At 32.7% G+C, this 109509-nt stretch overlaps 5 protein-coding genes and 1 pseudogene across 23 annotated transcripts; 4 read left to right on the top strand and 2 right to left on the bottom strand.

Annotated features, from left to right (window-relative positions):
- The first annotated feature begins 26651 nt into the window (after positions 1–26651).
- LOC107413367 (protein NUCLEAR FUSION DEFECTIVE 4) lies at positions 26652–28924 on the top strand. The gene has a single exon (XM_016021300.4). It carries the CDS (start codon positions 26838–26840, stop codon positions 28665–28667), a length of 1830 nt encoding a protein of 609 aa, XP_015876786.3. The 5' UTR covers positions 26652–26837; the 3' UTR covers positions 28668–28924.
- Positions 28925–38038: 9114 nt separating this feature from the next.
- LOC107413357 (protein RECOGNITION OF PERONOSPORA PARASITICA 7-like) lies at positions 38039–41364 on the top strand. Its single transcript, XM_016021291.4, has one exon. The coding sequence runs from the start codon at positions 38414–38416 to the stop codon at positions 41318–41320; it is 2907 nt and encodes a 968-aa protein (XP_015876777.4). The 5' UTR covers positions 38039–38413; the 3' UTR covers positions 41321–41364.
- A 1479-nt stretch (positions 41365–42843) lies between these two features.
- LOC112490965 (pullulanase 1, chloroplastic) lies at positions 42844–85352 on the bottom strand. Of its 18 annotated transcripts, none has more exons than XM_060819371.1 (14): positions 84850–85352; positions 84610–84745; positions 84191–84299; positions 83878–83992; positions 83644–83746; positions 83234–83388; positions 82703–82763; positions 78666–78752; positions 78129–78200; positions 47224–47279; positions 44728–44816; positions 44460–44537; positions 44239–44318; positions 42844–43228 (listed from the first exon to the last, which is right to left on the bottom strand). In XM_060819371.1, the coding sequence occupies exons 1-14, from the start codon at positions 84903–84905 to the stop codon at positions 43154–43156; spliced, it is 1272 nt and encodes a 423-aa protein (XP_060675354.1). In that variant the 5' UTR covers positions 84906–85352; the 3' UTR covers positions 42844–43153. The 18 variants fall into 18 exon arrangements, 5 of the variants coding, with proteins under 5 accessions (XP_060675354.1, XP_060675355.1, XP_060675356.1 ...); XR_009640213.1 differs by lacking the exons at positions 42844–43228; positions 44239–44318; positions 44460–44537; positions 44728–44816; positions 47224–47279 and adding exons at positions 73040–73398; positions 73882–74774; positions 74900–74988; positions 77249–77317; positions 77410–77465 and having other exon boundaries at positions 84850–85253; XR_009640210.1 differs by lacking the exons at positions 42844–43228; positions 44239–44318; positions 44460–44537; positions 44728–44816; positions 47224–47279 and adding exons at positions 73040–73398; positions 73882–76887; positions 77067–77137; positions 77249–77317; positions 77410–77465 and having other exon boundaries at positions 84850–85252.
- Positions 68174–71760, top strand: LOC132804917 (putative disease resistance protein At1g50180). Of its 2 annotated transcripts, XM_060819301.1 has the most exons (2): positions 68174–70262; positions 70829–71018. In XM_060819301.1, exons 1-2 carry the CDS (start codon positions 68499–68501, stop codon positions 70874–70876), a joined length of 1812 nt encoding a protein of 603 aa, XP_060675284.1. In that variant the 5' UTR covers positions 68174–68498; the 3' UTR covers positions 70877–71018. The 2 variants fall into 2 exon arrangements, with proteins under 2 accessions (XP_060675284.1, XP_060675283.1); XM_060819300.1 differs by having other exon boundaries at positions 68175–71760.
- Positions 85353–97224: 11872 nt separating the features above from the next.
- On the top strand, positions 97225–100303 carry LOC132804937 (disease resistance protein RPP8-like). Its single transcript, XM_060819369.1, has one exon. The coding sequence runs from the start codon at positions 97273–97275 to the stop codon at positions 100153–100155; it is 2883 nt and encodes a 960-aa protein (XP_060675352.1). The 5' UTR covers positions 97225–97272; the 3' UTR covers positions 100156–100303.
- Positions 100304–101552: 1249 nt separating this feature from the next.
- On the bottom strand, positions 101553–107625 carry LOC107413389 (pullulanase 1, chloroplastic-like; annotated as a pseudogene).
- Positions 107626–109509: the final 1884 nt, after the last annotated feature.

Genomic DNA, 109509 nt, shown 5'->3' with positions numbered 1-109509 from the left:
CTAAAATGGTTTGCTTTGCCCATGGATTTCCAAACTTAGACACTCTTCAACTCTCTCAGTTAGACAATTTACGAGAGTGGATAGTAGAGAAAGGTGCGATGCTGAGTCTCAAGAAATTAAGAATTGGTTACCTTCGTGAATTAGAGAGGATTCCAGAAGGTTTGAAATTTGTGACTTCCCTAAAAGAATTGGAAATTGACATGACAAATTCCTTCTACGAGAAGCTTCAAGTGAAAAACGGAATTGAAAGGCAGGATTACTATAAAGTTCGACACATACCCTTTATCTCTTTTATGAATATTAGATATTAATTTTATGTTTTTGTTTTTTAACAGATCATTTCGAATTTTTTTTTTTAAGTTTTATTTATGTGATGCTCCAAACTCTTTTACCTATTTATTAAATACGACATCTGCTGGTTTGTTTGGAAAAGGTAACCCCTGTTCTTTGTATATTTATTTATATTATATTATATTGTACATATATATTAAATTAGAAGAGGATATTTCAATCAGACAATCACATATCAAACTGGAGTTTTTTTTTTTTTTTTTGGACAAAGTATGGGGTGCTGGAGTTAAGACGCTATTTTTAACTTTTCTATCTGGTTATTTACTGACTATTTTGGATTATTAATCACAAAATATTCCATCTCTTTCAACTGATTTTTATTAATTTTATGGACCATTTTATTTTTTGTGTAATAGTTCATTTGGAACCTTTTTTTGTTATTTACTTTTTTTAAGTTTTATTTATTTGGTGCACAAAATGGGAAAAGGTTAGTACCCCCCTCTATTATTATACTGTACAGATATTAAAGCTGGAGTTAAAAACACCAAGCTCGTTCTCATAAAATCGATCACTATCAGAAATAGAACCATTTTTTCGTCACTTTTTTTTTTTTTTTTTTTGGTCTTTTCTATTTGGTTTTGTCTTATTTTCTTAACTTCTTGTCTATTTCCTTTTCCATTAGATTGTTTTTTTTTTTTCCTGGTTGGTTATTGTCTTAAAAATAAATAAATAAATAAATCTAGAAACTAATAACATTAAAGGGTCTAAGTTACCGCTCAAAATATACATTCTTTAACTAGAAGAACTCGTCCCATGGTATATGGGAGACTTTGAATTATATATATTATTCGAAGTTGGCCAACTAAAGAATATATATATATATATATATATATGAAAAATGATGTTTGTCATCAGTGGTGATTGTCATTATCCTATATGGTAATGGATCCACATATATATATATATATATATATCAGTAAAAACAATCTATATAGTAATGGATCCCATGTATATGTAAAAGCTATATAAATGTTGGATCCACTGCCATATAGGATGGTGATAATCACTACTGGTGATATATAATGGTACTCTTTAAAAACTTGATCAATTTTTCAAAAGTTGATTAATTTTTAAAACCTCCAATTCTAAAAGTTAAAAAATTTTATTGAAATTAAACTTTACATTGCTTACGTAAATCAACCAAATATTTTTCGCCTTTTACAGAGTATACATATAATTGACACATAAGTTTTATATAAACAATTAATTTTAATAGTAAGTCAATTTCCTCAAGCTTAAGCCAAAAAAAAAAATAATAATAATAACAATAACTTACAAGTTGGATAGTTTGACTTTATATATGCTCTCATTCAAAGGGATAAAATGCTTCAAAAATAAGTCTAGGTAATATTGAAACACTGTTGAAAATTCAAAAGGTCCAGGTCATATTTTCCATTTTTCTTTGATATTCTTGGATCAAATTTCATTGTTAGTTAGAAAGACAATCAAAAACAACCAATTCAACTCTGTTAAGTGGCCCATAACTTGCTACTCTTCTTTCCCATAACAACAACATATTTTTACCTTTTATCAGCAGCTGAAAATTAATGCAGATAAGATTCTTGGATGGGCTATAAGTAACAATTATACAGTTGTATAAATTTAACATTGACTTTATCCTCCACCAAGTCAACAAATGCAGTCACATTTATGATCATTTCTCATTTGCACCAACAAAATCAATGATTATATCTTTACATTATCATAGGAACTTACTATGCAATAGGTGACCATGAAAGTCATTCATCAATATCATATTCACAGCCAATCATGATAAAGAGCAACCCAATCAAATTCTCCAAGGCTCGACAACCACAAATGTTGTCATTGCAGGTACACTGAAGCATCCTGTCGAAGTTTGAAACGTAGGACTCTTGACTACATGATCGGTTAATATCAACTACACCAATTTTTCCACGGAAAAGCCATCAATACTCTACAACATGCGCAAAAGAATAATTCATGAAAACAAATATTTTAGCAGTATTAAGATCAGATGACCTAAAATGTACAAGAAATTTTTTTTCTTTTTTCTTACTGGCTTGTTACCTAGGACAATTTGATCATTTAGAAAGATTTTTACATAAAAAAATTCATAATTCATGTTATAATTACATGATGCTTTTATTTATGTTTTAAATAAATATGGTATAATGATGCATAATATGTTTATAATATACACTTTACATTTGATAACTAGATTTGATAGCTACAACTGAGTAAACTAAAAGTTCATACTACAACTAAACATCCACTCTATGTTTGACAACTAGATTTTATAGCTACAATTGTGTAAACTAAAAGTTCATACTACAACTAAATCGCAAGTCGCTCCATCCTTAAAGAAAACACTCAACACAGACAATTTGAAGTAAAAAAAACTAAAAAAGTGATTTACCTGTATAGGATGCAGTTGAAGAGTTCTAGCCCTCAATGCAGGACTGAAAAATGAAATCTCACTTGGACATGAATTGATGATAACAACAATGTATGAGTAGTTGCAAGGAACAAGCTTAACAATACTATTGTTTGTACTGTATCGGCTTCAAATAATTAAAAGCATAGAATTTATTTTTACTGGCATTGGCTTCAGTTGGGATAACCTTGGGACAATTTCATGACCATCTTTAATGCTCATTACTATAACTTCTGGACCAGTGAAGAACCAGTATTGTGAAAATGTACCTGTTCTAACAACAAAAGATATACTTCTGTTCTCTAAAACCATTTCTCAGTTACCATTCGGATGTTAAATTCAACTACTAATAAACTAGTTCATATTTTTAGCTATTGGGCTATTAAATTTTGATAAGTTCAAAGCAGGGAGAAAAAGAAAATGAGAAGGTAATAATAATAAAATATAAACAAAACAAAACAAAAATGGTATAGTTGTCCTATAAGGTTTTTTGAGGGAGAGGAAAATGAAGAAATTTTGAGACAAAATAGGAAAGAAATATAAAAGAGAATGCACAAGGTGGAAGAACCAAGAATTTCAGCTGTAACATAAGTTTATTCTTGGGGTAATTTAGCCCTAAATTTCTTGATAGTTCAATTTTTTTGGCAATCCCCAATGAATTAGCAATATAATGGGAAAATTGCAATTATTAAGTTATTTTCTTTGAGTAGTCCAAATTATTATAGACACTTTGTACTACATTTGGAACCAATATAGACAGGCTTGTAAACCATAACAATAAACAACTTCAATGAATGAAGCTTTTCCTTATTGCTTAGGAAGATAACCCATTTTCCTTGTTGAACTCAATTTGCCAATTGTAAATTAATTATGGAAATACTGTTCAGTACTAGAATCGCATTGATAAATGATGCAATTAATACATCGCACAAAATAAAGACCGACGTATTATGCGTTGTCTAACATCCTGTCGCTAAATCCATAAGACAACATGTGACACATTAATAAAGTCGCCTATTTTAGAGTTTTAGTGACGCATCTTGACTTTTAGCGATGCATTTATAAAATGCGTCAGATTTTCCATCAGATTTTTAGCAATGCATTTGTAGCGACGCTTTCAACTATGTGTCAGATTTGATGTTCTACTTATAGCGATGCATTATTTAGCGATGCTGTATGAAACAATCACTAAAAAATCTATTAGCGACTGTTTTTTAAAACATCATTAAAAATAGCCAATGAAAGGAGACTCTTCGTGAAACGTCGCTAAATGTTGAAAAACAACGTTGCCAAATATATTAGGCGACGTTATTTGTTTTAATGTGTCGGCCTTTATTTTATTTTTTAAATTTGCTTTTTTTTTAATTTCGTGAAAATTGATTAAAATAGTAAAAATATAAAAATAATTAAAATATAAAAAAACTAAAACTAGCTTCATCCAAAATAATTAGAATACAAAAATTTTAAATAAATATTTTTCATAACAAAATAATTATCAAATAAATTAAATATTATCTCATTGACATATTTTTACATAATTTGGTGAAGTATTGTATGTGGAAAAGCAAATTCAATATTAATCAAACTTCCATGAATGCATATTCATTGAGATGGAAGTTGACGTCCACTTGTTGATGATATTACGCCCTCATATTGCATATGGAAAAATTAAAAAACTTATTAACATGGGTTCAATTCTTGGCATGGCCCTATCTGATTTTATTTTATTTTTATGGGTTTGTACATGTGTAAATAAAAAAAATTAAAAAAAAAAAGAAAGGCAATGCAGTTGTTGAAAAATGCATTGCCTTTTCATCTATTTGGCGACTCTTTGTTAAAATAATACATCGCCTAAAACTATATTAGCTAATTTTGGTTGTATTATTACATCCAAGTCATTTGGTCTGGTGGTAAAAGTTCCTGGGTTCAATTTTTGGCATGGCCCTATCTGTTAAAACAATGCATTGCCTAAAACTATATTAGCTAGTTCTTATTATATTATTACATTCAAGTCATTTGATCTAGTGGTGTGGTGATTCTTTGAGAGTGTAAGAGATAAAAAATGCATCGCCTTGGCGACTCTTTATTAAAACAATGAGTCGCTTGTTCCCTTTATCTTTAAAAAAGAAAAACAAAAATACAATTTAATAGATTTTTAAGTTTAATTAACAGAAAATAAACTGTACATAAAAAACAACATAATTTTACAACAATCTCAGTTATATTGCTTAAATATTTTCACGGGTTATTTGAAGGTGAAAGAAAATTAGATTGATTAAAAAAAAAATTAAAAAAAAGAAGAAAAGGCGATGCATTCGTTGAAGGATGCATTGCCTTTTCCTCTATTTGGCAACTCTTTTTTAAAAAAATGTGTCACTTGTTCCCTTTATCTTTAAAAAAAAAAACAAAAAAAAAACAAAAATACAATTTAAGAGATTTGTAAGTTTAATTAACAGAAAATAAACTGTACATAAACAACAACATAATTGTACAACCACCTCAGTTATATTGTTTAAATATTTTTACTGGTTATTTGAAGTTGAAAGAAAATTAGATTGATTAAAAAAAAAAAAAAGAATAGGCGACGCAGAATGAATCAGTTGTGTCACTTGTTCCCTTTATCTTAAAAAAAATAAAATAAAATAACAAAAAACCACCTCAGTTATATTGCTTAAATATTTTCACTAATTATTTGAAGTTGAACGAAAATCAAATTGATTAAAAAAAGATAAAAAAAGAGAACAGGAGACCCAGAATGAAGCAGTTGCATCTCCTATTCCCTATATCTTTAAAAAAAAAAAAAAGCAAAAAACCACCTCAGTTATATTGTTTAAATATTTTCACTGGTTATTTGAAGTTGAAAGAAAATCAGATTGATTAAAAAAAAAAAAAGGAACAGGCAACGCGGAATGAAGCAGTTGCGTCGCCTGTTCCCCTTATCTTAACCCAAAAAAAAAAAACCAAAAAACACCTCATTTATATTGCTTAAATATTTTAACTACTTATTTGAAGTTGAAAGAAAATCACATTGATTAAAAGGAAAAAAAAAAAAAAAAGGAACAGACGATGTGGAATGAATTTGTTCCATCGCCTATTCACTTTATCTTTAAAAAAAAAAAAAAATACAAGAGATGTGCAAGTTTAATTAACAGAAAATAACCTGTACATGAAAAATTAAATAATTGAACAACTTCAGTTATATTGCTTGAAGGTTGCCTATTTTCCTCTATTTTTTTAGTATTCATATAATTAAATTTTGTTATTATATAAACATAGATAAGTGGTTGGTTAATCATTTTGCATAAGTCTAGCATTTAAATAATACAATTAAAAAAAGAATATACGTACAGTAGTAAAGGTGACTCTGTTCAGCCACATATTCAGCGACACTTAAAGGGAGCGTCACGTATTGTTGTTTTTAGTGACCGTGTAATTTCAACATTTCTTGAATGCGTTGTATATTTATCAAATTTTAACGACGCATTAGACTCAGCATTGCGGTTTTGTTTTTTTAGACACATTTGTTTTGTACCGTCGCTAAGTTAGTGTAGCTAGATTTTAATTTTCGTGTAGTGGTTATTTGATCAGGAAGCATGGGTATTGAAAATCTTAAGAACTAAATCATGTTTCTCACCTGGATGGCATTTTCTGTCTTCAGGTGAAAAAGAGGTGAAGAGTAGCTAATACATAAGAAATTTGAGAAATCAATCAATAAACATGATATACCAATAGACGAGAAATTTCCTATAAGAGAAAAAATAAAATAAAAATTCCATAGAGCTTCAAATAATGACTATAAAAAAAACAGGAGAACAGTTATTGTGGCCAGTTCTTCCCATTCTTCTCTTCTGAAGGAAGTCCAACTCCCTAATAGTTGGAAATGTAAGTAAAATCAAGCCTGGAAATTCAGACTAAGAATCAAATTTGAGGTAGATGGATTATGCGTAGGTTGTAGTCAAGTGAATGCCAATAAGCTTATTTAAACATACAAGTGGAATGAAAATAAAAATATTTAATGTACCTATTGAACCAATCACCACTGTTGTATGAATCGTAATAAAGTGATCTTGAGTGTAGCATCCCATCACGGGAATGGAAAAACAATATTCCCTGAAGCCAGAAATTATTTAGATACTGGTTGATTCTGTGTCTGCATATATACATGCATGCACAGACACAAGCACTCATGCGCGTACTGTTGCACACAAACCCAAACATAATACATGCATAAACAAACAGTCAAAAATTGAATTTATTAGCATTTAATAATTTAAGATAAGTATAAATAAAGATAATGAGTTAATTGTTACTGGAATCGGAAAATTACACTATTCAGAGGTAAGCGAATACTATTGAACAAAAAATTATTAATTTATACTACATGGAATAATAGTTTGACATTCTACACATAAAAAATGTAACAGTCCAGACCACCCGCATGCAGATATTGTCCTCTTTGGGCTTGGCCCGTATGGTTTTACTTTCCCTCATGGGAACGCGTCGCATGGGAAAGGTATTCACACCACCTTATTGTCAGGACCCGTCCAGAATTCCTTCCCCGGAACCCTAGACAAGCCCTGACCCTAACTACTGAACACTTTTAATGATAATAAAATAATAATAATAACAATTAAGGGAATTGAATAAATACCAACAATTAATAAATAAATAGTGACAACTGTTGGAAATAATAATTTCCCTCAAAACTCTCACCAATCGCTCCGTTTGAAATGTTCCCTTTTTAAAACCTTTTCGCAAAACCCAGTGTACATACCTCCCGAAAACCAAGGGATTAAACCATTTGATAAACAATAATTAAATAAATACATACCCCAATATATAATTAAAATGTAATAAATTATAGTAAATAATTTTTGAACACCTTTGGGGTTTAAAACATTAATTGCAATTTACAACGACGCACCACACCATATATCGGTGATGCCCTCCGATACCCAGCGTCCCAAGCACCGACTGGTGGGAGGTTAAAGAGAGAAACCTGCAAACGGCACTTCGGCATCCCGACAGTACCGCTGCTGAAACCATCAACCCGGCCAAGGAGGGGGGCGACTGTGCACAACAACAAACTTGCCTGCCCACGGTCCAATGGCAACTCACGGGTGAAGTAATAACCACGCGCTAAACCACATAATACCTGCGCGCTACCACGTGTCCATACACCATACACCAGAACACCAATACTGTATGAGTGCGTCTAAAAATAAACATTATTAACCAACCGTACCGTTTTCCAAAATTACCGTGGAAAATACATTAAATTGTCACACTTACCATCCCACATATTTTTATTTAATAATCGGTACGAAACACTGATAACCAACAAACCACAATTTTCTCGAAGTACGAGATGCAACCATAAAAATACCGCGGGCATAATTTATAAAATTCAAACAAATATTTTCGTAAAATATTTAACCCAATTATGCTCGAAAAATTAATACTGAAAACCACGTACAAATACTACCGAAATACACTTTGCTCATGCATAACAAATTAAACCACAATAAAACCATAATTAAATCACACCACATGAGCATAATTTAAATACCAATTAAACATAATTAATTGCCCAAAATAATTTTTGAAGGTGGGTCACTCACCTTGAGCGCGTAAATCAACTAAGATCCTCCTCGGGATCAACTCCACCACTCGTACGCGCACCTAAACAACCACAGTGCAGCAACCAAAAAATATTAATATTTTATTCGGGTAATTCCCAAATGGGTACCCGGGGAGCGAACACCAAACGATATCTAAAGGTTACGAGTTATATACCGAATCGAAGCTCGCGTGATGAGGATCACGGATTCGGTCTTACTTTCCGGTGATCGGACCCGACGGAGTCGGAATCTCGTCGGAAAGCTTTTCGGGTTTCGGCTCCGCAATTCTCCCAAACCATCGCGAATTGACGAACACGGATGCCGGATTCGAGTTCAGGAGGTCGAACACAGTGGACTGGGGCCGGCCGGGAATCTGGGTACTCCCCGGAACAGTAACTTCCGGCGAGCCACCGCGGTCACCGGCAACCGTCGCCGGCGGCGGCGCGTGCGGTGGCCGTTGGCCGTGATTTTTTGCAGATTTGTAGATCGTGGGGAGAGCAATCCAACGGGACCGGCGGCGAGGCAAACGGAGGCCGGACGACCTAGAAATCACGGTTTGAAGATTTTCGGTCCCTCGCCGGAAAACGCTCCGATCCCGGCGCGTCGGTGGTCCGATGGCCGTGAAACTTGGTGGGTCGGCCGGACTTGAGGAGAGGATGAAAGGTGTCAGGCGCTGTGGCCAGAAAATGGTCGGAAGTGGGTCGATCGGCGGTGGTCGGCGGTGGAGGGAAAAACTCACCGTCGATCTTCGAACGTCCGATCCCGGCGAGTCCGGCGGCCGATCGCCGTGAAAATTTGAGGTTTTGCCGGAAATGGGGAGGGGAACCTTACTGACCGGTGCGTGTACAGTAATTCGACCGGAAAATTTGAAAAATTTCGGCGCCGGTCGGACTCTCTCTCTCCTTCTCTCTCTTTCTCTCTCTTCCCCGAGAATTTTATCAAATAAATGCCACTGTGTGACACTGTTCATGCCACGTGGACCAATCAGAAGCTAACACGTGGCGTTTCAATGTTCATCAACTCAAAAACATTAAAATATTACGGTATCCGGTAAACTTCAAACGTCCATAACTTTTTAACCGGATGTCCGTTTTGAGCGTGCCGCTAGTCTGTGAACTCGTATCGACGAGCACTTCACAACCATGCACGAGTCAAAGCTCATTTCCCCATAAATAAAAAGTCAACTCTGGCACCCCTTGGACAATTTGGACTGCAACTTGTTTTGCCCATAACTTTCAAACCGTAACTCCGTTTTCGACGTGCTACTAGTCTACGAACTCGGGGCATCATGCACTTCGCCACGGTACCCTGGTCAACTAGAAATTCCAACTGGAGCAAAAAGTCAACTTTTGACCCGCTCGATCAACGGTCAACGTGCACGGTTTCCGGTGCGATTTGTGACGGGGTGTTACATTATAAGGCATGCTTCATTTTCCTTTTCAACTAATGTGGAACTTGACAATCCTTCCCCCTTAGAGCCCAGCGTCCTCGCTGGCACACCGATTTGGATACTGGCTCTGATACCATTTGTAACAGCTCAGTCCACCCGGATGCAGATATTATCCTCTTTAGGCCTGGCCCGCACGGTTTTACTTTCCCTCATGGGAATGCGTCGCATGGGAAAGGTATCCACACCACCTTATAAGGCATGCTTCGTTCTCCTTTCCAATTGTAAGAGAATTCCCCCTAACCATTACAATGCGTTCCCATGAGGGCTAACCACCTAGCTTCTAAAATGGACAATATCGCATGCGGGTGGTCTGGGCTGTTACAAATGGTATCAAAGCTAGTACCCGGATCGGTGTGCCAGCGAGGACGCTGGGCCTCAAGGGGGGAGGATTGTTAAGTCCCACATCGGTTGGAAATGGAAACGAAGAACGCCTTATAAGGTGGTGTTGATACCTTTACCGTGCGACGTGTTTTGACAAAACTATGCAGGCTGAGCCTAAAGCGGACAATATCGCATGTAGGTGGATTAGGCTGTTTCAAAAAATGCATATTGAAGTAACCTGAAATGTATTTACTCATATGGTGTTGGATGACACAAACTATTCTGCTGTATCCATCAAATAATTCAAGTGTATTTGTTACTTCTTCTTTTTTCTTCCTTTCTCTCTCTCCTTATGGTCTAGTATTAACTAAGATAATTGAACTGGCTAGTTGGTTTAAGGATGAACCTGTAATGCTCTAGGCATTTATTGAACTTCAATGCCGCAAAACACTTCACTATATGCAAAATTGCATAAAGGTTTTTTTTTTTTTCTATTTTAACAAGTATTGTATAGCATCAAAGCATTAAAAACAAAGATCTAATCAATGAAGAACAATTCATCTTGTCCATGCGAAGCATATTTTATCAAAGGTTGCCCAATCTTGTGCTTAAGATAAGAATTCTCTTGTTACTAATCAATGAGATTGCAAACACATCTTCTATGTTATACGCTTACTATAGCTATGAATTACATTTGACTTTGAATGCTAATGTAACAGAAATTGCTTTAATCAAAACACCAAAAGAATATAAAACATAATGAAAAACAAAGCAAAAAGAAATAGAAAAAGAAAAGTGTGATTCCATCATATACTTGACATAGAAGTAGTTAAACCTGTGACAACGCTATTATACTTTTTGCCAAATGATTTATCCTGCATCTTTCATCCAAAGAAATTCCAATTGGAGTCTACAAGTAAAGGACTGAGCTAGACAATAAGTTAGAAATAAGATGAAACATTTTTAAACTTACATATACAATATATTGATCTTACCTTCAGGCTCATAATATCAAACAGGGTTTCATTGTCATGAACAGAAATGTAATGAACCTGAAAAGTTTTTACTATATTGATCACATGGTTTTGGAATGTTATATCATCATTAGAGTCAAGTGTAAGATGTCAAGACTGACAAGTACCAATGGTTCTGATAATCTATGAAGAGAGATAACAGAAATTAGCATAAAAACACAGAAACTTTTGAGGAAATCAGGAGCATAAGCAGCAGTAATAAATGTTTAATGTAGAATTTAATTTTTCAATTGACAAGTATCCAGAGAAGCAGGGTGCCTCTGCTTTTTCAGGAATGTAGCAGGCTACAAAAGTGCAAGCAAACAAGCATATAAAGAGTATAAATCAAATAGTACGTTTGTAAACCTTAGTTAAAATTATCATTTAAAATGAAGAAACATATATGTATTATCTGAATGATGTTGTTGATTACTAGCTAATTTGGTTGTTTAAAGTAATCACCAACTTAAGGATAAAGAAAGTGAAAATTTTATATAAAAGGAATACACCGTGATTATTTTTCATTTTTTATTGGTTAATATGAAAGAAAGTTAAACAAGAAAAGGAAGGTATATCTATGATTAAAAAAAAAAAAAAAAAAAAAACATCCATGAATGCAGAGTAGACACGAAAGCTTAATTAACTTTCTTAAGTTGCTTAAATAAATTATGGTGTTGTTCTCTTTATGAGGGTACCTTCGGTAAGACCTCCAACTGCCTTGAAAAATACCAATACCCTTCATCCCAAAGCCATTGGGATTCCCTCTCTCTTATATTCATCCCCATTGATTGGTGTTGTTAGATAACTCATGTCTTTTAACATCTTTTCTTTTTTCAAGTTTATTGGGGTTCACCATAAAAAGAAGATTGTCAGCATTTTGTAAACGAGTGTGTCCTTTGATAAACAATCAAAGATTTTGCTTTTCCCATCTATTATAAAAAAGGGGATCCTAAAGCATAATGCAAGATGAATCCTTAATTTTTTAAAGAACTCAGGTTGAAAGATTCACTTGAACTCATAAAGATTTATGGGCTTGCACACAAGATATCCAGAGATTTACTAAAGAACATAAAGGATAACGCTACATAAGCAAGTTCCTCATGCATCATATTCATTTACAGAATTGAAATTCAGAATCGAAATCATAATGCAAATGTTAAAGGCAATCTATTTTCAGTCTTAATATCAACTGCATCTGACTTTATTCTCAGGTATAATTGTATACCTTGTTCCCTTCATGATCGGTTAGCACGAAGTCCCTCAAATTTGCAGCCATCCCTACCTGAATAAAGAGTACCTTGCTTGATAAGTAGCAAATATATATCAATCAAAGAATAGTTAGATTAGGAGACAGACAGATATAGCTTCACAAAGAGAAGCATGAACATGAAATTTATTTATGTTGATATGAAACATTTATGGAAGTGGTCAGTAGTACAAGCATGCTAGCATGCACAAATAGGGAATTAAAAACAAAAAAAAAATAAAAAAAATCAATCCATACATAATAATATGCAAAATCTTGGATAAGAAATTAAGAATAGATGTAGTGCATATTGGAATAGATGCACCTAGAAAGCAAAAGACTTAACTAAAATTTTAGGTAATGCAAATTTCTACTTATCGACGAAGAGAAATAGAACAAGAACCAATTAACTTGGTCTGAGTGATCCTTCTTCATATCAGTTCTCTGAGTTGGGAACTCATCACTCACAAGTAGCACTAAAGTCGGCTTCTATTAACTTATTGCAAAGTGAAAACTTGCTTCTGGAACCAAGATCTCGTTCAACTCGAAATTACATCATGTAACTGGTCACCAAAATATATTCATTGATTCAGTATGCTGTGCAGCTTTATGGTATGAATATTAAGAGATCTTCTAATATGACCATTAGCATGCATGTATGGACCATAAATACATCAATTGAACAAGACATTTAGCCTGGATGTGACCTTTCACACAGCAACCATAAGTTTTTCAGCAGCTATGTCCTGGTTGTGACCATTAGGCTGCAGAAAGATAATCAATAAACATGCTAAGTAGAAGTAAAATAACCATGTATTAAAGAAAATGTGCACCGAAAGGCAAAATTTTCCACTAGTCACGCTCAAATCAGGTAAAGAACCTCATTGATGTTAACCTCATTGCAACATCAATTCTAATTTATGGATGCACTGTTGATTAGCCCACAATTGCGTTGGCAATTACCTAACATCAAATTTGATCAAAGATACTGTGCAAGAAGAAAAAGAATTTCTTTCCTCCAATAGTAATAAACTTAATATTTGTTAAACACTTGTTTGCAGGGATCTTGAAGCTGCGGACCGTTATGTTAGGTCTATGGTTTTGTTTGTTTGTAGGATGCTGAAATGGCAATGTAGTTGCAGGATTGACTGAGGCATTTGGAATGTAGAATTTGTGTCAGGACCCGTCCAGAATTCCTTCCCCCGGAACCCTAGACAGCCCTGATCCCAGAGAAACCCTACCGAACCCTCCAACGGAAAATCCGGCAGAGCCTCCCCTAAGGGATTTACTTACCACAAATTACCTGCACTGAAAACACACTTCTAACAACATCCCCTTATTCCTCCCACAGACTACAAACTGGTTCCACAAATTTCAGCACTTCAAAAGAAACAACAGCAGCAACCCAGTGCATAAATAACAACCACACGTCCAATACAGTATACAGAGCATTATACAGAAACATGTGAAATTTATAAAATGACAGATAAGAAACAATACAAGACAGAGAGGAAAAAAGGGAAGAAAAACTTCTTGAACCTTCGGCAACGAACTGAGACGTTGGGTTCGCCCCGGACAATCAACGTCTCCAACCTGGACCTAGGGGAACGGAATTTAAGAGTGTGAGATGCTAATCATCTCAGTGAGTAACCCGAACTACTGAACACCTTTTGATAATAAAAAATAATAGTAATAGCAATGAAGGAATAGAACAAATACCAGCAATTAATAAATAAATAATAATTACTGTTGGAAAATAATAATTTCCCTCAAAACTCTCACCAATCGCTCCGTTTGAAATGTTCCATTTTTAAAACCTTTTCGCAAAACCCAATATTCGTACTTCCCGAAAACCAATGAACCAAATAATTTAATAAACAACAAATAAATAAATAAATAAATACCCCAAATATAAATAAACTGTAATAAATTATAATAAATAATTTTTTTGAACACCTTTGGGGTTTTAAACTTTAATTGCAATTTACACCGACAATTACACCTGACGCACCACACCATATACCGGTGATGCCCTCCGATACCCAGCGTCCTGAGCACCGACTGGCGGGGGGTTAAAGAGAGAAACCTGCAATGGTCACTTCGGCGTCCCGACAGTACCGCTGCTACAACCATCACCCGGCCAAGGAGGGGGGCGGCTGTGCACAACAATAACCTTGCCTGCCCACGGTCCAATGGCAACTCACGGGTGAAGTAATAACCGCACGCTAAACCATATAATAACCGCGTGCTACCACGTGTCCATACACCATACACCAGAACACCAATACTGTATGAGTGCGTCTAAAAAAATAACCATTAACAACCAACCGTACCGTTTTTTCCAAAAACCACCGTGGGAAGTATACCATATTTTCACAAAACACCATCCCACATATTTTTATTTAAACAACCCGGTACGAAACAGCGATAACAACAAACCACAATTTTCTCGAAGTACAAGATGCAACCATAAAAATACAGCGGGCATAATTTATAAAATTTAACCAAATATTTTCATAAAATATTTAACCCAATTATGCCCGAAAAATCAAATTTAAAACCACATACAAATACTACCAAAATACACCATGCTCATGCATAATAAATAAATTAAACCACAATAAAACCATAATTAAACCACACCACATGAGCATAATTTAAATACCAATTTAAATACCAATTAAATATAATTAATTGCCCAAAATAATTTTTGAAGGTGGGTCACTCACCTGGAGCACGCAATTAACCCATGATCCACCACGGGATCAATTCTATGACTCACCGGTGCTCCTAGAACAAAATTCACAGACAGTCAAATAAATTAATATTTTAATCGGGTAAATAATACCCGATACCCGGAGGCTTAAACGCAAACTTTAACCAAAATAGGCGAATGATATACCGAATCGAAGCTCGTGGAACGAGGATCACAAATCCGATCTCCATCGACCCCAATTCCGCCGGAGGTGGCCGGAATTTGGTCGGAAAGTCTCGGCCGGTGTTGACTTCTCCATATCTCGCAAACCGCTTCGAATTTTTGGGATTGGAGGCCATTTTTGGATTCAGAGGACCCAAAATAGGGGGATAGGAGGCTCAATTGGGAGTGGGCTGGCCGGAAACCACAAGAAAAGAGGAGAGAGAAAATCCGGCGGCCGGCGGCTTCTCCGGCCCGATCGGCGCGCGTCCGGCGGCGGCTGGCCGTGAAACTTGGCGGCCGAGCTCGCCTCCTCCTTCCGCACGTCACTGGCCGGCGCGTGTACTGTGTAGGTGGCCGGAATTCAAAAACACAGGAGAGAGAGAGAGACGGGCGGGAGAGAAAACAAAAACACTATGTGTGTTTGGTGTTCGGGGAAGAAGAAGGAAGAAAAGGAAAAAAGAAAAGAAAAAGAAAAAAAAAGAAAGAATGGTGTTTTCCCACGTGGGGAAAAGAAAAGAAAAAGAAAAAGAAAAAGAAAAAGAAAAGGAAAAAGAAATAAAATAAAATATATAAAAATAATTAAATACTAATATTATTATTTAAAATAATAATAAAAATAATTTGATTTTTAAACATGGTTGACATGTGACATTTCACCATGGTGACACATGGTCACCTTCATTGAATCACACGTGGCACATCGTTATGCGTGTACAAATAATATTAAAATAATACAGTATTTGAAAAACTTTACAGGTCCATAACTTTCAAACCACATGTCCAAATCGGACGTGCCGCTAGTCTACAGACTCGTATCGACAAGTACTTCACAACCATGCATGAGTCAAAGCTCAACCTTGCATGAATAAAAAGTCAACTCCGGCACCCCTTGGACAGTTTGGACCTCAACTTGTTTTGCTCATAACTTTCAAACCGTAGCTCCGTTTTCAACGTGCTACCAGTCTACGAACTCGTGCCAACGTGTACTCCGTAACGGTACCTCAGTCAACCTAGAATTCCAACCGGGTCAAAAAGGCAACTTTTGACCCCTTCGGTCAACGGTCAACAGTCAACCTCGGTCAACGTGCAAAAATTTCCGACATGGTTCGGGACAGGGTGTTACAATTTGCCTGTTCTATTCTCTGGTCCCTGTTTATTATGCTTGAGAGGTTAATCATATTAATGCTTCATAACGCCCTCACCGCCTTTTCCTTTGTCTGCCTGGTTGACGAGCACATGCGGCAACAGGAGGGAATTACGATTGACATTTTTGACCCCGTTGAATTCTCGGGCTACTGGAATGTTATAGCAAGTAGCGCTTATAAGTGGTACGGGTGCTGTTGACATTTTTGCTCAACTAAGTTTACAGAGAAGTAGGAAAACTTCAGTTTCAGAGGGTTCGTGGTTGTGGTGGATCTTGGATGATGATGACCTTCAGAGGGATTGTAGTTGATCATGGATAACTTTGATGAATGGCTTCTGTTGAGTGCTCCTTTAGAGCTTTCAGTGTCTAGAATACCATATTAACATTATTTTAATTGTTATAAATGGTTTATATTCAGGATTCACACAGGAGGATGGTTGCCCAAATTTGAGTGTCTAGTGCAAATTAAAAAGCAAAAAATAATCATGAAGCCTTCATCTCTCTTTTATTTGTTTTCTTCCCTTGTAGTATAAATTTAATTGAAATTACAACCTATTCCACATATATATATATATATATATTTTTTAATAGTAAATAAGGGAAAATTGTATCATGATCCTATTTTAGGAAATGGTTCGTTTTGTGGTTAAATCCTCTTATCACGGGTGATCATTAAATAATAAAAAAATGAATTATTGATCTGAACGAAAATTTCTTCGAGAACTGCAAAAACAAATAAAAGTCAATTGACTGATTCCAAAGCTAAGAATTTAAATACCCGACGAATCTGAGCTGTTTAAATGTCACAGTTCCCCAACTTCAACTCTGTATTTTTATAAATATTCCTGGTTTTGAAATTTTTGACAGTTTGATTCATTAAATTAATTAAAAGAGGCACGTTTGGGTTTAAAATATTATTTGTTTTCTAAAATTGGCCTCCTTTCAAGGTGTAAACGCATTGACTGAGATCTCAATTCTCAACCTCATGCTCATGTGGTCAGGATTCAAGACTAATAGAATATATAATTGAGTGCTTTGATTGCTTTCTGTTTACTTATGCAAAGGTGAAAAGGAAAGAAAAGAAAAATAACTTTAAAAAGAAAATTCTTCAATAACTTTTTCTTTATGTTCAATTTTCCAAAAGCTAAATTTAGAAAAAACAGTGCCTGAGACTTACGGGAGTTGACCCCTATTTGTCTTTTGAGAGTGTGAAAAAGTGTGTATAGATCAACTTGTTTCTCCAACATGATGCAAGAGGTGCAATTTGTCTCTCTCAAGCCTTTTCAGCCTCTCAATTAGTATCAAATATATATTCACTATATTCCTGTTCTATATATCATTTATTATTATTATTATTATTATTATTATTAGCGGATCAACCTAAGTTGGAGTGCGCCTTTTTGCTTTCTTAGGTAATCTATTTGGATATTATTATTGTTATTTTTAGTAGGTGGGTAAAGCAGTTCGACTAATTGTCAATAATTTTTGTAATTAATTAATATTTTGAGGACTTTGGAATAAGCAAATCAAATCTGCGTTACTATTCATGATAATCGGAGCATGAATATCTTATAGCATATACTTTAGCTAGCTATCACAAATTCACAACTACTATTGACATTTCCTCATAATAATCTGCCAAAAATTATTTTCCCGTATATTCTTCAAGGATTTGGCTTAGAAATTATACTATTCAACAAAGTTCAAATTGAGAGAGAGAAAGATACAAAGTAATTTTTTTTAAAACGTTTATATATTTTATTTTATATTTTATGGAAACAGATATCGAGAATGGTTGCGTAGTGCATTGACCCATTTATTATACTATATATGGGCAGCTTGTGTAGATCATTGACCCACAAGTCGCATGGCTTGAATCTTATGCTGCGTAGTGATGTTTGAATAGTCTATAAATCCAATAATTTATCCACGTACACAAGATTCCATCGTCTTTGAATTTTTTAACAACTTAATGTAGATTTTGGTTCAGCTTCTTTCCAATTTATATCTTTGTTTAAGCCACCTGATTACTAATAAAATTAATTCATTGCTGTTTCACATGTCGTTTATATAGATATATATATATATATATTTGCACGTAAATATATGAAATTGGTTTTTAGAAATTTATATCCAAAAAAATAATAATAAGTGATATGATAATGACAATTTGTATGAGTAATATTTCAATTAATTAACCATTTAAAATTAAAAACCTAATTGACAATATGACCACTTTAAAGAGATGGTTACACAGTATGTTACAGAACTTGTAACTAGAACATTAATGTCAATCATTATTTCACGTGTATTCAAAAGTCGCTGCCCTTCATTTTTTTCAACATATGTACTTTAATTTCCAATTAAGCAAATGAAGAAGGCAACTTCTTGAAGGAAAAGCATTCCGATAAGCCACTTTGAATATCCATACCTAAGACAATTCCATGATCAAATTCGTTTGCTTAAAACTTTTCCATGTTTGATTAGCTACCAAGCTAGTATTAAAGTACCAATTTCTACTGTGCATGTTAATATTGTTGATGGTAATTATTTTTTTTTTCTTCTCTCTATGATCTAAAGGTCAAGTTTATAAGTGATGGCTTAATAATAAGTTAATTATCTTCTATGTTCTTATCGCACATTCCATTTTACGGATCCCACATGTGAAAGTGAAAATTTATTAAGATTTAAAAATTGCAAGGATTGAAACTAGGACCTGCTATTTTGATACATGCCAAAATTAATATTGTAAAGTCACACATCGGTTGGAAAGGGAAATGAAACATGGCTTATAAGCGTGTGGATACCTTTTCTTTGTGGACGCGTTTTGACAAAACCGTGCGGGCTGAACCCAAAGCGGACAGAAGTCCCACATCCCTTGTCCCACATCTCTTGGAAAGGGAAACGAAGCATGGCTTATAAGCGTGCGGATACCTTTCCTTTGTGGATGCGTTTTGACAAAACCCTGTGTGGATGCGTTTTGACAAAACCGTGCGAATTGGGCCCAAAGCGGACAATAGGGAAAGGGGAACGAAGCATGGCTTATAAGCGTGTGGATACCTTTCCTTTGTGGATGCGTTTTGATAAAACCGTGCGAACTGGGCCCAAAGCAGACAATAGTGAAAGGGGAACGAAGCATAACTTATAAGCGTGTGGATACCTTTCCTTTGTGGATGTGTTTTGATAAAACAGTACGAACTGGACTCAAAGCGTACAATATCTAGGTGCGAATTGGATCCAAAGCGGACAATATCCACATGCGGCTCATCTGGACTGTTACAAATATGATTTTAATTTCATCAAAGTTCAAACTGATAGGAAAACGTAGATCAATAATCAGTAAACCGTAGATCAATAATGAGTAATATAATATATACTTTAACAATATATACTCAGGCTTATCTTGAAAAATCAAATTAATTGATTAGTGAGTACCTATTTGCTTGGAAGGTTTGATGTAATAAATTTGAATATTAACTAATATTTGCTTGGACGGTTTGATGTAATAAACTTGAAGATTAGTTTGTATTTGCTTGGACGATCTGATGTTTGACTTACAGGTGGCCAGGTTGGATTGATCAATGATATATACAGAGTCGTTATCTAAGTGATTTAAGAATAATGCAAAGTTGATTCAATCCTAATGTTAAGGCTTATTTGGACTATTAATTAATTTGTACCTATCACATGATTGGAACATTAGCAAATATAAATCAACAGCTACGTGTATTTGATGGCGTTAACGGGGAATATGCAATGAAAATGTACTCAAAACTGTAAAATATATGGTCCATTTTGTGATGAACATTATTAATCGTACCGACACATATGAATGAAAGAGACATGTAGTATGCTTATTTATTTTTCGGTTCTCTGTTATTTATTTTGATAAAATTATCTAATATTTGTTGAATGTCAAAGCTTTCAACAATATATACGACGAATAAAAATATATAATATCTTGTTTTCTTATCCATGTTAATACCATGTTATAAGGCGTATAATCTATACTCAATATGAAATTTTTAATTTTGGATAACCCATAATCAATTTAGACAAAAATGTAATAAATTGTAAGTCTATGATCTAAATTAATTAATAACATTTTTTAAATAAAAGCTGAGGATATTAAAATGCTATTATTATAATATTTAACTATTTTTATTTTATTTTATTTTGTCTAGAAGAAAGTGCAGTTGGGTTTTTATATACAAGTAACATGCTGAATTTGCGAATCATGCATGATTTTTGTCTACCTCACTTTTTTTATGCAGTGGAAGTTGTGTAGCACCATGTCAATTAATTTAATTATAAAGGTAAAAGTAATTTTAATTCAGCATAATTCTTTTACTTATTGGGGGGAAAAAAAAGAAAAAGAAAACATGATTCTTTTACTCCATGACATCGTATCTCATGTGACATCTTTTTGGGGACGGGAACTAATCGTGTCTCATGTGTAAGAATAAAAAAATTGCGTTACAAAATCACGAGCGAGCTAGTAGAATAACTAGTAAAAGAATATTATAATTTGCAGGGCATTTTTTTTATAATAATAATTTGAACTCTTTACTGTAAAAATAAACTTTGGATATATATATATATATATATATATTTATATATATAGAATTGGATTTATAGTAATAATATTTTTTTAAAAATGAAATAATAAAATAAAAGATAATTTAGAGACTAGTAAGGAAGTTGTAAATATTATAATATAAAGAGGGTAAAGTTGTAATGTTGGTAGAACTGAACATTAAACAGCATGGTAGAGCATTTTTCTCATGCATACATCATCCTCACCTATGTTCTTTTTATTTATTTAAACAAACATTTTGAATGTCAGTTTTTGATGATGTACACCCATTGTTTGGGTACATAGATAGAGCGAGGGAGCGCGAGAGAAAGCGAGAGAGAGAGAGAGAGAGATGACACAGGATACCATGATGTATGCATGCCTTAAAGTTTGTCTAGAAGGATTGAAAACAAAAAAAACAAAAAACAAAAAAAATCTGTCTTCGTGGAACATATTTTCTTGTAATTATATGTGCATTGGCAAGAATTTTGGCTCTATTAACCCAAAAAAAAAAAAGAAAAAAAAAAGACAATTTGGCTCTACTTTTAGGAATAAATTAAGTTATAGCAATTAATTAACTCAGAAAATGAAGAAGAAAGCTTAACAAGCCGTCACCCCTGACTAATTATATAAATTTTATAAAATATTATTGTGCATAATTAATTGAGTAATGCTACAGGAATTAACTTTATTTATCAACATATATATCAAATATTCACGCATATAGTATTATTTTATTGGTTGAAAAATTAATATGTAAAGTAAATATAGACAAGTGATATAAATGAATATAAGTGGAAATCAACACAAACTAATTATAAAAAAAAAAAAACACTACGTCATAATGGAGTTAGTAAACATTTTCCAGCTTGCAACATTAATGTAGTTATTTTGAAATAAAAAAGATATTAATGTAATAAAGTTTCTAATTATAGAGTTCTTATCTTTTGCAGAAGTGTTTTGTAGTAACAGTATGGTCATGTTTGATCATTTTATAGTAGGGTACTGACTACTGATTATAACGAATTAATGTACATTTAATATATTTTATCCATCAATTAATTAATTAAACCTGCTTTTTAAATTATCTTGTATGTTTTAAATAAATAAAAGAAAATCGAACAATGTGTGTGACTCAGATTTTTAGGGTTGTTTTATACATAAAAATTAAATCATATTTCCCCAGTGTCACATTGGATCATGCATAAAAATATGCTAAAAGAATTAGCCATCAGCTGTCATGAGTTTACTGTACTCATGAAATAATAAAACAGCTATATTAGTGCTTGAAAAAAATGGTGATCTTAGATTTAAAATGTAGGGTCTATAAGCCAATTTGTGATGGATTTGTTTGATATATAGTGGCACTAGCCCTACCATGAATATCAACTTGCATTTATTCATATATATATATATATATATATATATAATTAAAAGAATATCAACTTGCAGTATGGAAATGAAAATAAAGAAAATGAGTTAATTTGTCTTTGGGTTGTCCACTTGATCATTATATGGTTTTCTCCAAGAATGGTACTGTCCACATTATTTGCTTCATATATTTCAAAGATCAAATTAATTAAACCCCGCAGACCAAGCAACTGAAAGCTGTGTAAAATCAGTATATCTAAATTCAGTTGGCTGCAGGAACTATATTGTTTTTTGTACAAGTCAATAATATAATATTAAAGCTGTTTTTTTTTTTTTTTTTCATTACAACCATCGAATTTGTTTAATTGGGTTGAATTTAAAAAAAAAAATTAAATCTAAAAAGGTCACATAATAGATTTTTAATATTATCTTGTCAGATCGATATGATAAAATATTGACTATGGTAAGAGACTTTGGTTTAACATAAATATTAAGTTCACAGCTAGTTAAATATATATATATATATATATATGGTCGGGCTTAAATTATACTTTTAATATATAACTAATATTATTGTTTTTTTTTTTTCTGAATCTTTGAATCATATGAAAATTAAAAATTAAAAATTATATTTATTAATTAATAAATTTTGATGTGATTTATTTTTTTAAAATAAAATTTTAGTATGTTATAAAATTTAAATTTTATTATTTTTGAATCCTTTTGATATGAGTGTGTGTGTGTGTGTGTGTGTGTGTGTGTGTGTGTGTGTGTGTGTGTGTGTGTGGGTTTAGAAAAAAAAAAAATTCTTTGGTTTTGTCCTATTATTAATTTTAGTTTATCTTTTTATATCTATAAGTCCTTTTTCAAGCAGAAGGATCCCTTTTCAGAATAATTAATACAATCTTTTTTTATTTTTTATTTTTTTAAGTCTTGGAACTCGCGGCGTTGAAATATTTTCCATTGAAATATTCTCTCATCTAACGGGCAATAATAGTAAACATATAATTTGGTTTTGGTAGGTTTAGGAACTCTTATTAGTTTACAGGGGAAACCAATTGTCGAATGGTATGGAAAATGTTTGCATCATATTGTTTCTATACGAGTAATAAGCAAATTAAACAAAATAGTTAATTAGTTTGGAATATTTATTGTTGGCTCTACATTATTCAATCTATAAGGTCATTTAATTAGTGGCGAACCCGCAAAATATTCTTTTGTTTTCAAAGGCACACCACTAATAGATAATACATGCAATTTATTTTTTTATTTTTTTGTTTTTAAAATTTAACGTACGAGAGAAGTAGGTGGTCAAATTTATTTCTAAAAAATGGTTCTTTTGTAGCTAAAAAAAATTTAAAAAAAAAAGAAAAAGAAAAAGAAAAGAAGACGATTTGGACTGAATATTCTCTATGCGAAGTCTTTCTGACTTGTTATTCATGAGGATTTGTTTTATTCAATTCATGAGGATCCTTTTTCACGTTTTTTATTTTCTTTTTTAATTTTAATGATTGATGTCATCATCCTACATCTACAATTTGTTTTATTTTCTTGTTACTCAATACGAGGGAAAGTTGACACACATACACACACACACACTCTTATATATATTATAACAAGGTTTAGGTACCTTTTTTTGGGACAACTAATTGTTTGTTACTTATATATTTTCTAACCAACCCACCCCACCCTCTTCCCCCCACCCCGTCTTCTTCTTCTTCTTCTTCTTTTTTTATTTTTTATTTTTTATTTTATTTTATTTTTTTATAAACTTATCTTAATTGAAGTGCCTTTAAAATCTTTGAAAGCAATTATATGGCCATAAAAATTTGAATGGGTCTAGTTTATGTTGCAATGTGGTCAGAACTATTCTAACAAATATACTAGTTAAAGGTAGGACACGTTTCTTTGTTTTAAATACCCTGCATATGACCTGCACATGATTTTCAGTCCGTTAGGTTTTGTATTTCAGTTATCAATCGAACCAAAATGAAAGAAAATAATAATTTAGGATGAAAAACGTGAAGGTTTTTAAAATATTGGGGTACAGAATGAAATCATAATATAGTTTAGGGATATAAAATTTAATTAACCCTTATGTAATAGAGTCAAACTATTAGTCATTCGTGCTGACATGTCAGAAATTAATTAAGTTTCATATAAATTTTTTGAAATTTAAAAACTTAAAATCTATGGGTCTAAATATTATTTTTCTATTAAATTATTAAATATGACTAGATAGGAGGAGTACGTAGATAAAAAATGGGGACAAGTAGAAGTGGGTTGTTCTGGCATAGTTCATCAATCCATAAATAGAGTATGAGATTTGTGCCCACCAAAAAAAAAAAAAAAAGATGCTGTTTGGGACAAATGATTAAATGGGAAGGATTTTATAACAAAGTTATGCATTGAGAGTAATTCATGAAAATTTTTATCCACTTGCATATGTTTTCCGAGAATACAGACTTAAAAAGTTCCTGATGATGACCCATTAATTATTTTTTTTTTGCCTGCTTTCGAGGAACTCTTGTCTCACCACATGTCAAAAAGGAACTTCTTGTAGATTTATTGATGTGGACGATATGGTCAAGAATCATTATCTGCACCCAAAAAAAAAAAAAAAAAAAGGAAGAAAGAAGCTAATTGATCCATATTTTTATTATTATTTTTGAACTAATCACTCCTACTTTACAATTAATTTGCTTAGTTTAATTAACTATGCTGTATATGAACAAATACTCAACTTATCAGAGGTTAATTAAGGTATATATTAGTTTGATGTCAGAAGCGTCAGCTAGAAAAAAATAAACTAAGAATTGGTTTGCGAAATGCAAATGACTGTTTAGGTCACTATATTATACAGTAAATTGGATTTTATGGCTAGGTCACTTCTTATAGTAATTGTCTAGAATTGTTGTTTTATGCCTGCCTCTTCTCGAACCTGTAATATGGTGGACACGACTCACCCACTTCACGACAGGACTAGAAGATTGGGCAATTGTCTAGAATTAATGCTACGTTTTTTCGGATAATTTTTTTTAATATGCAAATTAACATAAATATTACGTTTTTTGTTTGCTCATAAAACATTGATCATTTTTCTATTTTGAATATGGTCTTATATTATCCTCAATTTATATTTTAAATCCTATCCAAGCACGATATACCAAATCAATATATATATATAATTTGCAATTAATATAGTATACATGCCAAGAAGCAAAACTTTAAAGTCTTGTTATATATATGCTCTATATATATATATATATATATTAAAAACAAAATTCTCAAAATCCTTTTTTTTTAGCTAAACATTCCCAAAAGCAAACTTAAATATTGATAATTAATTAACTTGACCACTCATATTAATTTGCCGTAAATTAGTACCAAATTAGCAATATTATCGCCAATTAGCTTCAAGTTGCGTACAGACATGCATGGAGACAAAAATGAGAAAGGATATTTTTGGCTTCACTCCCTAGCTAGCTCATACTTTTCTTATAGGGAATAGATTAAAAACAGCTGTCCAAATTGGTGGCTTCGTTGGCCTTATAATATGAAGATATATACTTTACTTGGACAATCACAACTCTATAGGAAGAATTAAAATATACCTCGTATATTCTAATATTACATCTCTTTTTAAAATTTTCTTCTAATATGCTGAAATTTCAAAGTATTTATCAACTTGAAAATCATTAAGTGAAGAACTAGTGCAGATTTGTTATATACCACGTTGATCGCTACCCAAAATCATACTTTTTTGTATATCCATAGTAAAATTCTATTTGGACATTTTATATTATTCGACTGACACACTACTATATATAATTCATGTGAAAATTGTTAGTCAGAAATTGGTTATGTTTAGAATAAAATAGGCAACGAATATAATATATATATATATATATATATAAATTCAAAAAATTCCACTAAATTTTATCTGAAGGCGCTAAAAAATTTTTATGCATAATCCAGTTTCACTCATGCACGTTCTTCTTCTCTGAGTCAAAGAGAGACTAATAATTATATATCCCTAATAATTTTTTTTTTTTTCCTGTGGATAAGAATCATAAGATCTTCACAAAATTTCCATATCAATACACCTTCATATTAAATAATTATCATTTTTCTTTTATTTTCTTCCCTTCTTTGCTGGAAAATTCTACAAGTCAACTACAAAGTCTTTGTAATAATATTATCTATATATACACTACTATACACCAAGCATATTTTCACTCTTTTCCCCAAGCATATTTTCTTCGTCTATATATACACTACTATACAACTGCATAGTTTTCCACCTTAAAAAAAAAAAATAATAATAATAGTAATAAAAAACCCATATTCTTCTGCTACTTAACAAAATCAATATCAGTAGAGAAGAAGCTCAAACACAAAAAGCAAAAAAATGGTGGTCGCCGGACCAGATATTGCCGGCGGCAACTGGAATTTTTCCAACATGAAGAAATTCACAATCCAAGTCATCATCAGCCGGTGGTTCGTGGTCTTCGCTTCCCTTCTTATCATGGCGGCTGCCGGTGCAACTTACATGTTCGGTCTATACTCCAGCGACATCAAAAAAGTCCTGGGTTACGACCAAACAACTTTGAATCTGCTGAGCTTTTTCAAAGACGTGGGCGCGAACGTGGGGGTTCTCTCCGGCCTGATCAACGAGGTGACGCCGCCGTGGGTGGTGCTGTCAATGGGAGCGGTGCTCAACTTCTTCGGCTACTTCATGATCTGGCTGGCTGTCACTAGAAAAATAGCCACTCCCAAAGTGTGGCACATGTGCATGTATATATGCATAGGTGCAAACTCTCAGTCTTTCGCCAACACCGGTTCTCTCGTCACTTGCGTGAAGAATTTCCCCGAAAGCCGCGGCGTCGTTTTGGGGATTCTCAAAGGCTATGTGGGCCTTAGCGGAGCTATTATCACTCAGCTTTTCCATGCCTTCTACGGCGACGATACCAAATCATTGATTTTGCTCATCGGTTGGCTTCCTGCTGCTATCTCTTTCGCTTTTCTCCGAACCATTCGGATCATGAAGGTCGTCAGGCAGCCTAATGAGCTCAAAGTGTTTTATAACTTGCTTTATATCTCACTTGGGCTTGCTGGGTTTTTGATGATCATGATTATAGTTCAGAACAAGGTTGATGATTTTACCCAGACCGGGTACGGTGCTAGTGCCGGGATGGTTCTTTTCTTTCTTTTTCTTCCCGTGCTGGTTGTTATTGTTGAAGAGTATAAGATCTTGCGGAGCAGGCAATTTGTGGATGATTCATCTTCTTCACCTTTGGGAATTATCACGGAGAATCCTAATCCGAATCCTGAAGTCCAAGCCAATAATTCATCAACAGCAGTTCCTCCAAATCATTTGCTTGTAGAGCAAACTACAACTACTACGAGCACAGAAAAGCAGCCTTCTTGTTGGAAAACGATTTTCCGACCGCCACCGAGAGGCGAAGACTATACTATTCTACAAGCCCTTTTCAGCATGGACATGTTCCTTCTTTTCTTCGCGTGTATTTGCGGAGTTGGAGGAACTTTGACGGCCATTGATAATCTCGGTCAGATCGGTACTTCACTCGGATACCCCAAGAAATCAACCAGCACTTTTGTTTCTCTAGTAAGTATATGGAACTATCTCGGACGTGTGTTTTCTGGTTTCCTCTCCGAGATCTTGTTGGTGAAATACAAATTCCCTCGTCCTCTCATGCTCACTTTGATCATGCTAATATCATGTGCTGGTCACCTTCTAATCGCTTTCGATGTCAAAAATGGTTTATATTTTGCTTCTGTGATTATTGGTTTCTGTTTTGGTGCTCAATGGCCGTTGCTTTTCGCCATAATTTCCGAGCTTTTCGGGCTTAAATACTACTCAACCCTATACAATTTTGGGTCGGTGGCTAGTCCAATTGGGTTATATGCGTTGAATGTCAAGCTCACTGGACATTTGTATGATAAAGAGGCTACTAAGCAAATGATAGCTTCGGGATTAAAAAGGGAAGCTGGTGAAGAGCTGGATTGTAGAGGTGTTGAGTGCTTCAAATTGGCTTTCATTATTATTGCTGCTGCAACATTTTTTGGTACTATTGTCTCTTTGATTTTGGTTATAAGGACTACAAAGTTTTACAAAAGTGATATTTATAAGAAGTTCAGAGAGCAAGCCAAAGCCGCCGAGACCGAAATAGCCATGGCTGAAAACGGCATTAAACCGTCGGAATCTAATGGAAAGTAAGATATGTTATAGGATATATAGCTCAACCGTTTATAACCATGGTGTAGAAGTTTAGAGAATGAATAATGATGATGATGAAAGAGAAGGGGAAAAAAAAAAGTATAGAAGATGTGTAAAACAAAAAATAGCGTGCAATATTTTTCTTTGTACTTGTTCTACTATAGCTTTTTTTTTTTTTTTTTGCTTTAATTATTGGATGCAAAACTTGTATTATTTGGCTTTTCAAATACGACAGTTAATTACTCGTGTTTCTTTAATTTATTCTCGCTCTCATAGTTGTTACCAAAATAACAAGAATCATAAACTCTTATTTATTCTCGCTCTCATAGTTGTTACCAAAATAACAAGAATCATAAACTCTTTCTGTTTAGGAATATTATGGTAACGTCTAGGTAAGGATATGTGTTTTGAAAGTCAAATATTGATGTTGGGTTTGACAAGAGAGTTAGATGTCTGATCATTTTCTTAATGGTCCCAGCCCCTGCAAAACGGCAAAGGTACAACTACAGCTGCGTTTGTGAGGAAAGAGACTTTGCTACGTTATTGGGTTATGAAATACACGATATCCACTCGTAATAAATAGAATTTTTTTTTTTTTTTTTTTTTGGGGTTTAGATGAGGGAGAGAATTTTCAAATTTTCAGTATATGGACCTAGCTACAGTGACTTTTACACAAGTGAGAGTTTACTTTGGACTTACGTATAGCTAACTTAGTCCATTTTTGAACTTGAAAACTTTATGCATGGTTGAGAGAATGGTCAAATTTGTCTGCCTCACAACTTCACAAACTATTAAAAAGATGTCTCATAAAAAGTAAGCCAGAAAGTATGCATCAGAATTTAGTTATACGGCAGTACCTTCTTTTTCATAGCAGAATATATAGTCGGAGAAAGAGAAAAACTTGCACATAAGGTAACATCATATTCCCCCTAATCATGTGCAATGTAGAAAAGTCAAATTAGCATGAAATAAAGTGTTCTTCTAGAGAAGTTGTGGATTTTTTTTTTTTTTTCTTTTGATTTGTAAATTATAGAGAATGAATATTGGATCTTCTTAAAATACTGTATCAGGAAATTGAAAATTTATACTTGACTAAGGTTAGCTAGGAGATGGGTTTAACAGAATAGAAAGAGCTCAGGGAGAGAGAAGTACCTCTATTATTATCTATATTTTTGTTTCTATATGATCTAAATTTATTGATAATTTTACTAATGGAATTGATATAAAGGCAATCATGTACCAGATGGTGAGTTTGAGAATTTAGACAAAGAATTGATATTTGAGTTAGAGTTGTTTTTATAGGAACTTCCTCAATTACAATTCTATTAATATATAAATATTATATTTAACTCATCTTCCTAGCCAACCTAAGCTAAATAAAGGCCGCAATCCCCTGAGGACACCGGGTAAACTTATGTAGCATATGGCACTAACCCTCAAGGAGGAATATGGGTTATATTGATTGTGGATCAAGCTTTGACGTCCTTGGTACACTTCTTCCAATAATATTGGAAACAGAAGGCGCTACATTTATTAATTATATATTTCAAAGTTGCCTCTTTTCTGTTATTTGGCATCTTTCTGCATTCTTTCTTTTTGGAAATTACAATTTATATTTTTTCGCATTTCAATTTTGTTTAAATTTTACCACTATATGTAAGACAAAGTTCAAGTTTGAATTTCCTATTTCCATAAAAAGAAAAACAAGATAATTTTGTAGGGGGGAAAAAAATTACTGTTCCTTGTTATTACGTTTGTTATGGTTAAATTGAATCAAAATTAAAATGTGAAGGGAATAAATTATAGCTTTTATAATCATAAAGATATATATATATATATATATATGCAAATGAGTGCAAAATAAAGGTTTTATTTTTTGCAAAATTAATCCTGAATTTTTTACTAAACAATAGTCCTACGAGAAAGGGACAAAACAATCTATTTGCCCAAATCCTCACCGATAGCTGTGGATAATTTTTCCGCCAGACCGTAGTAAAGTTTCATCTAAAAAGCTTTACTTTTGAGTCCGTTTGTTTGAGCTTGCCTGATTGGTTGGAAGTTCTATCGGTGAAAATCTTTATAAGTTTTCGATTTTTTTTTTTTTTTTTTTTTTGCCTTTTAAGGAAAACTGTACCTTGTACATTGAGTCTTTGGTTGCTTTCATAAAAGTCCTGAAAGAAGATAAGAAAAACCTCCCATGTTTAGTTCCAAGATGCATGGATCACATTTTCCTTGTGAAGGGAATTATTTTTATGTTTGTAGTTTTATTTATTTTTTATTTTTCGTTTGAGGGCTTAGACTTTCGACAAAAAAGAGAGGATTATTTTCCTATTTCGGGCTAGCCCAAACTGAAGAAGAAGAGAAGTTGGGCATATTTTAGAATCCAGACCCAAGTGTTGTCTTCTTGTTGATATATGGGCCTCTCGTCCAAGAAAATAGTGTTTTTTTTTTTTTTTTAATTGACAGGAATTTTTTCATAAGTTTTAATCTATGTTTTTTTATAAATAATTAAAAAAATATAAAAATAAGTGATTATTTTAAATGAGAGTTTTAATTTGATAAAGTTGAGAATAAATTGAATAGCAGTTTGTACGTTTTTTGGGCAAAGAATTTGTATGTACGTATTTAAAATAATGTGACATAATATAGTATAATATATATATATATATATATGTTTTAATACACGAGTTAAATGTGTTAAGATATCTTATACTTTCAGATTTTTTTACTTAAGCATCTCTAATATAGAATAGATGTATTTTAATATGGCTAGCACGTGAAATGGCGTCAAAAATTAAATGAGACGAAATTGCATCAAATAAAAAATTGAAATCTAGTGAATGCTGGGCCATGAAACGGTCGTGTGTAACCAAGTTTGGGCGTTGAAATGGTTGGTGCATTGGAGAACCTTCGTCAAGGTGGGCTTCACTTTGTATTAAATATTAACTTCTATAAGTTTGAGTTTGCTTCTTTTTATTTTTATTATATTTTATTTTAAATAGTGAGTTTTAAAACCAAAGACAAAAATGTGTAAAATCCCAAATTAGTACATGTACCTAAATGTAATTAAGTAAAAAATATTATGTACTTAATAAATTTTATATCTGTAGTTCATTATTTATTTATTTATTTATTTATTTGAATTGTAAATTAAAAACCGAATAATATATCATTCTAATGAAACACTTAAACATCTGTAAATAAATGTCTTTACAAAAACCGGTAATGGCAAATCTATTATTTTATTAAACAATAATTTTGAATTTGAATTTGTGACTAATCCAATATAAAAGAAAAAAAAAATTGACTGTTTCTTTGATTCTGGTTATTCAAACAATAAAGTTCTATGCATGTCAATGATTTGAACTTCCATGCTATGAATAATTGGGAAAGTTGATTCTCCCCCAAAAAATAAAAAAATAAAAAAATAAAAAAATAAAAAAATTAGCATATATATACTCCCATAAATTGTATAAAAAAAAAGAATCATATCATTCTCAATAGATATGGAGAAACAAAGAAAAGCATCATAAATTATTGGATTATCAAAAAACATTTAACGTGATGGCTGGGGATATAGAGTTTTGCTGGCATAACCCTGGATGATAAATTCAGTATACTGCACATAATCCCATACTAAAGATAATACATTTATATTTTATATTTTCAAACTATTTTTTTAATTTTATATACATTTATCCCGTACCAAAGGTATTACATTTACATTTAAATACAATTTTTTATTTTGCATTTTATATACATTTATATTTATATAACGAAGTAACATACCTCCGTGGATCATCTTATTAATTCATCGGTGCAATTCTCAACTTCTTTGGCACTTATGATTTGGCTCTAGCTCTGTCACAAAGAATCTAAAGTTTGGAAAATGTGTTTGTACATTTTCATGGGAGCTAATTCCACATCTTTTGCCAACACCGGAGCTCTAGTCATCCTCGTTAAGATCTTCACAGAAAGTCGTGGATTCGTTTTGGAATCAAAAAATTGTTATATTGGTTTTAATGGTACGATAATCACAAAGTAATATCATGCTTTTTTATGGTGATATGTAAGATATTGATCCTTTGATTCTATTAATAGCTTGTCTTTTAGCAGCCATTTCAGTTGTTTTCATGGGAGCCTTTTGGATTATAAAGCAGGTTCGACAGGAAAATGAAGTTCGGGTTTTTCTATAAATTCATTTATGTTTCCCTTATATCCTTGCTGCGTATTTGATGTTCATAATAATTATCATTCAGAAAACTCTAAAGTTTAACAAGAATGTGATGTAGTAGCTATTTTAAAAAATGGAAAATAACCCAAGTAGTCAACTGAGACAAGGTTTCTGAGAGCTAAAGGGCGGTTTGCTTTCATTAACCAAGCTGAAATATAGCTTCAGTTATTTACAACAATAATGGGCAAATTGGCAATCTGCCTCACTGAAGATAACGATTAAGCTTTTATACCAGCTATTACAAATCCAAAACGTGCTCGTTTTAACTTTTAAGTAACAGCCACGAGCACGTAGGATAGAGACAATCCCAACTAAACTACAAGCCAGGAGTTTTTTGGACAGCTACTCATGACACATGACATAACAGACACATATACGCTTAGCTTTAATGAAACCGTGGCTTCAAAACTTGGCACGAGATAATCTAAAACGGTAACAAATTAACAACTTGAAGCTTTACGTCGTCGTTTTCAGGCTTAACCCACTGAAATTTTTCTCCCTTGACACTGCATGATTGTAACTCCAATTTCAATACCCTGATATATATATATATATATATATATATATATATATTTTACTTCCCTTGCAAGAAAGAAGACGGTTTGGTGTTGAGTGCATTTCTTAGTTTGTACAATTTTGTTAATGTTTCTAATTATTAGGAAATAATATTATGTAAACGGTGAAATCCAGATCAAACTGTAGTTATCAAACGGCGATTTGCATTAATTATTATATGACTTTAGAAGTAAAAATGTTGTGAGATGCAATTTAATTTGCTAGCATTAAAGAAGTCACTTTCTTACATTAGAATTTTAATATTAAAAAAATTACAGAATTAACATTTTTACATATAGGATCAAATTCCATAAATGATGACAAATAGAAATTTTTTTTTGGAAAGTAATTTTTATTCTCTTTTTGTTTATTTATTTTTATTTTTTTTATATTTATATTTACTCACCTTAAGTGAAAGTTACATGATTTTGGAAAGTTAAAGTAAATTTGCAGGAAAAAGAAGTTTTTAAAATTTATCATTATTATTATTTTTTAATCATATATAAAAAATTTTCTCCCAATTCTAATGTCTCATCTTACCAATAAAATCAATCTCATTTGACTATTATTATTAATTTTGATATATATGGTGAATGACCATAATTAGGAACTATCAATAGTACAAAATATGTGGTGTATATGATTTGTCTTATTAATAGACGATGTCAGTTGATCACAAAATTCGTAAGCAAAGAAAAAAAATATTATCACAAAAATAAATAAAATAAAAGTGTGGACATGGAAGTATAGACGAAAGCAATCCTGTAATTTACCCCAAAAAAAAAATGCAATCGTGTAAACAGAGAATTTTGTGAAACAGAAAATTCTTAGTATACCTGCACACTACTACATATTGATTTACCTAGAAAAATAAGCTAAAATAAATCTACACATTTTATCCTTTTTCCCTTTTTTTTTTTTTTTAAAAAAAATTTTAAAGTCCATGGGTCCTTTGGAATCTGAATTTTATTTATATTTATCTAATGCACAAACCCATTTATTTGCTTTGTTAATTAAAAAAAAAGTTTCATTTATTTGCTGGTTCCTCTAGACAAGGTAGGCTTTTCTTGTTTTTGTTTTCGTTTTTGTTTTTGTTTTTGTGTTTTTTTTTTTTTTAACTTTTTACTCTTTACTTTTTACTTTTTTTATTCATTATTTTATATATATATATATATCTATATATATATATATATTATACTGTGTACATGTTAAATTAGGAGGTGAAATTTTAGTCACTTGCTTGATCCAATTATGGAGCTGGAGTTAAAACATCATTGTCTATAATTTGCTTGATAAAAATTCTCTTACCATACTAATCAATGGGATTATAAGACGGACCCATCTGCTGTGCCATCACACTCACTTTCTATATAGCTGTGAATTACAATTACTTTAAATGCTAAAGGAAGATCAATTGCTTTAATCAAACACCAAATACATACATATATATATATATATATATATATATATATAACATAAAGAAAGAGAAAGCGAAAAAGAAAAGTGTGAGTTTTCATCTTATACTAACATGACAAAGCTATTATACTCGTTGCCAAATGATTATCTTGCATCTTTCATCCAGAGAGATTCCACTGAGTTAGACAATAACTTTGAAATAAGATGAAACATTTTAAAAACTTACATAGATAATATATTGATCTTAGTATCTTACCTTGACGCTTACAACGTCAAACAGAGAGAGCGTCATTTTCATGAGCAGAAACATAATTAACCTGAAAAGTTTTTACTTTATCAATCACATGGTTTTGCAATTTTCTTTATATCATCATTATAATCAGGTTTAAAATGTCAAGATTGACCATAATTTCAATGGTTCTTATGATATACTTACTGACCATAATTTCAATGGTTCTTATGATATACTTACTGATCATAATTTCAATGGTTCTTATAATATACTTAAACATAGAAATGAGTGTATATATATATATATATATATAGTAGCAGTAATGTTTGATGTACAAGTATTCAGAGATGCAGGGTGCCTCTGCTTTTTTAGGAATACAATAGGGGGCGAAAACTTAGAGCAAGTGAAGCATATAAAAAGTATTAGTCAAATAGTAAGATAGCACATTCAAATCTAACATAAAAGTATCATATAAATTTGAAAAAAGAAGAAGCATATATATATATATATGTGTGTGTGTGTGTGTATTATTCGAACAATACTGTTGAATGTCCATTACTAGCTATTTTTCTTATTTGAAGTGACTACTAACTTGAGGATAAAGAAAATGAAAATTTTATAATAAAGGAACTTTTTGGGTGCAAGGTATATATTGGTTTCTTTTGCAATTTTTTTTTTATTAATATGAAAGGAAATTTAATTACAAAAGAAAGGTGTATCCATAATTATTTTTCATGAGTAATGCTAAATACACCAAGATTTGATTGGTGTTGCATTATTTTATTGGCTGAAAACTAATATGCACTAAAATATGATTAAATAAGCCTTTAAAACGATAAGTGAAATTCAATACAAATTAATAAAATAATAATAATAATAATGATGATGATGATGATGATGATGATAATCATGATGACCACGACGACGATGATGCACTGTTTGTCCCTCCCGTATTCAATAATGTAGTGGTAAACAATTTATGTTTGTTCGGCTTTATTTTCCCATATCTTCCAATCATTTTTATCCTACTACCAAGTATACAAAACACTAAACACTTGCCTCAACCACGTTTTCCACAAAACATTCAAATTATACAAAAGAACCAAATCAAGCAATATAGTTTAATTTGGTTGCAAGGTAAGAATATGTTCCACTTAATTATGCGGTCTACTTAAACATGATTGCAATTACAAGGTGTAATTTACAAGGCGTGATTATAAAGTTATGGAGACTTTATCCTGCATCTTTCATCCAAAGAGATTCCAATTGGAGTCTACAAGTTAAGGACTGAGTTAGACAAGAAGTTTGGAATAAGATGAAAGTGTTAGTTGAGAATTATTCCATGTATCTTGAAGATAAGGTTTATTTATTATAGCCTTCAAAAGGCAAAGTTTGAGCATATGAGAAACATGTTGGGGGTACATGGAACAATTCCCAAGGAGGAGAATGTTAGTTGAGAATTATTCCATGTATCTTGAAGATAAGGTTTATTTATTATGAAGTTGATAAGTTTTATAGACACAGATGCATGTATGCATGTACTAAGACTTCTAGGAATGTTGGAGGAGAATGTTAGTTGAGAATTATTCCATGTATCTTGAAGATAAGGTTTATTTATTATGAAGTTGATAAGTTTTATAGACACAGATGCATGTATGCATGTACTAAGACTTCTAGGAATGTGATATGTAATTATTGTTCTAAGTCCACATTCATAGTTTCTGGAATTATATTACTTAGTTTAAATAGCTTTGTAAATCTTAATGGATTAATATATGAAGAAATTATATATGAATGTTTTAACAGAAAATTTTCTTAACAGTTTATGTTCATTTTGTCTGGTGTATTTACCAGCATATTTTCAGAATATTTCATGTTTTATCAACAGAAAGTAACATTGTTAATTAAACTTACATGTACAATATATTGATCTTATCTTCAGGCTCACGATGTCAAACGGGGTTTATTGTCATGAGCGGAAACATAATGAACCTGAAAAGTTATTACTTTATCAATCACATGGTTTTGCAATGTAATATTATTGTTAGAGTCGGGTTTAAAAATGTTAAGACTAACACTAATAGCAATGGTTCTGATAATCTATTTAGAAAGAAAACATAGAAACTTTCAAGGAAATTAGAAGTGTAACGTTTGATGTTGCATTTGAATTTTTAATTGACAAGTCCAAAGAAGCAGGTTGCCTCTGCTTTTTCAGGAATGCAGTACATAGTTTTAAAAAACGTGAAAGCAAACAAGAATATAAAGAGCCTAAATCAAATAGAACGAATGTACATTTAAATTAATCCAACATAAAATTATCATATAAAATGAAGAAACATATATATTATTTGAACAATGTTGTTGATTACTGGATATTTCTGGTTGTTTAAAGTGATTACCAACCTAAGAATAAAGAAAGTGAAAATTTCATAAGAAAGGAATTTTTTAGGCGAAAGGAATACAGCTAAAAAGCCAAAATACACAACAAAAGGAGGAAGAAAGTATATCTCTAACAAAATTCACAAGCATGAAGGCATAAAAGCCAAAATAGTATCCTAGATTGAAAAGCTTCTGAAGTTACTTAAAGGCATTATAATGTTGTTCTCTTACCCTCTACTCTTTTGATAATATAAAGTAATTTTATCTAATTTATATTTATGGTTTAAGTAATAGTTCATTGGTTTTTATTTATGATAATTATAAATAATATGCTTAGAAGTTTATTCTATACTGGCACATCAGTGGTTAAACCTGCAAAAAAGCTGTTATACACTTGTTGCCCAATTATTTGTCCTTTACTTTCTGCCAGAGTTATTCCAATTGGAGTCTACAAGTAAAGGACTCAATTAGATAAGAAGTTTGAAATAAGATGAAGAATTTGTTAAACTTGCATATATAACATATATATTCTTACCTTGATTAATGTCAAGCATATAAAGTAATGTTACTTGGTATTGATACTGGAAGAGTCATGGATATCAAGAAGTTAACTTTTGGAATCTGATAATTGATGAAGTTTGGTGGAAGACATAATTGCCGAAAAGGAATACTGTCTAAGAGCCCTTGGGAGATCTTTTACTGTGATAGAAGATATAACCTAAAATAAACTAGAACACAATCAAATCAAATTTTAATAAAGTTTAATTTCGTTTCGGGGTAAGCATATGTTCGAGTTAACTGCGAAGTCTATTGCAACTCAAGGTAAGAATATAGTTTTGGTGACTTCATTTAAATGCGCTCCCTCAAAGCCGCTAATGCATACCACATCCTCTCCAACAATTAATTAGCCTCCAAAAGCTTTTCACAAAAATGGCGGAATTTGTCTTAACAAAATTAGCAGAGTCATTCTTGTCCCAAGCAGTAGAAAGAATCGCTGATCTTCTCATCCATGAAGCTGCGTCCTTGAGGAATGTCAGGGATGATGTGGTGCTTTTGCAAGATGAACTGCAGTCCCTTCAGGGATTCATAAAAAGTGCAGATACCAAGCAACATAATGACAAGCACCTCCAATGCTTGGTACTAAAAGTGAAAGATGTAGCTTCTGATGCTGAGGATGTTATTGAGACTTACATCTTCAAAGTTGCCTCCTCTTACATCAAAGCTTGTCATAATAAAAGAGCTCGAGCCCAGATCAGCTTTGTTCGAGAGAGGATCAAAGTCATCTTTACAAGTATGCAGACTTATTGGATCGCATCTGTTGCTGCTGGCGAGGTCAAGACGAGTGGTTCAACGGTGGAGCTGCAGCGGAAGCTGAGAAAATCATCTCCAAATGAAGAAGAGGAGGATGTTATTATCTTGGAGGATAGCTCCAGGGATTTAACAGCTAAACTGACCAATGTGGAAGATCAGCTCCGCGTTGTCTCTGTAGTGGGCATGGGCGGTTTGGGTAAGACCACTCTTGCCAAGAAAGTGTTTAAAAGTGTCAAACAACATTTCGACTCTGCTGCTTGGGTTTTTTTATCTCAAAGATTTGTCCCGAAAGATGTTCTCATTGGAATCATTAAGCAAGTAGATTCTTCTAAAACACAAGATGATTTACAACAAAAGGAAGAGCCAGAGCTAATTGAATGGCTTCAAAATGAGCTCAAACAGAAGCGGTATCTGGTGGTTCTTGATGACATATGGACCATTGCAGATTGGGATTCTATTAAATCTGCTTTCCCGCCGCAAGGAAAGGAGGGAAGCAAGCTTCTGTTTACCACTCGCAATAGGAAAGTAGCAACATCTGCTGATCCATTGAGCTCCCCAATTGAACCTCGTATTTTGACTTTGGAAGAAAGTTGGAAACTCATACAGCGAAAAGCATTTCCAAGAGATATTGTGGGTGACCTTGATCGTCAATCAGGGTATGAGGAGTTAGGAAAGGAGATGGCTGAAAAATGTGGACGGCTACCTCTTGCAGTGACTGTAATTGGAGGCTTGTTGAGGACAAAAACTACATTGGAGGAATGGAAGAAGGTGTCGGAAGACGTTGATTCATACTTGAACAAAGTGCAGTCACATCAAGAATATGAAGGAGTGAATGAGATACTAGGCTTGAGCTACTATGAACTGCCCTACTACTTGAAGCCCTGTTTTCTGTATTTGGGCAACTTCCCCGAGGATTTTGAAATTCGCAAAAGAAAAGTGGTCCAACTATGGATAGGAGAAGGATTAATACCCAGGCTCAAACCGACGACGAGGACAAGAGGAGAGCTAAAACAAACATTGGAAGCTGTAGCAGAAGGATACTTGGAAGAGCTGATCCACAGGTGCATGGTTCAGGTGGAGAAAAGGGACCATACAGGAATATCAGGTGTCAAAACATGCCGCATGCATGATCTTATGCGAGACTTGTGTATATCCAAGGCAAGAGAGGAAAGCTTTGCTCAGATTATCCAGCAGCAGCATGAGAGCAACTTGTCTACTGATGTTTCTGCAGCTTCTTCATTTGAGCATTTGGATGGTAGTCATTCCCGAAGACTTGTCATTCATACTAGTGTTCGTCTTTGTTTCAAAAAACCTTGCGCATGCAGCACCTTTTTCAGAAAGCTGCTTGTTTGCAATAATAATCCATCTTCTTCTGCTTCTTCTTCTTCTTCTTTGGGGGAGTCTAAGTGGGTGGAACAGCAGGTACATCCCAACCTTCGTTCTCTTTTGTGTTTGGGTGGCATTCTTTCTTTATCAACATTAAAATCAAGCAATTTCAGAATGTTGAGAGTGTTGGAACTTCGTTTTGCTGATGGATCTAAAATTCCTGAAGGCATTGGTAATTTAATTTACTTGAGATATTTATGTCTCTCGGGTGATGAAATAAGTCTGCCATCCTCCATAGGTAATCTGCACAATCTGCACATACTAGATATTAAGAGATGCTGGCATGTCAGAGGATCAGTGGGCATGATATCAAGATTGATCCGTTTGAGACATCTGTTACTTCATTATTCTATTGATTATAATCAGAATGATTTTCGAATAGATAAATTAAAAGACATTGAGACTCTAAAGAATATACGAGCTTCTGTGTTGATTAGATCATACGATGGACTACACAAATTGACTAATCTTCGAAAGATATCGATAGTCTTTGATATTAAGGATAGTCATGTTGAAGATGAAGTGAGAAAAGTGTTGGGGTCCCAAATCGTTCAATCAGGCCGCCTAACATCCTTGCGAATATGGATAGACAGCACCGAAGCTGGATTTCCAAGTCTGGAATCACTTTCCTCATGTCATAGTCTCTCTAAATTATATTTGAATGGGAAGATGAAATTCCAACAACAACAAGGATTAATACATCTTCCACAAAGCCTTACCAAATTGACTCTCAGGTGGTCTGCAATGGAGCAGGACCCAATGCCAATGTTGGAGAATAAGCTACCAAATTTAAGGTTTCTTATGCTTGGTTACAATGCATATGTTGGTTCTAAAATGGTTTGCTCTGCCCATGGATTTCCAAACTTAGACACTCTTCATCTCTGCTCGTTAAACGATTTAAGAGAGTGGATAGTAGAGAAAGGTGCGATGCCGAGTCTCAAGAAATTAATAATTAAAGATATTCACGAATTAGAGATGATTCCAGAAGGCTTGGAATTTGTGACTTCCCTCAAAGAATTGGAAATTGTAGACATGAGGAATTCCTTCTGCGAGAAGCTTCAAGTGAAAAACGGAATTGAAGGGCAGGATTACTACAAAGTCCGACACATACCCTCAATCGCTCTTCACTCTGTAAACTAATCTTATGCATCGTTTTTTTCTTCTCCCCTTTTTTTTTTTTTTTTTTTTTTGTGTGTGTGTGTTTGGTTTAAATATTCATTTGAATTTTTTTTTTGTTTTTTTTTTTTCAAGTTTTATCTATCTCGTGAAGCACAAACTCATTTATGTGAATACAACCTCTACTTTGTTTGTTTGGAAAAGTTAACCGCTGTTCTTTATATATTTATTTTACATATACATTAAATTAGAAAAGAATATTTTAATCACATATGGAGCAGGAGTTTTTTTTTTTTTTTTTTTTTGGGACAAAATATGGGGCGCTGGAGTGAAAACACTAATTTCGGTCAATTGTTTTACTTTTCTATCTGGTTATTGTCTAATTTTCTTTGTTTCTTGCCTTTTGCCATTTTTTAATTGGATTTTGTTTTTCTATTTTTTTCTTGCTTAGTTTAAAAAGAAAAAAATAATAAAAAATAATAAAAAAAAACTCTAAAAAGTAAATCTGGAAACTACTAATATCAAATTATATTTATTATGCGAGAGGCTTCAAATAAAAAATTAATTTATATTAATTTTTTCGACCATTTTATTTTTCATTTAATAGTTCATTTGGAATTTTTTTTTGTTTTTCAATTTTTTCAATTTTATTTATTTGATGCACAAAATCGGAAAATGTTAGTATTAAGCTAACAGATATTAAAGCTGGAGTTGAAACGCTAAGGTCATTCTCATAAAAAATCGAACGCTATCAGAAATAGAGCCTTTTGAGGTCGCTCTTGTTTTTTTTTTTTTTTTTTTTTTTTTTTTTCATTCCATGTATTTGGTTTTGTCTTATTTCCTTTATTTCTTGCCTATTTCCTTTTCCATTGGATTTTTTTTTTTTTTATTTCCTTGTTGGTTAATGTCTTAAAAATAAATAATAAATAAATCTGAAAACTAATAATATTAAAGGGTTAAAGTTATGGTTCACAATATACGTTCTCTAACTAGAAAAACTCGTCCCATGTGAAATCGGCAACTTTGAACTATATATTATCCGAAGTTGGCCAACTAGAGAATATATATATATTTTCAAATAAAAATTCACCAACTTTTATCTGAAAATTAAAAACCTTCCATTCTGAAAATTAAAAATTATAGAAATTAAACTTCACCTTGTTTACTTGAATCAACCAAATATTTTTCACCCTTCACAGAATATATAAAAATATTATATATGCTTCCTCAAACTGTAAATAAAAATATTATAATATCAAATCAACGTTATACAAATTAATACATGTGTCAATCAATATTAAATCAATTTCCTCAAACTTCAGCAAAAGGAAAAAAACGAATTGCAAATTGGATAATTTCACGTTATACATGCTTTCCTTTAAAGGGGTAAAATGCTTCAAACACAAGTCTAGGTCATATTGAAACATCGCTGAAAATTCAGAAAGTCTAGGTCATATACAATAAAAAACAACCCTGTTAATTGGACCATAACCTGCTACTCTTCTTTCCCATGACAACATATCTTTACCTTTTATCAGCAGCTGAAAATTAATGCGGATAAGATTCTTGGATGGGTTATAGGTAAAAATTATATGTTTGTATAAATTTAACATTGTTTTAAAGCTCCACCAAGTTAACAAATGCAGTCACATTTATGACTATTTCTCATTTGCACCAACAAAATCAATGATTATATCTTTACATTTCACATTAACGGGTCAACCATAGTATCTCTTGCTAGGAACTTACCATGCAACAGGCGACCATGAAAGTCATTCATCAATATCATAGTCACAGCCAGTCATGATAAAGAGCAGGCCACTCAACTTCTCCAAGTCTCGACAAATACAAATGTTATCATTGCAGGTACACCGAAGCATCCTGTCGAAGTTTCAAACGTAGAACTTTGACTACATGATCGGTTAATATCAACTGCACCAATTTTCACACAGAAAAGCCATCAAAACCCTACAACATGTGCAAAAGAATAATTCATGAAAACAAATGTTTAGCAGTATTAAGATCAGATAACCTAAAATGTAGAAGGAAATATTTTTTCTTACCAGCTTGTTACCTAGGAAAATTTGATCATTTAGAAAGATTTTTACATAAAGAAGTTCATAATTTATGTTACAAATGCATGATGCTCATATTTATGATTTAGATTTATATGGTATAATGGACTAGGAATATAATATTTTTGGAACACCTACAACTAGGTATATGAACATGTCTTTATGTGTGCTTATGCATCTTAGGACGCATAATATGTTTATAATATACACTCTACTTTTGACAACTAGTTTTGATAAGTACAATAAAAGTTCATACAACAACTGAATTGCAAGTCACTCCATCCTCAAAGTAAACACTCAAACACAGACAATTTTACTTAATAAAACTAAAAAAGGGCTTTACCTGTATAGGATGCAGTTGAAGAGTTCTAGCCATCAATGCAGGACTGAAAAATGAAATCTCACATGGACATGAATTGATTATAACAACAATGTATGAGTAGCTACAAGGAACAAGGTTAACAATACTACTGTTTGTACTGTATCGGCATCAAATAATTAAAACCATAGAATTTAGTTTTACTCGCATAGGCTCCAGTTGGAATAACCCTGGGACACCTTCATGACCATCGTCAATGCTCATTACTATAACTCTTGGGACCAGTGAGGAACCGGTATTGTGAAAACGTACCCTTCCTAACAACAAAAGATATATTTCTGTTTTTTAAAACCATTTCTCAGTTACCACTCTGGTGTTAAATTCAACTACAAATGAACTAGTCCATATTTTCCGTTATTGGGCTAATAAATTTAAATAAAGATCTGAGGAAGAAAGGGAAAAAAAAAAAAAAAAAGTAATAATAATAAAATACAAACAAAACAAAACAAAAATGGTAGAAAAGAGGTGAAGAGTAGCTAATACGTAACAAATTTGAGAAATTGTTCAGAGCAGCAAGGATGTAATTTTCTGAGGCTTGAATAATTGATCAGCCAAACCAGGTTGAAGTCTAACAAAGAAAGTAAAGCCAAAGATAATCAATAAACATGATATATACCAACAGACTATAAATTTCCTATAAGAGAAAAAAATAAAATAAAATTCCAAAGAGCTTCAAATAATGACTATGAAAATACAGGAGAACAGTTACAGTGGCCAGCTCTTCCCATTCTTCTCTTCTGGAGGATGTCCAACTCCCCAATAGTTGGAATTGTAAGTAAAATCAAGTCTGGAAATCCAGACTAAGAATCAAATTTGAGGTAGATGGATTCTGTGTAGGTTGTATTGAATCCTCTTCAATTACAAAAGAAAAAAGAAGATGGATAAAATAGGATAGAAATATCCATTTGTAGTCAAGTGAATACCAATAAGCTTATTTAAACATACATATAGAACGAAAATAAAGATATTAAGTGTACCCGTTGATCCAATCACCAGAGCTGTATGAATCACAATCAAGTGACTTTGAGTGTAGCATCTCATCACCGGAATGGAAAAACGATATTCCCTGGAGCCAGAAATTATTTAGATACTGGTTGACTCTGTGTCTGCATGGCACAAGCACTCAAGCACGTACTGTTGCACACAAACCCAAACATAATGCATGCATAAACAAACAATCAAAAAATGAATTTATTAGCATATACTAGTTTAAGATAACTGTAAATAAAGATAACGAGTTGATTGTTACTGGAATTGGAAAATTACATTATTCAGAGGTAAGCGAATAATATTGAATACAAAATTATTAATTTATACTACATGGAATAAGAGTTTGACATTCTACATACAAATAATGCATATCGAAGTAACCTGAAATATATTTACTCATATGGAGTTGGATGACACAAACTATTCTGCTGTATCCATTAAATAATTCAAGTGTATTTGTTACCTTTTTTTCTTTTTCTTTTTTCTTTTTCCCCACTATGGTCTTGTATTAACTAAGATAATTGAACTGGCTAGTTGGTTTAAGGATGAACTTGTAATGCTAGCACTTTTGCAACTTCAATGCAGCAAAATACTTCACTGTACGCAAAGTTGCATAAAGGTTTCTTCTTTTTAACAAGTAGGGGAAAGCATCAGAGCTTTAAAAACAGAGATCTAATTGATGAAAAACGGTCCATCTTGTCCATGAGAAGCATAGTTCATCAAAGATTGCCCAATCATGCGCTTAAGATAAGAATTCTCTTACTACTAATCAATGATATTAAAAGACAAACACATCTTCTATGTTATACGCTCTCTATAGCTATGAACTACATTTGACTTTAAATGCCAATGTAGCAGCAATTGCTTTAATCAAAACACCAAAAGAACATTAAAACATAAAAAAAGACGAAGCAAAAAGAATTCCATAATATACAGACACAGAAGTAGTTAAACCCATCACAACGCTATTATACTTGTTGCCAAATGATTTATCCTACATCTTTCATCCAAAGAAATTCCAAATGGAATCTATGAGTAAAGGACTGAGTTAGACAATAAGTTTGAAACAAGATGAAACATTTTTAAACTTACATATACAATATATTGATCTTACCTTCAGGCTCACAATATCAAACAAGGTTTCATTGTTATGAGCAGAAACGTAATGAACATGAAAAGTTTTTACTATATCAATAACATGGTTTTCCAATGTTATCGTCATTAGAGTCAGGTTCAAAATGTCAAAGACTGACAAGTATCAATGGTTCTGATAATCTATCAAGAGTAATAACAGAAATTAGCATCAAAACACAGAAACTTTTGAGAAAATCAGAAGCATACACAGTAGTAATAATGTTTGATGTAGAATTTAATTTTTAAATTGACAAGCATCCAGAGAAGCAGGGGCCTCTGCTTTTTCAGGAATGTAGCAGGGTACAAAAGTGCAAGTAAAAAAGCATATAAAGAGTATAAATCAAATAGTACGATTGTACATATTACTTAAAATTATCATGTAAATGAAGTGACATATATATCTTATTTGAATAATGTTGTTGATTACCAGCTACTCTGGTTGTTTAAAGTAATTACCAACTTACGGATAAAGAAAGTGAAAATTTTACATAAAAGGAATACGCCTTGCTTATTTTGCATTTTTTATTGGTTAATATGAAACGACGTTAAACAATAAAAGGAAGGTGTGTATATATGCATATAGATATATAATTATAAAAAAAATAAAAAAAACCACATGCATGAATGCAGAATAGCCAAGAGATTCAAAAGCTTAATTGAATTAACCTTCTTATGTTGCTTAAATAAATTATGGGGTTGTTCTCTTTATGAGGATACCTTTGGTAAGACCTCCAACTGCCTTGAAAAATACCAATACCCTTGATCCCAAAGCCATTGAGATTCCCTCTCTCTTACATTCATCCATATTGACTGTTGTTGTTAGATAACTCATGTTTTCAAGTTTGTTTGGGTTCACCATAAAAAGATTGTCAGCATTTTGTAGACGAGTGCGTCCTTTGATTAACAATCAAAGATTTTGCTTTTCCTATCTATTATAAGAAAAGGAGATCCAAAAAGTATAAATGAATCCTTAATTTTTCCAAAGAACTCAGGATGAAAGATTCACCCGAACTCATAAAGATTATGGGCTTGCACACAAGGTATCCAGAGATTTACCATAGAACATAAAAGATGATGCTGCATAAGCAAGTTCCCCATGCATCATACTCGTTTACAGAATCAAATTCAGAGTACATATCAAGTGATGATACCGCACAAAACTCAAGCAATTTTGGATTCAATCCTTACAGTTTCAGTAGGGCATGAAGCATATGAAACTGGTACTCCATCATGAGTTAATACTTCCAGCCCTTTTACCAGAGTAAAATCATAATGCAAATGTCAAGGCAATCTATTTTCAGTTTTAATATCAACTGCATCCGACTTTATTCTCAGGTATTATTGTATACCTCGTTCCTTCATAATCGGTTAGAACAAAGTCCCTCAAATTTGCAGCCATCCCAACCTGAATAAAGAGTAATTTGCTTGATAAGTAGCAAATATGTAGTAATAAAAGACATCATTAGGGTGCATTCGTCTCATGTGAGAGAAGATATAGGTTCCTGGTTCTTATATAATCAAAGACTAGTTAGATTAGGAGACAGAAAGATATAGCTCCTCATAGAGGAGCATGAACATGAAATTTATTATGTTGATATGAAAAATTTATGGAAGCGGTCAATAGTACAAGCATGCTAGCATGCACAAATAGGGAATAAAAAGAACATATAAATACATACATAATAATATACAAAATATTCGATAAGAAATTAAGAATGGATGTAGTGCATATTGGAATAAAGGTACCTAGAGAGCAAAAGACTTAATTAACTAAAATTTTAGGTATTGCAAATTTCTACTTATTCTGGACAAAGAAATAGAACAAGAACTAATAAACTTGGTCTGCATGATCCTTCTTCATATCAGTTCTCTGAGTTGGGAACTCATCACCCACAAGTAAGAGAAAGAAAAAGTTAAGATGTCACAAGTAAGATTTAACAGTCTAAGCTAAACATAATAATGAGAAAAACGTAAGATTAGACACAAGATCTTTAGCACTGCCTTAGCAATAAAGGCTATTAAACTGTCAACACTGCTAAAGTTAACCTGATATACATAGTTCGATTCACTTCCTAATAGATTAAGCTTTTGTAAATGGTAGTAACTTAAAATCATAACCTAATCTTCTTGTTTGATGACCAAAGAAAAGTCTACTTTCTAGTCTTATGATCAGTCCTACTAACCCCATTTCTAATGATTAATTGTTCTGCACATGTAAGAGCCATTTTTTGTCTTGCTAATTGAAGGGGAGTTTTAACAGAACATAAACATATAGATGACCCTCTTCCCGAGAGCATAAGCTTTTGGAAGAAGTGGTAATTTAGTAGTAACAGCAGGGCCTCACATCAAGCGTTAACATGTCTCAATCAAGCGATGGCACATTTACTACAATTTCTATTACTATTGTTAACTTCTTCTTTTTTGTTTTTTTGGGTGAATTATTACCATTATTAACTTGATATACATAAATCGGCCTAAATTTAACTCCAATTAGTTTAAGCTTTTCGGAAAATTGATAACTTAACAATGACAAAACATCAAACCTGATCCATCTTTCTAAACTCAATTATACGGCAGGAACCAGTTGGGTTACTAGTATAGCTGCCTTTAGGGACACCCTAGAGAACAGGATTATACCTTCATAAGAGTGATAAAAAGATCATAAGAGACAGATTAAACAGAAATATTAACCAATGGCAGAAAGGTTTAGCATACCCCCAGTTGTACCCATCATCATTTTGGACAGCTATAATTAAAGCTTGTTGCTGAGCTGAATCTGGAGGAAACTTTTTAGTGTCTTATTATCTGCAAATTCCCACAATCTCCACATCTTACATATCAGCAATTTCCACATCTTAAATAAATTGAAAAAAATTCCCTTTGCATCAACATGTTTTGGAATTCTATCGATTTAATAATGCAATTCTATCGATTTAACATGTTGATGCAAAGTGATGGTTTAACATGCAATTCCATCAACATCTTACTTGTTCAATTTTAATAGTGCAATTCTATCGATTTAACTCATATCACGTATATTATTCATTTGGAATATTTACCAGCATTCAAGTCAAGAATTCACGCGTTATTTCCCAAATAAAATTCAAAATAAATAACAAGGATTGCAACCATTAAATCATGACGAACCACATTAGAATGGTTTGGCTTTACCAAACATACATCCACTACCCACCTTGTTGAGATGTGTTTTAAAGCTTGATAAATGCATTGTTACACTTGTTTTCTATCAGCTTAAGCTTTTAGAATGATTGTTAAAATGAATTCATATTGAAGCTTGATTGTCAAAGTTATCATGTACTAGAATCTTAGAAATCTATTTTCTGGTTCTGTTCAGAAATGCACATGCAAGATGAACGTCTGAGTCAATCCATAAGGGGAGAATTCATGTCTGTTAATGCATGTGATGCTGGAGCAGGAAAGAGAAAGAGAAGAGAAAGAGACAAGTGGGAGAAATTGAAAGAAAACCAGTGGCAGAAATTTTGTTTTATGTAATAGATGATTAAGTTTTCTTCCTTGAGGCAATTATTAGAATTACACGTATAATAGTCAGCACTAAACCAATATGGAAGCTAAACCAACTATAAAACCCTAAAGAAGGAAAACCTAATAAAAATCCCCAAGGTAATAAAACTGTGATTCATAAAATACATAAAACTCAGAATTAACAAAAAACACTAAACTAAAGCATAATTATTAGAGAAGCTTTTCTTGATCTGTATTAGTTTGTAAGTGATTCATATTTATTGTCAGATCTGACAAGATACAAATCACATAATTAACCTTTGGTACCATGCCACAAATTATCCCAGAAGCTAAGTTAGAATATTGCCACAGTACTGTACCAAGCTTTAGAACACACAAATGTGCAAAATAAGCTAACCAATGAAGAAAGCAACATACAGAAAAGGTACTTATTAAAAATTCTACATATATCTAGAACTATGCAAAGAAGATTCATAAAATAGGAAGAAGGAAATACATTCATATTCTATAGAGAACAAATTTATCACCCAGATCAAGAAAAACAAAAATACCTGCATAGTGAAGGTCAGATAACCACCAGGAAATTTGGTCTCCATGGCGTGGTCACTGGCACTGCAGATCAATGTAAGAGAAGACAAAAACACGTAGAAATCAATGTATCGCCAAAACAAATAATCAAATTGAGATAGCCAAAATAATAATTGAAACTTGCTTTCATTTGTCAGAATATAGGCTGAAGTAGAATCCAAGAAAATTTTGTATACAAGAGGCATTTTTTATCTCTTTGGATACTGATATCAATCCTTTCCATTAGAGTCTTAATGCAGCAATAGGAGAACATAAATAACATGAGAAAGAAAAGAAAGAACAAAAATAAAAACTAAATAGAATGTGATTAAGCAGGTTTAATAGTGATGGCATATGAAAATGTATGCTCAACTCTTTCTAGTCCAAGGCTCCAGAAATCTTTAATCAACTGCATCAAATTCCCTACACTATTTTAACCTCAACTCTTAAATTCGTTTTGATAAATAGCAGGTGATTCATCATTAAATCTAAAAACAGAGTAAGCCTGAGTTATTACTTGAAATCTCTTATATGCAACTCATATACACTTATGTCCAAGAAAGAAAGTACATCAGGTTTCGGATCTGCCAATTCATCCCATCCTTCAAGCTTCAAAGTGTCAGAACCAAGATTTTCAAACAACGTCCCCTGGGCATCTGTTGAGAGTCTGTGATCTAACAAAGAAACAGCTTTTGGAGCTTTGAAAATGAAAATATGCTTGCATGCAATACATGAATGGATAAATTAATGGTAGCACTATATAATTTTTGACTGTAGAAACACCTTTGCTATGCTTGGATAACTGTGAGGCTACAGGATACAACCAGCATACCCTCTAGCATACGGATCACTTGCATAGCATTTTTCGATTTTCTGGGTGCTATAATGGTAGACAGATACTTCATACACATAACAGCAGCCTTCCTAACCTTTTTGCCCTTTAGTTTTCCAAACACCATTATCCTCCGCCAGCTAGACAATTTCTTGGGGATTATCTGCTGACACATCTTCATAAATGCAAGCCCGTACTTCCTGTTGAATGCAGAAATAAGTTGATAGACAAATGCACAGCATTATCAAGGACAGATAAACTGTTCAAGTAAGAAAAGCAAGATCAAGTTACAATATATAAATAATATATGTTATTAAAAGATATGATATACTTGAGCAGTAGGCGCCCAGAGGAAAAGTGACACAGATTTGTTTGAGTAAAGTGCACCAATGGGGCCACTATACGAGAACAATTCGTCCACAACCAGGCAACTGCAGACACATCTGCTGTAACACAAAGAGGAAGAAATCATTGCCTGCTAAAAACAAGACACAAAAAGTTCATCCAGGACATCTGGAATTCAAAATTATAAGGTTTTCATGAGAAAAGAGGAACCATACTTGTGGTAAAAGACGACCTTATCTCTTTCAACAGAGAATTATTCAAAAATGAGTAATAAAGAAACAGCTGCAAAATATGCTTACAATAGAAAGTAGAAACTGATAATTGGCACTTGACTGGAGGTTTGACATCCAAACTAGGAGGCAATGTGAAAGCTCGGTAATCCCAAATACGAGGAAACTTTTCTATCACCTAGGAACATCAATTTTGAACCAATGAATAAACTTAACAAAAATTTAACGTAAATCCATCAATAAGAGGTCAATCATATATAAGAAAACCAAAATAATTAATAGCATAACTAACACAAATAAATTAGCAATAATACCTACAAATAAACCATATGTGTTATTTAGCTATAATCCCTACAAATAAACCATATGTGTTATCTTCAAGCTTAACTTCACATCCTGGCCTGTTAGCAGAAAACCCATTTATTCCACATTAATCCAATGAACACAGCCACCATGTTCGGATCCAAAGCTCTTGACAAAGTCCAAACCTTGAATACCATCATCAGCAAACGACAAAGCAGCGCCTTTACCAGCAAATAAGCAGCAGCAATCATTTCCAACATCCACATTCCATGCAATAATGGATTCACTGACACAGTACTCTCCTGAATACAACAAGCTGTCCTGGAACCGATACAGACCATTTTACCACAAAATAAAAACGCTAACCAATTACCACATACATAATTGAAACGCTGTAATTCAGAAACTGCGTTTTGAGAACAGACTTTGGAGAAGAGAATGGGAGAACCGGAGAGGTCGAAGGGGATGCCTGGGAGGACATAGGAGGGAGAGCAACAGCTAATGGGATGTTTTGGGAAAGTAAGGGAGTGAAAGGGGTTTCACCGTGTAGATAAAACGTCCTCGTTCCGAAGAAGAAGAAGAAGAAGGAGAAGGATATGAGAGAGTGGGGCGTGGTGGAGGGGGAAAGTGACCGTTGGAGGTAGGAGGAAGAGTTAAGGATGCAATGTGAAGGAGTGGAGAGGAACTACGAAAAAGAGACATTGGCCTACCACTCAGTGGTATTTGGCAACTGAGAATCTCTCAATTCTCACTCTCCCTTTACTCTTTTCACTTTTTTAATTTCTTCTTAATGGCTTGGCTAAAATAAAATAAATTAAAATAAAAATTCTTGCAACAATGAAAAATCTATTTTGCTTTCGACTTAAAAAATGAGCCCTAATTTCTAAATTTTATTTTTTTTTCCAGTATGAAAGGTTTTCAGTTTTAATTTTACTATCAAATAGGCAATAATTTTTAAATTCACGATTGAAACTCTAGCTTAGTTTAAATTTAATAATTAACTTACAAACTAAAAAATTAATAGAAAAAAAAAATAAGAATAGGGATAAGGGCATTAATAATAATTGAAGTTAACATTACATGTACTCACATTAAAATCATAAAATCTCACTTAAAAAAATTTAAAACACATGGTATATATATATATATATATATTGATGGAAGAAAAATATATAAATTAACTCTCACTTGCATGGGAGACAAGATGCAGAAGTGGGACAAACATGCTAATTAAGTGATATATAAATTGAAAATGAAGTTGGCTCAATTGATTTACTATTTACATGCACATTTGAAAAATCAAGATTGAAATATTGAATTAGTGGAAAGTTGTTGTAAATGATCAATATATATATATATATAAAAATTAAATGCATCATGCATACATAATTTCAAATTTCCAATTAATCATTTTTCTGGCAGCAAAGGAACGAATTTTTTTATTTTTTATTTTTGATATTAAAAGGAACCAACTTAATGGGCATTAGTACCACCCATAAACTATCCGACCCAATCAGGAATTTAGAGGTTAGCTGCAAGTAGTGCTTTGTCCAATTGGTTTTACAAGTGTAGTTATACAAAGTATAAAGCAATTTATTTGCCCTAGGGGAGTTCTATAAAATATAGTTTTTTTTCTTAATATAGGAAGTAAATCATTTAACATTTATATATAATTTGATATTAAAGAATAACAGATTAGTGTATATATATATATATATATTTGACACATACACGTTAAATGTTTTCTATTATCACAACAAATAAGATAGCTATGAGGAGTGAAATGTCTGAGAAGAATTATTTAGAAATCATGTTGATAATAGCGCTTCAAATTTGTAATAAGTATTAAAAAAGTGTTTGGTAATTTGCAGTGTCCAATTGAATATTGTTGTACAATATGTAGCTGAAAACAGATATATATGCAGTGAGACTCTAGGTCAACAGAAGTCTGAACTGTGTTGACAAGAGGATGAAGCTCACTCGCTTTTAATACTCTGGCAACATCGGAAAGTCAGTATTTTGCTTTGATTTTCATCCGACGGTTCAAAAAAATGGCGGAGCTGAGTTAGGTGCACTTAAAGAGTGTAATTTACGAATGTCAAAAAGTACACTAAAGTCATGAACCACAGCAATACTGCTACAGAGTTCTAGTAAAATGGTGAAAGTGCAAACATAGTATTCATTGTTCCACCACAACTTGTTTATATATAAAGGAAGTATTTCAATATTTTGCAAGTAATACGAGTAAATACCAAGGGGGGAAAAAAATACTCTTCATGGTGAGGAGCAGAGTCTAGGGTACTAAGTTTAGAATATAAATGTATGGTAAAAAACATTGTGTATGTACAGAGAATTTCCACATGTTTTTGGATACGTAGTCCTAGCATCATAATTAATATTTATATCAAATACAAGTTTTTTGAAAATGATGTTTTCTTGTATAATTTTTGTCTATTCTGTTCTACGATCATATTATCTAACAATCTAGATCGTTTAAAAGCAATACAACGATCGTTATAAAACAATTCTATAAAACTAAAAAGATCATATGAATAGAACGAACATTCATCCAAATTGCCAAAATAAATAAAATGGAGATAAACATGAATAAAAGCATCATCCAACTTCTGTGCAGTATTTTCTATTGATAAAAAATAGAAACAAGAAGAAATAAGCAAGAAACTTAAGGACAAAAGTGAATCAATTACATGTAACCATCAACTAATTATAAAACACATTGAAACCAGTTGTTCAAAAAAGAGTAGATAAGTGGAAGAATATGTAAAATATGTATATGAATGCGCTAAAAAATATACTTTAAATGACAAATATAACTGTTGTTGATGTTAATTAAGAAGATATATAAAATGTATTTTAAAATCATCGTACGAAAACGATTGTAACAAGTGATAAATTCGAAATTCTATATTGCAACATTTTATAACAAAGGCAAAAGATTATGAAGATAGGAGATAAAAGACAAACTTGAATAAAAGCATAATCCCATCTTCAGGCCACGTATTATATACCAAAGATGAATAAGAGCAGGAAGAATGAAACGAGAAGTCAGAGACAAAATTTGGTGAGGATTCATTGGCCAATTATTGGAGGGAGAAGTTTTTTAAGCCTGCCAACTATTGTTTGGGGTTTCTCTATCAGCCAACTATTTCCTATTCTTTGACTTTCCTATCTACTTCTATCAATTGCAAAATATTTAAATGTATAACACCCTGAACTATATTTAAGCCATAGTGTTGTATCTTCTTCTGCTATGTCATCAACAACCCAAGATTTATCATTTATATATATTTTTATTTTTTGCAATGAAATTGAGTTTATGCATGGTTTCTATGAGTTTAAAAGTATATCCTTTCCTCTTACTCTTAAGTAGGTTGAAAGAAGCTTTCCTTGTACAGTTTTAAGTGTTTGTGTTTTGTTTATGCAGATGAGAAAATTGTTCACGCATATGTGAAAAGTGAAAGAAAATAAAAGTATCTAATATCTGCCAGGAAAGAGTTTTAAACTTTTCAAGCTTTCTATAATTGTACTGGCAAACAGTGGATGGACGGTACTCTGTTATGGTTACTAGAGTTGTTAACATATTTGTTATGGTTATTGGAGTTGTTAGCTAGCCGAGTATGTCTTTAATTTCAAACATTTTTATTATTAGGCTTTTCATTAGCAGTAACTATAATTTCCAACTTTCATGTATTTATACGCGTTTTGCAATTTAATATCCAACTCGATTGTGGCAGGGGCTGGATCCCAAAACCGGTTTCAATTTTTTCTTTTAATTATTTTTTTTCTAAAAGAAAGTGTAAGGATAGAGTTCTCCATACTAGAAAAGAGAGAGAAAGACCCAGAGATAGGTAGAGAATTGAGTTGTATAAATGCTCACTCATTGTTTTTTTAGCAAAAAATAAAAATTTAGACTATTACACATGCCTTTTTAATTAAAAAAAATAAATAAATAAACCAAAAAAAAAAAGAAGAAGAAGAAGAAGAAGAAGATGAAGAAAAGGATGAATTAACCATCAAAATATGAGTTCCAGCTTGAAAGTTTGCAGACTCACCCGTGAACTTGGTGGTTCAGCAACTCGACAGACCTTTGCAACATTTAACCAACTTTTATCTTTCACTCTAAAGTATTATGTATCTTTGACTCTCTTTGACTCTAAAAATGTTACGTATCTTTGACTCTAGCATGTTCTGAAGTAGCTCAGATTCACATCATTATGAACAGTAGGTTTCATCCATCGCCTCAGAATTTCTCCATTGAATCTTTCTTTCCCACTCTAGAAAACCTTCCCAAGTTTGAAAGTTCTCTCTTTGGTTTCTCTTGGTTTATAGGGCCCATAGCCTGGTACTATTATTGGTCAAATTATCTTAACACGAGATTCTGAATATGACCTCAAACTACTTCAATGGAGTAATCCCAGTTCAACTTTTGCGTTCGAGGAATCTTCACCATAAGAATTTCACAGGTGAGCTTCCTGGTTTGGTAAGTTCACTGCCATTGTTGACTGAAGTAAGTTTCAAGGACAATAATGACTTTAGGGTCTGTCAAGTTCTCTGAGGACCTTTCAGAACTCAATTAGCAAACCACTTCTCTGGTGAAGTACCTGATTTTAGCCATTTGACAGACCTACAAGTTTTTGATGTGGATAAATAAGAAATTTGGGCATAACTTCCTGATTTGTCCACAAAGCTAGTCACTCACTCTTATACTCGGAAAGAACAGGTTTCGTTTCGGCATCATCCCTGCTAAATTAGGCTCATTATTATTAAACTTTGGAAGCTGGATATATATTTTTTTTGAATGGATTTGTGGGACCATTTTTGCCATGCTTGCCCTGTCTTAATTATCTGGATCTTGATAGAAACAAATTCACATGAAGGCTCTCCCAAAACATATGTCTTGCAGTACCACTCGAGCTTGGTTTATTCGGGCAAGGCTCAAAGGCATCTATAGAAGCATGCAAATTTATGGAATCTGGTTTGTTGATGGAGAGAGGATTAATGGCTCCATTGTAGAGCTGCTGCGGTGGAATTTGAGAAGATCACATCCATACAATGAGGAAGATGATATGATAAGCTCGGAGGCAAGAATGGCTTTGAAGGCACAATTATGGAATCTGGTTTGTTGATGGAGAGATGATTAATGGCTCCACTGCAGAGCTGCTGCGACGGAATTTGAGAAGATCACATCCATTCAATGAGGAAGATGATGTGATAAGCTCGGAGGCAAGAATGGCTTTGAAGGCACAATTAAGTAAGGAGGAAGCTCGACTCTGAACTGTGTCCATAGTCGGTATGGTAGGTTTAGGTAAGACAACTCTTGCCAAGAAAGTATATAATACAATCAAACAAGATTTTGATTCTTGTGCTTGGATTTTTATATCTCAAAACTTCGTCCCAAAGGATGTTTGGATTGATGTATTGACCCAAGTTGGTGATCACCCAGACACAAGCACTCATGCATAGTCACAACAAACCCAAACATGCATTAATTTAAGATAATCATAAACAATACTAACCAGTTAATTGTTACTGGACTCAGAAAGTTATTTTACTCAAACAGAGGTAAGCAAATAATTTTGAATACAAAGTTACCAATTTATACTAAATGAAATAAGAATTTGATATTCTGCAATGTCCACCCCAATGATGCACGTTTCCTATTCCATTTTTTTTTTTTTTTTTTTTTGAGTCATCTATAAGTTAAGAAAATCTAACTGGCTAGTTGGCATAAAGATGAACTTTTCCAATCCGATGCCACAAAAATATTCTACTATGTCACAATGTGTACAGTTGCATAAAGGTTTCTTCCATTTTACATGCAGGAGCTAGTATAAAAGAACCATTCAAAAGCAAAGATATCTAATAGATAAAACAACAGTCCAGCAGAAGCATATTTCTTCATATTCAAGAGTTTTTCTATTTACTAACTTCTACTACGCCACTGCACTCTCTATAGCTGTGAATAACATTTACTTTATAAGTGCTAACAGAACAGCACCTGCAATGCAAACAATAAAAAGAATATATAACATAAAGAAAGAAAAAGAAAACCAAAACCAAAAGCGCGTTTTCATCATATACTGACAAAAGTAGTTAAACCTGAGACAACGCAGTTATACCTCTTTCCAAATGATTTATCCTGCATCTTTCATCCAAAGAAATTCCAGTTGGAGTCTAACACATAAAGTACAGGGTTAGAAAACAAGTTTGAAATTAAAATGAATCATTGGTTAAATGTCTTGCGTAAATTGATCTTCATGATAGTTCTCATAATATCTACTTAGACAAATAACAGAAATTAGTAAATAGAACATAGTAAGTTTCCAGGAAAATTAGGATTTATGTAGTAGTAGCGTTGTTTAAATTGACAAGTATTCAGAGATGCGGGGGTGCCTCTGCTTTTTCTTGGAATGCAGTGTCAAATATAGGAGTTAGGGAACAAAATGTGCAAGCGAACAAAGTAAATATATAAATATATATCTATATATAATGATAACCCACTTTCAAAGGAACACAATTATGCATCCCAAAATGATCTCTTGGGCTTAAATTGATCAAGGAACTGCACAGTGGTGGTTTAGCTGCCCACACGGGGAGAGATAAAACAATTTCATTGGCGGGAGAATGCTATTATTTTGGCCTCATTTGAAGCGTGGTGCTCTCTCACTTTGTCCAGCGCTGTGAGAGTGTGCCAATCTGCTAAGGGTCATACCCAAAATACAGGACTTTATACTCCTTTTCCTATGCCTTCAACTATCTGGGGAGATATTTCTCTTGATTTCATTTTGGGATTCCCTCTTACTCAAAGAAAATTTGATTAAATACTGGTAGTAGTTGACCCTTTTTCTAAAATGGCCCACCTTTTTACCTTGCAAGAAGGCCATGGATTCATATCTTAATGTAGCAAACTTGTTTTCCAGGGAGACAGTCCGTTCTTCATGGAGTTCCCAAATCGCACTCCTGGCAACATGCTCTGTAACCTAGCAGGAGATGCACCAAAACAGTTTGAATATCATCCTCCTGATGCTGCTACTACTTCATCTTCCTCACTCGTGGTCGAGCTCTCGTGGTCGAGCTCTCTCACTCACCGTGGGAGGGAATCATATTGGAGAACCAGATCACGGACACAGAAGAAATCTAAAAGCTGGTTATTTGAATTTCATTTAAATTGTCATCTGCATTGTCATTTTCTTACCGTTGGGGTTTAAAACTTTTCTTTTGTCTTTTCCTCTTCAATATAAACAAAACGCTGCGTTCAGCCTAGTATTAGAAGCTGACTTGTCAAAATTCTGTTGCACCCTGCGTCGCGACTGGTGAGTAAGTCAGGAAGCTGTATCTCAATCAAGCTTAGCTACTGTGACTTTTTCACAAGTGAGAGTTTACGTTGGACTTACATATAGCTGATTTAGTCCATTTTTGAACTTGAAAACTTTGTGCATGGTTGAGAGAATGGTCAAATTTTGTCTACCTCACAACTTCACAAAACTTTCAAAAAGATCTCATAAAAAGTAAGCCAAAAAGTATGCATCAGAATTTAGTTATACGCCAGTACCTTTCTTCTTCATAGCAGATACATAGTAGGAGAAAGAGAAAAACTTACACGTACTGGTTACATCATATTGGTCCTAACCATGTGCAGTGTAGAAAAGTCAAATTAAAGCATGTAATAAAGTGTTCTTCTAGAGAAGATGTGGATTTTTTTTTTTTTTTCTTTTGATTTGTAAATTATAGAGAATGAATATTGGATCTTCTTAAAACACTGTATCAGGAAATTGAACATTTATACTTAATCAAGGTTAGCTAGGACATGGGTTTAACAGAATATAAAGAACTCATGGAGAGTAGAAGTGCCTATATTATTATCTATATTTGTCGTTTCTATATGATATAAAGTTTTTGATATTTTAACTAATGGAATTGATATAAAGCCAGCCATGTACCAGATGGTGAGTTTCAGAATTTAGACAAAGAATTGATATTTGAGTTTGAGTTGTTTTTATAGCAACTTCCTTAATTACAATTCTATGAATATATGAATATTATTTATATATATATATATATATATATTATTCTATCTTTTCCTCAATTTTTGAATTTAGTTATTTATTTATTTTATCTTTAATTCATCTTGTTAGCCAACCTAAGCTAAATAAAGGCCGCAATCCTCTGCGGATACCGGGTAAACCTATCTAGTATATGGTACTAAACCTCAGGGAGGCATATTGTGGGTGAAGCTTTAACAGCCTTGGTACACTACTTCTTGCAATAATATTGGAAAAAGAAGGCACTACATTTTTAATTATACATTTCAAAGTTGTCTCTTTTTTTTTTTTTTTTATTTGGCATTTTTCTGCGTATTTTGCTTTTGGAAATTACAATTTTTTTTTTTTTTCGCATTTCAATTTTGTTTAAATTTTACCACTATATGTTAGACAAAGTTCAAGTTTGAATTTCCTACCTTCCATATAAAGAAAAACAAGATAAAGCTGTAGGAAAAAAAAATTACTATTACTCGTTATTACGTTTGTTAGGGTTAAATTGAATCAAAATTAAAATGTGAAGGGGATAAAGTATAGCTTTATAACCATAGAGACATATATGCAAATGAGTGAAAATAAAGGTTTTTTTTTTTATTTTTTAATTTTTTGCCAAATTAACCCTAAATGTTTTTACTAAACAATAGTCATCTCCAAGAAAGGGACAAAAGAATCTATTTGCCCAAATCCTCGCTGATAGTTGTGGATAATGTTTCTCTTATAAAATAAAAATAAAAATAAAAAATGTGAAGGTAGATAGTACTAAATTTTCATCTAAAACGCTTTGTTAGGGTTAAATTGAATCAAAATTAAGAAGGGATAAATTATAGCTTTATAACCATAGAGATACATACGTAAATGAGTGCAAAATAAAGGTTTTTTTTTTTTTGAATTATTTTTCAATTTTTTGCAAAATTAATCCTAAATGTTTTACTAAAAAATAGTCATCTCCAAGAAAGGGACAAAATAATCAATTTGCCCAAATCCTCACTGATAATTGTGGATAATGTTTCTCTTATAAAATAAAAGAAAATGTGAAGGTTGTAACATCCCGTCCCGAACCATGTCGGAATTTTTACACGTTGATCGAGGTTGACTGTTGATCGTTGACTTTTTGATCCGATTGGAATTCTAGGTTGACTGAGATACCATTACGAAGTACACGTTGGCATGAGTTCGTAGACTAGTAGCACGTTCAAAACGGAGCTACGGTTTGGGAGTTATGAGTAAAGCAAGTTGAGGTCCAAACTGTCCAAGGGGTGCCGGAGTTGACTTTTTATTCATGAAAAGTTGAGCGTTGAATCATGCATGGTTGTAAAGTGTTCGTCAATACGAGTCCGTAGACTAGCGGCACGTCCGATTTGGACATGTGGTTTGAAAGTTATGGACCTGTAGAGTTTTTCAATCACCGTATTATTTTAATATTATTTTTGAACGTGTAACGATGTGCCACGTGTGACTTAATGAAAGTGACCATGTGTCACCATGTTGAGAAGCCACATGTCAACCATGTGTAATATCATATTATTTTATTATTATTTTAAATAATAATATTATTATTAATATTATTTAATTAATTTTAATTTATTTCTTTTTTATTTTCCTTTTTCTTTTCTTTTTCTTTTTCTTTTTCTTTTTTTTTCCCCACGTGGGAAAACACCTCCTTCTCATTTCTTTTCCTTTCCTTCCCTTCTTCTTCCCCGAGCCATCAAAAAAAAAAAACCAGCAGGAATTTTTCCCTCTCTCTCTCCTTTGACTCTCTCCCCCGCTCTCTTTGACCGGCCTTTTGGTTGGATTTCAGTCGACGGAATGCCACATGCACCGGCCACCGGTGAAGCCCAGCTCTCCGCAACCTCAGCCTCCAATTTTCCCAGCCAGTCGCAGCCGGACGAGCCCAGATCGGGCCGGTGAAGTCGGCGGCGACCGGTTAGGTTTTTCGGCGATTCTCGCCGTTTCCGACCAATCCAGCCTGACCCATACCTCTATTCCACCATTTTCGACCCCTCTGAGTCCATTTCAGGGGTTAGATTGCCCAAAATCCCCACCGTTTGAGAGATCCCTCAAGTTTAAATTCGGCCGAAGCTTTCCGGCCAAATTCCGGCCACCTCCGGCGGAATTGGGGTCGATGGAGACCGGATTTGTAATCCTCGTCGCTCAAGCTTCGATTCGGTATATTATTCGACTATTTAGGATAATGTTTGTGTTTGACCCCCCCGGTACCGGATATTATTTATCCGATTAAAATATTAATTTATTTGACTGTGTGTGAATTGTGTTCTAGGAGCACCGGTGAGTCGTGGAATTGATCCCATGATGGATCATGGTTTAATTGCGTGCTCCAGGTGAGTGACCCACCTTTGAAAATGTTTTTGGGGTAATTAATTGTATTTATGTGGTATTAAATTGATATCTGTAATTGGTGCTCATGTGGCGTATTTTAAATATAATCGGGAAAAATATTATTTTATATATATATTTACCCATTGGTGCTAAATGAAATTTTGGGGTCATTAGAAATTCCCGATTATTATTTCATTGTGATTAAATGATATTTATTACACATGAACAAGTATTTTCAGTAATTCGTTGTGTTTGGATTTTATATTATTTTTGGGCATAATTGGTTTGAATATTTTAAGAAAATTATTTGTTCAAATTGGTGGTTTAATTTTATAAATTATGCCCGCGGTATTTGAATTGTTGAACCTCGTATTACGAGAAAAATTATGATTTTATTGGTTATCGATGTTTTCGTACAGGTTTGTTAAATAAAAATATGTGGGATGGTAAGTGTGAAAATTTGATATATTTCCCACTGTAATTTTGAAAAATGGTACGGTTGGTTTAATAATTATTTTAGACGCATTCACATAGTATTGGTGTTCTGGTATATGTATATGTGGTTCAGCGCGCAAGTATTATTATTTCACCCATGAGTTGCCATTGGACCGTGGGCAGGCAAGTTTGTTATTGGCCACAGCCGCCCCCCTCCTTGGTCGGGATGATGGTTTCAGCAGTGGTACTGTCGGGACGCCGAAGTGCCGTTTGCAAGTTTCTCTCTTTAATCTCCCCGCCAGTCGGTGCTCAGGACGCTGGATATCGGAGGGCATCACTGGTATATGGTGTGGTGCGTCAAGTACAAATTTTTCGGATAGAAATTTCAAACCCCAAAGAGTACAAAATTATTTATTATAATTTATTGCAATTTATTTATATTTGGGGTATTTATTATTTATTTGTTGTTTATTAAATTATTTGGTCCCTTGGTTTTCGGGAAGTACGAATATCGGGTTTTGTGAAAATGTTTTCAAATGGGAACATTTCCAACTGAGTGAATAGTGAGGGTTTTGAGAGAAATTGTTACCTCAATTGTTTATTTATTTATTTATGTAATTGTTCGGTCTTGATTAATTAAATCCCTTTATTTGGTATATTATTAATATTAAAGGTGTACAGTAGATAGGATCACTCACTGAGATGATTAGCATCTTACGTTTTTAAATTCCGTTCCCCTAGGTCCAGGTTGGAGACGTTGATTGTCCGGGGCGAGTCCAACGTCTCAGTTCGTTGCCGAAAGTTCAAGAAGTATTTCTTCCCTTTTTCCTCTCCATCCTGTATTACTTCTTATATGTCATTGTATAAATTCCATATTTATCTGTATAATGCTCTGTATACTGTATTGGACGTGTAGTTATTATATGCACTGGGTTGCTACTGATATTATTTGAAGTGCTGAAATTTGTGGAATCAATTTGTAGTATTGTGGGAGGAATAAGGGGATGTTTATAGAAGTGTGTTTTCAGTGCAGGTAAATTTTGGTTAGTCCTACCCTTAGGGGAGGTGCTGCCGGATTTTCCGTTGGAAGGTTCGGTGGTATTTCCCTAGGATCAGGGCTTGTCTAGGGTTCCAGGGAAGGAATTCTGGACGGGTCTTGACAAAGGTAGATAGTACTAAAGTTTCATCTAAAACGCTTTATGTTTGAGTCCGTTTGTTTGATCTTGCCTGATTAGTTGGAACTTGGAAGTTCTATCGGTGAAAATTCTTATAAGTTTTTCATTTTTCTTTCCTTTTAAGGAAAACTGTACCTTGTGCATTGAGTTTTTGGTTTGTGCATTGAGTTTTTGGTTGCTTTCATAAAAGTCCAAAAATAAGACAAGAGAAACCTCCCATTTTTAGTTTCAAGATGCATGGATCACATTTTCCATGTGAAGGGAATTATTTTTATTTTTGTAGTTCTATTTATTTTTTATTTTTCGTTTGATGGTATAGACATTCGATATAAATGAGAGGAGCATTTCCCTACCAAACTGAAGAAGAAGAGAAGTTGGGCATATTTGAGAATCCATGGCATGAATGGCCCAAGTGTTATCTTCCTGTCGTAATAAGGGCCTTTTGTCCAAGAAAATAGTGTTTTTTTTTTTTTTTTTTCATTGACAGGAATTATTTCATACATTTTAACCTATGTTATTTTATAAATAATTGAAAAAATATAAAAATAAGTGATTATTTTAAATGAGATTTTTAATTTGATAAAGTTGAGAATAAATCGAATAGCAATTTGTACCTTTTTTGTGGCAAAGAATTTGTATGTACGTATTTAAAATAATGTGACATAATACAGTATAATAAATGTATATATATATATATATAGATATATATGTTTTAATGTACGAGTTAAATTTGTTACGATATGTTATCCTTTCAGATTTTTTTACTTAAGCATCTCTAATATAGAATAGATGATTTTTTAATATGGCTAGCACGTTGAATGGCGTCAAAAATTAAATGAGACGAAATTGCTTCAAATTAAAAATTCAAATCTAGTGAGTGCTGGGCCATGAAACGGTGGTGTGTAACCAAGTTTGGGCATTAAAATCGTTGGTGCATTGGAGTACCTTCGTCAAGGTGGGCTTCAATTTGTATTAAATAGTAAGTTCTATAAGTTTGAGTTTGCTTCTTTTTATTTTATTATTTTATTTTAAATAGTGATTTCTCAATCCAAAGACAAAAATATGTAAAATTGCAAATGAGTACATGTACCTAAATATAATTAAATTAAAAATATTATGTACTTAATAAATTTTTTTTATATTTTTTTTTATCTATAGTTCATTATTTATTTTTTTTCATCCATAATTCATTATTTATTGTAAACTGATAACCGAATAATATATCATTCTAATGAAGCACTTAAAGAACTGTAAACAAATGCCTTTACCAAAACTGCCTAATGGAAATCTATTATTTTATCAAATAATGATTTCGAATTTGAATTTATCACTGGTTCAATATGAAAGAGAAAAAAAAAAAAAATTGACTGTTTGTTTGATTTTGGTTATACAAACTATAAAGTTCTATGCATGTCAATGTATGCATGTCAATGATTTGAACTTCCACGTTATCAGTAATTGGGAAAGTTTGATTCTCCCAAAAAAAAAAAAAAAAAGCATGTATATGCAAAAAAAGAAGAAAAAAAAAAAGTCATATTATTCTCAATAGATATGGAAAAACAAAGAAAAGCATCATAAATTATTGGATTATCAAAAAGCATTTGATGTCATGGCTGGGGATAGGGAGTCTTGCTGGCATAACACTGGATGATAAATTTAATATACTGCACATAATCCCATACTAAAGGTAATTCATTTATATTTTTTATTTTATATATATTTATCCCATACTAAAGGTATTGCATTTACATTTAAATACATTTTTTTATTTATTTTAACATTTTATATGCATTTATATTTATATAACGAAGTAACATACCATGGGAGCCAATTCCACGGGAGCTCTAATTATTATTATTATTATTATTATTATCATTTATAATAATTTCTCTTCTCTATTCTAGTACATATATGTTACCAACTAAATTAATTTTATTTGACTATTATTATTAATTTTTATATATATGGTGAATAATCACAATTAGGAACTACGATCATACTGAACATGTAGTGTATATAATTTGTCTTACTAATAGATGAGTCAATTGACCACAAAAATAGTAAGCCAAAAAAAAAAAATGTTTACCACAAAAATAAATAAAATGAAAGTGTGGACATGCAAGTATAGAAGAAAGCAATCCTGTAATTTACTGTTGTAGAATTCTGGAACTATTTCTATAATAAAGAAACTGAACAAAAACACACAAATTTACCGAGGTTCGGTCAAAATCGACCTACTTCCTCGTTGCTCAGGTGTTGAGCCTTATGCACTATGTAAATGTAGTGTTTACAAGCTTAATCACAGACCATCAATGGTGGATTCACACACAAATACCCAAATCCAAAACCCAAGATCCCAATACATCCATTCACTCTTCGATCTCCATAAAGATCTCTCTCAAACCCACGTTGAGAATACAAAGAAACAAGAAAGAATGGCTTTCAGAAACTCAAGGGACTCGCTCGCACAAAGCTTTATCTCGGGTCTGCAACTTTTTCCACTCTGTTTTTCTATATCTGATATATGAATAAGAAGACCAAAATACATATATAATTATTATATATATATATATATTTCCAGAAACAAGAAACGGTGCGTTCAATTAATCTCCAGCAACTCCAACGTGGCAAGCAACCTGTGAAATAACCTTTCTACCCTTAATTAACTGATGTGGCAGCAAGGTGATGCCGTTTTGGACCTGCAAAATTCCTCTTCTTTCTTCTCTGACCAGCAGCTTGTAAACACATGTATATCTGATCAGATTTGATTTGAGGATTATTTTACTCACATTTACAAAGAGAGTAAAAAAAAAAAAAAAAAAAGCAATCGTGTAAACAGAGAATTTTGTGAAACAGAAAATTCTTAGTATACATACACAAAACTACACATTGATTTACCTAGAAAAATAAGCTAAAATAAATCTACAAGTTTTATCTTTTTTTTTTAGTTCATGGGTTCTTTGGAATCTGAATTTCATTTTTATTTATCTAATGTTCAAACTCATTTATTTGTGTAGGATTTAAAACAAAGAACACAGCACAAATTAAAAAGGAGGAAATCTAGAACTTAATCTGATGCAAAAATTGATCTGCATTCATTCATGGAAAGAAAATATATAAACACAAGTTTACAATAATAATACATCTAATTTTCACCTAACACTACAGTAACCATATTATCATAAGCCAAACCATACTTTGGCTACCTAATACACAATTTTCTTTTAACAAAAACGCTTATTATTAATCAATTAAATATTTCCATAAATTAAATATAAAAAAGAAATTAATGACAGCAACAAAATTGCCATTACTCTAATAATTGCTTTGTTAAAAAAAAAAAAGTTTCATTTATTTGCCGGTTCCTCTAGACAAGGTAGGCTTCTTTTTTTTTTTTTTTTTTAATTCATTATTATATATATTATACTGTGTACATGTTAAATTAGGAGCGGAAATTTTTGTCACTTGCTTGATCCAATTATGGAGCTGGAGTTAAAACATTATTGTCTATAATTTGCTTGATAAAAATTCTCTTACCATACTAATAAAAAAAAGACAGATCCATCTGCTATGCCATCGCACTCCCTATATAGCTATGAATTACAATTACTTTAAATGCTAAAGGGACAGCAAATGCTTTAATGAAACACCAGATATACATATACATACATACATACATACATATATATATATATATATATAACATAAAGAAAGAGAAAGCGAAAAAGAAAAGCGTGAGATTTCATCTTATACTAGTTTGAGATTTCCTCTTATACTAACATAACAACGCTATTATACTTGTTGCCAAATGATTATCTTGCATCTTTCATCCAAAGAAATTCCAATTGGAGACTAACAGTCAAGATTGAGTTAAAGAATAAGTTTGAAATAAGGTGAAACAATTTAAAAACTTACATAGATAATATATTGATCTTAGTATCTTACCTTGAGGCTTACAATGTCAAACAGAGGGCTTCTTTGTCATGAGCAGAAACATGATTAACCTGAAAAGTTTTTACTTTATCAATCACATGGTTTTGCAATTTTATTTATATCATCATTAGAATCAGGTTTAAAATGTCAAGGCTGACTATGATTTCAGCGGTTCTTATAATATACTTAAACATAGAAATTTTCAAGGAATTTAGGAGTGTGTATATATATATACGTTAGCAGTAATGTTTGATGTACAAGTATTTCAGAGATGCAGGGTGCCTCTGCTTTTTCAGGAATATAGTAGGGTACAAAAATTTAAAGCAATTGGAGCATATAAAGAGTATTAGTCAAATAGTAAGATTGCACATTCAAATCTAACATAAAAGTATCATATAAATTAAAAAAAAAAAAAAGAAGAAGAAGAAGAAGAAGAATAAGCATATATATCATTCGGGCAATATTGTGAATGTCCATTACCAGCTATTTTCTTGTTTGAAGCGACTACTAACTTGAGGATAAAGAAAGTGAAAATTTTATATGAAAATTTTATATCGAGAATTTACTTTTGGAATCTCACAATTGATGAAGTTTGGTGGAAGACATAATTGCCTAAAAGGAGTACTGTCTAAGAGCCCACGGCAGATATTTTACTGTCATAGAAGATATAACCTAAAACAAACTAGAACACGATCGAATCGAATTTTAATAAAGTTTCATTTTATTGGAACTTAAGCATATATTCAGGTAAGCATATATCCGAGATAAGTTTGCAGTCTACGCAACTTCAAGGTAAGAATATATACTTATGGTGACTTTATTTAAATGTGCTCCCTCAAAGCTGCTAATACATACCGCATCCTCTTCATCAATTAATTAGCCTGAAAAAGCTTTTTCACAACTATGGCGGAGTTCGTGTTAACAAAATTAGCAGAGTCCGTCTTGTCCCAAACAGTAGAAAGAATCACTGAGCATCTCATTCATGAAGCTGCTTCCTTGAAGAGTGTGAGGGATGATGTGGTGCTTTTGCAAGATGAATTGGAGTCTCTTCAGGGCTTCATAAAAAGTGCAGATGCCAAGCAACACCATGACCAACACCTCCAACGCTTGGTACTAAAAGTCAAAGATGTAGCTTCTGATGCAGAGGATGTTATTGAGACTTACATCCATAAAGTTTCCTCCTCTTACATCAAAGCTTTCCATAATAAAAGTGTTCTCGCCCAGGTCAGCTTCGTAAGGGAGAGGATCAAAGTCATCTATGCAAGTATGCAGGGTTATGGGATCACATCTGTTGCTGCTGGAGTGGACGGGACGAGTAGTTCAATGGCAGAGCTGCAGCAGAGTTTGAGAAGATCATCCCCAAATGAAGAAGATAAGGATCTTATAATCTTGGATGAAAGCACCAGGGCTTTAACAGAAGAACTGACTAAGGAGGAAGATCAGCTCCGCATTGTCTCGGTAGTGGGCATGGGCGGTTTGGGTAAGACCACTCTTGCCAAGAAAGCGTTTAAAAGTGTTAAACAACATTTTGACTCTGCTACTTGGGTATTTTTATCTCAAAGATTTGTCCCAAAAGATGTTTTCATTGAAATCTTGACCCAGATTTTGGGAAAAGATAAAATAGAGAAATTGAATGCTTTGAAAGAGCATGATCTAATTGAATTGCTTAAGGAAGAGCTCAAAGAGAAGAGGTATCTGGTGGTCCTTGATGACATATGGACGATTGCAGCTTGGGATTCTATAAAACGTGCTTTCCCACAAGGAAAGAAGGGAAGCAAGCTTCTGTTTACCACTCGCAATAGAGAAGTAGCAACATCTGCTGATCCGTCGAGCTCCCCAGTTGAACCTCGTGTTTTGAAAGTGGAAGAGAGTTGGGACCTTCTACAACGAAAAGCATTCCCAAGAGGAGGTTGTCCACCAGAATTTAAGGAGTTGGGAATGGAGATGGCTCAAAAATGTGGAGGACTACCTCTTGCAGTGATTGTACTTGGAGGCTTGTTTAGTACAAAAAGTTCATTGGATGAATGGAAGAGGGTGTTGGGAGACGCAAAGTCATACATGAACAAAGTGCAATCACATCAACAATACGAAGGAGTGAATGGGATATTAGCCTTGAGCTACTATGATCTGCCTTACTACTTGAAGCCCTGTTTTCTATATTTGGGCAACTTCCCAGAGGATTCTGAAATGCACAAAAGACAATTGGTCCGATTATGGATAGGAGAAGGATTTATACCCACAACGAGGACAAGAGAAGAGATGAAACAAACATTGGAAGCTGTAGCAGAAGGATACTTGGAAGAGCTGATCCACAGGTGCATGGTTCAGGTGGAGAAAAGGGACCATAAAGGAATAGGTGTCAAAACATGCCGCATGCATGATCTTATGCGAGACTTGTGTATATCCAAGGCAAGAGAGGAAAGCTTTGCTCAGATTATCCAGCAGCAGCATGAGAGCAACTCGTCTACTGATGTTTCTGCAGCTTCTTCATTTGAGCATTTGGATGGTAGTCATTCTCGAAGACTAGTCATTCATCCTGGTGTTGATCTTTGTTTCAAAAAACCTTGGGCATGCAGCACCCTTTTCAGAAAGCTACTTGTTTGCAATAATAATCCATCTTCTTCGTCTTCTTCTTCATTGGTGGAGTCTAAGTGGGTGGAACAGCAGGTATATCCCAATCTTCGTTCTCTTTTGTGTTTGGGTGGCATTCTTTCTTTATCAACATTAAAATCAAGCAATTTCAGAATGTTGAGGGTGCTGGAACTTCATTTTCGTTCTAGATCTAAAATTCCTGGAGGCATTGGTAATTTAATTTGCTTGAGATATTTGCGTTTCCAGTTTCATGATGAAATAAGTCTGCCATCCTCCATAGGTAATCTGCACAATTTGCACATTCTAGATCTTAGCTATAATCATTGGGGTCTCATAGGATCAGTGGGCATGATATCAAGATTGATCCGTTTGAGACATCTGTTACTTCCTCATTACATGAAGTATAATCAGAATGATTTTCGAATAGATAAACTAAAAGACATTGAGACTCTAAAGACTATACCAGCTTATGTGTTGATTAGATCATATGATGCACTACACAAGTTGACTAATCTTCGAAGCATATCGATATCCTTTTATGGTAATTATTATAATTATAATGACGATGATGTGAGAAGGGTGTTGGGGTCCCAAATCGTTCAATCAGGCCGCCTAACATCCTTGCAAATATGGATACGCAGCACCGAAGGTGGATTTCCAAGTCTGGAATCACTTTCCTCATGTCATAGTCTCTCTAAATTACTTTTGTATGGGGAGATGAAATTCCAACAACAACAAGGATTAATACATCTTCCACAAAGCCTCACCAAATTGACTCTAGCGCATTCTGAGATGAAGCACGATCCAATGCCAATGTTGGAGAATGAGCTACCAAATTTAAGGTTTCTCATGCTTGGTTGGAAGGCATATGTTGGTTCTAAAATGGTTTGCTCTGCCCATGGATTTCCAAACTTAGACACTCTTAAACTCTCTAGCTTAGAGGATTTAAGAGAGTGGATAGTAGAGAAAGGTGCGATGCCGAGTCTCAAGAAATTAGGAATTGATTGGCTTTCCGAATTAGAGATGATTCCAGAAGGCTTGCAATTTGTGACTTCCCTCGAAGAGTTGAGAATTGATAGGATGAGGAATTCCTTCTGCGAGAAGCTTCAAGGGCAGGATTACTACAAAGTCCAACACATACCCTCTATCTTTTTAAACTGGTGTCACTGAAGGCTTGAAATTTGTGACTTCCCTCAAAAAATTGAAAATTGATCATACGAGGAATTCCTTCTACGAGAAGCTTCAAGTGAAAAACGGAATTGAAGGGCAGGATTACTATAAAGTCCGACACATACCCTCCATCGTTTTTATGAATATTCAAGAGGATATTGAAGAAGAGGATATTGAAGATTAATTTATGTACTGAATGGGAGGATCACTACACAGCCAAACACATACCCATCTATCTCATCCATTTTTTTTTTTTTTTATTAGATAGAACGTTTTATTTGCATTTTTTGTTTTTTTGTTTTTTATTGTTATTATATTATATTGTACATATATTAGAAATTTTTTTTTTTTTTTCAATAGATCATTTCGAACTTTTTTTTTTTAAGTTTTGTTTATGTGATGCTCAAAACTCTTTTACGTATTTATTAAATACGATCTCTGCTGGTTGGTTTGGAAAAGTTAACCGCTGTTTTTTGTATATTTATTTTACATATACATTAAATTAGAAGAGGATATTTTAATCACATATATGGAGCAGGAATTTTTTTTTTTTTTTTGGGACAAAATATGGGGAGCTGGAGTGAAAACACTATTTTTGGTCAATTTTTTTACTTTTCTATCTGGTTATTGTCTAATTTTCTTTGTTTCTTGCCTTTTGCCTTTTTTAATTGGATTTTGTTTTTCTATTTTTTTCTTGCTTAGTTTAAAAAGTTAAAAAAAAAAAATCTTAAAAAAAAAAATCTGGAAACTAATAATATCAAATTATATTTATTATGCGAGAGGCTTCAAAAAAAATTTTAATTTATATTAATTTTTTCGACCATTTATATTAATTTATATTAACTAATTTATATTAAAGCTGGAATTAAAACGCCAAGGCCGTTCTCATAAAATCGATCATTATCAGAAATAGAGCCTTTTTGAGGTCGCACTTTTTTTTTTCTTTTTTTTTTTTTCCATCTATTTGGTTTTGTCTTATTTTCCTTTATTTCTTGCCTATTTCCTTTTCCATTGGAATTTTTTTTTCCTTGTTGGTTAATGTCTTAAAAATAAATAATAAATAAATCTGAAAACTAATAATATTAAAGGGTTAAAGTTATGGTTCAAAATATACGTTCACTAACTAGAAAAACTCGTCCCATGTGAAGTCGGCAACTTTGAACTATATATTATCCGAAGTTGGCCAACTAGAGAATATATATATTTTCAAATAAAAATTCACCAACTTTTATCTGAAAATTAAAAATTATTGAAATTAAACTTCACCTTATTTCCTTAAATCAACCAAATATTTTTCACCCTTCACAGAATATATAAAAATATTATATATGCTTCCTCAAACTGTAAATAAAAATATTATAATATCAAATCAATGTTATACAAATTAAAACATGTGTCAATTAATATTAAATCAATTTCCTCAAACTTCAGCAAAAGGAAAAAAACGAATTGCAAATTGGATAATTTCACGTTATTCATGCTTTCATTTAAAGGGGTAAAATGCTTCAAACACAACTCTAGGTCCTATTGAAACATCGCTGAAAATTCAGAAAGTCCAGGTCATATACAATAAAAAACAACCCTGTTAATTGGACCATAGCCTGCTACTCTTCTTTCCCATGACAACATATCTTTACCTTTTATCAACAGCTGAAAATTAATGCGGATAAGATTCTTGGATGGGTTATAGCTAACAATTATATGTTTGTATAAATTTAACATCGTTTTAAAGCTCCACCAAGTTAACAAAGGCAGTCACATTTATGACTATTTCTCATTTGCACCAACAAAATCAATGATTATATCTTTACATTTCACATTAACGGGTCAACCATAGTATCTCTTGCTAGGAACTTACCATGCAACAGGCGACCATGAAAGTCATTCATCAATATCATAGTCACAGCAAGTCATGATAAAGAGCAGGCCACTCAACTTCTCCAAGTCTCGACAAATACAAATGTTATCATTGCAGTTACACTGAAGCATCCTGTCGAAGTTTCAAACGTAGAACTTTGACTACATGATCGGTTAATATCAACTGCACCAATTTTCACACAGAAAAGCCATCAAAACCCTACAACATGTGCAAAAGAATAATTCATGAAAACAAATGTTTTAGCAGTATTAAGATCAGATAACTTAAAATGTAGAAGGAAATATTTTTTCTTACCGGCTTGTTACCTAGGAAAATTTGATCATTTAGAAAGATTTTTACCTAAAGAAATTCATAATTTATGTTACAAATGCATGATGCTTTTATTTATGTTTTAGATTTATATGGTATAATGGACTAGGAATATAATATTTTTGGAACACCTACAACCAGGTATATGAACATGTCTTTATGCGTGCTTATGCATCTTAGGACGCATAATATGTTTATAATATACAACTTGTGACAACTAGTTTTGATAACTACAATAAAAGTTCATACAACAACTGAATTGCAAGTCACTCCATCCTCAAAGTAAACACTCAAACACAGACAATTTTACTTAATAAAACTGAAAAAGTGATTTACCTGTATAGGATGCTGTTGAAGAGTTCTAGCCCTCAATGCAGGACTGAAAAATGATACCTCACATGGACATGAATTGATGATAACAACAATGTATGAGTAGCTACAAGGAACAAGGTTAACAATACTACTGTTTGTACTGTATCGGCATCAAATAATTAAAAGCATAGAATTTAGTTTTACTTGCATTGGCTCCAGTTGGGATTACCCTGGGACACCTTCATGACCATTGTCAATGCTCATTACTATTAACTCTTGGGACCAGTGAGGAACCGGTATTGTGAAAACATATCCGTTCCTAACAACAAAAGATATATTTCTGTTTTTTAAAACCATTTCTCAGTTACCACTCTGATGTTAAATTCAACTACAAATAAACTAGTCCATATTTTCAGTTATTGGGCTAATAAACTAAATAAAGATCTGAGGAAGAAAGGAAAAAAAAAAAAGTAATAATAATAAAATACAAACAATACAAACAAAACAAACAAAAATGGTAGAAAAGAGGTGAAGAGTAGCTAATACGTAACAAATTTGAGAAATTATTCAGAGCAGCAAGGATGTGATTTTTCTGAGACTTGAATAATTGATCAGCCAAACCAGGTTGAAGTCTGACAAAGAAAGTAAAGCCAAAGATAATCAAGAAACATGATATATACCAACAGACTATAAATTTCCTATAAGAGAAAAAAATAAAATAAAAATTCCAAATAGCTTCAAATAATGACTATGAAAATACAGGAGAACAGTTACAGTGGCCAGTTCTTCCCATTCTTCTCTTCTGGAGGATGTCCAACTTCCCAATAGTTGGAATTGTAAGTAAAATCAAGTCTGGAAATCCAGACTAAGAATCAAATTTCAGGTAGATGGATTCTGTGTAGGTTGTAGTGAATCCTCTTCAATTACAAAAGAAAAAAGAAGATGGATAAAATAGGATAGAAATATCCATTTGTAGTCAAGTGAATACCAATAAGCTTATTTAAACATACATATAGAACGAAAATAAAGATATTAAGTGTACCCGTTGATCCAATCACCAGAGCTGTATGAATCACAATCAAGTTACTTTGAGTGTAGCATCTCATTACCGGAATGGAAAAACAATATTCCCTGGAGCCAGAAATTATTTAGATACTGGTTGACTCTGTGTCTGCATGGCACAAGCACTCAAGCACGTACTGTTGCACACAAACCCAAACATAATGCATGCATAAACAAACAACCAAAAAATGAATTTATTAGCATATACTAGTTTAAGATAACTGTAAATAAAGATAACGAGTTGATTGTTACTGGAATTGGAAAATTACATTATTCAGAGGTAAGCGAATAATATTGAATACAAAATTATTAATTTATACCACATGGAATAAGAGTTTGACATTCTACATACAAATAATGCATATCGAAGTAACCTGAAATATATTTACTCATATGGAGTTGGATGACACAAACTATTCTGCTGTATCCATCAAATAATTCAAGTGTATTTGTTACCTTTTTTTCTTTTTCTTTTTTCTTTTTTCCCCCTTATGGTCTTGTATTAACTAAGATAATTGAACTGGCTAGTTGGTTTAAGGATGCACTTGTAATGCTAGCACTTTTGCAACTTCAATGCAGCAAAATACTTCACTGTACGCAAAGTTGCATAAAGGTTTCTTCTTTTTAACAAGTAGGGGAAAGCATCAGAGCTTTAAAAACAGAGATCTAATTGATGAAAAACAGTCCATCTTGTCCATGAGAAGCATAGTTCATCAAAGATTGCCCAATCATGCGCTTAAGATAAGAATTCTCTTACTACTAATCAATGAGATTAAAAGACAAACACATCTTCTATGTTATACGCTCTCTATGGCTATGAACTACATTTGACTTTAAATGCTAATGTAGCAGCAATTGGTTTAATCAAAACACCAAAAGAACATAAAACATAAAAAAAGACGAAGCAAAAAGAATTCCATAATATACAGACACAGAAGTAGTTAAATCCATCACAACGCTATTATACTTGTTGCCAAATTATTTATCCTACATCTTTCATCCAAAGAAATTCCAAATGGAATCTATAAGTAAAGGACTGAGTTAGACAATAAGTTTGAAACAAGATGAAACATTTTTAAACTTACATATACAATATATTGATCTTACCTTCAGGCTCACAATATCAAACAAGGTTTCATTGTTATGAGCAGAAACGTAATGAACATGAAAAGTTTTTACTATATCAATAACATGGTTTTGCAATGTTATCGTCATTAGAGTCAGGTTCAAAATGTCAAAGACTGACAACTATCAATGGTCCTGATAATCTATTAAGAGTCATAACAGAAATTAGCATCAAAACACAGAAACTTTTGAGAAAATCAGAAGCATACACAGTAGTGATAATGTTTGATGTAGAATTTAAATTTTAAATTGACAAGTATCCAGAGAAGCAGGTGCCTCTGCTTTTTCAGGAACGTAGCAGGGTACAAAAGTGCAAGCAAAAAAGCATATAAAGAGTATAAATCAAATAGAACGATTGTACATATTACTTAAAATTATCATGTAAAATGAAGTGACATATATATCTTATTTGAATAATGTTGTTGATTACCAGCTACTTTGGTTGTTTAAAGTAATTACCAACTTACGGATACAGAAAGTGAAAATTTTATATAAAAGGAATACACCTTCCTTATTTTGCATTTTTTATTGGTTAATATGAAACGAAGTTAAACAATAAAAGGAAGGTGTGTGTGTATATATATATATATAGATATATAATTATAAAAAAATAAAAAAATAAAAAAAACCACATGCATGAATGCAGAATAGCCAAGAGATTCAAAAGCTTAATTGAATTAACCTTCTTACGTTGCTTAAATAAATTATGGGGTTGTTCTCTTTATGAGGATACCTTCGGTAAGACCTCCAACTGCCTTGAAAAATACCAATACCCTTGATCCCAAAGCCATTGAGATTCCCTCTCTCTTACATTCATCCATATTGACTGTTGTTGTTAGATAACTCATGTTTTCAAGTTTGTTTGGGTTCACCATAAAAAGATTGTCAGCATTTTGTAGACGAGTGTGTCCTTTGATTAACAATCAAAGATTTTGCTTTTCCTATCTATTATAAGAAAAGGAGATCCAAAAAGTATAAATGAATCCTTAATTTTTCCAAAGAACTCGGGATGAAAGATTCACCTGAACTCATAAAGATTATGGGCTTGCACACAAGGTATCCAGAGATTTACCATAGAACATAAAAGATGATGCTGCATAAGCAAGTTCCCCATGCATCATACTCGTTTACAGAATCAAATTCAGAGTACATATCAAGTGATGATACCGCACAAAACTCAAGCAATTTTGGATTCAATCCTTACAGTTTCAGTAGGGCATGAAGCATATGAAACTGGAAATCCATCATGAGTTAATACTTCCAACCCTTTTACCTAAGTAAAATCATAATGCAAATGTCAAGGCAATTTATTTACAGTTTTAATATCAACTGCATCCGACTTTATTCTCAGGTATTATTGTATACCTTCTTCCCTCATAATCGGTTAGAACAAAGTCCCTCAAATTTGCAGCCATCCCAACCTGAATAAAGAGTAATTTGCTTGATAAGTAGCAAATATATAATAATAAAAGACATCATTAGGGTGCATTTGTCTCATGTGAGAGAAGATATAGGTTCCTGGTTCTTATATAATCAAAGACTAGTTAGATTAGGAGACAGACAGATATAGCTCCTCATAGAGGAGCATGAACATGAAATTTATTTATGTTGATATGAAAAATTTATGGAAGCGGTCAATAGTACAAGCATGCTAGCATGCACAAATAGGGAATAAAAAGAACACATAAATACATACATAATAATATACAAAATATTGGATAAGAAATTAAGAATGGATGTAGTGCATATTGGAATAAAGGCACCTAGAGAGCAAAAGACTTAATTAACTAAAATTTTAGGTATTGCAAATTTCTACTTATTCTGGACAAAGAAATAGAACAAGAACTAATAAACTTGGTCTGCATGATCCTTCTTCAGATCAGTTCTCTGAGTTGGGAACTCATCACTCACAAATTACATCACGCAACTGGATGATTAAAGACCTAAAGTTCTAAGCACCAAAAGATGTTCATTGATTCAGTCTGCTGTGCAGCTTTAGGCCATGAATATTAAGAGATCTCCTAATTTGACCATTAGTATGCATGTATAAACCATAAATACATCAATTGAACAAGAAATTTAACTTGGATGTGATCTTTTGACACAGCAAGCATAAGTTTTTCAGCAGCTGTGTCCTGGTTGTGACCATTAGGCTGCAGAAAGATAATCAATAAACATGCTAAGTAGAAGTAAAATAACTATATATTAAAGAAAATGTGCCAGAAAGGCAAAATTTTCTGCTAATCACACTCGAATCTGGTAAAGAACCTCATCGCAACATCAATTCTAATTTACGGATGCACTATTCATTAAACCACAATTGCGTTGGCAATTAGCTAACATCAAATTTGATCAAAGATACTGCATAAGAAGAAAAAAGAAAATATTTCCTCCAATAGCACCAGTTCTAGTAATAAACTTAATTACAGCTTCATCATCAAAAACTTAATTCGTGTATACATCAGTCATTAGGTCATTAATAGAATTGGAAGTCTTGTTTTACTAAGATTTAAACATAGGAAAATAACATTTAACAGATTCTGTGAGAAAATTTCCCTGCAGAGACTGAATCAACTAAAATCTAAACAAACTTTGAAAATGTTAAATTATTGAATACCTGCAAAAATAGAGCAGTCGCAAATCCTTGCTGAAGAGGATGGCCAAATGAAGATCCACCAAGTATTGCAACCCGAATCCGATCGTTGAAACTGAATCAAAATTTCAAATTATTTATGCAAATAAATGTTTCACGAAGATAGTGAAACACCTACAACTGAAATGACAAGATAATTATACATCAAGACAACACAACATGATTGTAGGCACTGATGATTCATTTATAACAAGATGCAGAATATTTTGGGATCATCCCCACTCCTTGGCACCTTATGGGCTTCAACTTCAAAAAAAGTTTAGGGACTTACTTTTATTTTCAGTTAGTCACAGTAGGAAGGCGTTTTCTATAGTTATACTGGCTGTTTATTTTATTATTTTATTTTTTCCATATAAAGTATTTACCATTCCGTTGGAAGAATTGTATTAGTTGATTCAATTGAAAGAGGGGGGGGGTGGGGGGGGGGGGGGGGGGGGGGGGGGGGATCACTGAACTTTCTTATTAATAAAATTATAAAACAACAAAGTTTAGAAGCTCCCATAAGAAAGCTATACAGATAAATGTATCAATTTACAACTTAGAAGGTACGTCATTATTTCTGTTTATTTTATAGGGTGTGATAGCCTAACGTTTCCTTTGCCTAACTCTGAACAGATGATGATAATGTTCTTGATAAAATATATGCAATTTATATTTCTTTGCCATAAACTTGCTTTCCAGCACAATCATGGAAATAATGAAGTAACTCTGAATTCCAGTCTCAGGAAGATTGAACTGTGATGCATTAACTCCGCATCCATTCTTGGCAACTTCACCAAAATCCCATCCTTCACCATATCTTTAGAAATTGATATGTAAATAAATATTATTAACATATAACGTGCAGAGAAAGAAAACTGGAGACCCAAACTGTTACTTCGATAATACTGAAAATCACACAATGACACCAACTTACCTGTAGACACTTGAACCATCAACTCCATCCCTCTCTGTTTTTAGGCTGCACAGCACATCTTTTGCTCTCATATAGACATATTATTATTATTATTATTAGTTACTTAGCCATTTTGTGTTTATGATCACACCATGCCAAATTGGTCAGACTTGCTTACCATTGTTCTTTTCATTACGTGACCCATAAGATCAAAACAGAACCCATCAACCTAACCAAAAAGCCATATGACCGATTGAAAATGTTTTAAAATCAAGAATTATAGCTATATTGATGGATCAAAATCATAAACCCTAACTTGAGTAGGAACCAAAAAATCTTTTGCACTAGCATGCGAGGCTGTTTTTTACTATCTTACAGCCTAAACAATCACCTTATGGTCAACTGTCCAGTGCAAAAGATCATCAATAATTAAACGCTAAACCGTTCACACATGTGCTATTCTCAATAAAACTAGCAGTGTTTCTTCTCAAATAGTAACCTGGAACAATCTGCCAAGGACAAGAGAGGAGTGGGCACACTTTGCAGGAATAACAAATTATGAGTTAAGCAAAGGTAGACAGACAAAATTAATAATAAACAAATCACAACCTAGTCAAGAACAGAATTTTCATCTAAGGGCCCACTTCCATGCAAATGGTTGTAGACAACATCTGACAATGTGGAGACCAATATGATTAAGTGCTTGAACCAAATACATATATTTTCTTAACATTAAATAAAACTATAAGGAGACGACCAAAAACATTAAACATAAAATCAGGAAACAGGCAAATGGGAAATTATCTCTTAAGAGGACAGTAAAACATTGAAAGAAACACTTAAATTGAATACCAACGATTTAAGAAAAATCCAATGCAACACTTGATAGACATACCAGAACAAATTTTTTTTAGGTGAAAACTTACCAGAACTAATATTTCTTTATTCCATATCTAGAGTACATTTTTCTATTGGTAAGAGAAAGAAAAAGTTAAGATGTCACATGTAAGATTTAACAGTCGAAGCTAAACATAATAATGAGAAAAACGTAAGATTAGACACAAGATCTTTCGCACTGCCTTAGCAATAAAGGCTATTAAACTGTCAACACTGCTAAAGTTAACCTGATATACATAGTTCGATTCACTTCCTAATAGATTAAGCTTTTGCAAATAGTAGTAACTTAAAATCATAACCTAATCTTCTTGTTTGATGACCAAAGAAAAGTCTACTTTCTAGTCTTATGATCAGTCCTACTAACCCCATTTCTAATGATTTATTGTTCTGCACATGTAAGAGCCATTTTTTGTCTTGCTAATTGAAGGGGGGTTTTAACAGAACATAAACATATAGATGACCCTCTTCCCGAGAGCATAAGCTTTTGGAAGAAGTGGTAATTTAGTAGTAACAGCAGGGCCTCACATCAAGCGTTAACATGTCTCAATCAAGCGATGGCACATTTACTACAATTTCTATTACCATTGTTAACTTCTTCTTTTTTGTTTTTTTGGGTGAATTATTACTATTATTAACTTGATATACATAAATCGGCTTAAATTTAATTCCAATTAGTTTAAGCTTTTCGGAAAATTGATAACTTAACAATGACAAAACATCAAACCTGATCCATCTTTCTAAATTCAATTATACGGCAGGAACCAGTTGGGTTACTTGCATAGCTGCCTTTAGGGACACCCTAGAGAACACGATTATACCTTCATAAGAGTGATAAAAAGATCATAAGAGACAGATTAAACAGAAATATTTACCAATGGCAGAAAGGTTTAGTATACCCCCAGTTGTACCCATCATCATTTTGGAAAGCTATAATTAAAGCTTGTTGCTGAGCTGAATCTGGAGGAAACTTTTTAGTGTCTTCTTATCTGCAAATTCCCACAATCTCAAAATCTTACATATCAGCAATTTCCACATCTTAAATAAATTGAAAAAAATTCCCTTTGCATCAACATGTTTTGGAATTCTATCGATTTAACATGTTGATGCAAAGTGATGATTTAACATGCAATTCCATCAACATCTTACTTGTTCAATTTTAATAATGCAATTCTATCGATTTAACTCATATCAAGTATATTATTCAGTTGGAATATTTACCAGCATTCAAGTCAAGAATTCATGCGTTATTTCCCAAATAAAATTCAAAATAAATAACAAGGATTGCAACCATTAAATCATGACGAACCACATTAGAATGGTTTGGCTTTACCAAACATACATCCACTACCCACCTTGTTGAAATGTGTTTTAAAGCTTGATAAATGCATTGTTACACTTGTTTTCTATCAGCTTAAGCTTTTAGAATGATTGTTAAAATGATTCATATTGAAGCTTGATTGTCAAAGATATCATGTACTTGAATCTTAGAAATCTATTTTCTGGCTCTGTTCCAAAATGCACATGCAAGATGAACGTCTGAGTCAATCCATAAGGGGAGAATTCATGTCTGTTAATGCATGTGATGCTGGAGCAGGAAAGAGAAAGAGAAGAGAAAGAGACAAGTAGGAGAAATTGAAAGAAAACCAGTGGCAGAAATTTTGTTTTATGTAATAGATGATTAAGTTTTCTTCCTTGAGGCAATTATTAGAATTACGCGTATAATAGTCAGCACTAAACCACTATGGAAGCTAAACCAACCATAAAACCCTAAAGAAGCAAAACCTAATAAAAATCCCCAAGGTAATAAAACTGTGATTCATAAAATACATAAAACTCAGAATTAACATAAAACACTAAACTAAAGCATAATTATTAGAGAAGCTTTTCTTGATCTGTATTAGTTTGTAAGTGATTCATATTTATTGTCAGATCTGACAAGATACCAATCAGATAATTAACCTTTGGTACCATGCCACAAATTATCCCAGAAGCTAAGTTAGAATATTGCCACAGTACTGTACCAAGCTTTAGAACACACAAATGTGCCAAATAAGCTAACCAATGAAGAAAGAAACATAAAGAAAAGGTACTTATTAAAAATTCTATATATATCTAGAACTATGCAAAGAAGATTCATAAAATAGAAAGAAGGAAATACATTCATATTCTATACAGAACAAATTTATCACCCAGATCAAGAAAAACAAAAATACCTGCATAGTGAAGGTCAGATAACCACCAGGAAATTTGGTCTCCATAGCGCGGTCACTGGCACTGCAGATCAATGTAAGAGAAGACAAAAACACGTAGAAATCAATGTATCGCCAAAACAAATAATCAAATTGAGATAGCCAAAATAATAATTGAAACTTGCTTTCATGTGTCAGAATATAGGCTGAAGTAGAATCCAAGAAAATTTTGTATACAAGAGGCATTTTTTATCTCTTTGGATACTGATATCAATCCTTTCCATTAGTCTTAATGCAGCAATAGGAGAACATAAATAACATGAGAAAGAAAAGAAAGAACAAAAATAAAAATAAAATAGATTGTGATTAAGCAGGTTTAATAGTGATGGCATATGAAAATGTATGCTCAACTCTTTTTAGTCCAAGGCTCCAGAAATCTTTAATCAACTGCATCAAATTCCCTACACTATTTTAACCTCAACTCTTAAATTCATTTTGATAAAAAGCAGATGATTCATCATTAAATCTAAAAACAGAGTAAGCCTGAGTTATTACTTGAAATCTCTTATATGCAACTCATATACACTTATGTCCAAGAAAGAAAGTACATCAGGTTTCTGATCTGCCAATTCATCCCATCCTTCAAGCTTCAAAGTGTCAGAACCAAGATTTTCAAACAACGTCCCCTGGGCATGATGAGAGTCTGTGATCTAACAAAGAAACAGCTTTTGGAGCTTTGAAAATGAAAATATGCTTGCATGCAATACATGAATGGATAAATTAATGGTAGCACTATATAATTTTTTACTATAGAAACACCTTTGCTATGCTTGGATAACTGTGAGGCTACAGGATACAACCAGCATACCCTCTAGCATACAGATCACTTGCATAGCATTTTTCGATTTTCTGGGTGCTATAATGGTAGACAGATACTTCATACCCATAACAGCAGCCTTCCTAACCTTTTTGCCCTTTAGTTTTCCAAACACCATTATCCTCCTCCAGCTAGACAATTTCTTGGGGATTATCTGCTGACACATCTTTAGAAATGTAAGCCCGTACTTCCTGTTGAATGCAGAAATAAGTTGATAGACAAATGCGCAGCATTATCAAGGACAGATAAACTGTTCAAGTAAGAAAAGCAAGATCAAGTTACAATATATAAATAATAAATGTTATTAAAAGATATGATATACTTGAGCAGTAGGCGCCCAGAGGAAAAGCGACACAGATTTGTTTGAGTAAAGTGCACCAATGGGGCCATTATACGAGAACAATTCGTCCAAAACCAGGCAACTGCAGACACATCTGCTGTAACACAAAGAGGAAGAAATCATTGCCTGCTAAAAACAAGACACAAAAAGTTCATCCAGGACATCTGGAATTCAAAATTATAAGGTTTTCATAAGAAAAGAGGAACCATACTTGTGGTAAAAGACGACCTTATCTCTTTCAACAGAGAATTATTCAAAAATGAGTAATAAAGAAACAGCTGCAAAATATGCTTACGATAGAAAGTAGAAACTGATAATTGGCACTTGACTGGAGGTTTGACATCCAAACTAGGAGGCAATGTGAAAGCTTGGTAATCCCAAATACGAGGAAACTTTTCTATCACCTAGGAACATCAATTTTGAACCAATGAACAAACTTAACAAAAATTTAACGTAAACCCATCAATAAGAGGTCAATCATATATAAGAAAACCAAAATAATTAATAGCATAACTAACGCAAATAAATTAGCAATAATCCCTACAAATAAACCATATGTGTTATTTAGCAATAATCCCTACAAATAAACCATATGCGTTATCTTCAAGCTTAACTTCACATCCTGGCCTGTTAGCAGAAAACCCATTTATTCCACATTAATCCAATGAACTCAGGCACCATGTTTGGAACCAAAGCTCTTGACAAAGTCCAAACCTTGAATACCATCATCAGCAAATGACAAAGCAGCGCCTTTACCAGCAAATAAGCAGCAGCAATCATTTCCAACATCCACATTCCATGCAATAATGGATTCACTGACACAGTACGCTCCTGAATACAACAAGCTGTCCTGGAACCGATACAGACCATTTTACCACAAAATAAAAACGCTAACCAATTACCACATATATAATTGAAACGCTGTAATTCAGAAACTGCTTTTTGAGAACAGACTTTGGAGAAGCGAATGGGAGAACCAGAGAGGTCGAAGGGGATGCCTCGGAGGACATGGAGGAGGGAGAGCAACAGCTAATGGGATATTTTGGGAAAGTAAGGGAGTGAAAGGGGTTTCACCGTGGAGATAAAACGTCGTCGTTCCGAATAAGAAGAAGAAGAAGAAGAAGGAGAAGGATATGAGAGAGTGGGGCGTGGTGGAGGGGGGAAGTGACTGTTGGAGGTAGGGGGAAGAGTTGAGGATGCAATGTGAAGGAGTGGAGAGGAACTAAGAAGAAGAGACATTGCCAGACATTGGCCTACCACTCAGGGGTGTTTGGCAACTGAGAATCTCTCAATTCTCACTCTCCCTTTACTCCTTTCACTTTTTTAATTTCTTTTTAATGGCTTGGCTAAAATAAATTATATTAAATTAAAAATTCCTGCAACAATGAAAAATCTATTTTGCGTTCAACTTAAAAAATGAGCCCTAATTTCTAAACTTTATTTTTTTTTCCAGTATGAAAGGTTTTCAGTTTTAATTTTACTATCAAATAGACAATGATTTTTAAATTCACAATTGAAACTCTAGCTTAGTTTAAATTTATTTTATGTCACCTAGAAAAGTTTAAGAAAAAATAATCAACTTACAAACTAAAAAATTAATAGAAAAAAAAAATGAGAATAGGGGTAAAGGCATTAATAATAATAGAAGTTAACATTACATGTACTCACATTAAAATCATAAAATCTCACTTAAAAAAAATTTAAAACACATGGGATATATATATATATATATATATATTGATGGAAGAAAAATATATAAATTAAATCTCAGTTGCATAGGAGACAATATGCAGAAGTGGGACAAACATGCTTATTAAGTGATGTATAAATTGAAAATGAAATGAAATTGGCTCAATTGATTTACTATTTACATGCACATTTGAAAAATCAAGATTGAAATATTGAATTAGTGAAAAATTGTTGTAAATGATCAATATATATATAAATTAAATGCATCATGCATACATAATTTCAAATTTCCAATTAATCATTTTTCTGCCAGCAAAGGAACGAATTTTTGTTTTTTTATATTAAAAGGAACCAAACTTAATTGGCATTAGTACCACCCATAAACTATCCGACCCAATCAGGAATTTGGAGTTTAGCTGCAAGTAGTGCTTTGTCCAATTGGTATTACAACTTATTAGTATAGTTATACAAAGTATAAAGCAATTTATTTCCCCTAGGGGAGTTCCATAAAATATATTTTTTTCTTAATATAGAAAGTAAATCATTTAACATTTATATATAATTTGATATTAAAGAATAACATATTGGTGTGTGTGTGTATATGTATATTTGACACATATATGTTAAATGTTTTCTATTACCAAAACAAATAAGATAGCTACCAGGAGTGAAATGTTTGAGAAGAATTATTAAGAAATCACGTTGATAATAGCGCTTCAAATTTGTAGTAAGTATTAAAAAAGTGTTTCGTAATTTGCAGTGTCCAATTGAATATTGTTGTACAATATGTAACTGAAAACAGATATATATCCAGTGAGACTCTAGGTCAACAGAAGTCTGAACTGTGTTGACAAGAGGATGAAGCTCACCCGCTTTAATACTCTGGCAACATCGGAAAGTCAGTATTTTGCTTTGATTTTCATCTGACGGTTCAAAAGAGTGGCGGAGCTGAGTTAGGTGCACTTAAAGAGTGTAATTTACGAATGTCAAAAAGTACACTAAAGTCATGAACCACAACAATACTGCTACAGAGTTCTAGCAAAATGGTGAAAGTGCAAACATAGTATTCATTGTTCCACCACAACTCGTTTATATATAAAGGAAGTATTTCAATATTTTGCAAGTAATACGAGTAAATACCAAGGGAAAAAAAATAAAAATAAAAAAATAACAAACAAACAAACTTCAGAGTGAGGAGCAGAGTCTAGGGTACTGAGTTTAGAATATAGCAAAAATGTATGGTAAAAGACATTGTGTATATACAGAGAATTTCTATATGTTTTTGGACACATAGTGATGCTAGGACACTAGCAGCTATACACACTACAATTCCTTATCATACCACATTCATAACCTTTCTGTCAATTACAAGTTGTTTAAGAACGATGTTTTATTGTACATCTTCAATTTATTCCTTTTTACGATTATATTTTCCAACAATCTAGATCATTTGGAAATAATATAATGACCGTTACAAAACAATTCTGTAAAACTAAAAAGATCATATAAATGGGAACAAATATTCATTCAGATTGCCCAAATAAACAAAATGGAGACAAACATGAATAAAAATATCATATAACTTCACCGCAGTATTTTCTACTGATAAAAAATAGAAACAAGGAGAAATAAGCAAGAAACTTAAGGATAAAAATGAATCAATCATATGTAACCATCAACTAATTATAAAACACAATGAAATCAGTTGTACAAAAAAGTGTGGATAAGCGGAAGAATATGTAAAATATGTGTGTGAATGCGCTAAAAAATATACTTTAAATGACAAATATAAATGTTCTTGATGTTAAGAAAATATATAAAATGTATTTTAAAATCATTGTATAAAACCGATTGTAACTAGTGATAAATGAAATTCTATATTGCAATATTTATCCAAGAAGGAAAAATAGTACAGAATAAATTAAGACAAATTGCAATATGCAAAAGAACATGAAGATATGAGATAAAGAACAAACTTGAATAAAAGCATAATCCCATCTTCAGGCCACGTATTATATACCAAAGATGAATAAGAGCAGGAAGAATGAAACGAGAAGTCATAGACAAAATTTGGTGAGAATTCATTGGCCAATTATTGGAAGGAGAAGTTTTTTAAGCCTGCCAACTATTGTTTGGGGTTTCTCTGTCAGCCAACTACTTCCTATTCTATAACTTTCCTATCTACTTCTATCAATTGCAAAATATTTAAATGTATAACACCCTGAACTATATTTAAGCTATAGTGTTATATCTTCTTCTGCTATGTCATCAACAACCCAAGATTTATCATTTATATATATTTTTATTTTTTGCAATGAAATTGAGTTTATGCATGGTTTCTATGAGTTTAAAAGTATATCCTTTCCTCTTACTCTTAAGTAGGTTGAAAGAAACTTTCCTTGTACAGTTTTAAGTGTTTGTGTTTTGTTTATGCAGATGAGAAAATTGTTCACGCATATGTGAAAAGTGAAAGAAAATAAAAGTATCTAATATCTGCCAGGAAAGAGTTTTAAACTTTTCAAGCTTTCTATAATTGTACTGGCAAACAGTGGATGGACGGTATTCTGTTATGGTTAGTAGAGTTGTTAACATATTTGTTATGGTTATTGAAGTTGTTAGCTAGCTGAGTATGTCTTTAATTTCAAACATTTTTATTATTAGACTTTTCATTAGCAGTAACTATAATTTCCAACTTTCATGTATTTATACGCGTTTGCAATTTAATATCGAACTCGATTGTGGCAGGGGCTGGATCCCAAAACCGGTTTCAATTTTTTTTTAATTATTTTTTTCTAAAAGAAAGTGTAAGGATAGAGTTCTCCATACTAGAAAAGAGAGAGAGAGACCCAGAGAGAGGCAGAGAATTGAGTTGTATAAATGCTCACTTATTGTTTTTTAAGCAAAAAATAAAAATTTAGACTATTATAGATGCCTTTTTAATTAAAAAAATAAATAAACCAAAAAACAAAAAAAAAAAAAGAAGAAAAGGATGAATTAACCATCAAAATATGAGTTCCAGCTTGAAAGTTTGCAGACTCACCCGTGAACTTGGTGGTTCAGCAACTCGACAGACCTTTGCAACATTTAACCAACTTTTATCTTTCACTCTAAAGTGTTATGTATCTTTGACTCTCTTTGACTCTAAAAATGTTACGTATCATTGACTCTAGAATGTTATGAAGTAGCTCAGCTTCACATCATAACAGTAGGTTTCATCCATCGCCTCAGAATTTCTCCATTGAATCTTTCTTTCCCACTCTAGAAAACCTTCCCAAGTTTGAAAGTTATATTTTTGGTTTCTCTTGGTTTATAGGGCCCATAGCCTGGTACTATTATTGGTCAAATTATCTTAACACGAGATTCTGAATATGACCTCAAACTACTTCAATGAAGTAATCCCAGTTCAACTTTGGCGTTCGAGGAATCTTCACCATAAGAATTTCACAGGTGAGCTTCCTGGTTTGGTAAGTTCACTGCCATTGTTGACTGAAGTAAGTTTCAAGGACAATAATGACTTTAGGGTCTGCCAAGTTCTCTGAGGACCTTTCAGAACTCAATTAGCAAACCACTTCTCTGGTGAAGTACCTGATTTTAGCCATTTGACAGACCTACAAGTTTTTGATGTGGATAAATAAGAAATTTGGGCATAACTTCCCTGATTTGTCCACAAAGCTAGTCACTCACTCTTATACTCGGAAAGAACAGGTTTCGTTTCGGCATCATCCCTGCTAAATTAGGCTCGTTATTATTAAACTTTGGAAGCTGGATATATATATTTTTTGAATGGATTTGTGGGACCATTTTTGCCATGCTTGCCTTGTCTTAATTATCTGGATCTTGATAGAAACAAATTGACATGAAGGCTCTCCCAAAACATATGTCTTGCAGTACCACTCGGGCTTGGTTTATTCGGGCAAGGCTAAGGCATATATAGAAGCATGCAAATTTATGGAATCTGGTTTGTTGATGGAGAGAGGATTAATGGCTCCATTGCAGAGCTGCTGCGGCGGAATTTGAGAAGATCACATCCATTCAATGAGGAAGATGATGTGATAAGCTCGGAGGCAAGAATGGCTTTGAAGGCGCAATTAAGTAAGGAGGAAGCTCGACTCTGAACTGTGTCCATAGTTGGCATGGGAGGTTTAGGTAAGACAACTCTTGCCAAGAAAGTATATAATACAATAAAGAAGATTTTGATTCTTGTGCTTGGATTTTTATATCTCAAAACTTTGTCCTAAAGGATGTTTGGATTGATATATTGACCCAAGTTGGTGATCATCCAGACACAAGCACTCATGCATAGTCACAACAAACCCAAACATGCAATCATAAAAAATCAACAAATGAATTATACATTAGCATACTAATTTAAGATAATCATAAACAATACTAACCAGTTGATTGTTACTGGACTCAGAAAGTTATTTTACTCAAACAGAGGTAAGTAAATAATTTTGAATACAAAATAACCAATTTATACTAAATGAAATAAGAATTTGATATTCTGCAATGTCCACCACCATGATGCACGTTTCCTATAACTTCTTTTATTTTTTATTTTTTATTTTTTTTGAGTCATCTATAAGCTAGGGTAATCTAACTGGCTAGTTGCCATAAGGATGAACTTTTCCAATCCGATGCCACAAAAATATTCTACTATTCACAATGTGTACAGTTGCATAAAGGTTTCTTCCATTTTACATGCAGCAGGAGCTAGTATAAAAGAACTATTCAAAAGCAAAGATATCTAATAGATAAAACAACAGTCCATCAAAAGCATATTTCTTCATGTACAAGAGTTTTTCTATTTACTAATTCATCTACTATGCCATTGCACTCCCTATAGCTATGAATAACATTAAATTTATAGATGCTAACAGAACAGCACCTGCAATGCAAACACAAAAAGAATATAAAACATAAAGAAAGAAAAAGAAAACCAAAACCAAAAGCGCGATTTCATCATATACTGACAAAAGTAGTTAAACCTGAGACAACGCAATTATACCTGTTGCCAAATGATTTATCCTGAATCTTTCATCCAAAGAAATTCCAGTTGGAGTCTACACATAAAGCACAGGGTTAGAAACAAGTTTGAAATTAAAATGAAACATTTGTTAAATGTCTTGCATAAATTGATCTTAATGATAGTTCTGATAATATCTACTTAGACAATTAACAGAAATTAGTAACAAAACATAGTAAGTTTCTAGGGAAATTAGGATTTATGTGGTAGTAGCATTGTTTAAATTGACAAGTATTCAGATATGCAGGGGTGCCTCTGCTTTTTCTTGGAATGCAGTGTCAAATATAGGAGTTAGGGAACAAAACGTGCAAGCGAACAAAGAAAATATATATATATATATATAAACATATAAAATGATAACCCACTTTCAAAGGATCACAATTATGCATCCAAAAGGATCTCTTGGGCTTAAATTGATCAAGGAACTGCACAGTGGTGGTTTAGCTGCCCACACGGGGAGATATAAAACCATTTCATTGGTGGGAGAACGCTATTCTATTGGCCTCATTTGAAGCGTGGTAGTCTCTCATTTTGTCCAGCGCTGTGAGAGTGTGCCAATCTGCTAAGGGTCATACCCAAAATACAGGACTTTATACTCCTCTTCCTAAGCCTTCAACTATTTGGGGAGATATTTCTCTTGATTTCATTTTGGGATTCCCTCTCACTCAAAGAAAATTTGATTAAATACTGGTAGTAGTTGACCCTTTTTTCTAAAATGGCCCACCTTTTTACCTTGCAAGAAGGCCATGGATGCATATCTTAATGTAGCAAACTTGTTTTCCAGGGAGACATTCCGTTCTTCATGGAGTTCCCAAATCGTACTCCTGGCAACATGCTATGTAACCTAGCAGGAGATGCACCAAAACAGTTTGAAATATCATTCTCCTGATGCTGCTACTACTTCATCTTCCTCACTCGTGGTCGAGCTCTCTCACTCATCGTGGGAGGGAATGATATTGGAGAATCAGATCATAGACATAGAAGAAATCTGAAAGCTCGTTATTTGAATTTCATTTAAATTGTCATCTGCATTGTCATTTTCTTACCGTTGGGGTTTAAAACTTTTGTTTTGTCCTTTCCTTTTCAATATAAACAAAACGCTGCATTCAGCCTAGTATTAGAGGCTGACGTGTCAAAATCCTGTTACAACCCGCGTGGCGACTGGTGAGTAAGTCAGGAAGCTGTATCTCCATCAAGCTTAGCTACTGTGACCTTTTCACAAGTGAGAGTTTACGCTGGACTTACATATAGCTGATTTAGTCCATTTTTGTACTTGAAAACTCTGTGCATGGTTGAGAGAATGGTCAAATTTTGTCTGCCTCACAACTTCACAAAACTTTTAAAAGGATGTCTCATAAAAAGTAAGCCAAAAAGTATGCATCAGAATTTAGTTATACGGCAGTACCTTTCTTCTTCATAGCAGATATAGAGCAGGAGAAAGAGAAAAACTTACACATAATGGTTACATCATATTACCCCTAATCATGTACAATGTAGAAAAGTCAAATTAAAGCATGTAATAAAGTGTGCTTCTAGAGAAGATGTGGATTTCTTTGTTTTTTTCCTTTTGATTTGTAAATTATAGAGAATGAATATTGGATCTTCTTAAAACACTGTATCAGGAAATTGAACATTTATACTTAATTAAGGTTAGCTAGGACATGTGTTTAACAGAATACAAAGAACTCATGAAGAGTAGTAGTACCTCTATTATTATCTATATTTGTTGTTTCTATATGATATAAATTTTTTGATATTTTTACTAATGGAATTGATATAAAGCCAGCCATGCACAAGATGGTGAGTTTCAGAATTTAGACAAAGAATTGATATTTGAGTTTGAGTTGTTTTTATAGCAACTTCCTCAATTACAATTCTATGAATATATATATATATATATATATTTGTTATTCTATCTTTTCCTCAATTTTTGAATTTAGTTATTTATTTATTTTATCTTTAATTCATCTTGTTAGCCAACCTAAGCTAAATAAAGGCCGCAATCCTCTGCGGATACCGGGTAAACCTATCTAGTATATGGTACTAAACCTCAGGGAGGCATATTGTGGGTGAAGCTTTAACAGCCTTGGTACACTACTTCTTGCAATGATATTGGAAAAAGAAGGCACTACATTTTTAATTATACATTTCAAAGTTATCTCTTTTTCTTTTTTTTTTATTTGGCATTTTTCTGCGTATTTTGCTTTTGGAAATTACAATTTTTTTTTTTTCGCATTTCAATTTTGTTTAAATTTTACCACTATATGTTAGACAAAGTTCAAGTTTGAATTTCCTACCTTCCATATAAAGAAAAACAAGATAAAGCTGTAGGAAAAAAAAATTACTATTACTCGTTATTACGTTTGTTAGGGTTAAATTGAATCAACATTAAAATGTGAAGGGGATAAAGTATAGCTTTATAACCATAGAGACATATATGCAAATGAGTGCAAATAAAGGGTTTTTTTTTTTATTATTTTTTAATTTTTTGCCAAATTAACCCTAAATTTTTTTACTAAACAATAGTCATCTCCGAGAAAGGGACAAAAGAATCTATTTGCCCAAATCCTCACTGATAGTTGTGGATAATGTTTCTCTTATAAAATAAAAAAAAAAATATGAAGGTAGATAGTACTAAAGTTTCATCTAAAACGCTTTGTTAGGGTTAAATTGAATCAAAATTAAGAAGGGATAAATTATAGCTTTATAACCATAGAGATACATACGTAAATGAGTGCAAAATAAAGGTTTTTTTTTTTTTGAATTATTTTTCAATTTTTTGCAAAATTAATCCTAAATTTTTTACTAAACAATAGTCATCTCCAAGAAAGGGACAAAATAATCAATTTGCCCAAATCCTCACTGATAATTGTGGATAATGTTTCTCTTATAAAATAAAAGAAAATGTGAAGGTAGATAGTACTAAAGTTTCATCTAAAACGCTTTATGTTTGAGTCCGTTTGTTTGAGCTTGCCTGATTAGTTGGAACTTGGAAGTTCTATCGGTGAAAATTCTTATAAGTTTTTCATTTTTCTTTCCTTTTAAGGAAAACTGTAACTTGTGCATTGAGTTTTTGGTTTGTGCATTGAGTTTTTGGTTGCTTTCATAAAAGTCCGAAAATAAGACAAGAGAAACCTCCCATTTTCAGTTTCAAGATGCATGGATCACATTTTCCTTGTGAAGGGAATTATTTTTATTTTTGTAGTTCTATTTATTTTTTATTTTTCGTTTGATGGTATAGACATTCGATATAAATGAGAGGAGCATTTCCCTACCAAACTGAAGAAGAAGAGAAGTTGGGCATATTTGAGAATCCATGGCATGAATGGCCCCAAGTGTTATCTTCCTGTCGTAATAAGGGCCTTTTGTCCAAGAAAATACTGTTTTTTTTTTTTTTCTTTTTTCATTGACAGGAATTATTTCATACATTTTAACCTATGTTATTTTATAAATAATTGAAAAAATATAAAAATAAGTGATTATTTTAAATGAGATTTTTAATTTGATAAAGTTGAGAATAAATCGAATAGCAATTTGTACCTTTTTTGTGGCAAAGAATTTGTATGTACATATTTAAAATAATGTGACATAATACAGTATAATAAATGTATATATATATATATATAGATATATATGTTCTAATGTACGAGTTAAATTTGTTACGATATGTTATACTTTCAGATTTTTTTACTTAAGCATCTCTAATATAGAATAGATGATTTTTTAATATGGCTAGCACGTTGAATGGCGTCAAAAATTAAATGAGACGAAATTGCTTTAAATTAAAAATTCAAATCTCGTGAGTGCTGGGCCATGAAACGGAGGTGTGTAACCAAGTTTGGGCGTTAAAATTGATGGTGCATTGGAGAACCTTCGTCAAGGTGGGCTTCAATTTGTATTAAATATTAAGTTCTATAAGTTTGAGTTTGCTTCTTTTTATTTTATTATTTTATTTTAAATAGTGATTTTTCAATCCAAAGACAAAAATATGTAAAATTGCAAATGAGTACATGTACCTAAATATAATTAAATTAAAAATATTATGTACTTAATAAATTTTTTTTATATGTTTTTTTATCTATAGTTCATTATTTTTTTTTTCAGCAATAGTTGATTATTTATTGTAAACTGATAACTGAATAATATATCATTCTAATTCTAATGAAGTACTTAAAGAACTGTAAACAAATGCCTTTACCAAAACCGCCTAATGGGAAAATCTATTACTTTATCAAACAATGATTTCAAATTTGAATTTATCACTGGTTCAATATGAAAGAGAAAAAAAAAAAAAATTGATTGTTTCTTTGATTTTGGTAATGCAAACTATGAAGTTCTATGCATGTCAATGATTTGAACTTCCACGTTATCAGTAATTGGGAAAGTTGATTCTCCAAAAAAAAGGATGTATATGCCAAAAAAAAAAGAAAAAAAGAAAAAATCATATTTTTCTCAATAGATGTGGAGAAACAAAGAAAAGCATCATAAATTATTGGATTATCAAAAAGCATTTGATGTCATGGATGGGGATAGGGAGTTTTGCTGGCATAACACTGGATGATAAATTTAATATACTGCACATAATCCCATACTAAAGGTAATTCATTTATATTTTTTATTTTATATATATTTATTCCATACTAAAGGTATTGCATTTACATTTAAATACATTTTATTTATTTATTTTACATTTTATATGCATTTATATTTATATAACGAAGTAACATACCTCCATGGATTGTCTTATTAATTCATCGGTGCAGTCCTCAACTTCTTTTGCTATCATGACTTGGCTCTCTGTCATGAAGAACCTATAGCTTGGCAAATGTGTTTGTACATTTTCTTGGGAGCCAATTCCACGGGAGCTCTAGAAAAAGAAGTTTTTCAAATTTATTATTATTATTATTTTTATCATTTATAATAATTTCTCTTCTCTATTCTAGTACATATATGTTACCAACTAAATCAATTTTATTTGACTATTATTATTAATTTTTATATATACGGTGAATAATCACAATTAGGAACTACCATCATACTGAACATGTAGTGTATATAATTTGTCTTACTAATAGATGAAGTCAATTGACCACAAAAATAGTAAGCAAAAAAAAAAAAAATGTTTACCACAAAATTGCCATTACTCTAATAATTTGCTTCGTTAAAAAAAAAAAAAGGTTTCATTTATTTGCCGGTTCATCTAGACAAGGTAGGCTTTTTTTTTAATTCATTATTATATATATTATACTGTGTACATGTTAAATTAGGAGAGGAAATTTTTGTCACTTGCTTGATCCAATTATGGAGCTGGAGTTAAAACATTATTGTCTATAATTTGCTTGATAAAAATTCTCTTACCATACTAATAAAAAAAAGACAGATCGATCTGCTATGCCATCGCACTCCCTATATAGCTATGAATTACAATTACTTTAAATGCTAAAGGGACAGCAAATGCTTTAATCAAACACCAGATATACATATACATACATACATATATATATATATATATATATATAACATAAAGAAAGAGAAAGCGAAAAAGAAAAGCGTGAGATTTCATCTTATACTAGTTTGAGATTTCCTCTGATACTAACATAACAACGCTATTATACTTGTTGCCAAATGATTATCTTGCATCTTTCATCCAAAGAAATTCCAATTGGAGACTAAAAGTCAAGAGTTAAAGAATAAGTTTGAAATAAGGTGAAACAATTTAAAAACTTACATAGATAATATATTGATCTTAGTATCTTACCTTGAGGCTTACAATGTCAAACAGAGGGCTTCTTTGTCATGAGCAGAAACATGATTAACCTGAAAAGTTTTTACTTTATCAATCACATGGTTTTGCAATTTTATTTATATCATCATTAGAATCAGGTTTAAAATGTCAAGGCTGTCTATGATTTCAACGGTTCTTATAATATACTTAAACATAGAAATTTTCAAGGAATTTAGGAGTGTGTATATATATATATATATATATATGTTAGCAGTAATGTTTGATGTACAAGTATTTCAGAGATGCAGGGTGCCTCTGCTTTTTCAGGAATATAGTAGGGTACAAAAATTTAAAGCAATTGGAGCATATAAAGAGTATTAGTCAAATAGTAAGATTGCACATTCAAATCTAACATAAAAGTATCATATAAATTAAAAAAAAAAAAAAGAAGAAGAAGAAGAAGAAGAATAAGCATATATATCATTCGGGCAATATTGTGAATGTCCATTACCAGCTATTTTCTTGTTTGAAGCGACTACTAACTTGAGGATAAAGAAAGTGAAAATTTTATATGAAAATTTTATATCGAGAATTTACTTTTGGAATCTCACAATTGATGAAGTTTGGTGGAAGACATAATTGCCTAAAAGGAGTACTGTCTAAGAGCCCACGGCAGATATTTTACTGTCATAGAAGATATAACCTAAAACAAACTAGAACACGATCGAATCGAATTTTAATAAAGTTTCATTTTGTTGTTTCAACGTAAGCATATATTCAGGTAAGCATATATCCGAGATAAGTTTGCAGTCTACGCAACTTCAAGGTAAGAATATATACTTATGGTGACTTTATTTAAATGTGCTCCCTCAAAGCTGCTAATACATACCACATCCTCTTCATCAATTAATTAGCCTGAAAAAGCTTTTTCACAACTATGGCGGAGTTCGCGTTAACAAAATTAGCAGAGTCCGTCTTGTCCCAAACAGTAGAAAGAATCACTGAGCATCTCATTCATGAAGCTGCTTCCTTGAAGAGTGTGAGGGATGATGTGGTGCTTTTGCAAGATGAATTAGAGTCTCTTCAGGGCTTCATAAAAAGTGCAGATGCCAAACAACACCATGACCAACACCTCCAACGCTTGGTACTAAAAGTCAAAAATGTAGCTTCTGATGCAGAGGATGTTGTTGAGACTTACATCCACAGAGTTGCCTCCTCTTACTTCAAAGCTTTCCATAATAAAAGAGTTCGAGCCCAGATCAGCTTTGTCCGGGAGAGGATCAAAGTCATCTTTTCAAGCATGCAGACTTATGGGATCACATCTGTTGCTGCTGGAGAGGGTAGGACGAGTAGTTCAATAGCAGAGCTGCAGCAGAGTTTGAGAAGATCATCCCCAAATGAAGCAGATGAGGATGTTATAGCCTTGGAGCAAAGCACTAGGGTTTTAACAGCTGAACTGACCATGGAGGAAGAACAGCTCCGCATTGTCTCTGTAGTGGGCATGGGCGGTTTGGGTAAGACCACGCTTGCCAAGAAAGTGTTTAAAAGTGTTAAACAACATTTTGACTCTGCTGCTTGGGTATTTTTATCTCGAAGATTTGTCCCAAAAGATGTTTTCATTGAAATCTTGAACCAAATTTCGGGAAAAGATAAAGATAAAATAGAGAAATGGAATGCTTCGAAAGAGCATGCTCTAATGAATTTAGTTAAGGAAGAGCTCAAGGAGAAGAGGTATCTGGTGGTACTTGATGACATATGGACGATTGCAGCTTGGGATTCCATAAAACGTGCTTTCCCACAAGGAAAGAAGGGAAGCAAGCTTGTGTTTACCACTCGCAATGGGGATGTAGCAACATCTGCCGATCCATCGAGCTCCCCAGTTGTACCTCGTGTTTTGACATTGGAAGAGAGTTGGGAGCTTCTACATCGAAAAGCATTTCCAAGAGGAGGTTGTCCACCAGAATTTAAGAGGTTGGGAATGCAGATGGCTCAAAAATGTGGAGGACTACCTCTTGCAGTGATCGTACTCGGAGGCTTGTTGAGTACAAAAAGTTCATTGGATGAATGGGAGAGGGTGTTGGAAGACGTAAATTCATACTTGAACAAAGTGCAATCACATCAACAGTACGAAGGAGAGAATGAGATGTTAGCCTTGAGCTACTATGATCTTCCTTACTACTTGAAGCCCTGTTTTCTATATCTGGGCAACTTCCCAGAATTTTCTGAAATACCCAAAAAGAAATTGGTCCGATTATGGATAGGAGAAGGATTTATACCCAGGCCCAAACCGACAACGAGGACAAGAGAAGAGCGGAAGCAAACATTGGAAGCTGCAGCAGAAGGATACATGGAAGAGCTGATCCACAGGTGCATGGTTCAGGTGGAGAAAAGGGACCATACTGGAATATCAGGTGTCAAAACATGCAGCATGCATGGTCTTATGCGAGACTTGTGTATATCCAAGGCAAGAGAGGAAAGCTTCGCTCAAATTATCCAGCAGCAGCATGAGTGCAACTTGTCTCCTGATGTTTCTGTAGCTTCTTCATTTGAGCATTTAGATGGTAGTCATTCCCGAAGACTAGTCATTCATCCTGGTGTAGATCTTTGTTTCAAAAAACCTTGGGCATGCAGCACCTTTTTCAGAAAGCTGCTTGTTTGCAATAATAATCCATCTTCTTCTTTGGTGGAGTCAAAGTGGGTGGAACAGCAGGTACATCCCAACCTTCGTTCTCTTTTGTGTTTGGGTGGCATTCTTTCTTTATCAACATTAAAATCAAGCAATTTCAGAATGTTGAGAGTGCTGGAACTTCGTTTTAGATCGGGATCTAAAATTCCTGGAGGCATTGGTAATTTAATTTGCTTGACATATTTAAGTCTCTCAGGCGATAAGTATGGAGAAATAAGTCTGCCATCCTCCATAGGTAATCTGCGCAATTTGTACACTCTAGATCTTGGGAATAATGCGAGTGTCAAAGGATCAGTGGGAAAGATATCAAGGTTGGTACGTTTGAGATATCTGTTACTACCACTTGATCTGCGCAATCAAAGTGGTTTTCGAATAGATAAACTAAAAGATATTGTGACCCTAAAGAATATACAAGGTTCTGTGTTGATTAGATCATATGATGCACCACACAAATTGACTAATCTTCGAAACATATCGATGTTCTTTGATAGCGAGGATAGTGTTGAAGATGAAGTGAGAAAGGTGTTGAGGTCCCAAATCGTTCAATCAGGCCGACTAACATCCTTGCGACTATATATATACAGCACCGGAGCTGGATTTCCAAGTCTGGAATCACTTTCCTCATGTCATGGTCTCTCCAAATTAATTTTGCGTGGGAAGATGAAATTACAACAACAACAAGGATTAATACATCTTCCACAAAGCCTTCCCAAATTGGCTCTAAAGTTTTCTATGATGGAGCAGGACCCAATGCCATTGTTGCAGAATAAGCTACCAAATTTAAGGTTTCTCTGGCTTGGTAAGGATGCATATGTTTGTTCTAAAATGGTTTGCTCTGCTCATGGATTTCCAAACTTAGACACTCTTCAAATCTCTAAGTTAGACAATTTAAGAGAGTGGAAAGTAGAGAAAGGTGCCATGCCGAGTCTCAAGACGTTAAGAATTGATTACCTTCCCAATTTAGAGATGATTCCAGAAGGCTTGGAATTTCTGACTTCCCTCAAAAAATTGAAAATTGTAGGCATGAGGTATTCCTTCTGCGAGAAGTTTCAGGTGAAAAATGGAATTCCCGGGCAGGATTATTACAAAGTCCGACACATACCTTTTATCTTTTTTAAGAATATTGAAAATTAATTTTATGTATTTTTTATTTTAATAGATCATTTCAAATTTTTTTTTTTTTTAAGTTTTAAGTTTTATTTATGTGATTGCTTTATTAAATACGACCTCTGCTGGTTTGTATGGAAAAAATAACCCCTGTTTTTTTATATTTATTTATATCATATTATACTTACATATATATAATAAATTAGAAGAGGATATTTTTATCAAATATGAACTTGGAAGTTTTTTTTTTTTTTTTTCTGTTGACAAAATATGGGGGCCGGAGTGAAAACACTATTTTTGATCTTTTTTTTTTCACTTTTCTATCTGGCTATTTAGTGATTACTTCTGGTTATCAGTCACAAAATATTCCATCTCTTTTAACTGATTTATATTTATTTTCTCGACCATTTTATTTTTTGTTTAATAGTTCATTTAGAACCCTTTTTTTTTTTTTTTTCAAGTTTTATTTATTTGATGCACTTAATGGGAAAAGGTTAGTACCCCTCTATTATTATACTGTACAGATATTAAAGTTTTTCCCTTTTTTTTTTGTGGGGGGGGGGGGGGGGGGGGGGGGGGGGGAAGAGTACAGATATTAAAGTTGAGTTAAAACACCAGGTCGTTCTCATAAAATCGATCACTATTAGAAACAGAACCTTTGTTTTGGTACTTTTCTTTTTCTTCCTATTTAGTGTCTTATTTTCTTTATTTCTTGTCTATTTCCTTTTCCAATTGGATTTTTTTTTTTTCTTTCCTAGTTGATTATTGTCTTAAAAGTAAATAAATAAATAAATAAATATGAAAACTAATAATATTAAAGGATCTAAGTTATTGCACAAAATATACATTCTCTAACTCGAAGAACTCGTCTCGAAGTTTGCCAAGTAGACAATATATATATTTTCTGATCTAAAAATTAAAGCCTCCCATTTCGAAAATTAAAAGCTTTTATTGAAATTAAACTTTACCTTGTTTACGTAAATCAACCAAATATTTTTCACCCTTTACATAGAATTTTATATATACCCATATATAAAATATAATTGAAACGTATGTTTTATATAAACAATTAATTTTAATATTAAGCCAATTTCCTCAAACTTCATCACAAAATAAATAAATAAATAAATAACAAATTGGTTAATTTGCCATTATATATGCTCTCATTTAGAGAGGTAAAATACTTCAAAAACAAGTCTAGGTCATATTGAAACATTGTTAAAAATTCAAGAAGTCCAGGTCATATTTTCCATGTTTCTCTGATATTCTTGGATGAAATCTCATCGTTTGTCAGAAAGACAATGAAAAACAACCAACTCAACTCTGTTAATTGGACCATAACCTGCTACTCTTCTTTCCCATAACAACAACATATTTTTACCTTTTATCAGCACCTGAAAATTAATGCGGATAAGATTCTTGGATGGGTTATAAGTAACAAGTATACGTTTATGTAAATCTAACATTGTTTTTATGCTCCACCAAGTCAACAAATGCAGTCACATTTATGACTATTTCTCATTTGCACCATCAAAATCAATGATTATAGCTTTACATTTCACATTAACGGGTCAACCATAGCATCTCTTGCTAGGAACTTACTATGAAACAGGCGACCATGAAAGTCATTCATCAATATCATATTCACAGCCAGTCATGATAAAGAGCAACCCTCTCAAATTCTCCAAGGCTCGACAAGCACAAATGTTGTCGTTGCAGGTTTACTGAAGCATCCTGTCAAAGTTTCAAACATCGGACTCTTGAGTACATGATCAGTTAAAATCAGCTGCACCGATTTTCATACAGAAAAGCCATCCACACTTTACAACATGTGCAAAAGAATAATTCATGAAAACAAATATTTCAGCAGTATTAAGATCAGATGACCTAAAACATATAAGGAAATTTCTTTTCTTACCAGCTTGTTACCCAGGAAATTTTGATCATTTACAAAGATTTTTACATAAAGAAATTCATAATTTATGTTACAGATGCTTTTATTTATGTTTTAGATTTATATGGTATAATGGACTAGAAATATAATATTTTTGGAACATCTACAACCAAGTATATGAATATGTCTTTATGTGTGTTTATGCATCTTAGGACGCATAATATGTTTATAATATACACTCTACGGTTGACAACTAGGTTTGATAACTACAATTGTGTAAATTAAAAGTTCATACTACAACTGAATTGCAAGTCGCTCCATCCTCAAAGCAAACACTCAACACAGACAATTTTAAAGTGATTTACCTGTATAGGATGCAGTTGAAGAGTTCTAGCTAGCCCTCAATGCAGGACTGAAAAATGAAATCTCACTTGGACATGAATTGATGATAACAACAATGTATGAGTAGCTGCAAGGAACAAGGATATCAATACTACTGTTTGTACTGTATCGGCATCAAATAATTAAAAGCATAGAATTTAGTTTCATCACATTGCCCCAGTTGGGATAACCCTGGGACACCTTCATGACAATCGTCAATGCTCATAACTATAACTCGTGGGACCAGTGAGGAACCAGTAATGTGAAAATGCACCCGTTCCTAACAATAAAGGATATACTTCTGTTTTCTAAAACCATTTCTCAGTTACCATTCTGATGTCAAATTCAACTACAAATACACTAGTCCATATTTTCAGTTATTGGCAATCAAATTTAAATAAAGATCAAAGGAGGAAAGGAAAAAAAAAAAGTAATAATAATAAAATATAAACAATACAAAACAAAAATGGTAAAGTTGTCCGATAAAGTTTTCTGAAAGGGGGGGAAAAAATGTTTGAGAAACAAAATAGGAAAGAAATATAAAAAAGAATGCACGAGGTGGAAGAACCAAGAGTTTCAGCTGTAACAGAAGATTATTGTTGGGGTAATTTAGCCCTAAATTTTTTATAGTTCAATATTTTTAGTGATCCCTAATGAACTAGCAATATAATGGAAAATTGCGATTGCTTTCAGGAATTCTGAAAAAAAAAGCTAAAGATTGTTTATAAATATGGGCATTTCAAATTCAAAGCAACACAAGCGTTTTGTTTCAGAATCTCAACAGGTTTGGATACACCACTTTGATGACAAGGAATTACAATACATTCCCCTATTTCCATTTGTAAGTAGAACATCTAATTCTGATTTAACATGACATATTTCCTCAAGCTGCACAATAAAATAGCTACTACTAGATTGGAAGGTCGTCCTTACTGCTGCACACTTATCTACCAGAACAACAGTGCTAAAAACCCTGCTCCAGCCAAATTAAAAATTTGATGACTTAAAGTTAATCTTTACCAGTTTATGAATTCAAATTGGTATTAAGTTATCTTCTTTGAGTAGTCCAAATTATCATAGACACTGAGCACTACATTTAGAATCAATATAGACAAGCTTGTAAACTATAACAATAAACAACTTGAATGAATGAAGCTTTTGCTTATCGCTTATGAAGATAACCCATTTTCCTTGTTGGACTCAATTTGCCAATGGTAAATTAATTATGGAAATGCTGTTATTTCATCAGGGAACATGGGTATTGAAAATCTTAAGAACCAAATCATGTTTTTCACCTGGATGGCATTTGCTGTCTTCAGGTGGAAAAGAGGTGAAGAGTAGCTAATACGTAACAAATTTGAGAAATTGTTCACGGCAGCAAGGATGTGATTTTCCTTAGGCTTGAATAATTGATCAGCCAAACCAGGTTGAAGTCTGGCAAAGAAAGTAAAGCCAAAGATAATCAATAAACATGATATACCAACAGACTACAAATTTCCTACAAGAGAAAAAATAAAATAAAAATTCCAAATGGCTTCAAATAATGACTGAAAATACCAGAGAACAGTTACAGTGGCCAGTTCATCCCATTCTTCTCTTCTGAAGGATGTCCAACTCCCCAATAGTTGGAATTGTAAGTAAAATCAAGTCTGGAAATCCAGACTAAGAATCAAATTTGAGGTAGATGGATTATGTAGAGGTTGTATTGATTCATCCTCAATTACAAAAGAAAAACGAAGATAGATAAAATAGGATAGAAATATCTATTTCTAGTCAAGTGAATACCAATGAGCTTATTTAAACATACAGGTAGAACGAAAATAAAAATATTGTGTACCTGTTGAACCAATCACCACAGCTGTATGAATCACTATCAAGTGTTTTGAGCGTAGCATCCCATCACCGGAATGGAAAAACGATATTCCCTGGAGACAGAAATTATTTAGATACCAGTTGACTCTGTGTCTGCATATATACATACACAGACACAAGCACTCACGCACATACTGTTGCACACAGCATAATACATGCATAAACAAACAATCAAAAACTGAATTTATTAGCATATACTAATTTAAGATAAGTATGAATAAAGATAACGAGTTGATTGTCACTGGAATCGGAAAATTATATTATTAGGAGGTAAGTGTAATATTGAACACAAAATTATTAATTCATAGTACATGGAATAAGAGTTTGACATTCTACACACAAAGAATGCATATTGAAGTAACCTAAAATATATTTACTCATATGGAGTTGGATGACACAAACTATTCTGCAAAGAATGCATATTGAAGTAACCTAAAATATATTTACTCATATGGAGTTGGATGACACAAACTATTCTGCTGTATCCATCAAAAATTCAAGTGTATTTGTCTGATTCTGTTTGAAAGTGCACATGCAAGACCAACGTCTGAGTCAATCCATAAGGGAAGAATTCATGTCTGGTAGCACATGTGATACCGAAGCAGAAAAGAGAAAGAGAAGAGAAATATGTTCATATTCTATAGAGAACAAATTTATCACTCAGATCAAGAAAAACGAGAATACCTGGATAGTGAGAAATTTGGTCTCCATAACGTGGTCACTGGCACTGCAGATCAATGCAGCATGTAAGAGAAGACAAAAACACATAGAAATCGACATATCACCAAAACAAATAATCAAATCGAGATAGTCAAAATAATAATTGAAATTCGCTTTCTTTTGTCAGAATATAGGCTGAAGTAGAATCCATGACAATTTTGTATAAAAGAGGCATTTTGTATCTCCTTGGATACTGATATCAATCCTTTCCATCAGAGTCTTAATGCAGCAATAGGAGAACATAAACAACATGAGAAAGAAAAGAAAGAACAAAAATAAAAATAAAATACAATGTGATTAAGCGGGTTTAGTAATGATGACATATGAAAATGAATGCTCGACTCTTTCTAGTCGAAGGCTCCAGAAATCTTTAATCAACTGCATCAAATTCCCTACACAATTTTAACCTCAACTCTTAAATTCATTTTGATAAATGAAGATAATTCATCATTAAATCTTAAAACAGAGTAAGCCTGAGTCGTTACCTGAAATCCCTTACATGCAACTCATATATACTTATGTCCAAGAAAGAAAGTACATCAGGTTTCTGATCTGCCAATATATCCCATCCTTCAGGCTTCAAAGTATCAGAACCAGGATTTACAAACAATGTCCGCTGGGCATCTGATGAGAGTCTGCGATCTAACAAAGAAACAGCTTTTAAAGCATTGAAATTAAAAATATGCTTGCATGCAATACATGAATGGATAAATTAACGGTAGCACTATATAATTTTTGAATATAGAAACACCTTAGCTATGTTTGGATAACTGTGGGGCTACCGGATATAACTAGCATACCCTCTAGTATATGGATCATTTGCATAGCATTTTTCGATTTTCTGGGTGCTATAATGGTAGACAGATATTTCATAAACACAAATAGCAGCCTTCCTAACCTTTTGGTCCTTTAGTTTTCCAAACACCATTATCCTCCCTCCAGCTAGACAATTTCTTGTGGATTATCTGCTGACACATCTTTATAAATGCAAGCCCGTACTTCCTGCTGAATGCAGAAATAAGTTGATAAACAAATGCACAGCATTATCAAGGACAGATAAACTATTAAAGTGAAAGATCAAGTTACAATATATAAATAATAAATGATAAACTATTAAAGTGAAAGATCAAGTTACAATATATAAATAATAAATGTTATAAAAAGATATGATATACTAGAGCAGTAGGCGCCCAAAGAAAAAGTGACACAGCTTTGTTTGAGTAAAGTGCACCAAGGGGCCACTATACGAGAACAGATAAACTGTCAGAGTAAGAAAAGAAAGATCAACTTACAATATATAAATAATAAATGTTATTAAAAGATAAGATGTACTTGAGAGCAGTAGGCGCCCAAAGGAAAAGTGATAGTAAAGTGCACCATTGGGCCACTATACGAGAACAATTCATCCAACAAACCAGGCAACTGCAGACCCATCAGCTGTAACACAAAGAGTAAGAAATCATTGCCTGCTAAAAGCAAGACGCAAAAAGTTCACCCAGGCATCTGGAATTCAAAATTATAACGTTGTCATGAGAAAGAGGAACCGTACCTGTGATAAAAGACGACCTTATATATTTCAACAAAGCATTATTCAAAATGACTAATAAAGAAACAGCTGCAAAATATGCTTACAATAGAAAGTAGAAATTGCTAATTGGCACTTGAGTAGAGGTTTGACATCCAAACCAGGAGGCATTCTGAAAGCTCGGTAATCCCTAATATAAAGAAACTTTTCTATCACCTAGGAACATTAATTTTGAACCAATGAGTAAACTTAACAAAAATTCAATATCAACCCATCAATAAGAGGTCAATTATATATAAGAAAACCCAAGTGAGTAATTATTAAACTAACATAACTCAAACAAATTAGCAATAATCCCTATAAATAAACCATATGTGTTACTTGTGCTGGAACCCAGTAATCATCGTCTTCAAGCTTAACTTTCATATCCTGGCCTGTTAGCAGAAAACCCATTTATTCCACATTAATCCAATGAACTCAACCACCATATTTGGAACAAAAGCTCTTGACAGAGTCCAAACCTTGAATACCATCATCAGTAAATGACAAAGCAGCGGCTTTACTAGCAAATAAGCAGCAGCAATCATTTCCAACATCCACATTCCATGCAATAATGTATTCACTGACACAGTACGCTCTTGAATACAAGAAGCTGTCCTGGAACTGTTGCAGACCATTTTACCACAAAATAAAAACGCTAACCAATTACCACATACACAATTGAAACTCTGTAATTCAGAAATTACTTTTTGAGAACAGAATATGGAGAAGAGAATGGGAGAACCGGAGAGGTTGAAGGGGATGCCTGGGAGGACGTGGAGGAGGAAGAGCAACAGCGAATGGGATGTTTTGAGCAAGTAAGGGAGTGAAGGGGTTTCACTGTGGAGATTAAAACGTTGTCGTTCCGAAGAAGAATGTTATGAGAGAGTGGGGCGTGGTGGAGGAGGGAAGTGACCGACGGAGGTTGGAGGAGGAGTTGAGGATGAAATGTGGAGTGGAGAGGAACTAAGAAGAAGATACATTGCCCACCACATTGGGGTGTTTGGCAACCGAGAATCTCTCAGGTCTCACTCTCCCTTTACTCTTTTAACTTTCTTTTTAATGGCTTGCCTAAAATAAAATAAATTAAATTAAAAATTCTTGCAATAATGAAAAATCTATTTTGCTTTCAACTTAAAAAATGAGCCCTAATTTGGACTATCTAAATTTTTTTTTTTTCCAGTATCAAAGGTTTTCTATTTTAATTTTACTATCAAATAGGCAATGATTTTTAAATTTACAATTGAAACTCTCGTTCAGTTTAAATTTATTTAATATCACCTAAAAAAGTTTAAGAAAAAATAATTAACTTAAAAACTAAAAATTTAATGGATAAAAAAAGAAGGTTGACTGTAATATAATAAAGGAATAGTGGCATTAGTAATAATAATAATAAATGTTAAACATGTATTCACATTAAAATCATAAAATTTTATTTAAAAAAAAATCGAAAACACATGTATATAATTTTTTATGGAATTAAATATATAAATTAAATCTCACAAGACCCAAAAGTGGGAAAGGTATGCTAATTAAGAGATATAAAAGTTGAAAAAGTTGGCTCTTAGTTTACCATTCACATTTAAATTTTGAAAATTTAGTTTTAGCTTTTGAATCTTTTTTGTGTTTATTTGATTTGTAGAGTTTATTAGAATTGGGTTTATTAAATTTATTGGTTTTGTAATAAGTGTTATGATTGGAATATTTATTGTTTCTAAAAATGTTCCTATGTGATTTTTTTTTATTTTGTTTCTCCTAGAGGGTGCTATTGTAGATAGACCATATTGTTGACAAAAGTTTCCTAATTCGTATTTTGTTTTTCTTTTATTGCTATTTAGTTGATTAGCTATTTTCATATCAGTGCACATTTTTAATCATTCTTTTTTTATTATTGAAACTATATCTCCATATGTTAATGAATCGTAGTCTATTTGACTACTATCATTACTTAAGACATTTCTGATTTTTCTAGCAAATAATTAGGGTAAACCATTAATAAATTTTTCTTTCCAAAAGGGTTGATTACTGTCATCTCTCATCATGATTCTAATGGTAAATGTTTGTACATACCATTCGAAATCACTAAGAGTATGACAATGTAAATTGGTTAATTGACTATGGATTCTTTCGGTGATAGCTGTAGGGGTGTCTATAAAATATCTGATTATTGTGGCTAACAAGGTATTGACACTATCTGGGACACCTTGACCAATTGATTAATCAAATATTGAGAATCCTTCTTCATCTAATTTATTAGCATAAATGATTTCTGATTTAGATTGATTTGTTAAATGTTTTTCCCACTAGTAGTGTAAAGTTCCGGTAAAACCTGTGACTAATAATTCAATGATTTCATGTTGGGAAAGGTTTTGATTAATAAAATAACTATTAGCAACCATGGACATGTAGTGTAATTTGTTTAATATTTCTTGTTCTTTTAATCTATCTATATTTCATTCGTATAATTTATCAGAACTGACAGAGAATTGATTTTTAGAAGTTGATTCTTGAAATTCTGGACGTAAGGGTTTATTATTCCATTGTTTAAAGGTATTAAACCGTGGTTTTTGATTTGTAAGTCTATTAATATGATTATCTAATGAAGATTGATTGGATTCTGTATCAGATGAATGTTTATTGTTAAGAGTAGCAAGATTGGAAGAGGAGGCCTCATTTTTGGAACTGGAAGTTTTTAATTGTAATTCTTTTAAGAGTTGACTAAGTTGATTCGTTTTATTAGGAAGGGTTGGAACTTTTGTAATATCTGAAAATTTTATAAGTGGTTGGGGTTTAATTTCTTCTTTAGATGAATTATCTATTTTAGTCTCTATTTTATCTAGTTGTTTACCTACCGTAATAAGACTTTGATTTGTGTAATTATTTTGTTCAATGACTTTTCTAATTTCATTAGTTAAATCTTTGCTTTCATGTGTGAAGGTTTTAAATGGTG

The sequence above is a fragment of the Ziziphus jujuba genome, chromosome 8, assembly GCF_031755915.1.
Source record: "Ziziphus jujuba cultivar Dongzao chromosome 8, ASM3175591v1".
Taxonomy (NCBI): Eukaryota; Viridiplantae; Streptophyta; class Magnoliopsida; order Rosales; family Rhamnaceae; genus Ziziphus; species Ziziphus jujuba.
The sequence above is the reverse complement of the archived record's forward strand: the minus strand, read 5'-3'. Positions and strand labels throughout refer to the sequence as shown.

What these genes read in the sequence shown, in the direction of transcription:
- LOC132804937 (XM_060819369.1), top strand. Translation starts at nt 97,273, where the DNA reads ATGGCGGAGTTCGCGTTAACAAAATTAGCAGAGTCCGTCTTGTCCCAA.
- LOC107413367 (XM_016021300.4), top strand. Translation starts at nt 26,838, where the DNA reads ATGGTGGTCGCCGGACCAGATATTGCCGGCGGCAACTGGAATTTTTCC.
- LOC112490965 (XM_060819371.1), bottom strand. Translation starts at nt 84,905, where the DNA reads ATGTCCTCCGAGGCATCCCCTTCGACCTCTCTGGTTCTCCCATTCGCT. An exon ending in ATCTGACCTTCACTATGCAG is followed by an intron (nt 78,753 to 82,702) that starts GTATTTTTGTTT and finishes ATTTTGATTCAG; the next exon opens with TTTCAACGATCGGATTCGGG. An exon ending in TGTCAAAAGATCACATCCAA is followed by an intron (nt 47,280 to 78,128) that starts GTTAAATTTCTT and finishes CTCTTTATTCAG; the next exon opens with GTTGGGATGGCTGCAAATTT.
- LOC132804917 (XM_060819300.1), top strand. Translation starts at nt 68,499, where the DNA reads ATGGCGGAGTTCGTGTTAACAAAATTAGCAGAGTCCGTCTTGTCCCAA.
- LOC107413357 (XM_016021291.4), top strand. Translation starts at nt 38,414, where the DNA reads ATGGCGGAATTTGTCTTAACAAAATTAGCAGAGTCATTCTTGTCCCAA.